At 47.3% G+C, this 132,127-nt stretch overlaps 2 protein-coding genes and 1 long non-coding RNA gene across 7 annotated transcripts; 2 read left to right on the top strand and 1 right to left on the bottom strand.

Annotated features, from left to right (window-relative positions):
* Positions 1–25,862: 25,862 nt before the first annotated feature.
* Prxl2a (peroxiredoxin like 2A) lies at positions 25,863–46,196 on the top strand. 4 transcript variants are annotated; one of them, XM_052190209.1, is made up of 6 exons: positions 25,863–26,015; positions 35,578–35,740; positions 37,312–37,403; positions 40,941–41,081; positions 42,041–42,205; positions 45,334–46,196. In XM_052190209.1, exons 2-6 carry the CDS (start codon positions 35,596–35,598, stop codon positions 45,445–45,447), a joined length of 657 nt encoding a protein of 218 aa, XP_052046169.1. In that variant the 5' UTR covers positions 25,863–26,015; positions 35,578–35,595; the 3' UTR covers positions 45,448–46,196. The 4 variants fall into 4 exon arrangements, with proteins under 4 accessions (XP_052046169.1, XP_052046167.1, XP_052046166.1 ...); XM_052190207.1 differs by having other exon boundaries at positions 25,920–26,015; positions 35,561–35,740; XM_052190206.1 differs by lacking the exon at positions 25,863–26,015 and adding an exon at positions 31,117–31,201 and having other exon boundaries at positions 35,561–35,740.
* Positions 46,197–73,711: 27,515 nt separating this feature from the next.
* Tspan14 (tetraspanin 14) lies at positions 73,712–131,390 on the top strand. 2 transcript variants are annotated; one of them, XM_052190204.1, is made up of 9 exons: positions 73,712–73,795; positions 105,149–105,246; positions 119,956–120,006; positions 121,667–121,813; positions 123,186–123,356; positions 125,185–125,310; positions 126,594–126,638; positions 128,669–128,788; positions 129,723–131,390. In XM_052190204.1, the coding sequence occupies exons 2-9, from the start codon at positions 105,166–105,168 to the stop codon at positions 129,792–129,794; spliced, it is 813 nt and encodes a 270-aa protein (XP_052046164.1). In that variant the 5' UTR covers positions 73,712–73,795; positions 105,149–105,165; the 3' UTR covers positions 129,795–131,390. The 2 variants fall into 2 exon arrangements, with proteins under 2 accessions (XP_052046164.1, XP_052046165.1); XM_052190205.1 differs by lacking the exons at positions 73,712–73,795; positions 105,149–105,246 and adding an exon at positions 106,303–106,332.
* Positions 87,070–89,806, bottom strand: LOC127690649 (uncharacterized). The gene is made up of 3 exons (XR_007979183.1): positions 89,463–89,806; positions 88,308–88,540; positions 87,070–87,292 (listed from the first exon to the last, which is right to left on the bottom strand). It is a non-coding gene; the product is annotated as an uncharacterized LOC127690649 (long non-coding RNA).
* Positions 131,391–132,127: the final 737 nt, after the last annotated feature.

The following is a 132,127-nucleotide window of genomic DNA, read 5'->3' as shown; positions in this document are numbered from 1 at the left end:
GGTCAGGTAAAGGCTCAACAGAGGCGGGAACAAAGGAAAACTTGGGGGGAGGGGGGCGGAGGAAGTGTGTTGGGTGGAGAGGCGTGTATGTGGAGGCGGAGGCAGGGGAGGAAGGAAGGGGTGGGGTTGGGAGTCTTAGGGGAGGGGGGATATCGGGAAAGATTTTACCATTGGCAATGTAAATGAAGACAATATTAAATAATAATAATAATTAAAAAAAGATCTGGAACCACTCATGGGGTCCTGGTAAATTCCAGCCTAAAGATAAGACAGCAGCTGGCGGGCAAAGGGCGGAACACGAGGCATCCAGGTTCCCATTGCAGCACTGGGAGGCTCAGAACTCAGAACTCGGGAGGCCGCCAGGCAGCCGCGTGAAGGTGCTATGACTGGAACAGCCCAAGAACCAGCAGAAAACCAGAGATCGCCGTACCCTGTCTGTGCATCAGACCCTGCATGCTTCAGTCTTGACCTGTCCAGCAAGATGTGCCCACTGGTGCAACAGCTGAGAGACCATTATGGGATGGATGGTTGCTCTGTGCCTGGAGTTGAGGCCTGCTCCACAAGAGAGAGTTCACGCGTGGGACTATAGTCCTGTTTTTTAAAAATGGCTGAGGAGATCATGGACTGTGGGGTGGAACCTGCTATCTCTGCTTTGCTAGATGGTCACGCTGTAAAATTGCCTACAAAAACTTTACCTCGTGTCCATGGACCTGGGCCGCTCTCGTGAGTGGGGAGACACACGCAGCTCGTCAGGGTGCTGAGACCAAGAGACTGAATGCCCAGCCCTAAACAAGACATCTGCAGAAACACACCCATCATCAAGGCTCAGGGCGCGTCAGAGAAGAGGAGGCAGAAAGAGTGTAAAAGCCCGAGCATGGGGGGCGGGGGGGGGGGGGGAAGGGGGAGAATGTGGAATGCTTTCTTCTGGAGGTGACACACCACTGCGGTGGTGAATTCACAGCAGCTGCTGTTACCGTGCAAGATCGAGCCTGCCAGTGTCCCAGCACAGGGAGGGTAGACGGGTCCCCAGGCCCCGTCTCACACCAAGGAGCTGTTGGCATTGGATAGTTGCTAGAGTAGGGGGTAGCGTGTTGCTACCTTTAGACTACAGCGTTCTGCTGGATGGCCCTCTGCCCATGCATGTACGAGCAATACCAAGGATTTAGTAGGCCAAATTAGTATATCCAAAAAAATGTTTTAAGGATATAAATATTGGAGAAGGGGCATACTGGGTGGGTTATGGGCTATGGGGAAGTTGTAAGGGGAAAATGTAGGGATATATATATATATATATATATATATATATATATATAGTGAACATGTATGACATTTTCAGAAATAAAGGAACATTTTAGAAGGAAAAGAAACAAAGAAAAACTGTGTTTCTTCATTTTCACCCCTGTGGAATCTGATTTATAGTTTAAGCTTTGTGGTGACTTGAATGGTGTGGGAGTTTGGATAGGAATGGTCGTATATTTGAATGTTTGGTCCCAAGTTGGTGGAAGTATTCAGGAAGGATGTGGATGTACGGCCTTTGTTGACGGAAGTCAGTCTCTGGGTTCAGGCTTTGAGGTTTCAGAAGCCCACACCAAGCTCACTCAGCTAGTGTCTCTGTCTCTCTCTGTGTCTCTGTCTCTCTGTCTCTCTCCCTCCCTCCCTCCTTCCGTCCCTCCTTCCTTCCCCTGCTTCTGTCTCAGGGAATGAGCTCTCAGCTCCCACCGCAGTGCCACACCTGCCTGCCTGCTCCCTTGCCCCCTGCTGTGGCGTTCATGGTCTTACCCTCTGCACTGCAAAGTCCTAATACTCTTCTGTAAGTTGCCTTGGTAATGGTGTCTCTCTCTTTATAACAATAGAAAAGGCCCCAGCCCCTGACGATCATGGAGTAACTTTTCTGAGGGCCTCCCTTTCTGTCTTACTCTCTGGTTGTTTGGACTGTGAGGGATCTGCTAGTCCTGGCAACCTCTTCCTCCACAGGGCGGGGCAAATGCATTAATATTGCACTGTGCGGGTTGTCCTCTTTGGACTTCTAAACTTGCTGGTCCTTATCTGGGGTTCAGCGGGCCTTTGGGAGCTTTCTAAAGTCGTTCTACCCACGGTGCAATGGGAAAACTACGCTATGGGAGGGAGATGTGACTCTCGGCCTTGTTCTTCTGTTCATTATTTATCCACTTAGTGACAGAAACCACTGAAATGTCCCCATCCTCAGCTTCTCCGACACTTGAATGAGTTATTCTGTGAAGGACATACCTGGATCACCAAGAATTCCCAAGCTTCTGGTGATACCACAGTTCTAGTTCTTACCACCATCAATATTTTCCTGGACTCACATAATTTAAGCCAGTTCTTGTAGCTGCAAGTGGTCAGTGCACCCTCCCACCCGACTCCTTCCAATACTTCCTCTCTGTGGACGAGGCCAGCTGCTATTCGTTATATAGCCACATGGTGGCAGCAGTGCTTCATAACTTTAACTCGTCTCTTACCTAACTAGAAATTTTTTTGGTGGTAGGTTTTCTTTGGTCGGTTGGTTTTTGTTGTTTGGATTTTTGGTTTGTTCACTTAACAAAACCTACATATATCTATAGGGTACAACATAATGATTTGAAATATATATAGATTATGGAATGGCTAAATATAGCATAATTAGCATATTCATTATTGCTCTTTTTTTTTTTTTTTAGTAAGTTCACTTAAAAAGCTAGTTTCTTAGTGATTTTCTTATATGCATACCTGATTAACTATAGTCTGCATGCTGGACAGTAAAACTCTTGAACTCATTCTTTCTATCTAATAGAAATGTATCTTTTAACCACTTCCCAAACCACTTTGAGCACGCACGTGCACACACACAGGGTGCTTTGATGGATAGTTGTTAGTTCCAGAGGTCCATCAAAAGCAATACTCCTAGAATCAGTCCACCAGCCTATACAGAGTCAGAAGACAATGAAATCTTTCATGAGCTTCAAAGAGTCAATTGTGAACCGGTCAGTCACCAATGAAACAACTACAGCACACCACACACACACACACACATCCCAAGGATCAGCTCAAGAGAAAGGGTAGGAAGCAGGATGGCCATAAGTCAGAGGAGCCCATGTGTGCCAGCACTGTGGAAGTAGAGTGTCAGGACCGCCCAGCCCTAGCTAGGTGCTGCGGACAGCCAGAACGGCTAGGGGAGGAGACCCAGCCTTCTTTAGGGCTCAGGGCCCTGCCAGGTTGTCCCCACGCTCTGACAGATGGCCCCACACTCATGAGTATAGGGGCAGCACAAACTGGACTCCGTGGACTATTAAAACAAAACAGAAGTAGATATCACAGGTGGCACGGGGCTTAGTGGAGTCACGAGGGGTTGGAGGGTAAATATGATCAAAATATATTGGATGCACGTATGAAATCACAAAGAATAAAGGCTTTTAAAGGCCTAAATAAAGTTTCCTTTTGTGTTTTTTTTTATGGAAATTTAATTAGCACACAATGTCCTGCTTTGGCTTATATAGGCCTCAATAATTTGCAAGACTACAAAGCAGCAAACAACTCAAAAATGGCAGTGATTGTTTGTGAAGCACCCACCACGTTCAACTGCTCCTTAAAATGTGCTTTCTTTGTAACTGCAAAGAAAGATGAATGAGTAGAAGGACTAAAAAGGAACTAGAGGCCCATGAGGAAGAAGTCAGATTATTTTATATTTGGTCCTGTCTGAATCCCTTTTCTATTTCTGTAATAAAATGCACACAGCTTCATCATTTAGGAAAGCCGGGTTTTTGTTGGTGTCTCGTTGCTTGGTTGGTTGGTTGGATGGACGGTTCCTCTGACGCTTGACTTTGAAAGCGGAGATGGAAGCCAAAGAGGGCGGCGGTCCTGGCTTCTGATAAGGGCATCCTGCTACATGCATCACAACGTGGCTGCTGTTAAAAACGTGGAAGAGGAAGCCAGCATGTCCAAAGACAAGGCACTCCAGCCAGAGAAAAGCGGAAGACAGTGGCTTATTTGTAGTAACCAGCACTCTTCTCTGCACAAGCTGCCACCAAGTTTGTCTGTGCCTGCTTGTGGACTGCTGACTGTCCCTCTTAGAAAGAGAATGGGAGAGTCATTTGAGCCTTACTTGAATATCCATCTGGACTCTCCACCCAGTCATCTTCTCTAATCGCATACGTCCTCTGAGTCTCCAGGGAGAGGCTGTAGTGGACTGTTTGAGGGGACTTCAGGAAGAAGGCTTCAGCTATGAGGCTATCGGGGAAGCTTTTCCAATGTGGCTGCCCTCGAGGTGTCCTGTCACCACACTCCTGACAGGAAACCCTCACCAATGCTTTGTAAGTAAGCCCAATAAACTTACTGGTTTCCAGGAGGAAGTTTGGTGGAATCCAACTGAGGTTTGCCATTGGAACCTTAGAAAGAAGGAATGTAGACATTGCCTAGCCCCCTCTCCCACAAGGAGAAAACTGGCACTGCTCCTGCTTTCTTGGTTACCAACCCATTTCTTAGTGCCAGACATTAATCGTTTCGGGAGTGGTACTTTCCTAACCTGATCACCTACTACCGCTTAAAGGTCCTACCATCTCCCACTACTGCTATATTAAGGACCAAGTTTTCAGCACATAGCTCATGAGGCAACTAACTACATTCAGCCCATGGCCAGATCTATGATTCATTTTTAATCAACTTTTGTAGAAGGTTCAAGGTGTGTACCCAGAGTCTTTTTTATTTTGTGTGTTCATCGGATTACTCTGGCACCATTCATTGGAAAGACTGTCCTTTCTATGAGTCACCTTTGTGCGATCGTCAAAGATCAGTTGTCTGCACTTGCCTGTCTCCATTTCTAGACTGTTTTCTGCTCCACTGGGCTGTGCATATACACAGCTGTTGTGCTACAGTTCTAAGCAATGCAAATGTCTAGAAAGTTTTGAGATGCAATCTCAAAAAAAAATTGAGAGTGCGTCAACACTTATTACTAAACTAGTTATTTAAATTCTTTACATTTCATATAAACTTTAAATTGAACTTGTTGACCTCTACAAAATACCATGCTAGAATTTACTAAGATTTTGTTCCATCTATAATTCAAGTTGGAAACAATTGGCATAGTAGCTACACTGAGTCTCCTAATCTGTGAGCATAGAGTAGCTTCCACTAATTCAAATTCTCTTTGCCTTCCCTCACCACTGTCCTGTAGATTCCCACAGACTCTAATTGGACTGATCTTAGCCTTCATCTCATTTGGATGTGTCTGAGCAGTGTGGAGATGAGGCTGACTGAAAGCTTGCCTGCTATGGCTGATTAGCACGGTTATCTGTCATGAGAATGCAATGTGGCTGTGATTCATTACAGTTCCTTTCTTAATGTTTGATACGTATGGAGGCTGCTTTAGGTCAAACTTAATTCAATTGAAACTTTTTAAAAGAATGCATTCTGTTGTTTGAGTGAAATATTTTATAAACATTAAAAAAATCCAATTGATTCATAGTGCTGCTTTGGTGATTGTATGCGTACTGACTTCTTCCTACTCGAGTTGTCACAGAGAGAGAGGGAGGGAGGGAGAGACAGACAGACAGACAGACAGAGACAGAGAGAGACAGAGAGACAAAGAAGCTAAATTCCTCCACTCTACTCCTGGCTGTTTCCCTATTTTGTCAATTCAGATATTACTGTGTGTTGTATTATTTGTAGAATCCCTGAAATAGGGTAATTTGCCAAGGTCAAAGAGTAATTCTTGAGAATTCTGAAGTCAAGGGTCAAGGAGCCCGCCTGCATCCGGTAAAGCCTTCCTTGCTGCCTCATGTTCTAGTAAAAGCAAAAAAGATAGAAAAAGTGTGTTTCGGGAGGGGGGCAGGCAAACATTTTTTTCATCAGAGCCCACTCCTGCAATGACAAAATTACTTGAAGCTACTCTTTGGTTTTTTTGGATTTTTTTTTTTTCCGAGACAGGGTTTCTCTGTGTAGCCCTGGCTGTCCTGGAACTCACTCTGTAGATCAGGCTGGCCTCGAACTCAGAAGTCCACCTGCCTCTGCCTCCCAAATGCTGGGATTACAGGCGTGTGCCATCACCGCCCGGCTAAAGCTACTCTTGATGAGCAGTGTGCATTCATGAGAGCTGAGCCTTCCCAATTTCGGCACATCTTAAAAGTCTCATCTAAGGGGCAATGGGTATGCTAATGTGGGTGGAGAAAAGCTTAGGAGGCCCCAGCCTCCTAAGAAATTACACAGCCTCCACAAAGAATTGCAGGCAACTAAGCAAAGACAAGAGTCGGAGAAACAGTCTTACACAGAGAAAACTGGTTATCCAGTGCGAAATGGTCAGTGCTGAAACCAAGTAATGATATACTGACTGAGCAGGCGGTACTTATGTATTTTAAAAGATATGTATGTATGTGGGTATATACATATGTATTATGTATGCATTATAATATATATCGCATACACACACATACACATATATACAGGTCTTAACACCAATTAAGGAAAAAACAATGAATTTGGAAGAGAGCAATGGGGGAGGGGTGCGTGGATGGAGGTTTGGAGGGAGGAAAGTGAAGGGGAAATGATATAATTATATTTTTGAGAAAAGTTTAAAAGTTAAATTTAAGTGTCTCATCTGGCATCAGCATTCTAACATGAGTTTGGGGAGTGTCTTGAAACAGTAACTTTCTACTCTAACACTCCCATCCAAACCCTTCTTGTATGCACGTATTCTATACAAGCAGCTCCAAAGTCCAAACGTCTAGCACCGACTGAGGTTCACAGTGCAAAGTTTCATCTGAATGAGCTCTGGTGAGATTACTATGACACTCACCTCTTGGGAAAGTTCTCTCCAACTCTGAGATGATTAAAGGAACAAACTAGCCAGTGTCAGGGCACACTCCTGAAATCCTGGCACTCAGGAGACACAGACAGAAGATCACGAGTTCCAGACCAGGCTGGGTTAAGTACAGAGGCCGAATCTCAAAAGAGTTTTTACAAAAAGTTAAAAAAAGAAAAAGAAGAAGAAAAGAGTGGGGAAGAGGAGGATAAGAGAAAGAAAATTATTAACAAATGACTTCTAGAATATGGCCATAGGGCAAGTATATAGTTGACAACCCATTCTTGAAAAGGAAAAGTACCAGGCGGTGGTGGCTCACGCCTTTAATCCCAGCACTTGGGAGGCAGAAGCAGGTGGATTTCTGAGTTTGAGGCCAGCCTGGTCTACAGAGTGAGTTCCAGGACAACCAGGGCTACACAGAGAAATCCTGTCTCAAAAAACCAAAAAAAAAAAAAAAAAGAAGAAGAAGAAGAAGAAAAGAAAGAAAGAAAGAAAGAAAGAAAGAAAGAAAGAAAGAAAGAAAGAAGAGGAAAAAGAAAAGGAGAAGTAACAAAAAGAAAATGGGTTACTGCCCAAACTAAATGGAAAAACTGAACAGAGAAAGTCACAGTAGCCCTAAGACTTGAGGACGTGAGCCTGCCCCATCCCAGTCACCCTAGGGTAGGACTTGAAAACCCAAGGCCTCAGGCAGCCCTGCCCTTCTGGCCTTGCTAAACTCCTCAGTCTCACTAGAAGCTCTTCTGGGATGTAGTTTCCAGAATATTTCTAGACTAAGAGTTCAGATCAGAAGCACCCCGTGGTTCTGGAGTCTTTGATGCTGCCCCATTCCATAATGGGGACTCTCTGTGGCGGGCACTTCTAGTTGGGTTATTTTTGGCATTTCCACTTCTGATGCATGACCCAGTTGTTCTTACATTTTGTCCTCTTTCCCATTCAGGACTTCAGCATGTCAACCATGGTTATGCTGGCCTCCCTGTCTATTCTAACATCTGTGTCACATCTTCATCTTGTCAAACTCTGCTTTAGTTTTCCATTTAGCAGCAATTGTGACTTTTTCTTTTTTCAAAGAAAAAAGATGTTATGCCAGGCGAAGAGAAAATAATCTAAGTAGGAGGAATTGGGTGTGTTTAGTGTGTGTTGTCTGCTGGTATGACAGGCAACTATCCCCATGTCCATGTTTCTTGCTCTTCCCTTTTGGTTTCCCTGTATGATCTTGGAAAGAGTCTGTGTCTTAACCAGGTGGTGGTGGTGCACGCCTGTAATCCCAGCACTTGGGAGGCAGACGCAGGCAGATTTCTGAGTTTGAAACTAGACAGCCAGGGCTATACAGAGAAACCCTGTCTTGAAAAGAGAGAGAGAGAGAGAGAGAGAGAGAGAGAGAGAGAGAGAGACTGTATCTTTCTTTCTTTCTTTGTGTGTGTGTGTGTGTGTGTGTGTGAGAGAGAGAGAGAGAGAGAGAGAGAGAGAGAGAGAGAGTTATAGAATGACTCTAAAAGCCTAAAGAGACAAAGACCTTTTTTGTTTTGTTTTTGGTCTTTGGGGGTTTGTTTGTTTGTGTTGTTATTTGGTTGGTTTGGTAGGTTTTGTTTCGGCTTTGGAGTGAGGGGTTGTGGCAGGGCTTCTCTGCGTAGCCCTGGCTGTCCTGAAACTCACTTTGTAGACTAGGCTGGCCTCATCTCACAGATCTACCTGCCTCTGCCTCCTGAATGCTGGGATAAAAGGCGTGCGCCACCATTGCTCTATGAGGCAAGAGATTTTAAAGCAGCCTGAGAAGCCAAAACTAGGAAATAACTGGGAAGCACGAGTCTGTAGGCTTGAAATAAACGAGCCAGCTGGATTTCTCTGGAGAGCCACTGCCTCTGCCATAACTCCTGCTACAGCCTCCGCCACCAGTAGCCACAGGTCCTGAACAGCCCAGCTGCAGAAGTGAGAGGGCGGGGCCAGGGCCGGACAAAGGAGCTGGTGGAAGACTGCAGTAGTCAGGGAGCCTAAATTCGCAGCCAGGACCGACCTGTGCTGAGGCCCCTGGCTTAGTGAGAGTTTTCTGCCTGTCTGTCCCTTGACATACTCCAGGCAGATGGAACCTCTGACACTGCGGCGCTACCGCTTTATGGGTTGTTGGCCATGAATGGCAGCATGAGTACAAACAGTCCCTAGGGGATATTATAAGCCTGGCACAACAAGTCTCAATCCCAGAAGATACCAGACTACCTCAGAGCAGTTTTCTAGGCCTCCTAGTTGGCCTGGATAAAGCTTTTAGCTCCTGCTTTTAGAGATCTTGTTACCTCGGAGTGTCTGAAATCGCTCTGCCTGCAGAGCACATGACGGAGGTTCCCCACCTCAGCCCTAATTTACATTTCCGGTCCTATCTCATTAGAAACCAACAGTACATAGCTATCAAATTTCAGTCATGGGGTCAGGGTTGAACTCTGTATATACACGGCTTTATCTCCGTGAGCAGAGATAGTCACTTATCTCACTACAGTTATGCTTTCTCTGAAGAAAACAAGGTGAGAGTATCTGTCAGCTTGGGGGCTGATGAGACTTTGCATTTCAGGTCTTAGCCCCAGAGCCCCATGCTAGGAGCACCCTTTCAAGCACCCTGCAAACAAAGCCAAGGTCACTAAGGGACCCTCTGCTCCCGCAGAGTGGGCCTATTTCCTACCCTGCAACATTGTCATAGTCCCAGACTCTGCCTCTGCTCTTCCCACAACAAGCATTTCTCCACCAAGGCCCAGACCCATACCACCTTCTTCCCGAAGGTTTTACACACCCTTATAGGCAGCACCAGGGTTGACTTTTAGTCTCTGGGAAATTATCACATCTCTGGACTGTAATAAAGCTGTAATGTACTTGCTCTAGATGGATAGGGATGCTTGTGCAGTATGGGAGGCCCCAAGGCAGTTGCTTAGCCTCCTTCTGAGCATGTGGGAATATTCTCTCTGTAGACAGCACTGCTCCTATCGCCAAACCAAGTCTAGGAAACCCCATTAGGTAAAGGGAACTACCTTTATGATCCAGGAGTCGTGTTAGCCAGTGCTAGCCTTGGCCTATAAGTCAGCTATGCTTCAATTCACCCAGTAAATGATACTCTGGGCACTGCGACTGGTTTTCCTTTTTGAGTCTACGGGCCTGATCTCTGTCCCTCTACTTCCTACCTACGTCATATCTCAAAGTCTAGGACAGTTCTGAATCCTGATGTGACCCTACAGTTTTCAAATAAAAGGATAAATGAGATCAGTTGCACACTTCATTACTACTTCAGGTTTTTTTTACAGTTATAATAATGCCAAACCTCTCAGATAGTGACTAAATCTAAAATATTATTTCAGATGGCACTGGATGTGTTTGTTTTAGAAAATGTGATCATTCAAAGCTAAAGTCTTGGCATACCTGCAGCTCCTACAGCTGTACTTCCGGAAGGAACTGGGGTTGATCCTAACAAAGGCAGCCCCGGTTTCCAGCACAATCACAGCTCTGGTCACAATGGCCTAACAGAAATCCTTCATGATGATAATGGGTATCTATCAATATAAATCGTGTACTTAATAAGCCCTGAATTGATTTGATGGAAACGTTGGCGATAACTTGCCAGGTGTGCAGAAAAGCATCCTCCACCTGCATCTGCGCATGTGGTCCTCTAAGAGAATCTGTATATTCTCCAGTGACAGACAGATTTAGTTTTCCCTCCTGGGTAGCATGGTTGAAAGGCTTGAAAGTGTGTTTGTCAGTACTGGATTCTGCTCCACTCACGTGGTGACTCTGTGGGCCAGTGATTAAGATGATTGATATTTGAGTATAAGTGTGCTTGCCTGCTCATTGACGTACTGAAGGAACTAATCACTAACCATAAAACTTTCTTTAGAGGAAACTATAGAAAAGGTTGAGTTGATCCACAGACACTTTCTGAGTTAATGCTTGTCATCTAAATGCCAGCTCCATTCGGGACGTCATTGTAACTGGAATAGAAGAGTTTGTGATGCAAACATCAACATGCATTGTCAGGAATCAAATCTTTAAATGACGCTGTAGTAGGTCAGTAGTGGGAGAAGGCAGCAAATGAGTATTGGGAAACCAATCTGTTTTACATCTCATCTCCAGCCAGCGGGTTATTCAAGGATGGAGGAATGAAGGCAGTCACTCATTTCACAGTTTAGCCTTGTCTTTCTGGTCAGGTGATCAGCTACATATCTGAAACATGAGATGTTTATTTCTCATTATTGTATTCCCCTCACATTTTCTGAGTGCTTATATGGGGCCAACTAAGGTGTAATTCAACACATACTATGAATTGTGTGATAGGCTATTGATGAATGTGCAGATTCCTTTTCACAACATAAAGTGAGTATGTGCAGGGTTTTTTGTTTTGTTTTGGTTTGCTTTGGTTTGTTTTTTTTGTTTTGTTTTGTTTTTGTTTTTTTCAAGACAGGGTTTCTCTATATAGCCCTGGCTGTCCTGGAACTCACTCTGTAGACCAGGCTGGCCTCGAATTCCACCTGCCTCTGCCTCTCAGAGTGCTGAGATTACAGGCGTGTGCCACCACCACCTGGCTAATATGTGTGCTTATAATATAGAATATAAAAATGCCCTTATCCAAATCTCTTCTGCCCCCTATATTTTCCACTGTCAATAGTAACTGATACTTATAAAATCTGTTTTATGAAAGACTTCAGCCTACCTTTATGGCTTTAGTAAGTTGTATGCATTCGGTGTAACTTCTTAATTGTGGAGGATTCTTGGGCACAGAGTTGTGACACTGGTGCTTACCAAATACAACAGCAAGCGGTTATTCTTAAAGGAGTGGAAACCGAGGTCAACAGGAGGGTTCAGCAACTGAAAAATAATCCTTGCCATACAAGCCCGTTGACCTGAGTTGGGTCTTTGGAATCCACAATGGAAAGAGAGAACCGACTCCAAGAAGTGATCCTCTTACCTGATCTCATCCATGGATCATACACAATAAGCAATTTTTATAATTAAAAAGAGTATTAAAAACTAAGAATTTTCCCCTTCCTAGTGGGGTGCAGGCACCAGGAAATGAGAAAACGGAAAAAAAACATCAAAAACAGAAGAAATCATCCTTTTTCTTTATACAAGAGACATGTTTATTAGATCTTACAATACCACTTTGCAGGGGTGGGGGCAGATGAGATATTTTTTAGAATCTCCTCTCTTGCAAGGGAAGTTATACTATGAGCAGAACCAAATCACTATGAGACCAACCAGGTACTTCCTAAGAGTCAACATTTCCTTGCTTGGGATGTGGACAGTGAAGAATTAATAACTTAAAAGTTTCAGACGGTCTTAGAAACTTCCTGTAGGAAGAGTTGTCCAGCTCTTAGCTGGAAAGTTTCTGACAAAATATCAAAATGTCAGGAGAACTGATATTCATGCCAACACGATCAGATCTCCACCAAGACTCAGTCTTTGAACAAAATCTTCTCATCCAAAACTTCCATTTTCTACCCTATAAGACCTCTGGCTCTTGTGGAAAGACTGAGTGACCTCCGTTGTTCTGATTAAAGGAGAATGCTCTTCTGTAGAAGTTGGTCTCCTCTTTTAGTTTCACACCACCTCAATCAAGGATGTTTGTGTATCTAACAGATAGGATACGCAAAGTCTCTGCCGTTTACAGAGGGACTCAGGTAGAGAGGGTTGTGACAGGGCTGCACTAATATCAGAAACAAATTCTAGGAGCCTCAAAGAAAGAAACGAATCCAAGAAGAGTGTGAAGAGGAAACTGATGCTTCTTCACCGAGGCATCGAAGCATGAAGACTTTCACAGGCAGATGAGCATGAGGAAGGACAAGAGAGACTGAGAAGGGTAACGTGTGCAAAGACATCTGGGAGTTGAAGGCAGAACCAGAGTGTGGCTGAATAGAAGCGGGCCTGTGTGTTGAGACATGTGAGGATCCCTTAGTGAAGTGTGAGTGCTTCTGAACGGGGCCCTGGCTAGATCCACTTCCTTGGCTAGCTAGCACCCTTGCCAGGGAGAAGCCAGAGCTTTCACGTGTGCTTGCAGGTTCCCTGGGGATCTGTGGCAACCGACAGGGTGACAAGGATTCCATATCGCCAAAAAGAAGACCTGCTAGGCAACAGCTTTGAGTTGATTTCTTGTGAAGGGAGGATGGAGTAAGCACAGAAACACCAGCTGCTGGTTTCTCCCTGAAGTAGCTGCTGGTTTCTCACCAGCTCTAACAGCTAAGTTCAGTAGCATTCCTTATAAACCAAAACCAAGTGGACTGCTTCTAACATTAGCTCCTGGGGTGACTGTCCCTGTGCAAATGAAAAGTACAGTTGGTACTTTAAGATATCATGAAGGGGGTCTCCAGTAAGGGGCCAGCAGGGAGCTGGTGGCAGCATGCTACTCAAAGCAGGCTATAGCCTGAGAGGCAGAGCCTTTCATCCCAACTAAGACTCTAGCCTGGACACATGTTACACTGAACAGGATGTGAGAAAAAGGACTACATATGCAGACTTTCCCCTCAAGGCTCCTTTTTAATCATTTCTAGACTAAACCTGAGGGTGTCCATCTTGTGACTCGAATAGCTGGTCTTTCTAGACAAGGCTTCTCTTCTTCTTGAAGCACCCAGCCCCTCCAGTCTCAATGACAGTACAGATGATTTTTACATGACAACTAATGATTAAGAGAGAGATGGGGAAAGCCATTTTCTAGATCCCAGGTACCCAGGATATGAGGTGTGACACACTTTCAGTTTCGTCTCTATTTTATTTTTAATTACTCAGCTTTAAAATTTCCAACAACACTCATATCTTTACATTTCAAAGGGAACCTCTCCCTCATCTTTTACCCCTGTACTTCTCTCTCGCCATTGTTACCAGCAGGTAATATTCCCTTCTTAATCATAGTGTGCATAGATAGGACCCACACATACTTCCCGTCAGCAGTGGCAGGGAGCCCCAAGCCAACATCACCAACAGTAACTGTAAGAGTTCTCGCTCTCATTAGGTGCCTCCACTCAAGTAAAAATGGATTCTTCTTGACTGTGGCACAGAAAAGGATTTCAGGCCAAGTCAGAGTGAAGCAAAGTCAATAATAGAGATAGTAAGTTTATCATAGAGAATGGAAAGAATGAACGGGGTACATTTCTATTCCAACCTGTAGAGAGGAATCTGAACATAAGCATTATTACTAGCTGAATGCATCTTCACTGTTAATGACCTACTTGCTCTGAGTTAAGTCTCCAGCCCAGGTAGCACACACAGGAGTGCAGGACTAATACCAACAGACATTTATAAGACTCAATATCACTGGAGGTGCTCCTCAGAGAGACAAAAATAAATTCAGAAATGATGAGGTAGGAGGTTGTGATAAAAAACACCACGGCCAGAAGAAGCTTAAGGGAGAAAGTCAATTTAAGCATATAATTTCAGAGTCCTAGAGACCATGTGACAGGAAGAGCATGGCAGCAGGTGGGAGGAAGCCAACCCAACACATCTTTCATCTACAACAGCAAAATGGAGAAAACAAGAATTGAAATTAGGGGGAGTCTACAAACCATCAAATTCAGCCTCAATGATATAAACCAGCAAGCCGCCATGTTCTATAAACTCTATAACTTCCCCCAAGTAGTGTTTGTGACCAACTGGTAACAAAGTATTCAAACACATGAGCCCCCGGGGGACGTTTCTCATTCAAACCGCTGCAGGCCAAGTACATTAAGCCATTGTGCAGCTTTAAGGGCGCAGTGGCTGGTATGCTTTCAGTGGGGAATTCGTGCAGGAAGGTTGATGCATTGAGTGTTGGCAAGAATGTCACCTGGACATCTCAAGCATTGCTGGTGGGAATGGTGATGACACTCTCCAGCATTCATCTTTCTTTCTACAGTTTTAATATTCTATTGGTTATATCACATTTACATATAAGAAACAGAAAATTGCCCAATGCTGGTTTAAGCAATACAAACTTTCACTGTGTACAAGATGCTTAAGAGTAGACTGTCCAAGATTAGACAGAAAAGAAAGACGCCTTCTGCCTCCCCACCCTCAGTTTGTTGAAAATGTGTGGTGCTTCTTGCCTTGTTATCATTGCATGGCTGTGCAGATTTGAACACAGCAAGGATATCCAGAGGATAAAATCTTTATTTTTCCTTCATAAAAATTAAAAACAACCCCCCCCCAAAAAAACAGCCGGGTGGTGGTGGCACACGCCTATAATCCCAGCACTTGGGAGGCAGAAGCAGGTGGAATTCTAAGTTCGAGGCCAGCCTGTTCTACAGAGGGAGTTCCAAGACAGCCAGGGCTACACAGAGAAACCTGTCTAGAAAAAAAACAAACAAACAAAAAATTTAAAAAAAACAGCTTATTTTTATGTGTATGAGTGTTTTGCCTATGTATATGTATGTGCACTGTGTGGACATGGTACTAATGGAGGCCAGAAGAGAGCATTAGATTTCTTGGTACTAGAATTGCAGATAGTTGAGAGCTGCCTTGTGGTGCTGGGAAGAAAATCCTGGGACCTCTGCAGTAGCTCCTAGTGCTCCTAAGCACTGAGCCATCTCTCTAGACACCAAGTGTGTTTTATTTTAAATTATATGTATGCATCTTTGTATGGTAAAGTGCTTCGAAATGCAGATGCCCTTAGAGGCACTGGATCCTGTGTGTTTTTAGTTACAGCTAATTGTGAGCCACCTGATGTAAATGCTGGGAACGCAAACTTAGATCCTCTGCATAAACAGTACATGTTCTTAACTAGCGAGCCATCATTCTTGGGGAAAAAAATCCAAGAATGGAAGAATAGGGAGTATATGGTTTGTGTAGCACATGGTTATAACTCATTGGAATGAGGTGGGACCCAACCTTCTCTGAAAACAAGTCCTAGCTACAACTACCAAACCCAACTGTAATTCTGTTTGATAGAAACTAATAAACTAATGGGGAGCAACAATAAGTAGGCAATAATTTCTGCCACGTCTTTACATCAAAGAATATTCTGTTCGAGAGAGAGAGAGAGAGAGAGAGAGAGAGAGAGAGAGAGAGAGAGAGAGAGAGAGAGAATGCTTTAAGGCTTTTATTTTAAAACATGCTAAATAAATTCATTTAAAAGATTCAATATTTTCATAATATTTTTCATCAAAAACTGATATAAATCCCTGTCTATTTTGAGCCTGTTTTAAGAACTTTAATAACATTTTAGGTTTCTTTAATATAACTCTTGCATCTCTCTGGTTCAATATAACCCCACATAAATATTTTAGAGTGTTTGTATAAATGGCAAATGGAATCTTTCCCACTGTTTACAATCACTTGTAGGCACAAATCCCTCACGCCCTGCCACCTTTCTAGTATGTCATGATGAAAAGTATTTCACGCGCCTAACAACATGAGATCTAACCTCAGGAGAGCCACTCTCAACCTAATTTCTCTCTGTGTGACTGTCTCTGTTTGGGTTTCTATTTCTATGATAAAATGCCATGACCAAAAAAAACTTGAGTGATAAAGTGTTTATTTCATCTTACAGTTTACTGTCCATCATCGAGGGAAACCAAGACAGAAACTTAAAGCAGAGGCCTGGAGACAAGAACAGAAGCAAAGACCATAGAGGAATGCTGCTTAGTGACTTGCTCCCAGGGCTTGCTTGGCCTCCATTATATATACTCCAGAACCACCTTCCAGTGGTAGCATTGCCCTCATTGAGTGGGAACTCAATCATATCAATTATTAATCAATGTCCCACAGATTTGCCTATGACACTCACCCTAGCTTGTGTTAAATTAACAGAAAAATAACAAGGACAGTGACTCAGCCAAGTTACTACCCCTGATCATCTTCCTCATCTACAGATTAAGTAATGATTCTTGTATAGGCTGCTACAAAGATTTAGATGAGTGTCACATATAAAGACTTAGACAGCCCTTGGTACATACTAAATTATATATTAAGATGTCCTATAATTATAAAATATTATCTTGTTGTTTTCGTGGTGCTGGGGATTGAAGTTAAGGTCTTGCCCATGCAGGGAAAACTTTTCTCTCACTAAACAAAGTCCCAATCCAGTTAATTCCAATCATTTCAAAAATAGAGTATCTTGAATTATTTAAGAATAGAGTCATTGGATTAGCAAAAAGAGGTAGTAGTGTTCTTGCCCAACGTGTACAATTGTTACTATTGAATTAATCTTCCAGTATTATAGAGGCACAGTGCTAGCTGCTTGTTAATTAAGATGAGCATCATTCCATTTATGATATTTGGATTCAGGTCTTGGTAAAGAACCATTAGGACCAGGCATCATAAAGCCCTAGGTTTGATCCCCCGCACCATACAAACTTGGCGCGGTGGTACACACCTGTAACCACAGCACAGAGGGGGCAGAGACAAGAGGGTGGGAAATTCAAGGTCATGCTTGGCCATTCAACGGGTATTACACCAGTCTAGGATATATGTAATCCTTTCTCAAAAACAAGGTATTTATTTCATTGAATTGATTTATTCTTGTTTTAATTTAAGAGTGTTATCGGGGGAAAATGTAATCAATTATTTCTTTTTTAATTTTTACTTCTTACTAAATCTCTTTTGACATCTAGTAATAAGATAAGCAGGTTAGTTGCATTAGACTGATAGATCTACTGATGTTGACATTGTATTGTTAGGGCTAATTCTACTGTAGTTATTGTCCCCCTTTTGTCTCCTGCTGCCGTGATAAAGTACCCTGACAAATGCAACTTAAAGGAGGAAGGGCTTCCCTGGCTCATGATTCTAGGTGACACACAGTTCATCATTTTAGGGAAGCAATAGTAGCAAGAACTGCTAGTCTCATCATCAGTCAAGAGCAGAGAAAGTGTTACTGCACACATACTTAATCTTCACTTAATCTTCTTACCTTTCCCTTTATTATACAGTTTAGAGCTCAAACCCATGACAATCCCCATGGGTATGCCAAAGGCCAGCCTGACCTAGGCAGCTTTTCATTAAGAACTCCTTCCCAAGAAGATGCAGAAGGAAGGAAGATTGTAAGAGTCAAGGGTGATGGGTGACCCAAAGGAAACCGTGTCTTTCAGACACAATGGGATTGATGCTCATATGAACTCAGCGACTGTGGTAGCATGCACAAGACTTACACGGGTTCAAACCAGACTGCATCCCAGCACTGGGAGGGGGAAGGGGAAATCTATTTTCTCCAGTTGGGTGGTAACCATACTCCAGGACCAGCTCAATACCCAGGAGTGTTTGTTGGCCAGCACAAAATGACCTCTATGGTTTTATTGTTGTTCTTCTCTTTATGTTTGGTGAACTTCTTCTTTTGTCCTTTTCTTTTGGATATTTGTGTTTGATTTTTTTAAATTCTTTTCTCATACAATACATGTTGATCACTCCTTCCTCTCCCTCCACGCCTCCCAACACATGCAATTTCTCTCTGCCCCACATCCATGGCTCTTCTGTTTCTCTTCAGAAAAAGGTGGGCTTCCTAGTGATATCAACCTAACACGGCATAACAAGATGCAGTAAGTTGATTTTTGTTTTATGGGGTTTTTCTTTAAGGGAGAGAAAGAGAGGGAAGGAAGTTGGGAGGAATAGAGAGAAAGAGAGAGAGTTAAGTCAAGTGGGCAGGGAGGTGGAGGTGATCTGGGACAAGTTGTGTAATGGAAAACATGATCAAAATATATTATATGATAAAAAAAATAAATTAAAAAAAAAGCAAAGATTCCCTTCCCAGGAGATTCTAGATTGAGTCAAGCTGACAATTAAAATTAAGTATTTTAGAGGTCTAAGCTATCATGCTGTTGAATCTGCTCATGATCTGCAGTTCAGGGCTGAGCACATAGAAAAGAACAACTACCTGTCCAACTGCTATTATTATAGAACAGCAAAGCTTTCCATTTCTAACTTTCATGCCTCTGAAATCAGGTCTTGCATTACAACCAATGGCTTCCTATCCTACAGTGACTATTGTCTAAATGCCTGGTATGACCTTGTTGCTATGCCCCAAGAACCTGTCAATATGGTCATAACTGCTCGGATCCTGGACCCCTTATTGAATTACATACACTGTGAGTTTTTTAATTATATGTATATAGGTGGCAGGATTGGAGGTAGCTGGGGAATAAACATATGTTGTAAGGGTCTGAAAATCACTGAAGGAAGAACCCAGACTCACATGGTATGCAAGGACAAAGAGAGTTTATTCTGCGGAAACGGCCAGCATGCAAGGGTCAAACGCTTCTGTTGAAATGGCAACCCCATTTTGAAATGTGTTTGAATGGCACATGCCTTCTTAAAGGGAACCATAGGAACTCTCTAGAATGATTAGGTAATACAAAATTTTATTAGTAGCTGCTACACGGTCTGCTTTCCTACATCATGAGTGTTCAGTCATAGAATAAGATAGGGCTGTCCAGCACAGCTGGCTCATTCATGAGATAAGGCATTTCCCCATTTTTGTGGTTATCCCCAGGCTGTTGTTTGGGAGGGGGTTTTATGACCTTGTTTATGATCTGTTCCTGGAGCTGGTGCCTTATGGCCTAGTTTCTGGGAATTACGGTTTGTTCCTGGAGCTGTTTATAGTCTTCTTTTCTAAATCAGACCTGGTCCTTAAATAGAGACAAATGGGATTTATGTTGTCCTTTCAATGTGAGGAAAGATGCTTGCAGAGTCAGAAAGGATGTGGACATCGGCCCCTGCAGAGCTATAATTGCAGGTAGTTGCAAGCGGTTCAATGTAGGTGCTAGAAACTGAACCCAAGTCCTCTGCAAGTGCATACCCTTAGCCACAGAATCCTTTCTCCAGCACCTATGTATATTTTTATACTGTATGAGTTCATTTCATTACTGTGTAAACCCTAAAGTATATTTTGAGTTGGTACTGACCTGAAAAGGTCCTTCCCACCTTCGTGTAACCTGAGCCAACAAACCGACAAACATAAATTTGATAACAATTGTCTTCATGAGGGTTTTATTGCTGTGAAGAGATAAAATGACCAAGGCAACGCTTATGAAGGACAATATTTAATCCTTTAGGGGGCTGACTTACAGATCCAGTCCATTATCATCAAGAGGGGAAGCATGGCAGCATCCAGGCATGGTGCTGGAGAAGGAGCTGAGAGTTCTATCATCTTGATCCAAAGAAGATTGTCTCCCAGGCAGCTAGAAAAAGGGTCTCCAAGCCCACCCCCACAGTGACACACATCCTTCAACAAGGCCACACCTCCTAATAGTGTCACTTCCCATGGCCCAAGCATGGTCAAAACAGCATAACAATAAAATAAGTTTTGTCATCAATGTTGACTTCATTTCCTTATTTTCTTGCAAAATAGAAGAAATAATTACAGGGTTTTTTTTTATTATTCGATATAATTTATTTACATTTCAAATGATTTCCCCTTTTCTAGCCCCCCCACTCCCCGAAAGTCCCGCAAGCCCCCTTCTCTTCCCCTGTCCTCCCACCCACCCCTTCCCACTTCCCCGTTCTGGTTTTGCTGAATACTGTTTCACTGAGTCTTTCCAGAACCAGGGGCCACTCCTCCTTTCTTCTTGTACCTCATTTGATGTGTGGATTATGTTTTGGGTATTCCAGTTTTCTAGGTTAATATCCACTTATTAGTGAGTGCATACCATGATTCACCTTTTGAGTCTGGGTTACCTCACTTAGTATGATATTCTCTAGCTCCATCCATTTGCCTAAGAATTTCATGAATTCATTGTTTCTAATGGCTGAATAGTACTCCATTGTGTAGATATACCACATTTTTTGCATCCACTCTTCTGTTGAGGGATACCTGGGTTCTTTCCAGCATCTGGCAATTACAAATAGGGCTGCTATGAACATAGTAGAACATGTATCCTTATTACATGGTGGGGAGTCTTCTGGGTATATGCCCAGGAGTGGTATAGCAGGATCTTCTGGAAGTAAGGTGCCCAGTTTTCGGAGGAACCGCCAATAATTACAGTTTTGAGGAAGAAAGGAACATGGCAGACTTAAAAGGAATCATTTAGGTTTACTGTGTTCAGGGATTGGAGGCACATAGAAAAGAACTATAGCATACTGTCAAAGTTGTTGAATCTTTCAAAATGTGTAAGAAATTCCAAAGAATGAGAGGTTACAATCAATATGTATGTGTTTTACTTATTATAGTTTTGTTGGTTTTGTTGTTATTTTGGTCTTTGTTGTTGTTATTTGGTTGTTATATTGTTGTTATGTTGTTATTTTGTTGCTATTTTGGTTGTTTGTTTGGTCAATAAGCTCACACTGGCCTTAAACTCCTGATTTTTTCCCACCCATTTCTCCCAGATGAAGAGCTAGGGTTCCAAGCATGCACCGCCACCCTCAGTTGACTCGTGTTTTGAAACTGACAGTAAGATGAGGAACTTGTCTTTATCTCCCCTAATTCTTCCACAACAACTTCAACACAATGTTATCTGCAATGAAAGCATCCCTTAAGAGGGACTGTGTCAGCTGGGCTGGAGCTGCAAGCTGCAACCACAACATTGGAATCACAAGTTGCATGGCAGGCTGTGGTACATAGTGTGTTTGGGGCTCAAAAAAACAACCGAAACAAACAAAACACAGACACACAAAGAAAGAAGAGGACGCCCTTGGTATCTAATCTTTTATTAGCCAACTGATAATATTGTGTGCAAATCTAGACATCAGTGAGTCTAAAAATAGCAGAGTTAGCTTTGGCTGGAAAGAAATGCAAGGAATGCCCTAAAATGCTTGTTTCATTTCTGTTTTTCTTCTAGATCCACAGTGATAGTGACTGTGACAAATCAGTAGAACTTTACTCAGGCAACAGGACCAGACATCACAGGAGAGCTCTGGTTCATTCATTTCTTAGTGTGTAGATATTCTCTCTATGATGGGTCCTAGGAACCAGTTCAGAATCACCACAGAGGAATCAGCCTTAGCATGATACCAAACTATCATGTGACTAACAAAGCAAGCAAGCAAATGAACCAGGGTCACTTCTACAAAATTTAGGCTGTTCTTTTTCTATTATACATAAATAAAACCTTCCTAACTGAACACAGGGCTCTTTAATAGGATAACAGGAAGGACACCACAGAGGCTTTCTTTCTTTAATTGGAGAGAATGATCCTGCCACTCACCCTCCAATCAGTCTTTGGTTTATCCCATAATCCACTGGGAAGGTTCTAGAAAGAGCCCTACTGACTTTGTTGTGAGATACTCTACGGAAGAAGGGCATCCTCAAGCTTCAAAAGGTAAGGAGAAAACAGCCATGATGGTGCACTGGTAATCCCAGCACCCAGCAGGTGCAGGGAGAAGCACAAGAATGAACTTAGAATATTGACAGGTCAGGAAGATCTGTGTGGCTCATCAGTGCCCACTCACTTTTGTGGTTCATAGACAATTCTTGGTCTAAATTTGACTTTTTATGCATCTATAGGATAGGAATATAAACCTGTAGCAATAAAGTCAGGTACTAATTTTTGACATTTTGCATTAAATGCTAGCTCCATCTTGAACACTTCCCCCGTGAGCCCAAATGCTGTAGGGCTTAAAGAAGCATGTCACGCTGCCGGCTTGTGGCACTGTGGAGCAAGCAGACGCAGACAGCTGAGTCTAAAGATGCTGAGCTCTGAGTGATGAGCTTTTACCAGCTCTGTCTCCTGTTTTTACTGTTTGCTATCTGCTCTAAGGACCCTGGTGGTGCAAACCTGTATCCCAATCCCTCAAGAGGCTAACATCCATGTTGTCTAAGCTGCCCCAGGCTTCCAGTCAGCTTTCCCTTTCACCTCAGGCTAGCCAGGCATGACTTAATCCCAGCACTCGGGAACTAAGGCAGGGGGATTATAAATTGGAGGCAGCACAAGCAACACAGCAACAGCCTGCTTCAAAACAAACAAATCTGCCGTGTGACCTTTATATGTCTAGAACTGCTTTTCTCTTTAAATCTGTCGGGTTATGTGGATTTTGGTGGTGGGATCATTTCTGGTTTAAGGTTTTACTGCTGTTGTTGTTTTTGTTTTGTTTTGTTTTTCTTTTTTCTTTTCTTTCTTTCTTTCTTTCTTTCTTTCTTTCTTTCTTTCTTTCTTTATTTATTTATTTATTTAGACAGGGTTTCTCTGTGCAGCCCTGGCTTTCCTGAGCTCATTCTGTAGACTAGACTGGCCTTGAACTCACAGAGATCCACCTACCTCTGTCTCCTGAGTGCTGAGACTAAAGGTGTGTGTCACCACTACCCCCTGTTTTGTTTTTCTTTTGAGACAGAATTTCAAAGCATCCAAGGTTGACTTTGAACTACCACAGATTTTCTTGAATTTGTTATCCATCTGCCTCAATCTTCCTAGTTCCAATTCCTGGAATACAAGCATGTACTACTTACAAAGTTGACCCTGTGCTGGGAATTGAACCTGAACCCAAGACTTCATGCAATCACTCTACTTAGCTACAGGCCCAGCCTATTATTCAAGGGTTTTGTTTTGATCTTTTAAAATCTGCTGAGCTTTATAAATAAGTTTTCCTGTGTTGGCTTTCTTATAACTTATTTTTCTGGTCTGCTGGCAGTTTAATGAGTTCAGCCTGTGTCTTCTTGAACAAAGAGAAACTTGGGGTACTGGGTACATGTTAATTAGCTCCCAGAGCCAGTCTTCTTTTCTGAGGTCCAGAGATTTGGGATGTTAAAGAATCAAAAATATAAGCGTGCCATCTTACATTTGAGTGGTATGGATATTACAACAGACTCTTAGTATCCCCCGCTCTAGAATTCTAAAGCTTATAGCCAGATGGCATTAACTGTAATCATTAACCGTCAAGTTCTGAGTACCCATGTCTCCAAGAACTGACTTTCTGTTTTAATTACAGTAGCAGCCCCTGGGAATCTTCCTCACCTTTAGCCAATCCTCCTATTTCAAGCCAGATACATAGTAAGAAATGAGGTTCATGTGAGAAAAGTCTTCTGGGAGTGGTGGTGAGCTGGTATTTTATAAGTACGCTCACGATGTACCAAATCATGCTAAATCTTTTCTGTGAAAGGTCAGATCTCTCAGGCTAATGACCATTCTCTGTTTAGACCTTTTTTTTTTTCCACAAACCTCCCAGGTTCATCTGGATGCTATTCTAGGACCAGGCTCTGGGATCCCAGATGTGAAACAAAGATGCTCATAATGTGGCTCAGGAGAGCTCATGAACAGACTCTCTGGGTTGAATACTGCCAGACATTTATATGGAATGTGAGATTGGCTACAAACTTGGGAGACAAATCTGGAAAGCCTTTGAATATTGTACACCACTAGGTATTCCCCAGGTGAAGAGGGTAGGGGGAGCACTACTCAGAGACGACCATCTCCTGGGGTTGGGATGTGGCTCAGCAGGTAAAAGCACTTTTGGCTCAAGCATGAGAACCTGATTTCAAACCCTTGGTATCAGTAAAAAAATCCAGATGTGATGGCAAGAATACAGGCTTGGAATCTCGGCGCTGCGGTGGGCAGAAATAGAAGGCTCACTGCAGCCTGTTGGCTACCAACCTAGCTCCAGGTTCTGAGTATAATAAACCATTCCAATCTATCAGGAGGCACAAGAAGTCTGCTCTTTCCCAGCTGTCAGATAACACTTATTAGCCTAAGTGCTCTGTTTATCTTAGGGTGGAAAGTTAGTTTACTGCTGGAATAGCTAATTTTATGTCAACCAGACACGCGCTGGAGCCTGGAGAGGAGGGAGGTTCAACTGGGAAAATCCTTTCATGCAAACAGAATGTAGGCAAACCACCAGACAGTACCCCTCCACAGTCTGGTCATCAGCTCTGCCTCCAGGTTTCTGCCCTGTTTGAGTCCCTCCCTACTTCTTTCAGGGATGGGCTATGATGTGGAAGTGTAAGTCAAATAAACCCTCCCCCCCCCAACTTGCTTCTGCTCCTGATATTTCATCATAGCATTAGTAACCCTAATTAGGACCACCACTGACTAAGCCACACATATATCGGGAAAGCAGGGCAGGGTCTCCTGCTCTAGAGGAGGGAGATTTGGTGTGGGGCTGATGCTTTTGAGCAGGAATGACTGTAACTCTCCAAAGCACCCTGATGATGTGGAAGAGAGGAAGAGATATTCATGATCAGGATTGTAAGAAGCAAACCAAATTGGCGGGCCAACATTTTTTTTTAACCTTTTGTCTAGGGTAACACCCAGTTCTACAAGATTGTAAAATAAAAACTGTCTCATCCTCCCTAGTATCTTGAATTTGTTATTACCTAGCAAGAGTCTTGCTTCTTACAGTGAGAAACTTGAGAGGAGGGCAGTGATGGCCCAGGACAGCCTAGACCTCTCACCAGGTGTTCCCACACATGCATGCATCCCCAACACACACAGATGACCATTTCTGACCAGTGTGCCTGTCTGGCTGCTGTAATACTTCTTTGCAAACTGCTCTGTGATCTCTCTCTACCTCTGTCTCTCCCCACCCCCATATTTAACTCTTCTCTGTGAGGCAGTTAATCCTGTCTCTGAAACTGCTCTTCAGACTACAGCTTTTATACGACAGTAATGAACACTTATTACGGGAGAGAGAAAAATGGGTGAAAGCCAGGCATGGCGGTGCATGCCTGTGACCCCAGCACCTGGGGAACTGTGGCAGGAGGGTGAACAATTCCAGACCGGTCTGAGCTACATTATACAAGCAACCCCGAAAGAGTAAAAGACAAGCCTGTCACAGGGTTGCTTAGAGCTGGTATTATCCTTAGAGCCAGTTCTCAGCGGGTTTTCTTCATTCTGATAACCAGCATTTGGGGGTGAAGAATATGGGGTGAAGACAGACACTGGGACATCTAAGTTTTATGGGGTTTGGGGGCTGCTACACACACACACACACACACACACACACACGCACGCACACGCACACACACACACTGCTTCTAGATATGACAGCACAGCACACACACACACACACACGCACACCCTGCTTCTGGCTATGACAGCACACACACACACACACACACACACACACACACACACACACAGCCACGCTACTTCCAAACTAGCACCGTGGAAATCAGCGAGCAAAGAACGACCCTAAAGCGACCCAAGCTCTATGCAGTCCCGGTCCGGAGCTGCGGGGGCGTGTCTGTCACGTGAAAGTGGCGTGGTGGCGTAGGCGCTGAGCTGCGCAGGCGCGGGGGCTCTTGGTCGGTCGCACGGGCGCTCAAGGCTGCGCTACAACGGAGGAGACACCTGCGTCCGTGCGTCCGTCCCTCCGTCCGCTGGCTGGCGCAGCTCAGGGAGCCAGTGAGGTCCACGGAGGCGGGGTCCCTAAAACACAGGTGAGCATGGAGGCAGGCGGGGCCGCGGAGAGTGGATGCTGGATGGAGGATGCGGCCGGGTCCTCTCCAGGTTCCGCTGTCCTTTGTGCCCTCAGCCCACCACAGCGATCGGGACAGACTCCAGGCTTGGGGTCCAGAGACCCTCGTCCCGAATGGCGCTGGCGGCACCCAGCTGTCTGAATTGTTGGGACAGAGGACAGAAAAACTCTTGTCCAACTTGCACTCAGATGTTTGAATTGTTGGGACAGAGGACTGGCGGGCGGGGGCGGGGGGGAAGAACGCTTGTCCCACTTCGCAGGGAGGGCTATCCATCCAATGTGGGTGTTGGGGTGACCTGTGAGAAAGTTTCCGAGACACCTGTTCCTCCTTCTCTTCCAAAGGTTGCAAACCTTTGACTTAGAAAGTTCAGTTGTAAGTTTCAAAACGCTGCTGCGGTGTGGTAATGAGATGATCAGAGCTCCAGGATTGTTAGGTTGTTGGAGTTGGTGAAAATGACCCAAGGGAGAGCAAAGAAAGCTACAGTCCAACCTGGCAGGGTTTGCATGGGGAGGGAACATTCCCAGAGTCCCGCTGCCACCGTGCCTTCTGTGATATCGCAGCCCTGTTACCTAGGTCTTCGCTTTTATTTTTACTTTAACTTTTTTTTTTTCTTAGAACTTGGTAAGTGATTTATGTGAAAAGATAGTCCTTGGATTTTTATTTTGAAAGGCATTGTCATGGAGTCTAAGACAGAGTCTTATATGTTTCTGCTTTGGCCCATCCCTGGAGACAAAACTGGGGTTCATACTGCACACCCTGAGTCCTCAGAAGATATTCATCAGAAAATCCTTTGTTTCAAATATTTGGGGTGATTACTAATCCAAGAATAAGTAAGAATTTAACATCCCTGGCAGTCTTTGTAAAGAGCTTAGAGCATCTCCAGTGATTCATCTCTGTAGAAGGTGATTAAGAACTTGTTCCTGTTTTGCTGATGTGAAACATGGCGGATCCAGGCTCATACAACCTGCAGGTACTGGACTCAGTTCTTCTTGGTTCCACCTTTTCCTTAGTTTCCTTCCTTGAGACCCTTTGTGTTGTTGGGGGTGGGGCACAGAGCATTCATACCCCACCTCTTTCCCCTTTTCTTCTTGAGGGGGCAGGGGGTAGTTCAGAGTAGCTTTGAATTTCCCAGAAGCTTTCTTAGAATTTGCACCCCTTCCGTCTCTGCCTCCTGATTTCTGGGATTGCAATGATCATTTCATACTCGAGTGGCACCAGAAGTTTTGGTCAGGTCTGGAATTCTAAGGGGCATGCCCAGACTTCGTTCGTATCTCAGATTAAAAGCACCACCTCCTGCTAGGTGGCTGTCTGCTTCTTTGAAATGCTAAGTTCAGAGTCTGTTTGGACAGAGGCTTATGTGGCAGGAACTGTCCAGAGGTGCTGTGGAAGGAGCCAGCCTCACCCATGAGCTAGCTCAGTGACCTCTGCCAAGGGAGATTGCAGTTGAGCAGTCACCTTTGCCTTTGGCACTACCAAGAGCAGTGTGGGAGAACCAAAGAGCTAACTCCAAGTATGTGCTGTGGAGAATGCGGGCAGAAGGCAGAACTCCCCTGAGACCTGGAGCTTCCTTCCACCCAGAAAGCTGATTTGCAGTGACATTGCTGGAGAAACCATTCCATATTTGGTGTCTGGCTTACCCCCCCTAGGACAGTGAGTGAAACTGAACCCTGCAAAAGATAATGACCACCCAGTGGGGTGGTCCCTGCCTAAAATTCTAGCTCTAAGGAGGCTGAGGTAGGAAGGTGGCAAGTTCTAGGCTATCCTGGGCCTCATAGCAAGACATTGTCTTTTTTTAAGAAAGAAAAAGAGTAAGAAAATGAAAACCGTAACGAAGCCTTTTCAGTTTCCCGGAGCACTGCTGTGTTTCGTGTTATTCTTACGAAACATGTGCCACCACAGTGCCGCTTGGTTTTTAGAAGATCTGGAGGCAATAAACAAGAAAACAGTCTCGGGGCAAGAATGGGATTAGGATTTGGTTGCTAGAACCCAGTGTCTTTTGGAGGTTTGTCCTCGTCTTCCTGTCCACATTCATACGACTGGAGAGAGCAGGTCTCCTAAGTGGAGGCAAGAGGCTGAAAGTCAGCAGAATGCCCAGTCTCTGGAGGGCACCACTTCTCCTAGGACAGGACTTCCCAGCCAGCTCTACCCTTCACTCTAAGTCGTACCTCTGTTGCTCAGTCTCTAAATGTGTTGTCTTATTCTCCTCTGATCATATATATGCTCACATTTGACTCTTAGTGTCTCGGTGAAGGGCGGGATAGAGGGTGGGCACTCACCCCAGACAACAGAACTGACTGTGGCAGATGAGTGCAGGTCACTGCAGTGGTCAGTTCCACGGGAGCTTGTGGGGGCTTCTCTGCTGTCTCTCACTGTGACAGTAACCACTAAGCTGGCATTTTCGATGGCATTCAGCATTAACAGGGCCTTGACACTGGGTGTAGGGGAAAAAATGCAGAATAGCTTCTCAGCAGAGAATGGGCAGAATGGTCCTTAAGAAAACACTTGGCATTGGTTTATGAGCTGCTTGCCAAGGATTGGGCCTGTGAGAGACTGGAGTTCTCTCCAGACACCAGGCCATATTCAGAGAAATCTTGCTCTCAGTTTGTTCCAGGCCAATGATGAGGTTTCGGCACTGACTGTATCTGACGTCAACGTATGTGCATAATGTCCAAGCTTTGGGTGCCTGGTTCATGGCAGGCTGTGTAGGACCTGTGAATCCAAAGCACAGTAAGCTCTTATGGCGTGGGAATTGGAAGACCCAAACCCGAGTCTCCACATAGACACTGATGCCATTCTTACCCATGTGACTTTGGGCTAGCCAGCTTCTTTGGGTCTTAGCTCTTCATTGACTCAATGAAGGGGTTACTGAAGTACAACTTTAAGAGCCAAGGACGTTAAGAGCGGGATGGTAAAGAAGAGGTGGGGAGCCATTTTTCCAGTCTTTCACTGAAGACCTGCGCCAAGGACGTCTTGTGCCTCTTCTGTCTTGCTTTCCCTCCTTTTCCTTTCTTCCATCCCCTGGGTCTGCCTCAGGCCAGCTCTTTCTGAGATGGGAAGAATCCCTGGGTGAGGCTGGGCAGGGCAGGTATTCCCTTGATGTTTCGAATTTCTTGCTGTCCCTACACGTTTCAGAAGGGAGTTAACCCACCCACTGCTGATGCTTTTGTTTTGTTAAGACTTTATCGGTTCCTGCCTAGAGGCAGCTCTTTGAACAAGCATCTGACTTCAGTGAGTGTGTGCCAGTCTCACTGTGCTCATGAAGAAGGAAATCTGTAGTGCTGGGTACACTCAAGGCTCTCCCTGTAGGTGCAGTCATTGGGTGCTGCAGAGCCTGGGTGTGAGCGTGGGGACAGGGGATCTCGAGTTCCTTCTTCCTGTTCAGTGAGTACCCTCGGCCTCAGCTATGTCAGCTCACCCTGCCAGAGAGCAGCAGAGCTGGGAATCAGCGCAAGGGCGCGTCCCAAGCTTGAGTATTTTCTCTAACGCCAGGCTGGCAGTGTTCAGAATGAGCTTTCACACGGGTAAAATTGGGTAGCAACAACTCCTTCCAACTTTGCTCCACTGTGAAATTTCAAGAGTAAAATTCAAATCCCTTCATTTGTGGTTTGATGTGTTACATGTCCATTATATTACCTACATTACAGATAGCACATCCTTGGGAAGTTCTGTGGATGCAGGAGGGAAGCCAGCTGGACTCCCCTAAGCCAAACTGCTGCCATCTTCCCCAGGCTCATTTTCTGAACTCCAAAATGAAGGAGTGACACAGTTCCTTAGACTCCAGGGGCATCCTCTGAGAGCAACACAAACAGCTTACCCTGGAGCCAGAATGCCCCTGGCCCTCTGTGTACCGTCAAGTCAGACAGACAACCGAAATACAACATACGAGGCCTGTTTTTCACAGTGTGCAGAGACGTGCATACGTTCGCATATGCATGGGCTGTATAATCAGGTAAAGTCTTCAGTTGGCAATGCTTTCAAGACAGGGTTTGCCACGTAAAGTGGCTTCTCTGAACCTATCCATCCTTCCTGGGTGACCTTACCTACTTCCAATAGTTCACCCACTGGTTTAGCAATGCCCTCCAAGTCCCTGTTCCTGTTTCTGACTCAAATTTTCCGGGTAGTGGGCGTTAGATGGATCTGTTGCAGTTTATGCAAAAGTGACTTCCACCCACCTCTGACTTCTACCACTCCCTAGACAGTGAAGGACACAAGTATCCAGCCAGGAAACCAGAGACCTAGAGCTGACTTTCCTTTCTTTGCCCTACATGTTACCAGTCAAAATTCTGTCTGCCTCATATGAGCTCATATGTTTGTTTGTTTGTCTGTTTGGCGGTGGTGGCGCACACCTTTAATCCCAGCACATGGGAGGCAGAGACTTCTGAGTTCAAGGCCAGCCTGGTCTACAGAGTGAGTTCCAGGACAGCCGGGGCTACACCGAGAAACCCTGGCTCGAAACCTCTGCCCTCCAAAAAGAAAAAAAGAAGATCCAGAATAAGCAGTACTTTTTGCTCACACTCTTTCCTGAAAGCATTGCCACCTGCAGGCTCTATCTGATCACAGGACCCATGCCTAAGTGAACTCACATGCGCCTTTGTGCGCTGTGAAGAGAGACGAAAAGGAGCGATGAATAGATAACCAGGTAGGGATCGTTGGCAGTCCAGTTGACTGCCTGGGTGTAGGGTAAGGATTGGGTACAGAGCAGGCTGGGCAAAGAGCCTTGGACAAAAGGACCTGTCCCTTTGATGCCGGGTGTGGCGTGTGGACTGTCCTAAGGGCCTGGTTGAGTATAGACCCATAGCGAACGGGAGTCTGCTGGCACTTAAGAAATGTTACAGTCTGCATGACTGCAAATTGCAAATGACTCAAAACTTTGCTCAGTTTTTTGAAGAGCTAGGGGGCCTTGGCAGCTGGCCACTTTGATGCTTTCTGGAGATTATCCATTGGCAGCTGAAGGAGCCCCCAGGGTTTCTGTGTGGCCCAGTCCTGCCTGCCTGTGGAGTGGCTAAGCTTAGGGGCCCAGGCAAGACTCCAGAGCTCCACCCCCAGCCCTCCCTGTGCCTGGTCACCCTGCCTACACACACAGCCTGGGGGTCAGAGTCCTTTGTGGGTAGAAGCAGAGGCAGAGGTGTGGACTCCGCACGCGCATGGTGAGTGCTGCTCCCAGGTTTGTCCTGCTGAAGGATGGGTTTTTAGGGGAAGGGCACCGAGCTGAACCGGCAGGTGGGCCAAGAATGTTGGAGCTCCAGGGTAAGCTGTTTGTGTTGCTCTCAGAGGATGCCCCTGGAGTCTAAGGAACTGTGTCACTCCTTCATCTTGGAGTTCAGAAAATGAGCCTGGGGAGGATGGCAGCAGTTTGGCTTAGGGGAGTCCAGCTGGCTTCCCTCTACCCACCCTCAGCTCTCTCCAGACCAAAGCTGCCACTCGGGGGACCTCTTACAGCTGCTGCTTATTTACAGTCTTATCCAGCTTCACCTTCCGGGAGACATGGGGATCAGATAAAGCTCCCCCTCGGGAGCTGAGTAGTATAGCTGTCAGGTGGGGGCTGGCTCTTCTGTAAACACCCTTGCAGTTCTCTTCTGACCCCCTTTTAAAGGAAGGGGACAGGGAGAAAAGAAAAGGGACAGCTGGTCTATGGTAAATTTCCTTTAGACGAGGACATAGTGGAGCTGCATTTGTTGACTGAATACGATGAGCTTCCTGCTTGAAATTCTCCCGACGATGGTGGAGGGTCATGTCCTTGGCCTCCACAGATCCACTTCTGAATGTGTGGTGAGGGCAGGTGTGACATCAGAAAGACTATGCTTTGGAGTGCTCTTCTTGTTGACTATGGATGGCTGGATTTCTACCTGCTGGTCCTGTGACAGAAGGGAAGTTACTAAGCTCAGAACCTTAGCGTTGCCCCCTGCAGAGAGAATATCCTCCGCTTCACGCGGCAATTGAGAGAATAAACTTAAGCCAGATATGTCAAGTGACATTTAGAAATTCGGGGTTACTGGCCTCCATGCTCTGCTGGTCAGTGGTCTTAGAGGCACATGTGGAAAAGCACTAGTTCTATCTAGTTATTAAAACCTCTCTCCCCATCCCCTCTGTGGGAGTGGGAGTAGGCGCCTCAGGGTCTGCTGAGACTCAGGGTCTGCTGAGACTCAGGGTCTGCTGAGACTGGGCCGCACGCTGCCATGGCATCCATTCTGAGATTTGCCAGGAGTTGCTTTGAGTTCTGGAAGCTTGGTACTTCTGGCGATGAGTTTTCATTGCCTATCACCAGCAGAAAAGCCACCTGCTGGGTGGGCAGCCTGAGCCCGTTCACTGAGACGTCTGCCTCCACCAGTCCTGCTGATAAAGACTGGATGGGAGCCCGGATAGGGTGTTCTCCTCAGACGAGTGACGCCACTCCTTTTTACATTTTTATTTATTCATGTATGTATGTATGTATGTATGTATGTATGTATGTATGTATTGAGCACAGTAGGGGTAAGGGCAAGGGTGGAAATCATCATGCCTGGGTAGCTTTGAAGCTCACATCTTGAATACAAGCTTCATGAACTTGGGGTAAGGAGATAGGAGGCTCTGGGCCTTGTGAACCTCAGTTCTTAGGGCACCTTCAGCCCACCATCAAGTCCTGCAGAGGATAGTTGATTCTAGAAGGTGGTTCTACTCTAGGCCTGTCCCCAGAGATTTAGACACGCAGAGTGAAGCGGTGTCTTAGGGAGGCCTGAGAATCCTTGAAATCCTAGCATGGCATCAGAGCCAGGAGGAAACCCAGATGCTTCTGGTGGCTGTCAGAAAATGGGCTGGATAAAGCCCCTATTGCTGGTACAGGGGTAGGTAGGCCGCTCCTGGATTTCCTCTCCCAGAGGCTCCCAGTCTGTTCCGTGCTAGGCCCGATAGTTCCTTGCCCAGTCAAGCTTTCGTGTTGTAAACTGTGTCCCACACCAATTCCAAAGCCACTTCCTCTATTCCTGTGGTTGCCTGGACTGGCTCCCTTCCTTGTGACACCATAACCCAAGTGTTCTTACTCTATCTGCAAGTCGATTAACCTTCCTTCTTATTTTTATGATACTTTGAGAACTGAGCCTCTGTCTCCTTAAGGATCATGTATCATACTAGGTTTTCCAAAATTGTTACTTAGGTTGATAGTATATTGTCATTTAGTGGTGGGGAAATAGAGCCTTGGTGCCTCCAAGAGTGCAGTAGGGGATGTGTTGGTAGGGTAGGAGGTCCCAGGACCCCCAAATTCACTGCTGAGTTCCACTGGTAGGGTTGATGTAAGCTGACCTCTTACAGGAATGCTTACCAGATGACTGCACTCATGTGCTCCAAAATTATGTAAACCTGCTCATAATCCATAATGGTTGTAGATGGTATAATGGTCCCAACATTTTTTCCGGGCTGCGCAAACTCTCCTATTTAGAGCAGGTGTCTGGGAGCGGTGCTTTCCCTCCTAATGGTTCTGTGAACTATAATCCAGTTGTGTGTAACCTTGCCAAAGAAAAATTGGAAGCAGGCCTGTGAAACGTTCTTTCCTGCTGAGCCTGAGACCTCTATTGTGTTTAAGTCATGTTTATCACTCAACTGTATTGAGTCCATTTCAGTTCTTGTTTGTGGTGAGCCATTGCCCATAGAACCACTTAGTGTGCTTCTAAGTCTTTCTTCTTCCCTCTCAGCTGAAATCAGAGATAGAGTAGCAGTAGCAGCCACCACTCTGTAAACGCCCACACTGGCCTCCTCCTTTCTCCAAGTAAATCGATACTGGGTTCTTCTTCTTCTTCTTCTTCTTCTTCTTCTTCTTCTTCTTCTTCTTCTTCTTCTTCTTCTTCTTCTTCTTCTTCTTCTTCTTCTTCTTTTCTTCTTCTTCTTCTTCTTCTTCTTCTTCTTCTTCTTCTTCTTCTTCTTTTCTTCTTCTTCTTCGTCTTCTTCTTCCTCTTCCGCTTCTTCCTCCTCCTCCTTCTTTTTCTCTTCCCCCTCCTCCTCTTCTGCTGTCATAGTTATTTGGCCATCCCTTTTAATTAATTGGTTGATTAATTTAACTTTAATGATTCTGAGGATTAAAACTTCAGCGTGCTGTGGAAGTGCTCTAGCACAAGCTAGATCCCCAGCCTCCTTTTTGCTTTGAGACTCAATAACTTGGCCAGAATGTCTTTGAACGTGATAGGATCCTCCTGTCTCATCCTGTTGAAAACCTGAGCTACTGGCCTAGGCCACTAGACATGACCTCTCTTTTATTGCATATCTCACATTTGAACTTCCTAAGCTGGCTTCAGTCCTGGTGTTACACCCCTTTCTTCCAAAAGTCACCCCCCAAGGGTCATGTCCTCCTCCTCAAAGCCCCCTGTCTCAGCAATTGTGTGACTTTCCCAGCCTCCACTCGGTCTTTGGAGAAACTTCCAGGTCAAATCCTGCCAGGTGGAATTAAGTGCCTTAGGTGGCTTACTCCTGTCCCTGTTCCTGTCAATGTTCTGTCCCCAGGGACCTGAGCATCAAGCCAGGTGTGAGGGAAGACCCAGGAGATCTTAGGGTGGAATGAGGGCCAACAGAAGCACTGCCCTCTTAAGATAATGGTGTTTAACAACAGCCATCTCTAGGTGGTACGCTTCAGGCGGTATCTGCTTTCTTGTCAGGTGGGGTTTTATGTATTGGCACTGTTGAAATTGTTCTGTTGTTGTTGTTGTTGTTGGTGGTGGTGGTGGTGGTGGTGATTTTGCTTTTGTTTTTAATAGAAGCCTATTTCATTTTTTTTTTTTAAAAGAATTATTTATTTATTTTGTGTATATGAGTACACTGTAGCTGTCTTCAGACACACCAGAAGAGAGCACAGGATCCCATTACAGATGGTTGTGAGCCACCATGTGGTTGCTGGGAATTGAACTCAGGACCTTTGAAAGAGCAGTCGGTGCTCTTAACCACTGAGCCATCTCTCCAGCCCCCTATTTCATTTTTATAATAAGTGAGAAATCTATTCTCAGCTGGGAGAAATTGACTAAGATTGCCTGTCTCCCCAGAGTGAGGCCCTGCTGTGCAGTCACTGGGGCTTTGAAGAATAGAATGCCAGCTTTGTTTCTGGGAGATTCTTAAACTCCAGAGGAAGACAGATAGGGTAACAAAGCAAGTATCTTCTGATGGAAGATGAGAAGGCTGTTCCTCCCCAGGGAGGTGATAGCTAAGCTACTTGCCACCCTCGATGTGAAGGAATGAGAGGGAAGCAACTGTGCTGCTCCCCAGCCCCCCCCCCCCCCCAGCAGCACAACCCAGGGAAGCAGAGATGCAAGGAAAGCCCCAAACAGCAGCCATTCTTCCTAGGGGCACAAATGCATGTGTATGGGCTCTTCCCAAGCTCTCAAACGGGGCTCAGACCAGCGGCCGCGCAGCTCTGAGCAGTCCCATCTCTCCCTGCTTCAGGCCCTCCTCCTCTGGTCCCCTGGCCAGTTGCCCACTGGAGCCTTGGGCAGGAGGTCAGATTCCAGCTGTCCTGTGAGAACAGTAACATCTTCCTTCTTCTCAATCTCCAGACATGTCTTTTCTCCAGGACCCAAGTTTCTTCACCATGGGTATGTGGTCCATCGGTGTGGGAGCCGTAGGGGCCGCCGCTGTGGCCCTGCTCCTGGCCAACACAGACATGTTTCTGTCCAAGCCCCGGAAAGCAGCACTGGAATATTTGGAAGATATAGACCTGAAAACGCTGGAGAAAGGTAAGGGGTGACTGTCGGCCTCAGTACTTTTCCAGGGTACATGCTTAACTCCTTTAGCTTTCCTCTTAAAATCGTCCCTTTTTCTTGAAGCAATATTAGGGAGAAATCTAATAACGATTTTTAAGTTACCGATAGTTGTACCAACCTAACACAATCATTTTATTTCGCTGTATTCCTTTCCATGCTTCTGTAGTCACATAGAGGTGATCTTGGCATTAGTGGCTAATTTATCTTTTTCTCATCAAAGTCACTTCCCACTCTCTGTCACTGGCGCCTTCACTGCAATGATGAATTGCTCCGTAATATTTCACGATGTTTTACCATCATTTAGTAAACCAGCTATTCCGGAGAGGATTCTGAGGAATTCCAAGGCTTCCGAGATTGTCACAAAGAATAAAATAAATAGAAGTGTCTGGGTGGAATGGGCTCCAGAGATACTGCTCACCCCATTCTGTGCTCCCAATGCATGGTGCAGGGCGGGTGCACCGTGGGAAACTGCACATTGTGAAGGGGGATGCTGGGGGGTAGGGAGGGGTGTTGGGAAGCCGATGATACTTTGTGGTTACCCTGCCCCGGGATGGAGCTGCAGCAGGGGAGCTGATTTTAGGACAAAGGAGCCTGTGTACCTGTTCTCAGGGGCCCACCTGGAGTCCGTGGCAGGACCCGAGAGCCCCACACCATCGGCCAGCTGTACCCCTGCCTGGTATATTTCTACAGCAGTGCCCAGGCTCAGCAGGGGAAGTTCTTGGTAAACATTAGGGCTCACTGATTGGATGGACCTCTGGCTGGTGCCCCCAGAGAAAAATCCATTATCATATGTCAGTGGGGGAGGGAGCTGCCCTAGAGAGGCAGGAGTGTGTGGTGGCTCACATTCCTGGCAGGTCGCTTTAGAAAAGGGCAGAGAGAGAAATGCCAAGGCTTCCTTCAGCCCCCCAGCTTAAAAACCTCATGTGACTGACTACACTTCCCTTCTTCCCTGCTTTTGTTCACACTTGTCCCACAAGTGTGTGGATACCTCTGAGGAATACTATCATAATTAAGGTTAATCTATGATGAGTCCACACTCATTCTCCCAAGCATTTAATTGCTAGGTATTTCCCACCTTGTTCTGTTTGTAAGTACTGCAAGTATTGCAGTTAAAGGTTTAGGTCATTTTTTTTAATTCGAATATGCTTTTAAGAGTATTTGTGGGAGGGGTGTCAAAATATACAACTCATTTTGGGCTCTACAGAATTATTAGGTTGACCAATGCTGCCAGCTGTAAAAGGAATTTCAGTTTTGCTAGAAACTATCGCAATTTGGATGTTGGAGTTGAACGCTGGCTTTTGTGGGGGAGGGACTTTTCAGTGTACAGTTGGATCCTTAAGCCTTATTAGTGCTCCTTGAGAAAATGAGTCCCCCCCTGTCTCTGCTCACCTTTTCTTATGTATGGAGTGCTCCTCCTGGTCCCCTCCGAGGCTGTGTCCTGAGCTAAGCTCAGCTCCATATAATTCTGGAACATCTGAACAACTGAAGAAGGACTGGGCAGGCCAGAAGGAAACAGTAACTATTTCCTCTATTTCCTCTCTCAGAACCAAGGACATTCAAAGCAAAGGAGCTGTGGGAGAAGAACGGGGCTGTGATCATGGCTGTGCGGAGGCCAGGCTGCTTCCTCTGTCGAGCGGTGAGTGCCTCTGAGGATCTGCAGGAAGGAAAGCATTCAGGCAGTGGGTCTGGAGTATTTCCATCAGGACCAAGGGCTTATGTGTGCTCTGAGCCTTCTGACATTTCTGATGCTTCTGTTATTTGCTCTATGCATTTGTTTTGACATTGGCTCTGATCTTGTTTTTAACAACTCCAAATATCCTGGTGGGGTTAGCCACACACACGTCTGACTTTCTCTGTCCCTCGAGCCTTTTGCCCAATATGGTAGCAGTCATGTCACGCACTGCCTTTTCATTTAATCCCGGGCAGCAACAGGAGAAAATCCTGAGTTCCTATTGGTCCGCATAGATGTGCACTTGTTGAAGTAACAGTCTAGACTGCAGGACCGCTCACGGGTCACTGTCAGCTGCTCTCGGATGAAGCTGTGGCAAGCAGGGACCTCCTCAAGGAGGCTCTTCAGAGCACTCCCGCTCCTGGGGACCCACCGTAGCCCATTTCCCTCTAGATCATGAACTGCTCTTTCTCCCCCTTTGCTCTCACAGAGTGGGCAGCTGAGCGGGGAGTCAGGCATACCATTAGTGCGGATACATTTGGCCTGTAAGCCAGGGGACGCTGAGGCTTACTTACAGTGTGTCTCCAGGTCGGCAACTCAAATGGAAGCCATTTCCTTAATAGAGAACACACATCAGGGCAGGAACTGTGGTTATTGCAACACAAAATGCTAGTGCAGCAGGAATTCTACAGTGGCCCGAGTGTGGCCCGGTAACTCTATAACGAGTAAAGAGAGGGCAAGGGTGGTTTGATGGACTGCCCAGGTGGTACCAAAGGCCCCAACGTCTGACAAAATTGCTTTGACTAGGAGAAAAATGGACTGGGGTTCTCTTACCCTTGAAACCATTTAGTTTCCCAAGTAACATCCATGGCCCGTTAGGATTATCACTCAGATTTCTCTGGAAGCCTGAATCAACCCTATGAGATTTCTTTCTGCTTCTCTCTGTGTGTGTGTGTGTGTGTGTGTGTGTGTGTGTGTGTGTTTGTGTGTGTGTGTGTGTGTGTGATAAAGAATCCACTGATATTGAGCATACACACTTTGCAACGTCTTACCTGCAAGGCACTTTTTTTTTTGAGATTTTTTTTTTATTCGATATAATTTATTTACATTTCAAATGATTTCCCCTTTTCTAGCCCCCCCCACTCCCCGAAAGTCCCGTAAGCCCCCTTCTCTTCCCCTGTCCTCCCTCCCACCCCTTCCCAGTTCCCCGTTCTGGTTTTGCCAAATACTGTTTCACTGAGTCTTTCCAGAACCAGGGACCACTCCTGCTTTCTTCTTGTATCTCATTTGATGTGTGGATTATGTTTTGGGTATTCCAGTTTTCTAGGTTAATAACCACTTATTAGTGAATGCATACCATGATTCACCATTTGAGTCTGGGTTACCTCACTTAGTATGATGTTCTCTAGCTCCATCTAAGACAGGATCTCATGTAGCCCAGGCTGACCTCTCATTTGCTGTGTAGCCCTTGGATTTCCGGGCTTCTCATCTCCACCTCCTGAGTGCTGGGATCACAGACATGCACCGCTGGGTCCAGTTTTCTGTGATGCCGGAGATGGAACCCGGGGCTTGGCGCATGCTGGACAAGCACTCTACCAGCTGAGCCACAGCCCCGACCTGTGCACGGCTTCTCGGGGTTCTCTTAGAAACACAACCTGTTGTCACCATTCTCATTTTACAGAGGAGGAGACAGCGGTGCAGAGGTTGCCACAAAGCCAGACTGCGTGCTTAATGTGTTGTCAGTCACTACTGCTGGGGACAAATGTCCCAGGTTTGATGGCTTTAACCGCAGTCAATCACTGTGCAGGGCTGGAGGTTGGATTCTCAAACAGTGTCTGGTTGCATTGCCCTGGAAGCTGTCGTGGAAGTCCGTTTCTTTGTCTTTGCACCCTTCCAGAGCCCACCAATATTCTTTGCTTGTGAGTTCTCCCTCCGTTTCTGAAGTCAGCAGGACTGCTCAGGTCATTGTCACATCACATTCCTCCAGCACTGACTTTCTTCCTCTCTCCTCCACATTTAGAACCCAGTGATGACACTGGACCTTCTTACTTTAAGGTCAGGTGACTGGCAAGCTAAGTTTCCGTGCAATCTCAGTGCCCATTTAGACTTGGCCATCTTTAGGGGTTCATTGTTTTCTTTCACCCTGGAGGTGGAGTGTAAACAGAGGGCCCTCAGACTCCGCCAGGGAGACTGCTCTGACGTGATCTGTTGGAGCCAGTGACACAGAGACGGTCCCAGGAGCAACGGCTCTGACTGACTGCAGCCTGCTCTCCTGTGTTCTGCTCTGTGCCCTGGCACAGCATTTTGTGGAAACTTACACTGTCCAGAAATGTGGGTGGATAGAGGTGTGTGAGTGACTCAACAGAGGAGTTCTATGACTCTGTTCCTCTCGATGACTTTATATAGCGACATCCCCAGAGAAAAGAGCCCAGGAAAGCAGTAAACCACATCTCCAGCAGGTGGTCCTCAAGCACACCAGAAACTACAGCCCCTCCCTTCTGTTGTCAAACTTTGTTACTCCGTCGAGTTGTTGGTAAATGTGCTACCATCAGTGCTGTTCTGTCTAGCTGTGCTGTCACTTCTTCCTGTCTTTTCCTGTTACAGAAAATATCGTTGCTCTTGTGTCTCACTGTATTTATACCAGAGGTGGGCAGGCTACATTTAAAAGAACTTCCTGATGGTACTTTAGTTATGACCTCTAATGTGAAAAGGCTTCTTAAGGTTGAAGCTTTTCCACGATTCATGGAGCATTGTTTATTCTTCCAGCACATGGTTCACAAGGACCAGGGATGTCTGTACCACTCAGCACAGCCACAGCCTCCCCTTGTCCATCTCCTTCCTCCACATATTTAGTAACATCCATATATCCAGCCATGGTCTAGACACTGGGATGTCTATGAAGCAAAAGACAGATTTTCCTGTAGTAAGACATACTTAGGAACCTAAGTGACTGTGCTTAATGATGGCATGAAGACCTAGCGCCAAAAAAGCCACAGGCAGAGAGCAGAGAACATGCTTGAGACGTAGGCAGGGGCAGAAATCTTTCCAGAACAAAGTTACTATTCCAGTAGATTAGACTAGAGCTGGACAGAGAAAAAAAAGTTCTAGTAGGAACTGGGGGAGAGGGAGGCTTGCACAGAAGCCTGGAGACCACACTTGCTGTATGGCCTACACGCATATGTCCGATGGCCCTTGGGCTAGTTTGGTCTAGTGCAGGAATGAGCTACAAAGTAGGAGATCATGTCCTGGCTGAGAGGGAAGAGGCTCCCTGGGCGATCTTCTCTTTCCAAAAGCCTGGCTTGGCAAATGCACTTGAAACCCTGTCTGTCCTGTGGCTGAGTGTATCTACCTCAGACAGATGTAGGCCGGTCTACATAGGCTTGGCTTGCTTCTGGAATTTTGTCACCTCTATTCTTCTGCTCAGTGCCAGCCCCGCACCATGGTTTGTTTCTTGGCTATGGAGCTCTGGAAGTTCATGTCACTGAACCTTCCTGTCTTCCACAGGAAGCAGCAGACCTGATGTCCTTGAAGCCCAAGTTGGATGAGCTGGGTGTCCCTCTCTATGCAGTGGTGAAGGAGCAGGTTAAGAGAGAAGTGGAGGATTTCCAGCCTTACTTCAAAGGGGAAATCTTCCTTGATGAAAAGGTAAGTGAGTGTGTTGTGGCTTAGAGACGCCTTGCTGCTTAAGAGTTCTTCCAGAGGACCCGCATTCAGCTTCCGCACCACGTTGACTGGCTGACCTTGGCCTGTCACTCCAGCTCCTAGGGATCCAATGCCCTCCTTTGACCTCTGAGCACTCTGCTCACATGCACACACTCACACAGAGATGCTCATATACACACAATTAAAAATAAAGCACAGAGAGAAAGAGTGTGTTGTGGGTTTGTGGTCCCTGGGCTGCATGCTGGTGGGACTAGTCCTCAGCTGGAAGAGACCACTGACCTAGGATGGGTCTGTCCTGGAGCTGGAGGTAGATCTCCCCTTGAGTTTCCCTGAGCTTGCAGGGTCCCCCAGCTCTCCACGAATGGCATAGTCAGACTCTTGAAAGTTGTTCTCCATTTCACTAAAGCCTTCCTTGTCAGTTGACCCAAGAGGGTGAGAAAGAACAAAAAAACTCTGCCCCTTAGCCAAATCCTCGTCCCTCGATTTAGGCAGTTACCTCCCTTGTACTCTCTCCCTACAGAATGTTGTAAGGACAGTGAGAAAGCACATGGTGGGGGTGGCAGGTGGGGGTGAGGGATATTCTTTCCTCAGACTGAAACTGTCTTGAGAGCAGAATGAACCCAGCGGCAGAGTATTTGCCGAACATTGATATACAAGGCCCTAGGTTCAATCCCTGCATCGCAAAAAATAACATAAAATTAAATTTAAATTTTTTTCTTTCTTTTTTTTTCCCCTTCTTTTCCTCTCCTTTTTGGTAAAGAAGTCAGAGCTGGCAGCTTCCTGTCTCCCTAGGCAGTTGAGTGTGATCCTGGGAGGAGTGACATGTGTTAGGCTGCAGAAGAGACATGAAGTAGCAGGCTCTGGGGCTTTTGGCTTTTGGCATCCTTCTTAGGGATGAGAGACATGCAGACTGCTCACGCAGGATCTTCCTTGCTCTGTAGAAAAAATTCTATGGTCCAGAGAGGCGGAAGATGATGTTCATGGGCCTCATCCGTTTGGGCGTGTGGTATAACTCCTTCCGGGCCTGGAACGGGGGCTTCTCTGGAAACCTAGAGGGCGAAGGCTTCATCCTCGGAGGAGTGTTTGTGATAGGGCCTGCAAAACAGGTAAGATCTCAGTATTTGCTACAAACCTATGGGTATTTGGAATCGAGACCCCATACTGAATCTCCACATTTAGAGTCTTCCGTCCTGCCTCCCAGCACGCGTCACTCACTGGTCACACATCTACTGTAGGCTTGCATCTCATACATGCACTTCAGTCGGGCCACCAGACGGCTATGCAGCACAGACTGCAGTTGGTGAACCTGAGATGGGGAGTTGGTGAGCAGCTATACCAGTGAACCTTGCCCAGTGTGGCACCGCAGAGGCCTGAGTCTGACTTCCCAGTGCAAGTTGTATTTCAGTGTTGCCCAGGTAGCTCACATTTATTCTGTTTGTGAACATACTTAATTGGCATGTTCCCAAGCCGTCGAGGATGGATGTGGAGGAAAATAAAAAGGGAGAAGGAACAGAAGGAGCCTGGTGAGGGGGCGTGGCGGGAACGTATAAGAGAGTCCCACGGAACTCGTGCTGTCAGGACTGTGCCTAGGGAGAAAACCGATTCTTCTGTGAACAGGGAGTTCTGGCAAGGAGGACCCAGCATCAATGTGTGGACCCCGAGGAAGGGTATGGGAAAGACAGATGGAGTCCTTGTGGGCCTGGGAGGCAGGTGACTGGGGCTCTCTGTGGACAGTAATGGGTCACCAAAGGAGCACCTGGAGACCAGCCCGCATAGGAACCATACATACAGCATGTATAGGGTGTGGTTGGATTTCTCTTGTTTCGTTTTGTTCCTGTAGAAAAGCAGCGGTAGTCTGCATTGTTAGATCTCACAACATGAAAGAAAAAAGAATAGGACACTTAATTTCTAATCTTTAAAAAAAATCCATTGGTAATTGTTCTTATTTGTATTAGGATTTAGTATTAAATGGTGTCTAATTTGACATAATTCTGTTTCTTGATTTCTAGTAAATATATTAGAATGTCTTAAGTGTAATGCCCATCAAGCACCTGCCTTGTTATAGGTGCCCATAGGTATAGTTTCCTGTCAGTCTGGGATGTTCGTTTCCTCATTCCCACCTACATGTAAGGAATGGACCTAGAGATGGGGAACAAGTCAGCCAGAGGCACGGTTGATACGCGGAGCAGGAGAAATTAAACTCAGGAACCCAGAAGGACAGCACCCCGCTGCCTGTACAGATTATTTGCAGGAGTGGTTCTCAATAACCTGGTCTAGGTGACCCTAGAAGGTGGCCCCTCTTGTTCCTACTCTAGCCCGGTGGCATTTCATTGTCTTATCTTGGCCCCCTGTGGTGGCCTCTAGGGCAGGGTTTGGCACACCTGCCAGCCTTTTCTTGCCTGGTGATGATTCACTGGGTACTCATGGCCTGGTGAGCACATTCCTGGTGTTGTTAGGTGTGGTGTTTGTTGGTCCTCAGAGCTCTGGCAAGGTAGTGGGTGAGCAGGGTTGGCTAGGCAGCAGCACTCACCGTGTTCCTCCTGGAGGGCATTTCTGCAGTCCTGTTAGGTCAGGTACCTCTAGGTATGAGGGTTTTTTTTTTTAATGATTTGTGAAGCCTGGTTATTGTAAAAAAAAAAAAATTAGGTATATTCTTTATGCCTATGCCATATACGTATTCTATAGAGAATATCTAAAAACAGCAAAATAGTGAAAAGTGGGTCGAACCTTCCCATCGGGTACTAAGGCAGCTCGCTAGAACAGAGCTGGGTGGCAGTTGGCTTGGTTTCTCTCTCTGCAGTGATGATGGATGACTATTTCCCATGCCATTAAACATTCGTCCCCTGTCCCAGATGGAGGAGTTGGAGAAGGGACTGAAGGAGCTGAGGGGGGTTGCAGCCTGATGGGGGGAAGCAACAGCGTCAACAGGCCAGATACCCCGAACTCCTGGGGACTGGACCTCCAACCAACGAACACACATGGAGGGACCCATGGCTCCGGCCGCATATGTGGCAGAGGATGACCTTGTTAGGCATCAGTGGGAGGAGAGGCCCTTGGGCCTGAGGGAGTTCGATGCCCCAGTGTAGGGAATGCCAGCATGGGAAGGTGGGAGTGGATGAGTGGGGGGAGCACCCTCATCGAGGCAGGGGGAGCGGGGAGAGGATAGGGAGTTTCTGGAGGGAGACCAGGAAAGGGGATAACATTTGAAATGTAAATAAAGAAAATATGCAATAAAAAAGAAAAAGAAAAAAGAAAAAAAAACAAAAAACATTCTTGCCCTGACTTTCCCCTGTCTGCATTTGGCTTACACAGTAAACAATTGCAGTTCCCTTAGTCACTTCCTAATAGTCATCCCACTGTGGTGGACTTCTCATTATTATTTATTGGTTGTGCGTGTGAGTGAGTGTGTGTGTGTGTGTGAGTGTGTGAGACTGTGTGTGTGTGTGTGTGACTGTGTGTGTGTGTGTGTGTGTGAGTGTGAGTGTGTGTGTGGAGGTCAACTCAGGATTTGACTCCCTCTTGCCTCACTATACAAGGCCCAGGGATGACTCTGGGGTCATAAGGCCTGCATATGGCAAATGCCTCTGCTGGACAAGCTCCCTCACTGACTGGACTTCCTCTCCTTTTTTCTTTTTTCTTGTCTTTATAATGACAGGACACATTACAGATTATTTGAAATTTAAGGCAAGTGGCCAGATACCACAGTGAGTTAAAGAATACTGAAGATTACTGATGATCCCAAACACATCCTTCTATCACTTCACTTCAGGGTGACTTTAGGATGTCCTTGACCCTGATGTGTTTGCTTCTGTGTGTTGGAAGTGTGACCCCAGTTTACGAGGTTTAAAGAAAAGAATGGGTCCACCTTCTCAGATGGTCATCCAGCACCCATCAAGGTGGCTCCTGAGCTCTGCCCTGTAAGGTTTTCTGTGTTTTCATTCTCCTCTCTTCAGATGGACTGTTCTTTTATCTGTCTGTCATCCAGGAAGCCTTCCACATGCCCTTGTTTTAATTAACCATGACTGGCTTTATGTGTTACAAATATAGGGACATGACTTCCTCAGTCCCCTTCCTCAGAAGACCGGACTCCTCAGGGGTCGGTGCTGGGTGTGAGTCAGACCTGAGCTCTCAGCTGCCCAAGCACAGGGCTTGATGGACAGCTGGTGCTCAGAGTGTGTCTCATGAGTGAACACCTCCGAGTGGAGGCTGACATCCCTTTCTGTTCCCCCCATAGGGCATTCTACTTGAGCACCGAGAAAAAGAATTTGGAGACAGAGTGAACCCACTCTCTGTTCTGGAAGCTGTCAAGAAGATCAAGCCACAGACTCCAGCCTCCGGGAAGAGCTGATCATGTACAGCCGCCGGCTGGGGCTGGGGGGGGACGGGGCCTGTGTAGTGTTCACCAGATGAGCTGTGCTTTCACCATGGCCCAAGTGCTGGGAGCCCCTTGCACCATATTTATTAGGAATTGGTGATGCATTTTAACATTGTCTTTTTAGGTCCCAGAGTGTTTAACATTCTGTTTAGACCTAGTAGGGCAAATAGGTTCCAGACAGAACAGAGTTAAATCTAACAAACCAGTGAGCTATTTGAGAAAAGATCTAGAAAATTTAAGGTTTAATGTTATACCTCCTGTCAAAGCAATATGTCCTAAGTGCTGGTATTTGAAGTGAATTTTACTTTCATGCCTAATTAAAAAAATATATACCTGAAATCTGAGAAAAGTAGAGCTAAGACGTCGGTGGTAGAGCATTTACCTAACATGCACATGGCTCTGGTGGGATACCCAGACAGAGAGACAGAGACAGACAGACAGACACTCACACACACACACACACACACACACACACACACACAAAGACAAGCTGATGGTTGACTTGATAATTAGAGAATAGAAGCCTTTTGTTTGGTGTGTTTTCCATTAACAACTTGTTGCTGAAAGTCAGAGTTACCACATAAAGCAATTGCTGTGTTATGTTCTTGGACCAAGGTAAATTACAAAGTGAAGTTTCTTATGGTCTTCCCTTATGGACACAGAGATTTGTTTCACTGGGAAAAGCTGTCACCTCCAGCTCTAATAAAAATATGCATCAGGAATCATCTCTGAACATAGTTTTTCTTGTCCTAGTTCCTCTTGCTTCAGCCTCCTAAGCTCAGGTCTTACAGACATGAGTCACCACACCCAGCAGAACACAAGGGTTTTCTGGTGATGAGTAACAAAAGCCAGACTATGAGCTACAGGTGAGAAATATATATTCTCCTGGGAGAGGCAGTGGGGAGGGGAGCTTAGTGACTGTCACCTAAGGTGGCTGAAGTTAGCCAAAAAGATGCATTCCGTCATTATTGTTATTATTGTTGATTCTTCAAGGCCGGTTTCTCTGTGTAATAGCACTGATGTCCTGGCGCTTGCTTAATAGACCAGGCTGGCCTTGAACTCTGCCTCCCAAATCCTGGGATTAAAAGCATGCACCGCCGCACACTGCTGCATTCTGTCATTCTTGTTATGAGTTTTGCTATCTTCTCTAGATAATGATCTTGATGTTTAAATATGGTAACGGCTTTCATGTTGATCTTATGGCCTAATCTGGTAAGCCAGGGAACAGACACACCCACAATGAAATACAGCTCCATTCGAATGCTGTGTTTGAATTTTGTCTTACAAGTAGAAGGTCATTGGGGAGAGCCTTCCTCTAGGGAGTCTCCACCAAGACATGATCCAGTTTAGAGGGGTAGCTGTGGGAATCAGAAGAGGATCAGGCTAGAATCTGCCCTCTAGGAAAACAGGAAAGCAGACAGGATGGCAATTAAATTGGGAAGGGAGGCAAGATAGGGGCGGGGTTTGCAGAGTGAACAGAGGAGGGGGCTAGGACCAAGATCTAACACTGGTCTGACTTTGGGTGGGGACGGGTATGCAAGCTATGCACAGTCCTTGCTGTGCAGGCTTCTGTAGTCTTTGTGGCCACTCTTCTGGTACTTGCGGTACTTGCGTGGGGTTGATATGACTTCTTTCCTAGAAGCTGTACTCCCTGGGCCTCTGGTTATTGCTAAGATAAGATAAGTAAATTAGTTCTTTGGAGGCCCCAAAGACACCGGAGGGCTCTTGCATTAAGAAGCAAACCTTGGGCTGGGGAGATGGCTCAGGGGCAAAATGCTTGCTGTGCACAGGGAAGGCTCTGGGTTCCCATCAGTCAGGTAAAAGGCTGTGCGTGGCAGTGAGCACCTATAAAGCAGTGAAAGGTGGAAGCAGGAGGGGCCTTGAAGACCTGGGGTAGGGTAGGGACAGGAAGGGGGGCGATAGAAAAGCACACTCCCTTCACAGCGGAACACAGACATCCTCCTGTGATCACATCCCACAGCTGATCTCTGGAGCTGAGTCCTCTCTCCAGTTAGTGCGGCACAGTGGAGGCAGCACTAGAATGAGTCGTGAGACAAGCACTGTTCCTTGTTTGTGACTTGAAGCAAAGTTCCCATCCTCAGCGCTGGTTAAGTGGGTCTGAAAATTGCACTTGCCATTCAGAAGTATCTGTGAAGAATCCCCGAGGGATTGGCAAGTTGGATGCCAGCACTTTACCAAGCGTCTCCTTAAGACAGAGACTTGAAGGTGGGTGCTAGCAGCAAAAGAAGATTTCATTCTCTTCATGGGACAGTGGGAATCATCATTAGCACAGACTGCTAAGGTCAGCACTGCTCTGTATAGATATGGCTGGGAATTTTTTGAAATTTTTTTTTTAATTTTGTTTTTTAGAGATGTATGTCTCTATGTGAGTGTCTGCAGGTTTGTGGTGTCAGATGCAAGTAGAGGCCAGAAGAAAATGTTAGGTCTCCTGGAACTGTAGTGACAGATGGTTGTGAGCTGCTGTGTCGGTCCTGGGAGTCAGATTTGAGTCCCGGAAAAGCAGTGAGTGCTCCTAACTGCTAAGCCATCTCTCCGGCCCCTTATTTTATTTTTTAAGATTATTATTTTAATTTAATAAGTATGAATGTTTTACCTGTATGTATGTCTGTGTGCCGGGTGTGTGTGTGTGTACAGTACCTGAGGGGGTCAGAAGATACTATCAGATCCCCTGGGTCTGTATCAGATCCCCTGGGTCTGGAATTACAGGCAGCTGTCAGCTACTCTGTGAGTGCTGGCGATGGAGCCTGCTCCTCTAGAAGAGCAGTCCAGGCCTTTAACTAGTCCAGCCCCATGACTCTTTAAAGGAAGAATAAGGAAAGGCATGAGGAGAGGAGTAGGCTGAAGTAGGGTCAGGAAATGAAACGTTACAAACCCAGGTTAATGTGTCTGGTGACTGGCAGGGGTTTAAAGTTAGACTTCTAGGCTCTCATGGGTCTAAGAAATAGTGTTCCTTATTTGATAACTATATTTTGATGGGGTGACTTGCAGGTCATTGCAGACAGTCTTGTTTGTAAGAAATACATATATATCTCAAAGGGATAGGGAAAGGGCTGACAGGAACACATTTTAAGTGATTTGGGTGGCCGGGGTGGGGCAGGGTCTCATGTATCCTAGAGTACCCCAAACTCATTATTGAATGAAAAATAGGGACATGACCGTTCCTAGGTATGGCGGAAGAGAAAGTTTATTGTAGATACAAGGGAGAGCACAGCCAGAAGTGTCTGGAAGGGTCCAGACTTAACATGACCGGAGGGCATAGGAGGAGAGAGTGGCGGGGAGGGCATAAGAGGAAGAAAGGAGAGAGTGGTGAAGAGCGCACAGAAGAGAAGCCATGGGCCAAGAAGCCAAGAATAAACCAAGAACCAAACATGCATGCCCAAAATAGCATGGTTGAGGAGGGTTTAGAAGCTGGGAAAGGAAAAGGAAGCCCAGCCCCTGAGAGGAAGGGGTTTAGCGAGGGGGCGGGGTGTGGTTGACCTCCTGCTGGTGGGGTTACAAGCTGGTACAGCCACTCTGGAAATCAGTCTGGTGGTTCCTCAGAAAACTGGGCATGAGTCTTCCAGAGGACCCTGTTATACCTCTCCTGGGCATATACCCAGAGGATTCCCCGGCATGCAATAAGGACACATGCTCCACTATGTTCATAGCAGCCTTATTTATAATAGCCAGAAGCTGGAAAGAACCCAGATGTTGGGCTGGAGAGATAGCTCAGCCGTTAAGAGCACTGACTGCTCTTCCAAAGGTCCTGAATTCAAATCCCAGCAACCACATGGTGGCTCACAACCATCCATAAGGAGATCTGACACCCTCTTCTCGAGTGTCTGAAGACAGCTACAGTGTACTTACATACTACTTAAATAAATAAATATTTTTTTAAAAAAAAGAACCCAGATATCCCTCAATGGAGGAATAGATACAAAAAATGTGGTGTATTTACACAATGGAATACTACTCAGCAATTATAAACAATGAATTCATGAAATTCTTAGGCAAATGGTTAGAACTGGAAAATATCATCCTAAGTGAGGTAATCCAATCACAAAAGAATACACATGGAATGCAGTCACTGATAAGTGGATATTAATTAGCCCAGAAGCTCTGAATTCTCAGACACATTGATATTAACATATCAAATGATTCCCAAGAAGAAGGAAGGAGAGGGCCCTGGTCCTGGAAAGGCTTGATACAGCAATGTAGGGGATTACCAGGACAGAGAAGTGGGAGGGGGGGTGATAGGGGAATGGGCGGAGGGAAGAGGGCTTATGGGACTTATGGGGAGGGGGGAACCTGGAAAGGGAAAATCATTTGGAATGTAAACAAAGAATATAGAAAAAAACAAAGTATAGCTGAAGACAGTCTTGAGCCCTGCTGTCTTCCCGCCTCCATCTTTCCAGCGATGGATGAGAGGCCTGTGCCACCATACCTAGTTTATGAGGTGCTGGAGATGGAACCCAGCGTTGCATGTATGCTAAGCAAGCACCTTATCAACTAAGTTACATTGTTCTGCCCTACCATTGTAAATCTTACAAAGCGAATGTTCTGGCTGGGAATATTGCTCAGTAGTAGAGTTCTTGCATAAAATAAATGCCCTTCTAAAGGGAGGTTATCTGCCTATCGTCAATGTATTAGCTGGGACAAATGTTAGGTTCTTGCGGTAGCCTTGATCCCTCCCAGGCTGAGGGGACACCCAGCCTTGAGCTGCAGGGGACTGTGTAGTGCTTGTTTAAGTCTCTTGTTGGACGGAAGGCGACAGAACCATTTGAGCTGTTAAGGTTTAGGGCTGTCAAGATTTCTGTATAGCAAGGTAGAATGCTGCAGGTCTGAATGTTTGACAAGATCCAGGAGATCTTGATGTTCAGATCCTCCACAGGCAGGCCACACAGGGAGTGGCAAGGCTTTAACGAGGACCGTGGAAAAGGATTCATGTCTACGGGCTCTGGGCGGGAGGCTTCGGCAGTTCCATCCATGTGCCAGCAGACTTTCCTCTCCTTTCTCTGGTAAGTCATGCATGGTGGACACAAGGAGAGAGTGCAGCCCCATCTCCTGGCTGTGAAACTAACGGAGACATTCGTTTCCTTCCTTTTTCACTTTTTAAGACAACTTGTGATGCTAGTTGCTCCAGAATCTCTGGGGTGGGTTCCAGGAAGTTTTTTGTTTTTTGTTTTTTTTTTGTTTTTTTTTAATGAGACAGAATCTTGATATCAAGTCCTGAGCAACCTGGGCTGATTCCAATATACAGCAGGGTTGAGGAGGATCACTCTAAAAACGCATAGTAAAGTGAGGAGAGCAACAGTCATATTTTAGAGACCTCTCCAGAACTAGGCTTCCCCTAATCCTGACTGGTGACTATGGATAAGGTCTAGGTGGCACTAATGATGTAGACTGTGTGTGTGTGTGTGTGTGTGTGTGTGTGTGTGTGTGTGTGTGTGTGTGTGTGTAAATGCAGGCACAAGCATGGCATGGTTGTAGAACCTGTGGAGGTGAGAAAAAAAAAACTGTGGGAGTGGGTTTTCTCCTACCACAAGCCCTGGGGATCAAACTTAAGTCAGGCTTGGGTGAAAAGTGCTTTTACACACTGAACCATCCTGTTGGCTTCCAAGTTCTGAGTTTTTGTGACCAAGGTGGGTATTCCGGCTGCTCGTAGAGAACGGACTATAGATAATCAAAGGTGATAAGCAGGGAGATCTCTGGGGAATGGAGAATGGGAAATGGGATGCAGGGGACAGATATGGTGGCAGAAATGACACACAGGCCAGGCTGGCACTGCAAACTCTCAGAAGCTAAACAGGCTGAAAGCACAGCCAAGGGGATCCTAGATGAGGGGTGTGACGGCAAGGAGTCAAGGATGACGCCACAGTTTGTCCTCAATAGCTTGTAAGATTTGCATAAGGAAGAGCAGAAGTCCATAGGGCAATGGAAAATTCTGATGTGCGGCCAAGGTGATAAGAAATGAGGTAGAGGAGTATCAACTGGCTAACATTGTACACATTGTAACGATGCTAGTGATGCTAGGAGAGCCACTCTGGGGATCAGCCTCTGCTTGGAGGGGTTCTGAGAGAAGGTGTCTGATAGAGGTGAAAAGGATTGGAAATCAAATTGTGGGTCAAAGCCAGAGGCCTAGGTTCTGCTGAGATATCTCTCTCTCTCTCTCTCTCTCTCTCTCTCTCTCTCTCTCTCTCTCTCTCTCTCTCTCTCTTCCCCCCCACCCCCGTGTGTGTGTTTGTGTGTGTGCGTGTGTGTGTGTGTGTGTGTGTGTGTGTGTGTGTGTGTGTGTGTGTGTTCTCCTCTCCTCTGGCTGCTATTCTAAAAACCTTCTTGTTGAGACAGCTCTCTCTCTCTGCTAGTAAAAATTCTAAAAGCTGTCTGGATAACTCATGGGTTTTCTGACCAAAGTCAGGAAAGCTGCTTTAAAAATTATTGGATCGCCGGGCAGTGGTGCCTTTAATCCCAGCACTCGGGAGGCAGAGGCAGGTAGATTTCTGAGTTTGAGGCCAGCCTGGTCTACAAAGTGAGTTCCAGGACAGCCAAAGCTACACAGAGAAACCCTGTTTTGAAAAACCAACAATAAATAAATAAATAAATAAATAAATAAATAATAAAATAACAAAATTATTGGATCTTCTGGCCAAATCAGAAATCCTGTTTAAAAAAAAAAAAAAAAACTTAAGGAGCTGTTTGTGCTCTCCAGAGATCTCCAGACAGCTCAGCTCCTGCTACAGAAAATTCAAAAGAAAAACTGCTATTGTTTCTGCTAGCTCACCTCAGGCAGAGCCCAGCCCAGTTATTTAGTGACATATCACTGCAGTCCTTTATTCCAGGTTCCCCTTTGATTATCCATGGGATGCTATGAAGCAGCATCCCAAAGACCCCAGCCCTTGATTCTTAGGAAACGCAAGCACACATTTTCTTTTAACATTGCAAAAGAATTCCGAGATCTGCCGCCTCTGTTACAGATGCTAAGCTAGCAGGCTGGGACCACGGCCTGAAGATACCATTTCTACCACACCTGGGCCTGACCTTGCTGGGTCCCAGGCTGACTTTGAACTCAGGAATCTGCCTGCCTTTGTATCTGCCTGTGTTTCTATCTTTTTGACAATCTGGCTCATTGATGCAGATGCCTTTGTTCTTTTAGATTCTTGAAGCCCCTCATATAGTTCATATTGCATCCTTATTTTTGCATAGTTGAGAAATTATATATTTTCGAACTCATGTATTTAGAGCTCTTTCCCATAGCCTCAAGGGCTGTCTGGATGGTCCTAGTGTTTACCATTTTGCTGATATATAGCCACACTTTGACTCTTGGACTCATGCTGTTTCTGATTCTCATTGAATCATTAACATTAATGGGGGAGGGGGAACATCCTTCAGAGGAAATGTGTACATTATCATACAAACAAGCCTTATGCCTACAGCAGCCAATGGCACTCAAGGAGGCTTACAGTGAGGCCTTGTCCTAGGGGAAGGAACCATATCACTGTTCCCACCAGGGCCATGCCAAGCTCAGCAGACAGCCAATAGGATTCTACCTCACATACATATTTAAATCATCTCAGCATGATTCATCCCAATATGGTTCGGGGCTCCATGCAAACAGGGTAAAGTGTGAGACAGGCATAGAATGACAACCACTGTAGTCAACGTTGAGTCCCATCCAGGGGCTTGGCACCTTAAAATACCATTCCTGGGGATTGGAGAGAGGCCTCATGGGTATAAGGATGCTTGCTGTGCAAGCATTGAGGACCTGACTTCAGATCTCTAGCCCCATACAAAAGCCAGGCATGGCAGTGTACACTTATAAACTCAGCTCTAGAGGGTGAGGATGGGGAGGATGGGGAGGATGGGGAGGATGGGGAGGATGGGGAGGATGGGATCTCTGGGGCTTGCTAGCCAGCCAGCCTAGCCAAAGAAGTGGCAAATGCCAAGTCCACAGAGAGATTGGTGCTTTGGCCTATGCATATATGTACAACACACACATACACACACACACACAGTTTCTCAGACAAGACCTCAGTCCAGTGAAATAATGACTCTGGGATAGATCTTGGCATCTGTATTTATAAAAACTCCTTAGGGGATTCTAGTATACATACTAGAAGGTGGAAAACCACTGCTCTCAATTGAGAAACAATTGTGAAATCTTTAACAAACAAAGGAATTTTCCCCACTGTAATTAGTGCTTTATTAAGCCCTTGTCAGTGTCTGTTTTAGATTTAGGCAATAGATGCCTGTATTAGTCAGGGTTCTGTAGAGTCACAGAACTTATGTTCTATATAAGACTCTATATAATGAGGGAATGTGCTGATGACTTACAGTCTGTAGTCCAACTCCTCAACAATGGTCAGCAGCAGCTGTGAATGGAAGTCCAAGGATCTAGCAGATGCTCAGTCCCACAAGGCAAGCTGTCGAAGAAGAGAGAGCAAATCTTCCTTCTTCCAGTGTGCTTGGGTAGGTCTCCAGCAGAAGGTGTGGCCCAGATTAAAGATGTGTGCTACCACACCTGGATCTGCGACTTGCTTCATCCCAGATGACCTTGAACTCAGAGATCTCCCTGTCTTAATCTTCTGGGAATCATAGCCACTATGCCTCAAGTCAGAAACTTGTACTTCCCAGCCTCCAGATTAGGATCACAGGTGAACCTTCCAATTGTGGATAGTAGTTCATTCCCGATACAGTCAAGTTAACAAGCAGGAATAGCCACGACAATGCCCGTGCCCTAAATCCCATGATATTCATCCAGGAGACTTGGGTAAACTGTGCTGGAGGCAGCTGAGCCCAGACTGTGGCTTTGCAACATCAGGCTTCATAAAAAAGGAACTCCTTAGGGAGACAGCTGATAGCTGAACACCAGAGACCCTTGTCTTATCAGATGTCAAACAGGCTCCAAACCTGAGGAGGGGACAGACTCCAGAGGTTCTCCTGTGACAAAGACTTGGTGATTTGATCATCACTAAGAATAACTGCATTTGGATGGTGCTTAATAGAGAAACTCAATCAGTGTTAGTGAACACCACCTATATCACACACATTACCACCACCACCTCAGGTTCAGGGACCATCATGAAAGAGGGGTTAAAAAAGATTGTATGAGGGGGCTGGAGAGATGGCTCAGTGGTTAAGAGCACTGACTGCTCTTCTAGAGATTCTGAGTTCAGTTCCCAGCAACCATATGGTGGCTCACAACTATCTGTAATGGGATCTGATGCCCTCTTCTGGTGTGTCTGAAGACAGCAACAGTGTACTCACATATATTAAATAAATATTTTTTTAAAAAAAATCATAACTATATTTAAAAAAAAAAGATTGTATGAGCCAGAGGTTGGGGAGGACCAAAGCAAAACCAGAGCTGCTGGACATGGTAAGCTCACAGCAGCTTGCCTACACAAGACCAAGCCAGTCAACATTCTAGCATGGCGGCTCCAGAGAGGGGCTCAGGAGCCACCATCTCTAAACTAACTGCTATGAGCAGTTGATGGCTTCTGGTGGCCATCAATTTTATTTAGAGGTGAGTCTCCTGATAGATCAGCCATGATCCAGTCAGTGTCCCAAACCCAGGCATATATGAGCGGCCCAAATGAAACTGCATAACTGAATACGAACTAAATGGCCACAGGCCAAGCATATCTGCGACGACTTTGTCTTAGAGCAGTTGGGAGGAAGGTGTGATACTGCTAACCTCTCCTTCAGCTCCTGCATAGACACCCTGGGTACCCACAGAGGTAGAAACAGGAAATACAAAGGCAGATCTACCATAGTGAACAACCATGCAGGATTCTTTGCTTTCCTTGCCAATGACTTTTCTGAGTTACTGAGTCCAGGGAGACAGAACTGACCCAGGTTAGCAGGGCGTTCTGTGGTTGTAATCTTCCTGGGCTTAGTGAGATGGATTTGACTATGCCTTCATATCTTCTACTGAGATTGTATCAAGATATGACATATAAAGTGACACAAATTTCTGCCTCCACAACCCCAGGAGATTGACTGTGCAGATGAAACAGACTAGTGGGCTGGGGAGATGGCTCAGTGGGTAAACAACTTGGGGCTCAAGTATGAGGACTTGGGTTCAAATCCTTAGAACTCATGGAATGCTGAGTATGGTACCACATATCTACAATTCCAGTTCTTCCACAGCATGGTAGGAGGCAGAAATACAATTCCTGGAGGCACTTGGGCCAGCAGGCCTGGCTCATGTGCAGGAGTCAACAAAAGAAACACTGTCTTGAACAATAGGGAAAGGAAGGGTCAGCCGACAGCAGAGGTGAGAGATCCTCTGACCTTCACACAGTGGCTGCACTTACACACATGCATGTGTGCATGCACATACGGGATTTCCAAAGATTCAAAAGGAGAGTATTGAGCCAAGGAAAAAGGCTACAGGAGAATTCTCCATGTGACGTTGGACACACAGCTCTCTACTCCTTTCTCTGAGTATGTTGAATATGCAGGGATTATGACATTTTGAGATCTTGAAATAAAGAGGAACTGGGGAAAACAGATTGGATTCTTTTCCTACCATGCCTACAAAAAGGATATTAATGTTTTAGCCCAATTAGTCAGCCATTTTGCTTTGATGCATAACACCCAACATTGACTAATTTCTGGGGTCTGTTGGCTACAATGCAGCTTGGGCACAAAGAGACACAACCCTACCCACCCATAGCCTTTGCCAAGCTTTGTAAGACATGCTCGTAATGAATCTTAGGCTTCTATTGTTTCTTAATACTTATCTGTAAATAATAAACCCGATTCATGTACTTTGTTTTGTGTATTTTGTCTCAGGCAAGTTAGTGAGCAGGTCACAACGAACATGCTTCCCACAGACATAATAAGCCATTTAAACCTGCTGGAATTTTATCAAAGCCTAACTGACCAAGTAGGAAGTGAAATGTCCAAATCCAACCTATCTGAGCAATCTTGTCCCACCAAAGGAGGAGGGAAAAGGAAACAAAAAAACCATTGTGAAAGTCACATTCCAGAAGTACAAACTTCCTGAAATATTAAGGATTAATCATAGGATTAAGAATGCCTTCTCTTCCTCGTATTACTAAATTGAATCACAGTATCACAAAACGGCAATTTATAGGAGCCCTTTTATCTGGTACATTATGTTCAAGAATCAAGAAAGAACACAATAAATACAGGAGAAGCCGGGCAATGGTGGTGCACGCCTGTAATCCCAGCACTCTGGGAGGCAGAGGCAGAGGCAGGTGGATTTCTGAGTTCGAGTCCAGCCTGGTCTACAGCCTGTGCTATACAGGACAGCCGGTGCTATACAGAGAAGCCCTGTCTCGAAAAAATCAAATAAAAAAAAACAAACAAACACACAAAAAAATGGTCTACAGAGTGACTTTCAGGGCAGCTAGGGTTACATAGAGAAACCCTGTCTCAAAAAAAGAAAGAAAGAAAGAAAGAAAGGAAGGAAGGAAGGAAGGAAGGAAGGAAGGAAGGAAGGAAGGAAGGAAGAAAGAAAGAAAGAAAGAAAGAAAGAAAGAAAGAAAGAAAGAAAGAAAGAAAGAAAGAAAGAAAGAAAGAAAGAAATAAATACAGGAGAACACAGGTAAACAGCTGGAAGCTGTTTCTCTTACAGAGGAAACACAAAAATCCCTTAAAGAATTATAGGAAAACACAACCAATAAGCCCATCCAGGATCTAAAAATGGAAGTAGAAACAATAAAGAAATCACAAATTGAGACAACCCTAGGAAAGAGATCAGGAGTCATAGATGCAAGCATCACCAACAGAATACAAGAGATAGAAAAGAGAATCTCAGGTGCAGAAGATACCATAGAATACATTGACACAACAGTCAAAGGAAAAAAAAAAAAAACACAAAAAGCAAAAAGCTTCTAACCCAAAACATCCAGGAAATCCAGGGCACAATGAGAACACCAAACCTTAGGATAATAGGTATTGAAGATGGTGAAGATTTACAACTTAAAGGGCCAGTAAATATTTCAACAAAATTATAGAAGAAAACTTCCCTAACCTAAAGAAAGAGATGCCCATGAACATACAAGAAGCCTACAGAACTCCAAACAGACTGGACCAGAACAGAAATTCCTCCCGGCACAAAATCATCAAAACACCAAATGCACTATATAAAGAATACTAAAAGCAGTAAGAGAAAAAGATCAAGTAACATATAAAGGTGGGCCTATCAGAATTACACCAGACTTCTCACCAAAGACGACGAAAGCTAGAAGATCCTGGGCAGATGTCATACAGACCCTAAGAGAACACAAATGCCAGCCCAGACTACTATACCCAGCAAAACTCTCAATCACCATAGATGGAGAAACCAAGATATTCTATGATAAAACCAAATTTACACAATATCTTTCCACAAATCCAGATATACAAAGGATAGATGGAAAACACAAACACAAGAAGGAAAACTACACCCTAGAAAAAGCAAGAAAGTAAAATGGCCACAAATCTATGGAGGGCTGTGGCCTCGTGCCAGGAACCTGGTTCCCTGCGAGTGGAGCAAAAAGCCTTCCATCCCTTTAGGGTCACTGGGGTTTCTAGCCTTAGCTTAACCAGGAACCAGGCTGCCTTTCAGGGTCCCACATGAATGGTTTTAAAATGTATCCCTGTGTCTTTTTTTAGGTACACTGTAAGTACTCACTGTAGTACTCAGTACTAGTGAGTGCTTATTCCCATGCACTTTCATAGCACGTTAAAATGCAGCTAACTCCATAATATTTGGTGCGTGAACTCTATGGTCTAGGTTGCCTCGTCTTCCCCTTTTTTAGTAAAGGTGTTAAATTTTAAAGGTTAAATAGTAGAAGTTGTTTGTGAGATTGACGTTTATCAAAATAAAACTACACATGAAAAGCCATGGCTTCTGCTGCATGTGGTCCGTACCTATAATCTCAGTAGTTTCACAGCAATGGCAAAATGGCTATAACTTACAGGCATGGCTGGTGTGTACAGAGAGTTCCAGGCCAGTGGAGGCTTCACAGATCTGTTTCAAAATAGCAACAACATACCAAAGCAAAAATCTGTCTTCCTATAATATGGTTAATATGCTAATTAGGTTGATTATTTCTAAAAGAGGGTAATAGTTTATTACATACATCCTGTTATATGCATGACTGTCAATTTAAAATGTTTTAAAGAATATTTGTCTGAAATACACAAATAATTCTTAAAACCCAACACTAGTGAAATTAATATATGTATTTATATATGCATTTATTTTAAAATACTTTGTGTATGGGCCAGAGAGATGGCTTAACAGTTAAAAGCACTGACTGCTCTTCCAGAGATCCTGAATTTAATTCCCAACAACCACATGGTGGTTCACAATCATCTGTAATGGGATCCAATGCCCTCTTCTGCTGTGTCTAAAGACAGCTACAATGCACTCATAAAAATAAATCTTAAAAAAATACTTTGTGTGTGTATGTACACATGGGTGTGACTCTGTGTGTGTATGTGTGTGTGTGTGTGTGTGTGTCCACCAGAGGACAACTGAAGGTGTCATCCTTAAGAACACCAGTTACCTCTTTTGAGACAAGGTCTCCCTTCCATTGACTTTGGGCTCATTACATTGGTGGTTTTCATCTGCCAATAAAGGGTCATCAACAGTAACAAACCTAGTCACAGAATATTGATAACGGGGGCAGGGGGAAGCTGTGCAGATATGAGGCTGGGGATTCATAGAGAAGTCTATTCCTTCTACTAAGTTTTATTGTGAAACTAAAACTGCTTCAAAAAATAAAAGCTTGTATTGTTGTTTGTTTTGTTTTGTTTTTGGCTAACAGCTCAATCAACTTGACAGAGATATGAGCAGAACTTAAGAGAATAGGAAATAAAATTGAATCTTAAGTATAAAACTACCTAGTTTTATTCATAATTATTACATGTTAATAAATTGGTCAGTATGTATGTATAACACAAAACCCCACTGATGCCAAATAACATATTGCTATGAAAGAATTAAAAGTAAAGTTTTTTTTTGTTTATTTTGTTTTGTTCCCGAGACAGAGTCTCCCCCACATAACCCTGGATGTCTTAGAACTATGTAAACTAAGCTAGCCTCAAACTCTAAGAGATCTGCCTACCTCTACCTCCCAAGTGCTGGGATTAAAGACATGTGCCGCCATGCTTGGTAAAGGCAAAAAATGTTTAGTATGCTTGGTGAGTATATCATACATAATATATCAATATATTTGGGGCTTGGTTTTGAGACAGGATCTTGCTATGTTTCTCAAATTGGCCATGAACTCTTGGGCACAGGTAATTCTCCTTTCTCCCTTTCCTAAATAGCTGGAACTATAGGCATATGCCACCACATGGGGACTATAAGGTATTTGTAATACAAACCATGCTGACAAGTCTAATTGGTATATTAAAAACTGAAGTATACAGAATTCCATGCAATTTGTCTGGATCTATCTATATATCGTTAGGTAGGGTAAAACAAAAGTGGTATTTATTTCTCTTGTGTGTAAAAATCTGTATATAAGCAATGCAGACTGAGAAGGTCATGGAGTACTTTTTTGTACTGTTACTACACCATCCTAAGTTTATGTCTTCTGTCTGAAAGATCCCCAGAGTTCACCAGAACTGTTGTAGAGATGGTATATCTTTTCCCCTTAGAAGCCAACTTGGAAATTGTATACCTCACTTTGCTCACTGGTCAAAACTCAAGGGCATAGTTAACTGCAAGAATAGCAAGAAAATTCATCCTTCCTTCTTCCCTCTCTTCCTCCCTCCTCACCTCTTCCTTCTTTTGTTCTATCCCCGTGAATCTCTTTCTGGTGCCAACGTGTCTAAGCTTCACCCCAAGCCCAGAAGTGTAGTCTTTCTTATGAATGGCTTTGGCCTTGAATATTTCAGTGGTTATGACTTATCCCTTCTCCCCACCTCCTTCCTCCCCAAAGAATGAATTTCAAGTGACCCCAACTGTGTGTGCCCTGATATATGTACAGAAAGAGAAAAATACATGAAAACCTGGCAATAGTATTTGTCTCTAGGACAAGGTTCTCGTCGTTGGGGACATGGATGGGAGGAGAACGCTTTATTCAATACGCTTTTGTACATTTATAACTCTTTCCATATGGATGGATTAACTAGCCACACATTTTGAACAAAGAAAATACTAGCAAATTATGTGCTTAGTAAACCTGCTGCCTGGTTCACTGATGAGGAATTTGCTTGCTTTCCTTCCGCCCCCTCAGCAAGGGTTATAGATAGATGTGGTATGAAACACGGGCCATGTGAACTGCAGAAAATCCATATGGTTTGAGGAGCCTGAAAAACCCTGTGGGCAGGCAGCATGAGCAGGGGGCTGGAAAGGAACACAGATGCAGATAAGAGTCTGGGAGAGCCAGGCTTCCCGAGCCAGGAGAGCCAGCTGGCCCTGACCATTCTTCCAGACCATGCCTAGCTTCAACTCATGAGAGAGCCAGGAGGCTGGTTCTGATTCCAGGTGCCTGCCGCAAACACGGCTCAAACAGAACAGAGGTGGGGAATGCTGGAGTTCTTCAGGCAGGGCAGGGAAACTGAGAGAGGAGTGTGGAAACCAAGGCTTGCACAGAGAGAGAGGAGCCCGGAAACGGAGGCATAGCCAGCTCCTAAGGCAAAGGGTGCCACTTGCCCTTTGAGCTGGGAGCTTTTAAGTCTCTACCAGGCAGAGGCCAACTCTTCTTATATGACTTTTGTTCCTTTTCCAGTTTTTGTGGATCAAGGGAATCTTGAGGCAAACTTGTAGGGTGTATGGGCGGGGCCTAGGATGCCCTTGTGCAGGAGGACATCCAATACCCTGCCCCACTGGGTTGTGGAGAGATCATAGAACTGATGCCCGTCTCCCCAGTCAGACTCCCAGCATCCTTGACGGGCATCCCTGGGGTTCTGTGCACACTGAGTGACCAACTACCTCAACGTTTTGTCTAACCTCCAATGAAAGAAAAAAGAAAGTCCACGGCTCTCTAGATATCCACAAACTACTTCTACAATTAACAAATCAGGACTTTTATACTTTTAACTCAATAGATATCCCCCAACCACTTAAACATTAACTGGAATCGTCTTCCCGGTAATGACTTAGAGGCTTATAAATGTTCCAAGCACCTTTAAATGTCGAAAATAACAGCATAATCATTGCAAGATTGCACCAGTGGACTCACTGAATCTGCTTACGGTGCTGGTATGCAGCCCGTTGGCATTAGCAGCCTACATAATGCACAGCCTTGGCATTAGCAGTCTGAGGAGCTGGAGGGACAGGCCATATATGCCCATGTGTTGTCCGTCACTGCCCTCTACTGGGTACAGCCATGCCCCACCCACTTAGACTGTTCATGTTCATCAGTGTCGGGCTGCTCCTTTATATCTGCAGCCTTTTACTGAAACTGTGTTACAAGACCCCAGGTAAATTGCAGCATAAAAAACAAATTGGTGACTGGATTGATGATTTAGCAGGTAAAAGTGTTTTCCATACAAGCCCGATGACTTGCGTTTGAACCCAAAAACCCATATAAAAAGCCAGATACAATAATGCGCATCTTAACCCAGCACTCCTATAGCAAAATGGGAGGCGGAGTCTGAAGACTCTTCAGAACTCACGGGTCAGCTAGTCTGGAGTATGAAGCATGGTAGGTATGAGAAAGACACAGGCTCAAGGTGAGGGTAGTTAAAAATCAGCTCCTTGACAGGCTGTGACGGTGCATACCGTTAATCCCAGCACTTAGAAGGCAGAGGCAGACGGATTTCTAAGTTCAAGACCAACCTTGTCTCCAGGACAGCCAGGGCTACACAGTAAAATCCTGACTCGAAAAACAAAAACAAAACAAAAAAAAAACAAAAAAAAACCAAAACAAACAAAAAAACCCAACCAACCAAACAAACAAACAAACAAACCCAGCTCATAAAGTTGTCCTCTAACCACCACACCAGCACCCAAGTGTGCATGTAGGCACTATTACTACATTCTGAAAAGCAACTTTGGTACTGATGCGATGGTGTGCTGGTTTGTTTTCATGCAAAGAACTAAATCTTGGCTATAGGACAATGACCGTCTTTGATGCTTTTCAAAGCTGATTTACATTGTCACTTTATAGTCATCAATGCTGAGGGCCATTTTAGAAGTTGCTGAAAAGCCAGGCAGTGGTGGTGCATGCCTTTGATCCCAGCACTTGGGAGGCAGAGGCAGGCAGATTTCTGAGTACAAGATCAGCCTGGTCTACAGAGTGAGTTCCAGGACAGCTGGGGCTATACAGAGAAACCCTGTCTCAAAAAAACAAAACAAGTCTGGAGGTAGTGGCACACGCCTGTAATCCTAGCACTCTGGGAGGCAGAGTCAGGCAGATTTCTGAGTTTGGGGCCAGCCTGGTCTACAGAGTGAGTTCCAGGACAGCCAGGACTACACAGAGAAACCCTGTCTTGAAAAGACCAAATCCAAAAACAAAAACAAAACAAAAGTTGCTGAAAATACTGTCCTAGACACAAGCCAAAACCCATCTAATTATTTTTCTTATGAAATTCAAGTCATTAAACTCAAACCAGAGTTCTTAAAGTCAGGTAACTCTATTTAAACTTCTTATTTATGTATATTTTAGGATGCTTCCCCAGAAGTAGGTTTCCATATTGAAATGTATTTAGTATTAATTAACCTTCTCTGTATGCCCTCCTGTACCCCAATCCCCAACGTGACTCCATTCAATCTTTCCTGTTCCTTGTTATATCACTGCATGTTGTCTCGTGTCCCCTGAATGACACCCCTTGGTCCCTTACTAGCTTCCTGATCTCTATGAGTATTCCAAATGAAACACACATATTGAAAATTTCAAAGTCTGCATCCATATTACAAACATGTAACATTTGTCTTTCTGGATCTGAGTTCCCTCACTCAGGATGACTCTTTCCAGCTCTGTCCATTTAGCAGCAAAGTTCATAATTTCATTTCTCTTTTCTCTTCTATAACTTTAGTGTTCTTTGAGAATTTCATTCAATGTATTTTGATTACATTCATCCCCAACTTCTCCCCTTAATTCCCCAGTTCCCTCTACTCTCCCAACTTTTGTGCCGTGTCTTTATAAAACTGATAACCCAGCCGGGTGGTGGTGGCACATGCCTTTAATCCCAGCACTTGGGAGGCAGAGGCAGTCGGATCTCTGAGTTCAAGGCCAGTCTGGTCTACAGAGTGAGTTCCAGGACAGCCAGGGCTACACAGAGAAACCCTGTCTCGAAAAACAAACAAACAAACAAACAAAAACTAATAACCCATTCCTCTGCTACGTACTATAGGCCAGCAAATAAAATGTCCAGTTCCAGAATGGGGTACATCTTTTGGAGATTTTGGCCAGTGGCATCCCAAAGACCCTCCCCACCCCTAGGCATTATAGACCATTGCCCTTGCTCTAGAATACTTTCCAGACCAGAACTTGACATTCAGAACCTGTTGCTGAAGACAGCATACACTTGAGTCATAGAATGTAGAGAAATCAAGTTGGCACTGACCTGGGAGCTTCATCCCACTGCTTAGCTTGCACAGCGCCGGCATGTACACTGCACACTAGCAGAGGGGAAAGGTAATCATCAGTCGTACCCAGCCATGGATCTGTGAGATACAGTGATGTGACTACTGACCTGGCAGGATGGTGCCCACTGGACCAACAGCAACACAGGGATTATAGGAGCCATCAAACATTCTCTGATTGGCTTTAAGGCCCAGTCTACAATATGCAACCCCATACCTGACACTGGTATCAGAACCAAGAGCCTGTGGCTAAATTGCTGATAGGCCCTGGGGGAGAATCTGCTATGGTATACTTCCTCCAGCAAGGCCACACCTCTTATACCTGCCCAAACAGCCCCACCAACTGGGGAACACAGGTTCAAAAGCTGGAGATTCTGCAGTGCATCTCATTCACACCACCAGAGACCTTTTCTCAAAAAAGGATACAGTTGGCAGCAATTGAGGAAGACACTGAATGTTGACCTCTAGCCTACACACACACACATACACACACACACACACACACACACACACACACACACACACTGTTCTGTTACATGTTCTTCACTCCCGTTACAGTGAATAGTACTGTAATAATGGGAGTAGTAGTGGCTCCTCCTACCTATCAATAATCCTAGTGCTTGGGTCAGTCAGGCAATAGATTGATACAAGCTTGAGGCCATCCTGGGCTACAGTTTGGATCCCTGTCCCTCACCCCTAACGAAGAACAGTTTGTTCAATAAGGAATGCATGTGCTGCTGGTTGGCCCAAGTGACCAGCACTCATTTTAAGGTGTCTAAGAGCAGGTTGCAGAGACCAAAGGTTCACCCAGGAAGCAATGGGTGCACAATCTTGGATGAGAGTGTAGCCAGAATCTGCTGGGGTAGTAAAAACGGGGACCAGCAACGGGGAGTGGGTGACACGGGACAGCGCTAGACTTGAGCTCTCTAAGCTTGCTTGTCACAAGCCTTGCTGTGGGGCTGTCCCAGAAGACTCCCTACCTCTCTGAGACGCAGGCACAGGGAACACGGAAAGGTAATAGCATGTTAGGAGGCCACGCATACAGGAAAAGACTGTTCAGAGGTGAGTGTGCAGGAAGGAAGGGAGGAGGGAGTGGGTGGAGGGAGAAATGAGGCTATGAGGCCTCCGTGACCTCATACGCTGCTGGGAAATGAGGCTTTGTAAGGTTGCCCCAGCAGCCTGTGAGTGGGTGTGTAGATAGGAGGCAATGGTGGTGACTGGAGCGGTCTTGGCTGGATTGCTTCCTTCTTCTCACAATTCAAAGTGACTTACTGAATTCAGACTCTAGGTCTTCTTTTTATGCAGCCACTACCTGGAAGGTGTTGGCCCTGGGTCGTGAAGTGTGAGGGAATGGTCTGCTGTGACTGCTGCAGACCATTCTGGGGCCTGGTCTGGTCAGCCTTTGTGGAACACAGGAAGATGCTGGTATTCAGTAGGAGAGAGAGAGACTGGTGATCAGGTTTTTATTCTAAAGGTGGAGTAGGGGGACGGTAGTTGGTCGGAAAGAGAAGTGTGCCACAGCCTGGTCAGATTTGTAGAAGTTATCCAAAGACACGTGACTCTGAGAGCACAGTTTGTGAAGATGGCGTATAGAGCTAGGAACTGGGAAGTGCATAAGCCCAGGCAGTGGGGAGTAGTGTCCTGGGAGCGCCATAAAAACACACTTGAAGACCTTTCTTTTCTCCCTTTGTAAGTCACACACACACACACACACACACACACACACACACACACCCTTCTGATAAATTCAGAGATTCAGAGAATGGCCCCTAGGTGGCAGTATGCACACGAGACATCTACTACTGCCGGCGTCTCCTGCTCCCTACAAACTGTCTCAAGAGGCCGGCTATGCCCCACTCACTCTCTGTGAGAGGGATAGAGGACACCTGTGATGCCCGCAACATCCATCTGCTCCCTTCTCCCGGCCACCTCTTGTGTGTGTGGGGGGGGGGGGGGGGTGCTGGGCCTCTTCTTCTGGTAGGGTCTGAACATGCAGATCTTCAGGTGTAAGATCTGAGTATAAGATTGACAGGACTCCATTCCAGACATAAAAGCAGGTAGTCCTGGCTCTACCACTGTGGCCTGGATGACTCCCCACAGCATCCTTCCCACATTTAGCTTCCTAATGCAGGGCTTTGGAAAATCGTGATACGTGAGAATGTTCTAAGAGCAGCAAGCTTTATACTGGCCAGTGGCTTTCACGCCTGAACATATCCCATAGTTCCATGGGTGGACCCAAACAACTCAGCTGTGAATGAGCAGTCTTTTAGGGTCACAACTGGGAATCTGAGCAGCCTCACTCCTGGGCTCTCGTTTTTAACCTTTATGATGTGTCTCCCTATGATGTTTTATGTGATCTCCTCCTTGGTTTATTTCTTTGGATAAACTATAGTCTCCCATTTGGAGCAAATTACGGTTGAATCAAAGACAAGGCTGGAATGATACAGACATCCACCTGCTGAACACACCTCCGCTCTCCCCTGACTGTAGGTTGTGGATGGGGTACCAGGCTTGAGAGATGCTGGGCTACTTGTCACCACCATGTCCTAGCTCCCTTCCAGCCTCTACCATTACAGCATGCTCCTCCTGAGTCCAGTGCTCACACACGGCCTCCTATCACAAATACAATTCTTTGTAGGGAGAACCATTAGAGGGCAGAGGTCCCATGGCTGCAGCTGCAGTTATCAGAGTAAGAGGTGGCTGGATGTGTGGATGTTCTTTTGTTGTTGTTCTTTTGTGTTTTTTTGTTTGTTTGTTTTTGTGGTTGTCTTAAGATCATTCTAAAAGTGGCGCACACCTTTTATCCCAGCTCTCAAGAGGTAGAGTCGGGTGAATCTCTGTGAGACTGAGGCCAGCTTCATCTCCACAGCAAGTTCCAGTACAAGCAGGAAAATACAGAGAAAGCCCTGTCTTGAAACGCGAAAACCCGAATCAAAACAAAAAGTCATTCTAGAATAAACCAGGTAGGCACTGTATGACAGGTCAAGAAGTAAATTTCTCTCTTGTTCTCAGTTTCTTTTCTTTTCTATTATTTATTTATTTATTTATTTATTTATTTATTTATTTATTTTTGGTTTGTTTTTTCGAGACCGGGTTTCTCTGTGTAGTCCTGGCTGTCCTGGAACTCTCTCTGTAGACCAGGCTGGCCTTGAACTCAGAAATGAGGATGCCTGCCTCTGCCTCCCAGGTGCTGGGATTAAAGGCGTGCACCACTACCGCCCAGCTTGCTTTTTTTTTTTTTTTTTTCCTCGAGACAGGGTTTCTCTGTATAGCTCTGGCTGTCCTGGAACTCACTCTGTAGACCAGGCTGGCCTCGAACTCAGAAATCTGCCTGCCTCTACCTCCCAGAGTGCTGGGATTACTTGTTCTCATTTTCTTAAGGGACAAGATTTATTTTAAGAAGGGCAACAGTAATTCGAAACTGATCTTGGAGAGAAAGGTCCATCAAAACTGTTGACCACTGGGAACTGTCTTTGTCTGCACCCTACATCCTGCCATACCTTGATGAGGTAACCCTCACTCACCCGCAAACTGGCCTCTTGGTCTTTAACCTCTTCACCATAAGGCCTCTGACCCCTTCCTCCTATTCCTCTTGGTCATCCACTCCCACTGACACAAGCCTGTCTGACCACAGACAGCCTCATGACATACCTGGCCTTTTCAGAACCTATGTGCCCTCCAGACCCTCCCCACTTCTCTTCTCCCAGTCACACAGCCCCGCTGCTAATCTTTCTTCCCATTGGTCAGTACTCATTATCCGGGCTGCGGAGTCTGGGGAGAGCTAAGCCGGAAATGTGCTTTCCATGTAGACATGACGACCTGCGTTTAATTCCAAGCACCACGCTGGGAACGTTTCCAGCCCCGTGCTTTGGTTTTTCTATTGTACTCTTTTTTGGAACCCCACACCTTGGTTAGAGCCTACTGCCCATGTTCTCTGCAGTTGTGCTGATCCCCGTTGCTAAGGACTGTTGGAGCAGGCCACGTGGTCTGGGATGGATGCATCCCATCTCAGTCAGGCTCACAATGCTTCCCTAAACCTCTTGCCTGCCTGATTTCGGAAGTGTATCTCTTCCTTACCTCAGTTTCTCTGGCATGCTTAGATTTAGACAACTACCTTCGGTGACTGGCCACTCCTCCTTGTCTCCCAGGAGCCTAACCAGTGACATCTGCACCTTCCCTTCCTTCTCTTCCTCCAGGCTCAGGGAAGGTGCCCCGTTCTCCAGTCTGTGGCTGCCTTATTATTCAGTAGCCCACATCTTCCCACTCTTTCTCAGCAAGCCTCTTCTGGACCTTCGCTCACACTCTTCAGCCTCCTCTTTGCCTCTCCCCTTCGTCATTTATACATATTCATGACCTTCTTTCAAAACACACTTTCCCTTCATCATTTTCCAGCCAACATTCCCAGCTAACATTTTCCAGTTAACATGTCTTGCCCACTGTTAACTAGCTTCACCGTCGATAGGCTCTGTGACCCACTCCAGAAACCATGCCCTCTTTAGCCTGTCTCGCAGGCCTCTCTGAAGTCATTCTCACCTTCCTGAAATCCCTCATTACCTCTTACCTTTCTTTTTCTTTTTTTCCTTTTTTTTTTTTTTTGGATTTGGTTTTTTTTTTTGAGACAGGGTTTCTCTGTATAGCCCTGGCTGTCCTGGAACTCACTCTGTAGACCAGCCTGGCCTCGAACTCAGAAATCCGCCTGCCTCTGCCTCCCAAGTGCTGGGATTACAGGCATGGGCCACCACTGCCCGGCACCTCTTACCTTTCATACAGATCATCCTCCCGGCTCCCATCCTGCCTCAATCACCACCCTTCCTTCTTCTTTGATCCTCTTGTATTTCTTTATAGGTTTTGTCCTTGATCCTTGTCCTTGCTTGAGAACAGAGTCTTGGCTCATAACCGGTCTTGGTCAATGACACATGAGAAGCAGACTGTGGGGCTCTCTGTGGGAAGTCCTACTCCCCCGAGACAGGAAGAGCTCTGTCTTCTCTCTTGCTTTCTCCTTTTACTTAAGAAGCTGGAAGTGGAGCAACCAACGCATGGCAGAAAGCTGACTCCGACCTGACTCTGACGAACATGGCCTCTGCCTATTGCACGGGGCCAGCCCAGCCCGGCCCAGTGGATATGTAGCCAGATTGACATTGCAGAGATGTCAAGCAGCAATGTTTACCTTCAGATATCTCACTGCGTCATGGCAGAGTTGTTTTCAACAACTGCAGTGACCACTAGCAACAAAAATAATTTAGTTAGTTGTTGAGTCATTGTTGCAAGAAGGAAGCACAATTCTTGGGCTGGGAAGAGGGCTCATATAAAGTTCTTGCCATGCAGGTACATGAGGACCTGAGTTTTATCTCCATCAGCCATGATTAACAACAACAACAAAAAAGCTAGATGTGGTGGTATTGGCTTATAATTCCAGTGCTAAGGAGGCAGAGACAAGATAATATCTGGACCTTACCTACCCAGAGAGCCACAAGACAGCAAAAGACTGTATCACAAACAAGGTGGATGGCACCAGAATAAACATGATACATAGGGTTGTCCTCTTGCATCTACATAGCACATGTACATACATGTACCTTCATACATGCAAACACATACACACATGTACACGGAACTGAGCACAATTCTTCAACTGATACAAAACTCTCAAATTTATAGCTTCTGCTGAGGTATCTCTTCTAAACTCTTTAAAACAATAGATTGCTCCCCTCTGTTCAGGAGTACTTCAAGGGAAAGATGTGTAAGTCACCAATTCACACATATGCGCACATGTTCACACACATACACACACACACACACACACACACACACACACACACACGGCACTTAGTAACTAATGCCACTGTCAATGCAGCAGAATATGACATCTCCTTATTCCTTCCTTTCCTATCCACCCTGTCCCCATCAGATCTGTCTCTAAACGCATTGTGAAGCTGCCCACCTCTTTCCATTTTCTCTTCGTCTTCCTCCTAACCCACTGCAGTAGTTCCCTTCACAGCCATCCGTCACTACGGCCTCGGAGAGCTTCTGAAGGCACAAGTGTGACAGTGTCATTGTTTTGTCTAAAACTTTCCAGCTAGTGCCCGGGCCCTGAGGGTATCTGGTAGACCAGACTCTGCCAGGAATTACGATGTGATTTCTGTTCATGTCACTCCTTTTTGTGGCATAGTCCCTGTGCCAGGGACCATTGGCTTGGGCACAGGACAAGGCCTTGTTCAAACAATGTATCCCATCTCCTTCATGGTGATGGGTTCGTGTGAAACTAGGCAAGTGACCAGAGATGGACCAATTATAAGCCTCTCTTCAATTTGATTCTACTAGCCCCAAGATCATTACCTTGAATTTCCAAAAATAATTCTGATTTCCATTTATTTTATGAATATGAGTACACTATAGCTGTCTTTGACACACCAGAAGAAGGCATCCTATCCCATCACAGATAAATAAGTTAAATTTTAAAATGAAAAGTTGATACATGTTAACAAGATAATGTTCTTCCTTTCATCTACACAGTAAATAGAAAGATAGCTCAGAATAGGTGGTTCTCTAGACCTTGGGAACCCAGTTATCCCAATTTGGTTTGTCAACATCCTCAACACATGACTTCTGCTAAAGACACCCATGGCTGGCAGAGCCATGTCTTCCATAAGTATATTCCTGCAAAGAATGCTGACCAAGGAAAGCACATTGCTGCCCTTTAAAGCTACTTTAGAATCTGCACATGGGCCCTCCCAGTCCTATTGGCAGGAACTGAGTCACACGGTCATACGTAGCAGAAACATTTGCCTTTATTTTGGCAAGCCATCTATGTGGCCCAGATAGAACTGGAAATATGCTAGGAAAGGCAAACGAGCTGTGGCTATTGGGGCTGCCTAGCCATCTCCAAGGCCCCCCAATCGCTCACAGTTCTCTGCTCCCCATTGGGTTATTAACCTGCAGGAGCTCTACTGCCATCTGGCTTTCCTCCCACTCTGCGGAGCAGTGCCCTCAGCGTGTTTACCAATGGCTTTGTGCTGCTAAAAGCAATGGAACTAATCTGTCCTTATCCTACCTGAGCTCCAAGCTCAGTCCTTTCTCAAACCGGCTTTCTGAGTCTTGGGCACAGGCATTTAGCATCCTTGGTTCTCTGGCCTCCCGGCCTGTCTCTCGGTGTTTTTTTCTTTTCCTTCTATCTCCTCTCATTCCTCCCAGGGCCCCTTCTCTTCTGCATCTACCTTTCCTCCCTTTGGATGACCTTCTCAGCTCCTATGGTCTGTTCTACCCGACAGTCTCCCAAAACACATGTTCAGCCCACACCTTTCTTTTGTGCTTTCAGGGACTGGACAACACCTCTGGGTATCTATTAGGCATTGCTAACTTAATATGGCCAAAACAAGAGTATTGGTGGTCATCCTAAAAGTGGTCTTCCTCCAGGCCAGCCCACCCAATAAACGAAGCACTGTTTGCCCACTCACAGAAAGACACTTAAAAGCTATCCCTTTCATTTCTACATTTCCTCCTCTTGCATCTAGTTTTTTTGATCTTAAATCCAAAACGGTATTTCTCAACCATCCATCTTAACACACTCACCCCTTCAGTTCAAACTTCCTCCTACTTGGCTTGGATTTAGGCAAAAGTTTAATTGCCTCGCTATGCTTTTCTTTTCTTTTTGTTTTGTTTGTTTGGTTTTGTTGTTGTTTTGTTTTGTTTTTCCAAGACAGGGTTTCTCTGTGTTGCCCTGGCTGTCCTGGAACTCATACTGTAGACCAGGCTGGCCTCGAACTCAGAAATCCGCCTGCCTCTGCCTCCCAAGTGCTGGGATTCAGGCATGCACCACCACTGCCCAACTATGCTTTTCATTTTTGTCTGAAGACTACTACTACGTTTATTCTTCTCACAGTAGCAAATCAGAATGTTAGACTTTTCCATAAATCCTTCAATAGTTTAACTAAACAACAATAGCAACAGCAACAGCAGCAGCAGCAACAACAACAACAACAAAAATGATCTGTTGTTTGACACAGTTTATAGGACTTTTCTGTCCTGGTCTCCACCCCATGCCCAGCCTTGTACCCAAAGGTAACCTGACAGCAATAACCATCTAGTTTTCTTTCAGCTCTGAGGCACATCAGAGTGTGCCCTTATCAAGGCCTTGGCACTTCTACTCTCCACTTGTGCTTTCCTGAACAATGTCACACTCCTCATCCCGCCCCCCACCCCACCCCCCACCCCACCCTCCACCCCCAGGCTAACTCTTAATTCTTTTGCTTTCAGTTTCAACATCAATCTCACCTTTCCCAGACCACTTCCTCATTTTATCCCAGATCTTTTGTCTTGTCTCTGGATTGATTTCTTCTTAAAATGGTTTGTCTTTTCTATTAAAAAGTAACTATGTGGAGGGAGAGGTTTTGGCTGTTGCATTCCCTAGGATCAGGCAAGACCTGGTGCTCACACATCAGACATCCAATCATTTTTTTTTTTTTTTTTTGTTAGTTAGATGTGACAGTATGGACAGGTTTCCTTGCCAGAGAGGTCCTTGAGCGATCTGGAGTAGTCTAGAAACAGGCTACATACATCCCCACTGTTAAATAATCACAATAAGCAGCAGAAAGTTACACTCTATTTCCAGATTTTTTTTCTCTTTACAATGAACTTAAGCTGTTGACTGTATGTGTTAAAACAAAGCCCCTGTCTTATGCCACTTTTGTGTTTCCCAGGAGGCAGATCTGTTGCTCAGCTCCCACAAATCTACGCGAGTTTACCAAGCAGGACAAGGTTGTGCTTTGCTCTAGATCTAGGCTGGGACGAGGTCGACTTTTTCATCACAGCCTTGTGGACACCACTGTAAATCTACCTGCCTGTCCTGTGGCTTTCCACTTCCAAGAATCAGCCCAGCCATCTCCTCTGCATAAAGGTGATGAGCAAATCTCAGCAGGCCATCCAAAGGAAGCTTGGTATTTTTAGCACCAAGACTGGAAGGAGCGAGTCTTTACGGCGGCTCAGCTGTAAAGAAATCTCAACCACCCTTTCTAGAAGACTATCGCCCCCACCCCCCCAACTGGCTCCCAAGGCTGGGCAGGAGTGCCTTCCATCGTAAAACCAGCCATTTCACCAATCTTCTTCCACTTCCCAGCCACCTCGAGCATCCCTTGAGACAAGTATCTTGTAATTCACATTTCTCCCTGGCTCGGCTCCCGCCAGGTCAAGAGCCAATACCAAAGGGGCATTTGCACGGCATAACTTGGCCAAGCGCTCAACATTGCGACCACAAGTGATTGCCCTCGCCAGCGTCGTGGAGTCACTGAGGGCGGAACCGGGAAAATCCCGCTTGGGGCACCGCCCAGAGCCGGGCAAAGGGGCGGGTCAGCGATCCGCCTCATTACCTATGGCAGAGAGTAGGGCGGGGTGCACGGTGGGGGTGGAGCGCAGCGACTCGGGGGCGGAGCATGGGCGGGGCGTAGAGAAGGCGTGGCGCTCAATGTGGGAGGGGCAATCAGCCTTGGGAAGTGGGATGATAGCACAGGGGGCGGAGCGAGCGGTGAGAGCCAGGCCAGGGTGGGGGGGAAGGAGTGAAAGATGGGGCGGTGCCTGCATGGGGAGGAGCAAATAGCGGGGGCGGGGCCTGGGTGGGCCCGAGGCACCGGGCGGCCGAGCGGTGCAAGGAAGCGGCGCCTCTTTTTCCGCCGCGGCCCCGCCCCTCCGCGCCCCGCCCCCGCCCCTCCGCGCCCCGCCCCCGCCGCTCGGACGGCCCGAGTCGCGCCCTCCCGCTCGGCGCTGCCGAACTTGCTCTAACTTCCTCGGCCGACCGGGCCGTGCTGCCGCCACTGCTGCCGCGCCCGGGTAAGTAGAACGCGTGGCCCCGCTGAAGCGTCGGGCCTGTCCTTATTGTCTCGGGCCGGCCCTCGTGAGCGTCCTCTCGGGACAGCGGCTGCTCCCCGCGTTCCTGCTCGGCCCCTGGAGTCCCTTGGCTGGCGGGGGCGGCTCCGCGGGTGGCGCGGGCTTTGTCTGCTGAGACCGCCCGCGAGCTCTGGAGGCCGCGGCTGGGACCCCGCTGAGCCGAACTGGGGTGCTGTATCGAGTGGGAGGCGCGGCGGGCTCCCCGGAAGGTGTGTCTGCTGCCGTCTGCTGCCTGGGCTCTGTCGGTCCTCACCTGCGAGCTCAGCGCGGAAGGCTCTTTATTCAGCTCCGGTCCCGGATGAGGGGACGGTCGCCCAGCCCCCACCCACTCTGGGTGTGTTCGCAGTCGCGGGGTCCCACACTGTCCGGCTAGAGTTTAAGGAGGTGGCAACCCTGGTTTCTCGGTGTTGGTCGCTAAAGGCTGTGTTTGGAAGCAGAACTCGACCCCTGACCTAACCCGAGCTTTGGCCAAGTTGTGATTCTGGCTGTGTCTTGGCTCAGCCCAGGTTGGAGCCTGAGTTCCCTTCCCTCCTTGGCGTGCAGTGCAGAGGGTGGGTAGAGTGCACATTTGGGGACTTCGGCCCCTGAACCACAGAAACTCCTGTCTGGAGGACTGAAACTTGGTCTCCAGTGAGAGAGGCAGTCAGTATCCTCAGAATTCAGTGTCTTAAGCCAGTGCTTGCCCGGAGCTGGTTGCCGGGACTGTATCAGGACGCTGGTGTTCTGGGGCATCGAGATGTGTTGGGCAGCGTGTGTAGGATGCTGGGCTGGAGCCTGTAGTAGGTGTGATCTCAGTTCTCTAGGTGGTCACCCCTAAGGACTGGTGAATTTAGGCCAGTTGCCTGCCACACAGCCTCATGACTTCTGAGTAGAAGTTGGTGCCTGCTGAGTGCTTCCTTATTTACGAAAGGAAATCTGGGGCCCCACATTATAACTGCTCAGAGGTTGCTGGAGACACCCTTTCTTTCAAAACTTCTCCTGGGCTCTGGAACCCTTAAAATGAAGCCCAGACTTCTGCTCTCTGGCTCCTCCCTTAGCTGTTCCCAAGACTCATGGGTTTTGTTTTGTTGTTTGTTTGTTTGTTTGTTTTTGGTGTCAGTGCCTTGTGTAACCCAGGGTTGCCTTTAATTCATGATCCTTCTGCCCCAGTCTCATGAGTTGGAAACCTATGTCACTAGATGTATTGTACCCTTATTGTGTGTTTGTTGTACACCTTTAGCTGGCGATTGATTGGCCTTTCTGCATTTCTGAGTCTCCTTCTTGGATCACCCTATGTGTTTCAGAGACTAGGGTGCTCTGTGCTATATAGTAGATATTCTTTGAGCTCGCATCTGTAAGCCTTGTGTGGTGGGCCTGCAGTAGGTGCGCAGTGGGAGTCATTGATACGCACCTGATCTAGGCTTAGCTGCGTCATTTAGTCAAACAGTCTTAGCCACTGATTCTCCATAGGTTTGTGGCTGTCCCCAAGAAAAGCTGCTGAGAGGGAAGGGTTGGCTGCTTTGGGAAGATTGTCCTTCTGTCACTTTCCTAGGGCTGCTGTGCCAGCTCATCTCTCAGGACAGGTGAGGGCTTCTTGTCACATGTTTGTAATGAAGATGAAACTCACGCCTTGCGTGGGTGGAGGAGCTTGCCCTGCAGGTTATATATGAAGTCACCAAGAGGCTAGGGCGCAGGGAAGCCCTGGGTTCTCAGACCACTTCCAGGAGGCCTTGTTTGACCTTGTTTAACTTTAGCTAAAGAGTGAAATGCAATTAATTTTTACAGTGTCTAAAAATGCCAGTATGCCTGTCTTGAAAGTCTCTTGCCGGCTTCAAACCTGGTGAATTTACAGGTATCGTGTGGCATAATGCGGGGTTTTTCAAGGCTTCTTAGTATTTATGGAGACACATCAAGCTACGATCCCAGCCTTACTTTTAATTGTTTAACCCTTGAAACACCCCAAATGTGGTAGATATTAATCACCTGATTTTACAAATGAGAGAAAACTATGGCCCAGAAAGGTCATAGTGATTTCCTGGAAGCCTCTCATTCAGACAGTACCTTCTTCCTGGAGGTGCTTAAACCCAGTGAGCAAGCCTGGCCCAAGGCAGAACTACTGAGTGCTTCAGTACAGGTCTCCTTAAGGCCCAGTTTCCAAAATGTCTTACCCATCTCGCATGATAGCTGCATGCCAACCCTGAATCCCTGCTAATTTGACTGATGCTATAGACTCTGCCCCACAAGGCCAGAGGATTGCATGGGTGGGGATGTGGCTGGGGAGCTTTCTGTGGAGATCAGGGTTTGACGTAGTTAATATCAGACTTCAGACTTCAGACGCTTAAAGCAATAAGTCTTTTTTGTTATTGTTCTTTTGTTTTAATTGTTTTTGCTGTCTCCACATACATCACAACCTGCTTTATGTTACCATTTTTGTAGGACCAATTCATATTTCTAGCCCAGTAGAGATATCCTGATAAGTCTTATCTTGGTTTTTAAAGCATCTACCTATAAGTGGCATTTCATTGGTTGCACCAAGTCACATGGCCACAGGCACACTCAAGGTGGGGGGAGGGATAGGAATCAAAAGTGTGATGAACAGCATGAAGGCCCATCACTTGTCTGTCACTTGCTTCTTCTCAGGCTCTGGGTGTGTCCTGTGCCTCCAAGAACATTGTTGTGAATTAGTCCAAGAAGCTCTATTTAAAGATGGAGTTGCCACTCTTGAAAGGTAGAAGTTTGTTAACCTAGAATGAACCCTCGGAAGAGGCCGTCTTTAGAGGCAGACACAGCACTCCTCCTTCCTCTGACCGGTGTCCTTTTGCTTATTGGCTAGTTCATTCATTTATTCAAAAGCAGGAAGTCCTAGCCCAGAGCCTTTGAATGGAGGTGACAATCCCTGTTTTGCGGCGTGTTAGTGCTTTTAAAGAGACTTGATTCCGAGGGCAGAAGGAAAGCAGGCTTGGCCGCCTTATCTCCTGGCCAGTGGACTTTAGGCGTGTTGTCCTTCCCATCGTTGTCTGGGTGTGCAGTTACTTTCCCTAGAAGCAGAGCGGGCTGAGGGGCCCCTAGTTGTTGTGTGATTCCTCTGGTTACCAAGGCCAAGTCTGCAGGACTGGGAGTGTGGAACAGAGTGGTAAGAGAGTGACAGTCTGGTAGGGTAGCTTCTGCAGGTCAGGGTAGAAGCCTGTTAGATGCGGTTCTCTAGTCACTCTGGGTTTTGCTTTTGTGTTCTGTCACCTGTCTGTACATCCAGCCAAAGACCTATTTTACATGGTTACAGCTCTTTCTTTCTTCCTTTCTTCCTTCCTTCTTCCCTCCACCTCCTCTTTCTTTCTTTCTTTTTTCTTTTTTTTTTTTGGAGACAAGGTTTCTCTGTGTAGTATTAACTGTCCAGGAGCTTGCTCCGGCTGGCCTCCAACTCACAGAGATCCTCCTGCCTCTGCCTCTGCTGGGATTAAAGGCCTGCAGCACTGCTGGACAGCTAGGTTGCTACTTTTTCAAGGCCTCTGTTTTCCTACCTGTGGAATGTCAGGACATGTAAAGGCCTGCAGAAGCTGCTGCCCTTGCTTGGTCACCAGTGCCTAGTATAGGCGTGCTTGGTTGTTTTTGAGTCTTGGGGCTGGTGAATAGGCAGGGCTTGGTTTGCCCCCCACCCCCACCCCCTTGCAGCAGTGCTGTCTTTGACTGTGAGTCCCTGTGGGCTCTCGCGCTCTCCTGCTCTGCCGCCCTTGTTTGTATCGATCGGTTCAGACAGAGCAAGCAGCTGCATTGGTTCAGTACAGGACCTGGCCTGTGGGCAGCAGTTGGTGCATCTGCCCACTCAGCATGAAGCTGCCAGTCTAGCATGCAGACGGGCAGCAAGGAGGCCAGCTTTTGACTGAAGTCTAATTGCTAGCTGTGTAGCCAAGACTGAAGTGGCAAATTTCTCATCTGTGAAGCAGGCAGAGTCAGATCTGTCACATTTGTCTTGATTGCTGAGAAGCTGGTACACACTTGAGGTTTGAGGAACAGGATCTCAGGCCCCTGGGTCCGGCCTGACACTGTTTTGGGACAGCTGCTATCTTTCTGGCAGTTCCGGGCAAGTGCTTACCAACAACAGCTGGTTCTGGGAACCCTGGTTCCTCCACCCTTGGGGGCTGGGTGGGGTTGGGTGGGGCTGCGCAGGGCTGTGGTTTTTTTCTCTTTGGATGGAGGAAGCCTGGTAATCAGGGTGTAAGTGGGCCTGACGGGCTAGAGTTGGCATCTTCATCTCTTAAGACCTATTCTGCTTCTCTCTTTAAGTAGTCAGAGCCTACATTTATCAGCTAGCTAGCTGCCTCTCCTTGGACTCTCTTGGTGTATATACTATGTGGCTAAAGCAGCTGTTGGCATCCTGGTAGGAGGTGAGCTCATGGTGTCCAAGACTCTTCAGCCCCCACCCCACCCCCTCTGACACTCCCCCCTCCCGTTATCTTTCAGGGCTGAGGTGGCAGGTAATACTTGGGAAAGAGCCAGATCAGAGGCTGATGAGCTTTCTCTCTGGTTATGGGGGCCAGCCCATATGTGATCAAGAATGCCACAGAGCCCAGCAAACCTTCAGAAATAGAGCTGTGACATCCAAGAGAAGGTCCTCACAGCAGCTAGAAGGAATGTGTGTCCCCTGAAATCTCTTTTGTCTGTATCTGAGGTTAGCATGGGAGGGAAAGGGGTTCAGCCCTCAAGGGATCCCCAACAGGGTCTCTTCTAAACAGTTTCCTCAGCTTTAGCCTGCCAAACCTGCTGCACCATTCAGGCTATGGTAGAACTGCCTCTCAGCATCAGAACTCTGCAGTTGCAGTCATGGTGATGGCTAGCTGTACTCCAAGGTGCTTCTTTGCTTCCCTGACTGACTGTAAATGCCCCTCTCCCTGCCTTCTCTGCTTTCTGACCATCCTGTGTTCCTGGGCCACGTGGACTCAGTCTTCTGAGGCTTGTAGGAGGTGGCCAGATCATGGGTGGGTGATACTTTCCGGCTAAAGGTAAGGAGTGTCCCGGAAGATGGAGGAACTCTGTACTTCAAGGAAAACATTAATCTGGCACTTGTTGAGATGTTAGGGCGGACTATTCAGGACTGTTGCAGCAGGGTTTTTAAATAAGGGAAAGAGACTGGGCTGAGCTCCAAAATGCCAAGGAGAGCAAGAACTTAGAGCCAGGGAGCAGCACTATGCCCTGACGTTAGAGAAGTTCTGAAGGTATGGCCCTGACAGAATTCTTCCCGAAGGCAAGGCAAGTGGCCAGATATTATGTGGGGGATACAGAAGGATAAGGAATTTGATAACATGCTGGGGATAAGTTGACTTAGCAGGCTTCTTGCTAGACGGGGCCTTTACAAATCTAAGATCAGAGCTAATTGAACGGAGATCTCAGAGGCCTTGGCTAAAGTTTGGTGAAGGACTAAATCCTCCTCAGTATCCTGCGTTCGTCTTGTAAGTTTTTACATTGAGCCAGGCTCATGACCGCTCAGGTTTGTTTCTCAGGAGCTGTGTTTCTCCCGTGGGTGCTCCTCCTCTCCAGCACCATTCTTTTTGACATTGTCAGTAAGGTTGCCGAACTAAAGGAAGGTGGTCGCCATTTCAAGCAACTGTGGTCTCTTTATTTCAGCATGTACTGGTTCATTGCATCTTAATTTCCTTGCCCTCTGCACACAGGACCTGGTTTCCCTGCAGCTGCCATTTCCAAACTTTGCACTGGTGGGTCTGTTGCCTGTCAGACCACAGCCACTCTCTTCTCTGAAGTCCTCTGCAACTGCAGACAGGTTCCTGTCATGTATTCTGTCAGTCCCAAGCAGACCATGCCACATCTGTGCAACCCCCTCCTACCAGCCTAGAAGACCTTGTTTTGTCTGCTCTGGGTCCATGGAAAGGCCCATACGTGGTCCCATCCATCCCTGGGCCTAAACAATTTTTTTTTTAAACTGGTCTGCATGTTCTTCTCTTCTCCAAGAAGGAGGTACCTCTGGCTTTCTGTCTGGCCTCTTTCATTGGTCATCCTTGGTGCAGGTGACCTACTGGTCTGTCAACACCTGAAGCTGTTCTTGTGTCAGCCAGCGGTTAAGAGTAAGGCTCCCCTCCAGGGGAAGGTCCCATAGCCAGTGTCTGTCCTTGCAGAGGAAGAATAGAGATCAAGTCAGGCCTCTGGCCTCCCACAGTCATTGTCTCTTGCTGTCCTCATTGTTTCCTGTGAAATACAAGCAGTGGTGTAAACAGGATAAGTTGGGGGGAGGGGGTTGCCAAGAAAAGTCTGTGGTAGTGGAGGGTGTTCTTGCCTTAGGGCTCTGGCTGGCTGGCCACCTTAATGGGAAGGGAGTGGGATGGGCTTGGGTCCAGTGGTGGGTCCTCTGGTCAAGCAGCCCTCTAGTTTTCCCCTGAGAAGACCAGTATAGTGAAACAGGATATGCCCTGGAGGCTCAGAGCCTCCCTGGGGTGACTGACCCTAGAATAGGGCTGGTCTTGGTCTAGTGAAAGTTTGTGGGGCTCCTGGTTGGACCTGCCTTGACCTTGCACTGGACTTTGTCTAGGGAACAGGAACTGTTTTTAGCTTGAAGGTATGCAAGCTTCAGGTGCTGATGGTGGCCCTAGTAGCCTTGAAGTCGCACTTGTGCTACTGCTTTTGGGAGGCATTTGTTGAATTTTACTGCCCGGAGGGGATCTTAGAAAGGGGAAGCAAACACACCCTGTCCCTCTCTGCCCTCCGCTCTCTGAGCCCTGGGCAGTTGTGAGCTTGAGGCCATTATGAAACTGCCAGCTGTATTGTCCCTCGGGCTGAAATGGTCTGCAGGAAGGGTTGAGCTCCCGGACCACTCCCTGCGGTTCAGGTCTCACTCCCTGGCCCCGCTGGCTCTAATGGCCATTGTGTTATCCCCAGCAGCAAGAGAGACTGGGATGGTTTTTATATTATTCCTTGGGGGCAAAATCATGCAAAGGAAATACATCAGTGCTTTTGAGTGCAGAGTATTTATTGACACACCCATTATGTGGGGGGGGGGGGCTTTTAAACAATAAACATAACCCTTTAGCAAGAATAGGTACACAGATGCATGTCTCAGCCCTGTGCTGCAGTTTCCCTCCTTGAAAGGCACAGGCAGCTTAGTACTAAGGGGTTGAGGTTTTCAGCTGAGATTTTGGAGAAACTGTTTTTAGCTTGTTCTTGGAGTGGGGCCAGGCCTAGAAATCTGTTGGAGTAGCTTTCTTTAGCTGCTAAAATGGGGATGGGCTCATAACACTAAGACTTGGAGCCGTGCTGGCTGCTGGGGAGGCCCCAGGAGAAGCGGCTGCTGGATGCTTATGGGCCACTCCCTGCTCTTCAGGTCTCGCTCCCAATTCCTTGGCCTCCACTGGCTCTGATCACCATTGCTTTATCTCCTCGCAGCAAGAGAGAGGCTTCAGGCTTCCTTTGGACAGATAGACAGACAATCGCTCTCCCTCTCCCTCCCCCTCTCCCTCCCCCTCTCCCTCTCCCTTTCCCTTTCCTCTCTTCCCCCTCCCTCTCTCCTGCATCTTGGACTTTGAATTTCTACAGGTGGCCCTTGGTATGGAAAAGCTTAGTTTTCTTTATGTCATTATCAAAATATTTTCTTGCTTTTCTCTCATAGGAGAACTTTCTATTGGGGGTTGGGGTGAAGTTATAAGTGGAGCTGAGTGGTCTCAGAGGCCTGTACTGCCTTCCCCTGGCCTCCTCGGTGTCTTCTTCCTCCCCTCCCCCACAACATCTTGTTCTAGGGAGATGCCAGATGCTGCCTAAAGAGAGCTATTCATAAAGTATTTTTCCTCTCCCTGTTTCCCCTCCCCGTTTCTTTCTTTCTTTCTTTCTTTCTTTCTTTCTTTCTTTCTTTCTTTCTTTCTTTCTTTCTTAATTTCTTTCTTAATTTCTTTCTCTCTTTCTTTTGTTCTTTCTTTCTTTCATTCTTTGAGATAAGCTCTTTCTACATATCCTAGGTTGACTCTGAATTCATCATTCTGCGTCAAATCACCTAAGTATTGAGATTATAGAGGTAATGTAAGTGTACCTGGTATGGTATGCACTATGGTTACTCTTTTTTGGTACCTCTAGCCACAAACTTTAGACATTTTAAATATATTGAATTAAGTTTAACTTTTTTGTCATTTAAAAAAATTAGACAAAATGCACAGGAGAAATAATAGAAACCCACACTTGTAGCCTCTTCAAGCCTCCACCATCCGTGAAGTGTGGCAGGAGACCCGTGCACACCCCACCCTGCTCCAGCTTATTCCCACCGTGGCATGCAGTTTCCATTGCTCTAAGATCTATCTGGGGATTGTTCCATTTTAGCGCACATGCTTTGTCCGTTCTTTAGCATGTCATTTTGCTGCTAAGTGAACCTTGACTCACTTTTCCAGCCCCCTACTGGTTGCTTTCAGTGTTTGATATATATATATATATATATATATATATATATATATATATGAGACAGAGTTTCTCTGTGTAGCCCTGGCTGTCCTGGAACTCATTCTGTAGACCAGGCTGGCCTTGAACTCAGAAATCCCCCTGCCTCTGCCTCTCAAGTGCTGGGATCAAAGGCGTGCACCACCACTGCCTGGCCACTGTTTGCTTTCACAAGCCTGGTTGCCTGAGTTTGAGGTGACTAGTGTAAAAGTGAAGCATTGAGGTGACCATCCAGAACAGAGCACCGCCATTTTGATTCCAAGAGGAAGAGGGGTTTCTGAGGCTTGATGCTCTAGGGCCATCTTCTCTTTCTGCAGCGAGAGTCGGCAGGGGGCTGTGTGATGCTTCCTGTCCTCTCCTGCTAGTGACTCAGTTCATACCATCCTCCTCCCATGACATGCTTGGAGCTCTTGGCTGTGTTGTGCCCGTGAGGCCTGTGCACCCAGACATGTCCTGAGGGGTCTGAGGAGGCCACCCGCCTGGGGAGGTGGGAAGCGCCACGTGAGAAGCTGAATAGGTTTGAACTGCAAAACTCTGGGAAATGATTTAAACAAGCTGGAAACTGGTCTGTCCTGTACAACGTCCAGAGGTCACTGGCTACTTAGTCTTAAAGTTTTCTCACAGCTTCCTTGCCACCGTGTCCTACTGAAATAGCCAGAGCTGTCCTGTGTGGCTTTCCCATAGGAGGGCAGTGCAAGACAGGAAGCAGGAAGCTTTTAGGGAGACTCCTTTCTATGCCCCGTCTGGTGATTTTGTGGCCTGTGCCCCTGTCCTACCAACCTCCCACAGAGAGGCCTCGGCAGCACTATAGTCACATGCAGTCCCCATGAGAAGCCCAGAGCAACCAATGCTGGAGGCTCTGTTGTTGGGAGCCTTGGCCCTCTGTAGCACAGAGGTTTCTATTGTGATCTGGTGGCAGCTAGGCCTGACCTGTGAGGCTGAGGAGGCGGGGCCTCGGGACTGACAGTGGAGCTATTCATGGGCTCTGCCCTGGTTTCCCTATGCCTCCCGTCGTGGTTTGGGGGTGGGGAAGAAACTGGGAGGAGGAGGAGAGGGAGGGGCCAGGGCTGCTATTGTTAATGGCTGCTGTAGCCCATTGTGCTTAGTGGAGGTCTTTTGCTGAAAGCCCTGAGTTCCTGGGTCCTACGGTTCTCAGATTGCAGCCCTGCCTTCTTCCTGGGCCTTTTGTGGGCACCTGTGTTAGGATCCCTTTCTGTTTTTATGCCTCCTGGTGTGCCTGGAGCTCCTTGGGTAACCATCAGAACAGCTGGGAAGGAGCAGGGTGCCCATCAGCTGCCTGCCCACCACCTTGGGAAACATGTCCACAGAGCTCTCCCTGACCAGCTGCACCCTTGGGTGGGGGCCAGGCACGTGCCTCAGCTGCCGTCAGTCTTGCAGGCACCCCCGTCTTCCTTTGTGCTCACCCCATATCATGTCCCTTGTCCCTCCTTGAGTCTCAGCTGCAGAAAAGCCTGCTTTCCAGCCAGCGACCACCCCCGCTGCCTGCCGAGCCTCACTCTTTGTTCAGCCATCTCTGAGCACTTAAAAGCCTGCAGCAGCAGCGTGTGCACAGCACCAGGAGAAGCCTTCACAGTGCAAGTCTACCTACCTGGCAAAAGGCTTGGCAGCTAGCTCCCTAGCTGTACCTCCAGCTCCCAGCAAAGACAAGCGTTCCGTTCCTTGTTTATTCTGTCACCCTCTTACCAGATCACACGGTGACTGACAAGGAGAGCTCTTCAGGTTTGGGTGGGACCAGGCAATGTTGGGTCATTGCTGTGTGTGTGTTTTAGGATACATACATAGGTATGTTGGAACTGGTCATCTGATCCTAAGAAAAAGCATCTCCTGACAGTATAGTAAGATTACCATTGAAGTTCTGTCAGAAGAACTCTTAGCCCTCACTGGAAGGGCGCTAGAGAAGTGGATGAATAGTTGATTTTGGTCTCTAGGGTTGTGGTTTTTCTCCCTATTGAAGGGAAGCAGTCCCTGTCCTTTTCCTCTTGATGGCTCTCTCTCCTCCCTTCCCAGTTTTTGGTGTTCTAAAGAAGCAGTTTCTTAGGAGGGCCACTCCCATCTCAGGGTCCAGCCTTGCTAACTGGGGTTTCCTCTGCCCCAGTCATTCCTGTTTCCTGTGTAAGCCTGTGTAAGTCATTCCTGTTAAGAGCCTTTGGAATATTGGGTTGGTTTTTTTTTCCCAGAACAGTTCCTTTGACTCTTTTTTTTTTTGTTGTTGTTTGTTTGTTTGTTTTTTTGTTTTTGTTTTTTGGATTTGATTTTTTCAAGACAGGGTTTCTCTGTATAGCCCTGGCTGTCCTGGAGCTCACTCTGTTCTGTAGACCAGGCTGGCCTCGAACTAAGAAATCCGCCTGCCTCTGCCTCCCAGAGTGCTGGGATTACAGGCGCGCGCCACCACTGCCCGGCTTTCCGTTGACTCTTTAAGAAATTACTATCTTCAGATAGAGCCTGGTTGGCTGTCCGACTTGACTATTGTCAGCTGTCTTTAAGGGGCCACAGTCAGTCCCAGAAGCTTGTATGCTAGCCTGTCTCTAAGTCAGCAGCAGATGGAGGATTCATGAGACTCAAATCAGAAAGCGCTGGCATTAATTATTATGTGTGTAAAGTATGGCTCCCATTTGGGGTAGATGCATCCAGATGATCTCTGGAAAGGTCACGGTCCAGGCTGCTTGGTTGTGCTGGTTAGTTTTTTTCCTAGGGTCATCTAGGAAGAGGAAACCTCAACTGATTTGATGCCTCCATCAAATTGCTTTGTGGGCAAGTCTGTGGGGCATTTTCTTGATTAGTGATAGACGTGGAAGGGCCTCCTACCCCCTGGGGGTGGTGCCATCCCTGGGCTGGTGGTCTTAGGTTATATAAGAAAGCAGGCTGAGTAAGCCTATAAGCAAGAGCAAGCCTCTGCTTCAGTTCCTGCCCTGACTTCCCTCCATGGGGGACAGTGAGTGACAAACCCTTTCTCCCCAAGTTGCTTTTGTCCGGTGTGTTATCATGTGTTATCATAGCAACAAAAAGCAAGCCTTGGTGCTGGAGCACAGGATCGAAGCCCGGGGATTAGAAGGTGGGGCTTGCATCCTGGAGGAGCAGTGGCTCACCGCTGACAGTTCACAGAGGGATGTTCTCCGCCATGGACGGTGGGGATAGATCTCTGACTGGGTAATGGAGGAAAGGGTTGCGCAGACAAACTGTGCGAGGTTCTAGCTGTGAGTCTCAACTCCAAAGGGCAGATCACTGTCTTGAACGTTCCTTGTTCTATTAGCATCTTGTAGAAGAAAATCCGTCAGATGGCTAAGCTGGACGAAAGGTTTCCCTCTCCCTTTCGGAAGGAATGTCTGTGGCTCCTGTTGGAACTGCCCAGCCCTGAGCCCCACCCACCACACCCTGCCATCCTGTCTGGTCTTAGGGGCTCATCAGAACAGGGAGACCAGTGCCTCTTTGGTGAGGTCCTCTGTGGACATCTTCTTGGTTAGGCCTCTTTACTCGTGTTTACTGGTCTACTCTCTTTGTGAAGTTGGATCTTGAAGAATAAAGCTTTTTGTTTTACCCCTCACCAAAGTGACGTCATACCAGCAAAGTAAAATTCAGAAATGTAGAGATATACCTAAATATCTTTCTCCTGTATTTCTTGGCTTTCTCACGCGTAAGTGTGTGTGTGTGTGTGGGGGGGGTGTTTAAATTTTATTTCTGTTTTATTAGCAAGAAGCAAAACATTCTTTCCTTGGCATCTTCTGGGTGCGATTCTGGCCTTTGCCCATTCAGCCTTACCTTACCCTCAGTCCCCTTGCCTGCTCCCTACCCCATCTGCTGTTGTTCTACCCCTCAAGGGAGCTTGAGGGCAGGACAGGTACAGCCTTTGTCACTGTTCCAAATAACAGCTCTCCAGCCCTGGAAGTCTAAGAGCCTCAGAGGAGGCAGGCTTCACTCATTTGCTTAGAGTCGCTTCCACAGCTGCGAAATGGGAATAAAAATAACCCGCAAGGGCTGGGGGTGCGGCTCGGCTCAGTGGAGTAGGGCTTACCCACTGTGCAGGCATCCCTCTAGCTTCCACCCTAGCTCCACAAAAACAAAGAAAAATCCCTCGATCATCTGGTAGGCTACACTAACATACTGATTCATTCCACAGTGGAGGTGTTTCTCCAGGAAAGCGTGCAAGTCTAGACGCAGTAAGGGTACTTGTGCCCTAATGGCCGTTTGCCCTCCAGGTACCTGTATATGGCTTGTCAGCACAGACTTCTCCGCCTTCCTCTTCACCTGCAGTAGCAGCACCTGGGAGCCTCTGAGATGCAGCGCCTTGGGCGGGAGGGAAGGTTAACCTAGGATCAGCTAATCGAGCCTGTCTTTACAGAGATTCCCAGGTGCTTATGTGCACTCTCAAGTCTGAGTGGCACTGACCCTGACTCCTTCCCTGTTATTTTCACACGCTGGCTTTGTTTTGTGGTTTTGCTGTCTACCCTCTGGCCTTCTGTGAAGTCATGCACTGTTAAGAGGTCTGAAACACCAGCTTTGTGTCCTCTTTCCTCGGGTGTGCAATGTAACCCCCGTGTCCTGGGTGCTGCGTGTCTGGAGGTGGAGCCGAGACCCAGTAAGCCCCCTTAAGTCTGCCGGTGGGGTCATCTTTGGGGCAGGGAGCTGAGTGGGTAATTGGAGTGTCCCTGGGCCATCTGGTACTGCTTACCCCACCCCATCTGTCTTCCTCAGCCTGTACCAGCTGGAGGACAGCGTCAGAATCAGGATGAATGTGTAGTTTGCATTTTGGGGACACTCAAAAGTATTCTATACAAAGATGTTTTGATATATATTGGCGTTCAAATAAATTGCTCAGAAAAGAAAATATGAATTGACATTTCCTGTTTATTTTTAAGAGGGTAGTAAAATAAGATGTAATCAGGTAAAGCAGACCAGCACCTGGAGTTGGACAAAGCCCAGGAGAAGAGCCTAAGAGAAGGCACAGGAAGCAGAGCCCTACTCGTGCACATTCAGAAATCCCATAACAGGCTGAACCGGAAGCCACAAGTGTATGCTAAGAACCTGTACGGTAAAAGACAAAAGAAGGAAAAACAAATATAATGATAATAGTAGTTAAAATTAAAAAAGAAAGAAAAAGCCCTGATATGACACTGTGAGACAGACTTTCTGTCGACAGTCTAGCTCTGTATGTACTGCCTACACTTAGGAGTAGTTTGTTTCCCTGCTGAGAGAGACTCCCCTGAAAGACATTTTTCATTTGCAAGTGGTTATCCATTGAAGATGGCTTCTGGGCATGCGTCTTCTCCTTTTAGCCGTAGCACCTCATAGCACCTTACCGGTGCAGACCCATGCAGGTCCTGTGCACGCTGCCTCAGTGTTACATGGGTATCCATCATGTGGATTTAGAAGGCCTTGTTTTCCTGGGGTCCACCATTCCCTCTGTATCATACACTCTGCGGCCTCTTCGTCCCGTGAGCCCCAAGGAGGGGGATTTCATGGAGACATTTGATTGGGGCTGAGTGTTCCTGGGCCTCTCACTCCCTGCTGTGTCTGGCTGTGGATCTCTCCGTCTGTGCCTCCCATCTGCTGTAGGAGGAAGCCTCTCTGATGATGGCTGAGCAAGGCACTGATCTGCTTCCCTGGCTGGAGTCTCTGCTTTTCAAAAAAATGTTTGAGATGGGTCTCCGGCACTGGCTAACCTCTGCGCTCTGTCACGCGCTGTGAGAAAGAGTTCCCACCTGCCCACCCTCCCACCTGCTCACCCTCCCACTTGCCCACCTGCCCACCTGCTCACCTGCTCACCCTCCCACCCCCCACCAGCTCCCACCCTTCCTGGGCTGTGTCTTAGGAGCTAATCTGCTTGCCCCGTCCTCCGTTTCTCACGATTCAGTTTCCAGGGTTTGCAGGAGCCCCTCTGGTTCCTTTTCTCATTTGATGGTCTTGAGTACTTGCTTAGCTTTATTTGGTTTTCCCTAGTAGACGTCACTCCCCCCCCCCCCCCCAGCTGAGCTGCTTCTGCAAGGCTTTTGTTTGCTTGTTTGTTTTGTCTGTTACTTCCTTCCCTGAGGCTCTTTACCTTGCTTGTGGAAGGCCCAGAGTCAGGATCCTCTCTGGGCTGGAAAGTGACTCTGTCAAAACAGGGCACTGGAGAGATGACTCGGCAGTTCAGAGCTCTGGCTGCTCTCACAGGAAACCTGGGTTCAATTCCCAGCACCTATATGGCAGCTTACAATTGTCTGTAATTCCAGTTCCAGGTGATCTGACACAGACATGCAGGCAGAACTCCAGTGTAAATAGAAATAAATAAATCTTAAAAAAAAAAAAAAAAGACATAGGGAAAAGTTAGAGTATTTTAGAATACCATCCTGAGGAGGGGACAGTGATGGCTAGATGTTCAAAACATAATGTATTGTAGCATACAATGCAATTTTGGATGCACAAAGTTTTAATCATTTTTGAACCATAATCATTATGTCTTTTAGGTAGGAAAAAGTGGAGACAAGGAATAAATATGTATGATTCAAAATTCTCTCATGTTGTTTTGTTGTGTTAGAGAAGCAGGGTCAGGGTGGGAGCAGCCCACATAAAAGAGAACATTGTATATGTCCATTAGGTGTGCAGGTTGAGTTCCGAGACAGGCTGAGCTCCGACACTTCCTTAATGGAGCGAAGGTTTCTTTTCCAGACTTGGCTCATTCCCCGTTTGGAGAGTCAAGTTCACGAGTGGCTCTCATCCTCATGCTGGGCTCACAAAGGTGGCTGTGTGGATTTGTTTAGGTACTGTCCCCAGGGCCCAGCCTAGAGCTGGGGTACACAGGGGGCTCAGTTGATAAAATGCATGGAAGGGCGAATCTGGTTCCGTGAGGTAGTTGTCTGTGAGCCTGCAGAACTGGTGCCCTCTCTGCTTTCATACTTAAACCAGCTGCTCTGTGCAGCACTCCCTGGTCTGCTTTCCGGTGTCTGCTTGCCATGTTCTGGAACTGGAACCCTTCTGTATTGGTTATCTGCACTGTGCCCCATGAAGAAGCACAAACAAGTTGTGAAGTGTCCTCTCAAAACCAAGAGGCGTTTTCTCAGCTAGCCTGTGCACTGAGAGGATGCTAAGCAGGTTGTCTTCAGCCCTGCTGGTCTGGGAACCTTATGGCTCCCGCTGGAGAATTTTTGAGTTGGCCCAAGGCCTGGTCTATATCTCTGGAATTCTGGAGGTACAGCATGACCATCTGAGTTCTTACCCCGTCCTGAAGTGCTGTGAGCGGGCCCAGATTCTCCACATTGTGCACAACTGGCCGAGGCCCTCCGGCGCTCCTGCCGGGTGATCTTGTAGACATTTGGTCTGGACTTGCTATTTTCAGAAGATTATCAGGCACAAAGCAAACACTATGGCAGTGCCGGCCTGTGCCCTGTGAGTGGGTGGCTTTGCCTTTGATGGCAGAGGCAAAGCGATGTAGGAAATGATCTAGTAAAGCAGGGAGGGGCAGGGTGGCAGTTTTGGGTGCCTGGGCCCTGCCTCACCTGAGCCTGCAGAGTCTGCACTGCATTTCTACAAGCAGTGAGATGAATCATTCTGAAAACCCCAGCCTGGCCCACTGTCTTGTTGCCTTAATGTTCTGTCTGCTGCAGCAGATCTTCCCCTCCTCCCCTCTCACTACCCCCCTTCTTCCTTTTTTTTTTTTTTTTCTGAAGAGAAAAAGACTACAGAGTGTGTTTTGACTTGAGGCCCCCTAGTTTATGGAGCCACTTATAATTTGTGTTTGCTTGATGTTTCTGCGCGATTACAGACCGGTCATTTCCCCACAGCGCTTCCTACAGAAGCAGCCGGCCCAGGTGCAGCCACATGAGGCTGATTTGACTCAGTTTGACTCATTGTTGGTGATGTGAGCAGTAGTGTGCTGTCAGCTAGTTTCTCTGCAGCTAGGTTACTAGGCTGCCCCTCTGTAATTAGTCAGTGTCCTGTGGGAGGAGCTTAAGACCTACATTTTGAAAATGTAGGAATCTTGACAGATTGGGTTATATTCATCACAGTTACTAGATGGTGATAATCTAATTTTATAACTCTCTCTTCAGTTTTCCTTTGGCCTTTTCCTGTAAGGAGCTCTTTTTCCTCTCTTGTTTATTTATCTTTGTTTCTTTTAAAAGTGCCTTTCCAGGTATATCCTATCCGGTAATGGGTAATGAAGGAACCTCCTGGAAACATCTCCTGGACTAACCAGCATGTTCTGTTTGGGCTCCACTTTACCAGGCTCATCATTTCCAGTGGGCTCCCCATGGAGTCAGCTAACTGCAGAGAAAAGTGACCCACTCTGCTTGCCACCATGCTGGCTTTCTGGGTCAGAGCTTTTTTGAACAAAGGCTTCTGTAGCTGTAGAGAAATCATAAAAAAGAGTAAGTCTGAAAATCCCTCAATTAGGTGACCTCCATTCTAGGAGCCCCTCCCCTGACCCATATCCACCCTCCCGTAACACCTTTCCCTGTGTAGCAGCCTGCGCCAAAGCAGACAAAAGCAGACTCTAAATTAGCCTGGAGTCCCGGTGCTCCGGACACTCAGTGGCTTGTTAGTACTCAGTATTTAACTTGGTATGTGCAGTATTCTAACCGGAAGTCAGACACAAAGTGCTGGGCTCCTGGGAAAGCCTAGCAGGTCAGGGCTAGCTGGGCAGCTTCTCCTGAAGCTCTCGTGGTTGAGGGCCTGACAGACTTGGGACTCTCATGTCCTCCTGCTACAACCGTACTTTAAGGTGATACTTGTAATAAAGGAAGACACCTCTTCTGAAGCCTTACAGTGTCTTCGTGGGGCAGAGCCCCACGTTTGATCCCAGTGAGTGGCTGGCAGGCCTTGGGTGTTGAGTAGGGAGGGACTGACTGCGTCGGCAGAGGGTATAGACACTTCTGACTCTGAGGGGAGTCAGAGAGAGATAGTCAGAGAGAGATGGCCTGGCTTTTGCTTGAAGAGCAGTAGCGCCTTGGGCGGAAGCATGAACCAGTTGTTTGTGAGATTCCTGTGGGTAGTGAGGCTGCTCTCTTGGCGTGTGGTAACATGCCTCTCTTACTGAGCCCTCGCTCTTCTGTTCCCACTTGTATTTACCGTTTCCTAGTCTGCGCTCCCGGGCCCACCTGTTCCTCAGCTTGTAAAGGAGTGTTTGTTCCTATTACCCTGTAAGTTCCAAAGCTTTCTCACTGGAAATGTCCAGGGCCCAACAGAACTACTTGGGAGACTTAGAAAGGTCCTATCACTACAAAATCGGGCAACTCTTCCTTGGGAAAGGCCTGGTTCAGCTTGGCGTCAGTGCTAGAATCTTGGTTAATGGCCTGCTCTGGAGAATGAGAGGGAGGGGAAATCGCAAGGATCATTAACTCCGTGAAGCATGAAGCCGGGTAGGTGGTTATGGCGTGGGAGAAGGAGTAAAGTCACTGAGGTCAGTTGGGTGTTCAGAAAGCAAGGGGGGGGGGAACATGGGGGAGGAAAGGTAGATGGGAATAGCTTTAGAGACCTCCATGAGGTAAGTGTGAGAGATGAAGATCTGAGCTGCAGTCCCCCTCCCCCCCAGGAAGCCAGAGGAGGGAAGAACAACTCACACAGATGTCTCAGCCTCAGTGAGTGCTGACTACGAGACCTTAGGGACCATGGGAGTTGACCAAGGCCTGCGCTTTTGCTTGGGCTTTGGGGATCAGGGTTGAGTGGCAGGGCATATGTGACACCAGAAGCCAAGAGTAGGAGTGGAGAGAGGCTCTGAGATGTGATGTACCTTACAGGAGGATGGTAGGCATGGAGGAGCAGCTGGTGCTGTGTGGTTAGTCAGGGTCTGCAGGGCAGGGCTAGAGCACCTGAGCCACTCCTTCCCAGCACTGGTTCCTCCTTCACTATCCTCTGGCTTCCTTTCCTTGGCCACAGTCTTCCCGCCTGCCTGCCTTTCTTGCTGCTTCCTCTGACTTGTATCTACCAGAAAGGAGCTGTTGCTACCAGAGCCTCTCAACATTAATCTTACTAAAATACCGATTGAGGTCGAGGGGCCTGAGATGTGCACTTCTGCAAGCTCGTGTTCCCGGTCGTGTTATCTGATCCACGGTGGCAGGGCTTGCTTTACCCCACACACTGTCCTAAGAGGGCAAGTAAGAAAAAGGAGATAGCTGACAGCCACTGGGAGTGGAAACCCTAGCAATTCCTGAGGAGGCTGGCCTCTGGGTAAGCTAGAACTTGACTCCTTTGGGTGTGGCACAGCTGAACCCCAAGCCACAGGCCCTACACAGCTCGTTCCAACTACCAGAGGTTGAGGACAGATAGCAGATCTGGAAATGAGTGGAGCAGGCAGTGAACTTTTTTCAACCCCAAGTTGTTTTACTTTTTAATTCATTCTAATATATATTACACGAGGACTGCAGTCTCCCTTCCCTCCTCTCCTCGAAGCTACTCCCTACCACCACCCCTCATCCCCACCACACATGACTCCTCTTACCCAGATCGACTCCTCCTTTTTCCTTCAGCAAAGAGCAGGCTTCCCAGGTATGTCAACTAGATAAACAAATTACAGTGAGACTAGGTTGCAATACCCTCCTAATCAAGTCTGGAAAGGGCAACACAGTAGGAGGAAAAGGGTCCCAAAAGCTGCAAAAGAGAGACAGCCCCAAATCCCACTGTTAGGAATCCCACAAAACCACCAAGCTATACAACTAACTATAACAGATAGTTGTATTCCATATAGCAGAGGATCTAGATCAGATGTAAACAGGCTGCCCTATGGTTGGTTCGGTCTCTGTGACTTCCTTATGAGCCCTGGTTACTTGATTTTGTGGGCCGTGTTCTTATGGCGTCCCTGACCCCTCTGGCTCTTACAGTCCCTTCTTCTGAAGGATTCCCCCAGCTAATGTGTGCGGTGGGTCTCTGCATCTGCTCATATTAGTTGCTGGATGAAGCCTCTGATGATTAAGCTAGGGTCCATTCTGTGAGTATATCTGAATATCATTAGGAGTCATTCCATTGCCTTCGTCATTCCCTAGTCGTATTTGGTTCCATCCTAGATCGCTGGGCATTCCGGCCAGCCTCCCTCCCGTTTCTGGTCATCCAGGCCGTGCCAGGCGTGGGCTCCCTCTGCTTACATGGGTCTCAAGTTGGACCAGTCATTCGTTGGCTGCTCCTACAAGTTCTGTGCCACTTTTACCACAGCACATTTTGTAGGCAGGACAAATTGTAGGTCAAGGGTTTTGTGGCTGGTTTTGTGTCCCAATCCCTTCACTGGACGTCTTGCCTGGTCACAGAAGATGGCCAGTTCAGACTCCATGTTCCACATCACTAGGAATCTTCTTCACTAAGGTCACCCTTGTAGATTCCAGGGAGTTTCCATTGCACTGGGGTTCTACTTTGCCCCTAAGATGCCCCAATTCCAGTGGTCTCTCTCAGTAGTCCCTACCACCTGAACACTCCTGCTCCTGTGTCCACCTGCCCCGAGTCCATCCATGAATTCGATTCTATTTCCCCTTCCCAGGGAGGCCCATGCATCCATCCATCCCCCTATCCCACTCGGGCCTTTCTTGTTACTTAATCTCTGGGTCTGTGGATTGTAGTATGACTGTCCTTTACTTTACATCCACTTGTGAGTACATACATGTTTGTGTGGGTTACCTCAGTCAGGATGACTTTTTTCTACTTCCTTCTATTTGCTAACAAATTTCATGATGACACTTTTCTTTAACATCTGAATGATACTCCATTGTGTAAATGTACCACATTTTTTTTCATCCATTCTTTGATTAAGGGACATCTACGATGTTTCCAGATTCTGGCTATATGAATAAAGCTGCTATGAACATAGCTGCACATGAGTCCTTTGGGTATATGCCCAGGAATAATGTAGTTGGGTCTTGAGGTAGATCAGTTCCCAGTTTTCTGAGAAACTGCCGATTTGATTTTCAAAGTGGTTGTAAAAGTTTGTGCCTCTACCAGCAATGGAGGAGTGTTCGTTCCTCTTGCTCCACATCCTCACTAGGTTAGCTGTTACTTGTGTTTTTGATCTTAGCCATTCTGTTAGGTGTAAGATGGAATCTCAAAGTTGTTTTGATCAGCATTTCCCTGACTGATAAGGATGTTGAGCCTTTCTTTAGGTGTTTCATGGCCATTTTGAATCCTTTGTTGAGAATTCTCTGTTTAGATCTGTACCCAATTTTTTAATTGGGTTATTTGGTGTGTTGATGTCTGGTTTGTTGAATTCTTTGTATATTTTGGATATCAGCTCTCTGTCAAATGTAGGGTTAGCGAAGAGCTTTTTCCATTCTGTAGGCTGCCCTTTTTGTCTTATTCTTGGTGTCCTTCACTTTACAGAAGCTTTTCAGTTTCATAAGGTCCCATTTATTAATTGTCTTAGTGCCCGAGCCGTTGGTGTTATGTTCAGGAAGTTGTCTCCTGGGCCAATCCATTCAAGACTGTTTTCCATTTTCTCTTCTATCAGGTTCATTGTATCTGGTTTTATGTTTAGATCTTTGATCCACTGGATTTCAGTTTTGTGCAGGGTGGTAGTTATGGATCTGTTTGCATTCTTCTACATACACGCTTCTAGTTAGACCAACACCATTTGCTCAGCCTGTTTTCTTTTTCTCCTTGTATAAATTTGGCTTCTTTGTCAAAAATCAGGTGTTTATGGGTGTGCAGATTTAAATCTGGGCCTTTGATTTGATTTCATTGATCGACCTGTCTATGTTCATGCCAATACCATGCAGTCTTAATTATTGTTGCTCTGTAGTACAGCTTGAAATCCAGAATGGTGATACCTCCAGAAGTTCTTTTACTGTATAGGATTGTTTTAACTGTCCTGGAGATTTATTTTATTTTATTTTTTCTTTTAAGATCTGTAAAGAATTGTGGGGTTTTGTTGTTGTTGTTTTGTTTTTGAGACAGGGTTTTTGTGTGTCGTCCTGGCTGTCCTAGAACTCTCCCTATAGACCAGACTGGCCTCAAACTCAAGAGATCTGGCTGCTTCTGCTTCCCAAATGCTATGCTGGGATTAAAGAAGCGTGCTACTGACACCTGGCTCAGTGTTGGAATTTCGATGCGAATTGCATTGAGTTTGTAGATTGCTCTGGGTAAAATGGCTATTTTTACTATGCTAATCCATGACCACAGGAGATATTTCCATCCCCTGATATGTTCTTCAATTATTTTCTTCAAAGACTTGAAGTTTTTGTTATACAGGCTTTTCATTTGCTTGGTTAGAGTTACACCAAGATATTTTGTATTAATATTTGTGGCTATTGTGAAGGAGGTTGTTTCTCCGACTTCTTTCTCAGATCACTTGTATATAGGAAGGTTACTGATTTTTTGGGGGTGGGGTGGGGCAGTTAACCTTTTATCTAGACACTTCAATGTAGTGCTTATCAGCTTCTACCAAACAGCTAATTATTTAGGCTGGGTATGGTTTCCACCTTTAATCCCAGCACTGGAGAAGCAGAGGCATGTGGATCTCTGAGTTCAAGCCAGGCAGGGTGACATGGTAAGTTCCTGTCAACTACTACAACAACAGCAGCAGTAATAATAATGATAATAGTAATAAATATTCAGGTCTTTATTCTGAGCTCATAGCCTTTGTCTCTAGCCTTTCACTGGCCTCATTGGTGCTTTAAACCCACATATGTTTGATTTGCTGTCTTATGGTCTCTGCGGAAGCTCAGTTGGTGTTTCTGGGTAGGGTCTCTGAAGGCTCTTACAGTGTTGGCAGCGCTGTGCTCCTTTCCCAAAGCTTTGGTGGGGAAATCCACCGTCAGACCCATCCAGGCTGTTACAGGATCTTCTCTCCGCTGCTCTGGGACAGAGCGCCACGTTTTGCTGTTGACTCTAAGTTAGAGCAGTGCACTCTCTGGTCACGGTGCCTCTGCCACCTCAGGCCAGCAACAGTGCCACAGAGCTGGTTATGTTTGGAGGCTCTGACTTCTTTTTTTGCCCTAAGCTGGGAAAGAACTTTGTTTTTTGTTTTTTTTTGTTTTGATTTTTCAGAGACAGGGTTTCTCTGTGTAGCCATGGCTGTCCTGGAATTCACTCTGTAGACCAGGCTGGCCTTGAACTCAGAAGTCCGCCTGCCTCTGCTGCCTAAATGCTGGGATTAAAGGCGTGGGCTACTGCTGCCCTGCAAGAGCTTTGTTTTGAAGGGTTTCTGTAACTGCAGGCATCCCTACATACCCACAGGTTTTGAAGCCATGGAACCAACCAACCACAGATTGAAAATACCCAGGAAACAAATTGTGTCTGTCTGTACACATATATTTTTCCTTGCCATCATTTCTTAAATAATATACTAAGCAACAATTTACAGAGTATTTATAGTACATAAGGCATTATAAGTGGTAGAGAGTTGATTTAAATTTTGAGAAGATCTGCATAAACTACAGAACAAAGAATAACTTTTTAAAACCACATTTTATTTATTTGTGCACTTTGTGCATGACTCTGTATGTATGTTTACTTATAGCTGCCTCGTGTGTGCGGGTGCGTGTCTGTGGGGAACTGTGAGCTAGAACTCTGGCATTAGGTTTGGTAGCAGGCGCTTTTACCTGCCTAGCCGTTTGGCTGGCTCTACATGCTTCTGAAAGGACCTGACCAGGCCTTGACTTCCTTGCCATCCCTACAGATGTCCAGAGACAGCTCTGCATCTTACCATTTTGAGGTCAGTTGGGGAGTAGCCTGAATTAAAACGTTTCTTTTGTTTTTCATATGGTACTACGTTATGGTTCTTGATGTTTTTACCTTACTAAATAAAAAGCACCAACGAAAACTCCTTCCTAGGAGTATAGTGGGTGAGAATGTAATCTGAGCAACCATATATAACGCTGCTTTCTCTTAAAACCCAGTATGAGTTAAGGGGACTTTAGAAAAGGAATCAGTGTACCTGTTGGCATTAATGGAGGGGTGGGTAATAGGAACAAAAAATGTAAACTATCAGTAAGCTGGTGAGTGATTTAAAGTATAAGAATTAATGGTGGCAGGTGATTTTGGGAAGAGGAGAAGGTCACTTCTATAAAATCCTCAGACCAAAAAAAGAAAAAGAAAAAGAAAAAAAAAAGGACGGTGAGGGGAGAGTGGGGTGAGGGTGGAGAACAGGAGCACAGTTGGAAGCGGGTGATGTGGTTTTATCTTAGAGTTCTTCCCCTCCACCTACCGTGGACTATCCATCTCCCTCTTCAGGAGAAAGACCTGAGCCTAGGAGACCCAAGTATTCTTGGGAATTAATGGTGAGACCACATTTTTTCAGTTTTCCAGGCTGTTTCCCTGCCCCCGTACCCCTACCCTCAAAACACTGATGGTTGGTAGGGCGAAGGTAATGGGTACAAACAAAAACTAAACAGACAACACTTAGAAATCCTGTAATGTTGGGAACATGGATTTAGCAAAGGGCTCAGCCAGATCATCCTGGACAGAAATCTACCTGCTTAAAGACACAGTTTCCAAACATTCTATTTGTTCTTTTTGTTGTTTGTTTTTTTGTTTGTTTGTTTTTGGATTTGGTTTTTTCCGAGACAGGGTTTCTCTGTATAGCCCTGGCTGTCCTGGAACTCACTCTGTAGACCAGGCTGGCCTCGAACTCAGAAATCTGCCTGCCTCTGCCTCCCAGAGTGCTGCGATTACAGGCGTGTGCCACCACCGCCCAGCTTGTTTTATTTGTTCCTAATTAAGGATTACTGAGCAAATGGAAAGTACCTACTATGACTGACAGCAAAACTTACAAAAAAATTAAAAGAAAAAAATCTTGAAAGAGTCTGCCTATTTAGATAAGAGTATTTTGAGAAAAGCTGTTCATACATTTTGTTTAGATTAAGAGAATTGCAGCAATGTGAAATAAGAACAAGCTAGTATTTTTAAAAGGCACATTTGAAATGCAGAAAGTTGTTTATAAAATCAAGAGCTGAGCAAAAATATCATAGAATTATTAAGAATCAGTAGGAGGTAAAGTTAAAGTGGTTTTCCAGAAAACAGAGCTTAGGGATAGGAGGTAGATAATAGGGCGGGAGAGGGAGAGCCATTGAAGGATTCCCAGGTTCCCCACATCCGTTAAAAAGCAGCAGAGCTTGGCAACATCATGGAGGGAAACACTTGGTAGAAAAGAAAGTACTTGTCTTCAGGTTGGAAGCTCCTCTGCCAGTGAAACCACTTGGACGACGTAGGTAGACCAGTTGACCCAAAAGCTTATAGAGTATAGAAACAGTTGTAATCCAAGATCAGAGATATAGATTCAGACTTCTCTAGAATTATAGAAGGACAAGAGATGATGTCACTTCCTCCATGGAATTGATTCCCAGCCTGGAATTCTACTCAGGCCATCCTGTACCCCACCTAAGCATCTCCTGTGGGTAGTACTCAAAGAGAACTATGCATCCATCTGTCTGTGTCTACTATGTTGGAAACGCTGCTCCGAGGATAGGAATAGAGTATCTGATGCATAGCTTACTGAGAACAGATTTTGACAGCTGAAAAGAAAAACAATCATGGTTTATGTGGCTCATCCTTCTGGCTCACGTGCTCATCCTAATTTCAACTCTGAAAATGACCACAGCCAGCTCTCCAGCTTCACTATAATCAGAATGGAGAGATGAGCTGGGACAACATGCGGGAGTGGCCTAGGAAAAGATGGGGTTGGAAAGGAGTAGAGTTAAATTGCCATCTTCCTGAGTGGGCACCAAGCAGGTGATGCAGAAAAGTGACAACCAGGGAATAGTAATGTAAGCATAGATACAGAGTCATTACAAGAGATACACAGGTGTAAATGAGAAGACTCAGTGTCTTAGGGAATGTATTGCTGAACCAAACACCATCACCACAAAGCAATTAGGGAAGAAAGGGTTTATTTGGCTTACACTGTCATAGATAGCACTGTTCATTATTGAAGGAAGTCAGGACAGCAACTCAAGCAGGGCAGGAACTTGGAGGCAGGAGCTGATGCAGAGGCCTTGGAGTGGTGACGCTTACTGGCTTGCTTCCCATGGCTTGCTCAACCTGCTTTCCTATAGAACCCAGGGCTACCAGCCCAGGGATGGCACCACCCACAGTGGTCTGGGCCCACCCTCATCAATAACTAATTAAGAAAATGCCTTACAGCTTGGTCTTGTGGTGGCATTTTTCTCAACTAAGGTTCCCTCCTTCCGTATAACTCTAGCTTGTGTGTCAAGTTGACATGAGACAAGGCAGCAGAGTCAGCTAGAAGGTAATGCTGCATAAAGTAGAAAAGGGGAACAGATGTCACTTTTTTCTCTGCATGATTGTTGATTCTTGTGTATTGTGATAGTCGATTCTATTGTGTGCAAATAAAATAAGAATAGCAGGGAATAAGGATCGCAAAGCATGTGGTAAGGAGCAGGGTTCAATAAAGTGTGCATCATTGTGTGCACACTGCATTCATTCGTTCATTAATCCTTTCATCATTCATTCATCACAGCAGTTCTGGGGATTGAGGCCAGGGATTTCTGTATGGTAGGCAAGTGCTGTGCTATGCCCGTAGTGCATGAAATGTAGTCTTCTCAGTGGGCCATAGTCAGAAAGTTGGTGCATTTGTTCTAATGTCTGTGACCAAAATTACAGAGAAGTAACTTAATTCACCTGTGGGCCCAGTTCATCACCACAAGGAGGGCTTGATGGAGATTTTGGCAGTATGAGCAAGTGCAGACAAGGAAGCCAAGTAGGATTATAACTCCAGTCCCTAATGACCTACTCCTGCCAGCTAGCCCCACCTCCTAAAGGCCTCAGAGCCTTCCCAGATGATGCCATCTGTTGGGGGACAGTTACTTAAAACACAAGAGACAGAGCAACAATATCAACCAGCCAGACACCCCCCGCCCCCCAGCTCCGAGGGACTAAACCACCCACCAAGGAGTACAAATGGAGGGACCCATGGCTCCAGCCACAGATGTACCAGAGGATGGCCTTGTCAGATATCAGTGAGAGGAGAGGCCCTTGGTCCTGTGAAGGCTCGATGCCCCAGGGTAGGGGAATTCAAGGGTGGGGAGGGGGGGGAGCACCCTCAATAGAAGCAGGAGTCGGGGGATGGGATGGGGATCTTAGGGGGACCTGGGAAAGGGGATAACATTTGACATGAAATAAAGAAAATATCCAATTAACCCCCCCCCCACACACACACACACAAAGAGACATTCCAGGTTCAAATCATGCCAGCTGAAAGCCATAGTCTACTTACTGGTCTCTCACTGTCAGCTCACTTTCATTCTTCTGAATTGAATTGGAAATAATCTATAGTTGAGCAGGCACTATTTTTTTTAATTGAGAAAAGTCAGTGGGAAAGATCGTTACAGCTTTAATGCAGCAGTTAGATCAGGGAGTTAGATCAGTTTATGATGACTGTGGTCTCACTACTCCACTCCCCTATAGTGGCCTCCATCAGGGTCCATAATGCCAAGATGGTAATGGCAAGTGTGGTGGAAACTCTTTTGGAAAAATCACTTACAGACCCACACAACGCAGCTTCCTTTCATGGTCTGATTTTTCCTTTGCCTTTACCCACATGCCTACAAATTGTTCCATAATCACAAACCGTGATGTTCACGGTTCATACTTCATGCGTATTCACTTTCTTCTGCTGGCTTATTTTCATGAGGCAAATTCTTAGTCATGAGTTAATTGGATTAAGGATATAACCAGATTTAATGTCTGTAACTGTTGGCTTTCCAAAGGGTAATGACATATCCATCTGCTGCAAGGTATGGATATGCCTAACACTAGTGGTTATGTCATTCTGTTAAATTTGAAAGCATGAACAAGTGCCCTTGGGTAGTCTGTGGATTTTATCGTCAGTGATAGTGACTATTTTTTTTTTTTTATCTGTGAATTATGCTGCCCCTCTGTTCATAGCTACTGTTTACCTAACTAAGCCTAAGTCTTTTGTTTTATTGGGCATGAATCACTAAAGCTTTTGCTATTTATATTTCTTACATTATCTTAATGTAACTTGTAATCATGTGGGAATTTGGCGGTAATCTTAGACTTCACTTTTTTACCCCGTTTCCTCAAAAGAGAAGATTAAAAGAGAAGATGGGCCTGAACACCCTGTTCTTCAGAGTGTATGTGTACTGGCTTGTGTACCATGCCCCTCAAATATTTAGACTGATTTTTGCATATTTAATTCCCCCCCAGAATGCTAATCAGCTTCTTAAACAATGCAAAGTAGCCTTTAGGTTCTTCTCTGCTAGGTCTGTGGTGTCTGAAAAGTTTACCGACTTTTAGGAAGTCAACATGGGTGTCTGACTGTCTTGGTCTCTGTTTTTGCTTCTCTCTCTCTGTTGTCAGTTTGTGTGTGTCTGTCTCCTGTCTGTCTGTCTCTGTCTGTCTCTGCGTGTTTGTGTGTCTGTGTATGTATAGGTAAAAAGTACTGGTGTCAGCAGTTGGTACATGGCTTAGTTTTGCCAGTGAGGTGAGATGCCAGGGACCCTGGACACCTTGGAGTCATTTGGGGTCAGGTGTAGTTTCTTGTGTCATCAGAGTTGTGAATGTGCCTAGGTAAGTGACTCTTTCCTACTCCCCCCCACCCCCCACCCCTGAGACTTATGGGAATGATCTGTGTAGTAGGGTGGGAAAAGGCTGAATTTTTTATTCCCCTGGAAACAGTTTCCCAGTCTGGGAGGTGGGAATGGGGAAGTGCCTGCCGGAGGATGCCCTTACCCCAGGGCCTGAGTTGTCATTTGTTCTAAGGAAATGACATGCTCATGTCTGTTTTTGGTTTGTAAGTTGCAGGAGGAACATGCTGTGTGAGTGTGATCAACTCAGCCCAGATGATCAGGGAGTGTGTGGTCACTGCTGCGTGAATCTGCTGCTCGTGGGTGCCAAGTGTTGGAGGAAACTACGTGGGAGGACTTTTAATTTACGTCTTGGCTGTTGCAGTTCTTTGATGTGGGCTTGGACCCCAGCATCTAGTCTGTGGGGACAGAATTGTTTCCTCTTTGGTCGTGGGGCTACTATGTAGAGGAGGATGAACTAGATGGGGAGGGAGGATGGCACCTGGATGGGGAGAATCTACTACACTCCAGAGTGCTGTTTTCCTCGTGTCGGTGTGGTCTCCTGTGTGTCTGTGTTCTCCTCACTGAACTGTGAACTAGAGCTGAAGGAGACCGAGGATCTGTAGTGTGATGGTCCCTGTGCTATCACAGGATGACCCTGAAGGCCTGGAGCTGGGGCACAGAGTCAGTCAGCAGCAGCATGCAAAGCAGACGATGTTTGCTGGTGAGAAGACAGAGGAGCCATTCTTAGAGGCCTGAACCTCAGTGGGGTAGACAGTGGCCGTGGAGTGCCTTCTGGGAGTTCTAGACTTGTGGGAGCTTATGTGGCCTGCTTCCCAGGCTTCTCCATGAGCCCTGAAGAAGAAGGAATGTATTTGGTGCTCTGAAGACTGGCTGGGCTTGTCTTGTCTAAAAGAGGAACAAGTGGTAGCACTTGTGGCATTTTGCTGTCTCAACAGCACATATCTTTTTGGAGGGGGGGGGGAGCTTGAGACAAAGACAGGGTTTCTCTGTGTAGCCCTGGCTGTCCTGGAACTCACTTAGTAGACCAGGCTGGCCTTGAACTCAGAAATCTGCCTGCCTCTGCCTCCCAAGTGCTGGGATCAAGGTGTGCGCCACCACCGCCTGGCTCAGCAGCACATTTCAGTAGCTAAGTTGGTTGGTTCTGATTGAGCTCTGGCTTTACTTTTTCCTCCTACACAGGACAATTGAGCTGTCTCTAATTATCTCTCTGTCCCCTCCACAGATGTCCTCAAATGAAAGGGACAACCTTTCAAATGTCAGAAATGACAATGAGGAATGTTATTTCTGGTTAGGTTTCTTTCTTCAGAACACATTACAACCTACCCAGGGTGCTGCACCCAGACAGCGGACCCTCTAGGCTTCTCAGGGTCCCCACAGAGAGGGCAGCCCCTCAGTGTGTAGTAGCTGCTCCACCAGGCATGGATCTGGTTCCTGGGCTAGCCACTCAAGGAGCTTGTTAAGACAGATGCAGAGCCCAGCCAGCCCTGTACAGCGTGGTGGGTGGCTAAACTCTGAAGAACATGAGGTTGACTCTGAGGATCCCAGGTGAGGCCCTCTTCCTAGCAACTGGGACCAGTCAGTCATACATTGCCTATTTCAGGTGAGGACCCAAGGGCTTGAGTAGGCCAGGGACTTGATTGGGCCAGGCCATGCTGACAAGCAAGATGCCTGTGCCTTTATCTGACAGAGCTAGGGCTTCTCCCTGTTGCTGCTTCTTGTGTGATTCTGCGGTGCTCACACCATGGCCATGAGCCTGGTGTTCAGAGCCTTTGAGTACGGGGGATAGTGTGTTCCCACTCGTTCTTGCAGGGTAGGTTCTCGGAATTGTTCTGGCGGTGGGGTGATGCTGGGATCGATGTGGGGTTGCCATTCCTGCTATCTCATAGCCTATATGCTTCCTGGTAGCTGCCCCAGGTAGGGTGAGGGAGTGAGAGGTGGGGTCTAGATGGGTCACATGGACTGCATATTTTGGGGTGTGGCTGAGCATAGGCAAGGCCTGTTTGTAGAGGAATCATGCTCCTTTGTGTCATTTCCTCAGAACACTGCAAGCTACGCTGCAGTCATGCTCATCTCTAAAGCTGATTTCGCAAACAGCCTGCTGACCTCAGGAAAGCTGTACAAGTTGCTTATTTCAGGTGTCTGGGTAGAGGGGTTGTCTCTTCACTGCCAGGGTGGCCTTGTTTCGAATTCGGTTCTGGCCCTATATCTGGGCCTTTTCAACCTTGACAGTATCCTTGTCTGCATGTATGTGTGGGGTTTGGTTTTAGGGGAGTAGTACCCCTTCCTGTACATAGGGCTGGGGTGGTAGTACCCCTTACTGTCTGGCGCCTCAGATCCCGGCCCCCTCTTTCAGCTTGAGTACCCCACCCTGTTCCACTGTTTAACTGTGCTTTATTCCTAAGGGTGATGACAAAGGGAAATGCCACAGGTGGGTCTGGCATGAGTATTTTGGTGAATGACAGATAAGAAACAACATACTCTGTTCACCCTGCAGCTCCAAGGCTGTTCCCGAAGGGACACTCTACTCTAGATTTATTGTATTTGGCCAGGAAGCCAAGCCGTGTTCATGGTGGATAGGAGTAGGAGATGGGAAGATGGAGTGAGGGTGAACGCTGGCTGCCACTGTGTGCTTCGGGGCATCACTGCCCAAATAGGCCGTCTCATTTCTGCACAGGCGGAGCCTGACAGCTTGTCTCAGACAGTAGGCAAGTGGGCCTGGAGCCGGAACTGTGTCTTTGTGTTGACCCCACGGGTGGATCCTGCACAAGCCTGCTGGTCTTTCAGGTTTCTTTCCACTATGGCTTCCTGTGATCAAGTCTTCATTTCCTTGGTTGACTGTGGTGGTTAAAAGTGTGGGCAGTGGAGTCCCTTCTCCATGGGTCAGATTCTGGGCTCTGTCTGCCCTTGCCTTCTTTTTTATGTATGTATTTTGCAGGGAAGGTCTCACTGTGTAGCCTGAGTTACCTGGAGTTCACAACAGAGTTCCTACCTCAGTCTCCCAAAAGCTGGGCTTACAGATAGGAGTTCCCTTGTCCAGCCTCTCTGTCATATTCCCCTTCCCCCTGAGATAGTCACATGACCTTTCTGAACTCTAGTGTTCTTGGCATGGGGTAGAAGGAACACTCAATACACAGCTAAAGAGAAGATGAGATAAATGGATGAGAAAGTTTGAAGCCAGAGTTTCTGGTACTTTGAGGACACTTAAAATTTGTTATTCTATCTTTTTATTTTGTTTTTGGAAGCTGACTTAAGCTGGTTGTTGTCTAACCTTTAGTTAGCACTAGTAGATCTGTGTTTAGACGAACAGACAGACATGATGGGACAGTGGTGATTTCAGGAAGTTGGATGGGAGCCTTGGTCTTTGTGTGCGTGGGGAACAGGTTTAAAGCTGACTGTGCCTCATCAGTCCCTGTCCCTGCAGGTCCTGCTCCTCGGAAGATGCACTATTATCGATACTCGAGCGCCGAGGTCAGCTGCTGGTACAAGTACCTGCTCTTCAGCTACAATATCGTCTTCTGGGTAAGTCCAGAGGTGTGGCCATGGTCCCCAGTGTGATCAGAAACTTCGTCACCAAGTCACGATTCTCTATATACTCCTGATGACCAGATGCCAGTGGAAGGAGACAGTGGGCAGGTTCCATGGTCCTTGTCCTCAGAAGTGTCGTCATGGGTGGGCTCAGGTGATGAAAGAGGACTAAGGGGTCCGGCCCGGTCTGGGTGGTTCAGGAAGCCTTTGGTCACTGTCTCGGTGTAATGGTGCTGGCTTCCTATCCCAGCCGTGCACTGGTAAGTCGTGACCAGCCCTGTAGGCCAGGCTGCCTTCTACGTCCTGGGAGGGGTCATCAGTACACAGCTGAGAAGGCTGGAGTGAGGGCCGTAAAGTCCTGCACTCCTGGAAACTGTGCTTTACTAAGCATGGCCTTGGTTTGCTGAGCATCAGAGGGTAGGGTAGCTCCTTGCTGTTGTGTCTGAGTTTGACAGAGTGTGCTGAGCCTACGTACGGGAAGTGAGCTGGGACCTGAGGATCACAAACAGGCTGCCCAGAGGGGTTTGAGAAGGAAAGATCCGGTCGGAATAGTAGTTGCAGAGGTGTCTGGCTGGGTGTCCTGAGGCAGAAGTGAGGTCAGTGTGTGCAGAGGAGGGAGCTGAGTGGGAACGGCCACAGACAAGGCCAGGGACCCTGGGCAGTCTGGTGAGACAGGTCTCCATGGAGACCGAGACTGTCTTTCACTTCTTCTTTTGCAGGCCTAGGAGCTGAGTCTAGGGCCTTGTGCATGTTAGGTGTGCACTCTGCCCTACAAGCTACCATTTCTATTGTAATAAAATTTTTATTTTCAGCTAGGCCCCCTATAATTTTTATTCTCAGATAGTCTTAGTTGCTACCCTGGCTAGTTTAAGGTTTGACAAAGCAAGAGTCATTTGGGAAGAGGAACTGTCAATTGAAAAAAAAAAAACATCCCCATAAGGTTTGCCTATAGGCAAATCTATAGTGGTTGGTGTGGGAAGGCCCAGCCCATTGTGGGTGGTGCCACCCCTGGCTGGTGGGCCTGCGTGCTGTCTGCGTGCTGTAAGAAAGCAGGCTGAGCAAGCCATGGGGAACATGCCAGTAAGTAACATCCCTCCATGGGCCTCCCTGTCGGCTCCTGCCTCCAGGGTCCTGCCCTACTGGAATTGCTGCTCTGACTTCCACCGTGATGGCTTGTAATCTGTGAGGTACAATTTTCTCCCCTAAGTTACTTTTGGTGTTTGTCGCAGCAATAGAAACTCTCGTGAACACGGTTGCCCAGGCTGGCTTCTGAGCAGCTGGGATTATGAGTATGTGCTATCACACTGCTTTTCTAGGTATTTGTTTAACTTTCAGGAGCTTTTCGGCATGTGTTGTGTGGTGCGATTTGACTTCAGAGTGACTGCAGAATGAGAGAGAAGGTCGCTTAGCCGTATTCTGAGATGGAACTTTGGTGGGGTCTATGGGTAGTGAGAGGGTTTTTTTGTTTCCCCCCCTTCTGCTGGCCTTATGAGGGTGCACCCTGGAGGTGCATTTTAGGCAGGTGTGGGTGGAGAGAGAACATCAGATTGCGTGTGTATACCTGCTGAGGAGAGGCTTGAGAATTGCCTGAGATGCCGAGGCTACGTAGAGAAGAAAAGCTCTTTTGGACCTGGCCAAATGAGTACAAGCCTGAGGAAAAAGGGTTTGTGTTGTAGAAGTTTCTCTGGTAGAAAAGAGCAGTCAGCTGTGTCACAGAGGGTGACCTTGGTTGTCGTTGGAGATGGCAAAGGATGGGCTACACTGAGGAGGTTGGTCAAGGGACCAACGGAAAGTGAAGAAGAGAAATTTTGACTAACAACAGTTCTTTTCAAGTCCTCTGGCCTCAAAAGCAGAAAAACTGGGCAGTTGCTGGCGTTGGTCAGGGGTTGGGGAGCTCCACTGTGTGTTTGGCCATCCGGACTGATCTGGGCAAGGCAGACACTGGCACTGTGTGAGAAGGTGAGGGGAAGGGTGAGGGGAAGTATGGATGTGTAGAAGCCTTTATGTCAGCAAGCACACTGGACACTGAGGGCCATGGGGAAGGGGGGCAGAGCAGGTGGTAATGTCTTGCTTCTGTTGTGGAGTTGGTGTTTACTGTTTCAGAGCTGGAGAACTGGGCAGTTTACTAAGAGTCCACTGCTTCCTTCTCCTGCCCCTCCGCTCTTTCCTCTCTGCCCCTTCTGCTCCCTTTTCTTTGCTTTAGTACTGAAGATAGAATCCCAGGGCTCATGCATGCTCTACTTCTGAACCAGCCACTTCTGATATTTTCTCTGTCTGTCTGTCTGCCCCCCCCCCCCATTTGTTCACTCATTTTTTGAGTCAGAGTTTCCCGTGTATTCCTGGCTGTTCTGGAACTCACTCTGTAGACCAGGCTGTCCTTGTTGCCTGCCTCTGCCTTTCGATTGTTGGGATTAAAGGTGCACACAGAGCTTGTCCACATCCTACCTTTTCAATCTCAGCTTTCTGGCCTCACATCCTGGCGATGTGTCTCTGTGTGATAGGATTTCTCTGTCCTACAGAAAGGGGAATTCAGTGGCGTGTCTTTCACCCCTGACTTTCCTGTGCTCAGTCTTCAGCCTCCTCTTACTTTCTGATATGGTGTCGCCAGACATCTGTGTGCGTGTTCGCTTTCTGCCTCTGTGACAAAATGCCAGATAGTTAACTTATAAGAGAGAGGCTAAGAGGTCCCATGACCACCTGGACTGTTAGCTTTAGGCTCTGGTGGGGGTGTCAGCTTTGGAGTATGTGACAGCAAAGTGCTGTCCTCATGGCCAGGAAGCGGAGGAGGTGAGGAGTGGGCTAGAATGTCACAGTCCCCGTCATAGGCATGCAGTCAGAGTCCCTAGTTACCGCTTCCTGCAGAGGTTCTTCATAACAGATTCCTGGTCCTTAGGGGACAGGACTTGCTTATACACTGGCAGCACAGCATTCAGATAGTTCATTGAGTCCAGAATTGTGGCAAGCCTGGACTGAAGTATGTAGTAGCATTTTAAGGATTTTGCAGACTTGGCAGTTAGTGTATGTGGTTGAGAGTTAATCATTTTTGTTAGGAAGCACTGGGGCAGAAGAGGAGGGAACAAACAGGAACAGTTAGGAAATGCCCTCAGAGAATGGATATGGGGGACGGGGGCCCCCTTGGTGTTGGCCACTGTCCCCACTGCTTCTGGCAGGAAGTTACTTTACCTGGGCCGGCTGCAGCTGTGCGGAGGAAGGCCCAAGTCTTGAGACTCACAGAACTCTGGGAAGTTCACACACAGTGCAGAGAGGTCAGCCCAGCTCTGGATACCTGGGTACAGTCTGCCCTCTCCCTTGAGCCCAGGGACCTTAAAAGCCTGGTGTTACCACTGAGAAGAGTTGATGTTGATCTTAGCTGCCTGGTGTCTCCACCACTGAGAAGAGTTGATGTTGATCTCAGCTGCCTGGTATCTCCATTACATGGTTTCAGAAAAATGAGAAGATGGCGTTCTAAGTCCATATGGCTTCTGAGTTCTTTTTAGATGGAGAAAATAGAAGACTGTATCAAGCCTCACCATTCCATCATCTAGCTTCAGAAATGAATTGAGCTGGTTTTGTTTCATTTTTGTTCCCCAACCTCTTTTGGATGACTTTGAATCAAAGCCTTGGTCATTTTCCATACAGAGTGTTTGTGTTTGTTTTGTTTTGGTGGAGAAGGACTACTTTACAGGCCAGCATGAGCATGTGAAGGCAGTTTCTGTGGCCAGGTCGAGGTGTAGGGACGGACTGGCTGCAGCTGAGCCACCCATTACCATTGCTCCCACACCGGTTTCTCTAGTGGACAGATTCCTGTAGCATTCAAGGAACGTTTGTTAGTTTTCTTTTTTCTGACTTTGGGGCTGGGATTCCCAGAGACCATCATCCATTTGCTAAGATGTTAGTGCTGCTGTCCGTGCACTAAGTGAGTTAGGCTTCCTTTGGTTCTTTACACAGGATGATACAGAAAATCGTTTCCTTGGAACCTAGTGCTTTGAGAGCACACCCGCCCCCCATCTTTCTTTTTCTTTGATCACTTTTTGGTCGTGTTAAACCTGTTTCTAGTTCTGAGTCTTTCTCAATTTAAGGAAATGCAAATTAAAACCACAGTATATAGTACCTCATACCCACAAAGTGTGATGTGTTTTCTTTAAAAAAAAAAAAAGCAGAAGATAAATGTTGGTATAGGTGTGTAGAAATTGGTGACCTTGTACATTGTCATGAAGTTTGTGATGGCACAATACTGTTACTTCCGTTAACAATGACATTACCACTGGGCAGTGGTGGTACACACATTTAAATCCAGCACTTGGGAGGCAGAGGCAGGCAAAGGCAGGCAGATTTCTGAGTTCAAAGCCAGCCTGGTCTACAGAGTGAGTTCCAGGACAGCCAGGGCTACATAGAGAAACACTGTCTCAACCTCTCCTCCCCCCCCCCAATACAATGACATTACCATGTGCAGCCCCACTTCTGGATATATAATATGCAGAAGACTGAAAGCATAATGTCAGATGTTTGTACACCAGTGTGCGTAATCAATCTTATTTATCACAGCCAAAAAACAGAAGCGACCTGTGGCCATTGTTAATCAGGAGGTCAGAAAATGTAGCAACTGAGAGCCCACTCTAGGATGCGTGCTAGAGTGTAGATGAGTCTTTAGGACAGTATGTTAAGAAGAATAAGCCTGATTTGATTCCACTTACAGGTTACATGCTGTATGACTCCACGCAGAGTAACTCGAATAGTCAGGAGAAGGACATAGACACAGAGAGTGGACTCACTCGGTTGCCTGGCAGTGAGGAGGTGACAGTGGGCGGGCTCTTAGTCCATCCGTGCTACTTTTGTGGGTCACTCCAAGGCTCATTTGTAACCAGAGACGAATATCTGGTGCGTGGTCCTCGAGCAGTAGTTCTCAATGTGTGAGTTGCAACCCCTTTGAGGGTTAAATGACCCTTTCACAGGGACTGCCTAAGACCAGCAGATATTTACATTATGATTCATATCAGTAGCAAAATTTCAGTTATGAAGGAGCAACAAAAATAATTGTATAGTTGGGGTCACCATAACATGAGAGAAACTGTATTGAAGGGTGGCAGCATTAGGGATGTTGAGGGCCACTGCACCAGAAGCTGAGATGTTCAAGACAGGGGAACCATAACTCGGTAGAAAGCATCACACGGGCGAGAGAATAGAAGAGGGAAAAGGGAGGCCGAAGTCGGCAGCTTCCCGCCCTCCCTTCCGCCCTCCCTCCAATGCTGAGATGACCACGGAGCCGTGTGGTGTGTGCGTGGCCTAGGTCAGCATGTTGCGACCGCGCTTGTCTGCAGCCCTCAGCTCCGTTTCCTGGCAAGTCCCCTCTAGCAGTAATGGATTAATCCGTTCGTCCTCAGTGCCTGCTCTCCTCTGAAGAGCCCCGCTTCTCAACACTGTCACAGTGGGGACAAAGTCTAACACATGGATCTTGAGGGGCACAGTCCAACCATAGCAGGGGATTGTTGTTTAAGGGGGTCTGGTTTCTGTTTTGTATTCTAAAACACAAATTGTCCGATGGCCGACTCTGTTTTGACAGACTCAATGCCACTGAGCTGTATACGTGAACATGGTCATGTGTGTTTCACTACAGCTTAAAAAGAAATGTCCCATTTTAGCAGGCAGAGGAAGAGAAACTGTGAAGTCAGGCTTGGGGAGCCGTGGAAGGCCTTGTCTTTGTTCCTACACAGACTAGTTCTGTAAAGAATGGGCACTTCTCTTGGATTTGCTTCCTGAATGTTCTTGAGGGGTATTATCTGCAACTCAGGATTGCTTTCCCCCAGAAGCACTGACCGAAATCTCTACAAGTTCAGATAAAGCTCTTGTATGGATCTATTTCAAAGATAGATTTAAAGTGAAGACTCCATCCCTGCTAAATACAGACAGCAGGCCTGTGGTACACAAGCAGACCCTTCTGCTTGTCTTTAGTTTTTAAAAGATTTACAAGAAATAACACTCTGCCATTGACATCGTAGTGGCTTTAGCTTGAGCCACAGCTTTCTGGCTTGTAAATCTGCCTAACTGCAGCCTTCCTTCTGACTGAGACAGTGGAACAGGAGGGGATGACTATCAGAGCCCTGCACATGACTTAGAGCCTGTCCTTCCAGGGATCTGACACCGCCTGTGTGTAGGGTGGGGATAATTTATAGTCTGGATCAGGAAACTTAAGAACGGGGAGAGGTTATTGAGAGTTTACCAGGACAACATGAGCCTCAGGCTCCTTCCGGCACTCCAGGACCAGTGACTCCCTACTCCAGAAAGTCTGGTACAAAGCGCAGCCCCAACGCATCCCTCAGTTGATGGAGAATTGGTCTTTTCCCCCCACTGAGCCCTAGCCTTGATGAATGAGACCCAGTCTGATTGCAGTTGGTGTCCCAGCTTCCATTGGGGGTGCCCCTGGTTTGTCTCTCCTTTCTCTTCCTCTGCTAGGGTAAGGTCGCTGTAGCTGTGAATGACTTGCATTTCTGATGGTCCTCCTGGCATGGACTACGGTCTTGCCTGCTTTATATAGGACTGGGATTTGAACCCAGGCCTGCATGCCTGTTAGGCAGTCATTCTCCCCCTGAGCTACGCGCTCAGCTCCTTTGCTTCCATCTTTCAGATGACGCATATCTACCACTTTAATACTGATACAATGTGGTTGTGTTTCCACCGCTGAGTTTTTGGTACTAGCGTTTCTTTCAAGAACCGTTAAGTGAACTTTTGCAGTTGCTTGAGTTCCAGAAGACTTAAGGAGTCCCAGGATAGCTTGCATTCGTCTTCCACACTGCAGTTGTCTCTGCAGATGTTTGTAGTTCCATGTCCTCGGGAACAATATCTTTAAAATCTGAATGCTTACATTATCACATCAACGTCACTGGTGTGTGCATCAGGTTGTTGTGACACAGTCTTGCTGGTTGTGGTTTTATAGAAACTTCCACAGGAGATATTTAAGTTGTTTCAGCTTTTCTCTCTCCCAGATAAGGTTGTAGAGACTAGGTTTATGTAATTCAGATTCTTCCCTGTAGGAAAGGGAGGGAAGTTGTTGCTGGAATGGAGTCCCTGGGGTGAGATTAAGTGGGTCAGAAGGTGTGTACATTGATTTGACCTGGCTGACATACTTACCAGTCAAAATCACTTTTCCAGAAGAGCTGCCCCAGTGCACGGGAAGTGAGCTGCCTTATCTCTTGGCATAGGTAGGGGTGTGTATATTCTCAGTCTCAGTCTTGCCAAGGCTGAGGGCAGAGGGCAAAGGCTGCCCTAGTCAGGGACTCCCCTAGAGCTAAGGTGTGGCTAGGAGTATTGACCTGCATGTGCCTCAGCCATAGGTGAGGCTCAGACTGTAGGGAATTTATGGAGGAAGGCTGTCTTTGGAGCCTGGCGGCTAGACCACTGCACGTGGTGGTGATTATGTATCCACAGGGCGCATGCAAGCCCACCCCTCTGTGTGTGTGTGTGTGTGTGTGTGTGTGTGTGTGTGTGTGCAGTGACTCACTGCTGTAGTAACTATAAGAGTCCTGCCTGCTGTGTGGAGTACCTCATTTCCATCTTGTTTCTACTGTGTCTTGTCTTGTCATGTCTGTCTTTCTCTCTCTCTCTCTCTCTCTCTCTCTCTCTCCCTTCCTTCCTTCCTTCCTCTCTCTCTCCTCCCTCCCTCCTTCCTTCCTTCCTTCCTTCCTTCCTTCCTTCCTTCCTTCCTTCCTTCCTTCCTTCCTTCCTTCCTTCCTTCCTTCCTTCCTTCTTCAAAATCCCCTTTAAAAATTCTGTTGAGGGTCTGCAGAGAGGGCTCAGTGACTAAGTCACACTGTTGCCAAGGTGAGGACTAGAATCCACACAGAACTGGGTGGGTGCTCAGAAGGCGGGTCCTGGGTCAAGCAGGAGACCTTGCTCGGTCTGAAGAACAAAGAAGGCATTCTGCAGAGGCAGGCAGATCTCTTGAGTTGTGGCCAGCAAAGTTTACAGAGAGTTCCAGGACAGCCAGGGTTCCAGTGAGAGAAACCCCGTCTTGAAAAGCAAAAAACAAAACAAAACAAAACAAAAAGTTGCTAAAATAATAGAAAAACATATCAAGAGTTTCAGACACCCAGAATTACTGTGGCTAAACTAAAGGAAATCCTGCCCTTCATCTCCAGGTCCAGATGGCTTCAGTGTGATAGTTTCATGCTGGGCTTGGCCGCCTGGGGCCTTCAGGTCAGACCTGGTTCTGCTTGTTTTGAGCATAATTTTCACTGGAAGGAAGCCACATCCATCATTTGGCTATCCTCTCTGGCTTCTCCCATCATTCACCGCCAGTCGAACGGTTGCAGCAGAGTTCACAGAACATACAAAACTGAGGTGGTTTACTGTCTGGCCTGGCTTAGTAACCTGGATTTCTCTCATTTTAGTCACTGTGTACAGGATAGTGAAGGCAGAGATTGTCATGCTGGGGTGCTCCCTAGAGCCTCCCTTGGATGACTCTCCCGCGGTGCCACCATTCCTGGACCTCAGGTTACTGGGTCAGGTTCCAGTTATCAGGTTACAGAGGAGCAGTCCTTGCCTCCTGCTGGGCCCTGTGCTGGGTCCCCTGCATTGTTGCAGAGGAGCAGTCCTTGCCTCCTGCTGGGCCCTGTGCTGGGTCCCCTGCATTGTTACAGAGGAGCAGTCCTTGCCTCCTGCTGGGCCCTGTGCGGGGGGTCCCCTGCATTGTTACCGAGGAGCAGTCCTTGCCTCCTGCTGGGCCCTGTGCGGGGTCCCCTGCATTGTTACAGAGGAGCAGTCCTTGCCTCCTGCTGGGCCCTGTGCGGGGTCCCCTGCAGGGCTGCAGAGGGCACATCTGCTTCTTGTTCACAGCAGCCACCCATCCGGAGAGAGGAAAAGCTACTGTGTGATAGCTTTGTGACCCTGGCATGGCGCCTCCTGCCTTGGTCTCCGTTTCCCCTGTAATGAGGAAGCTGAGGAGGCCGGCCCTAGCCTCCCCTCTGGTTCTCAGACCTTTCAACTTCCTTTGAGAGGTGTTTTTTTTTTTTTTTTTTTTTTTTTTTTCTCTCAGAGTTTTAAAATGGAGTGTTTATTAGTACTGATTGTGTGTGTATGTTTGTGCATGTGTGTGTGTTTACACGTGCATGTTCCATGCTGTGCATGTGGAGTTCAGAGGGTAACTTTACCATTAGTGGGCAGGGCTGTAAACCCTAGTAGATACACTGACTCAGCCCTCTGGGTGGAATTTCAAAGTCAACTTGCATTTAGGGCAGCATTTTCAACCTTTTTGGGGTTGAACGACCCTTTCACGGGTCGCCTAAGACCATCAGAAAACATAGGTATTTGCAAGTTGAGTTGCATCGTTGGCATTTGAAAGAGTCTAAAGTATCTCTGGTATTCTGGGAACCTACACACCTTGGGACTTCCTGTTGTGGAGTGTGTGTGTGGGATGGTTTGCGTCCTGCCTGGCAGGACTTAGGTGGCGAAGCAAAGCCAGCAGAGGCCCTTGATTGTCACATGGAGGCCGCTCAGTGCCCCGAGCTGTGTGAAGAACAAACTGGATAGTATAATCCTTCCAGCCCTTGCTCTCCCTGGCTTTCTGTTCCTCTGCTTCCTGGCTTCTCTTCCTGAACGCCACATCTCCGTTTTCTCCAGAGGCAGAAGCTGAGCCTCTAGACCAGGAGCTTTTTCTTGGGACACTAGTCTGTTTGGGAGCTGGGTAAGACTGTAATCATTACTTTCTCCATGCTGGGGTAAAGTACCCCACAAAAGCAGCTTCAGAAAAAGGGTGTTGTATTTTGGCTCCTGGTTTGAGTGGCGCAAGGCAAGAGCATTGAATTCCACCATTTCACTTTCTTTTTCATTCCATCCAGGTCCTGTGCGAGGACTGTGGTTTTACAACCTCAGTTAAACCTCTTTGGAAGTACATGTATTTCTAGTTGATTCTAAGTCATGCAAGTTGGAGATTAACAGTTGCTGGGGACATACAAAATCTTCAGTGCAGCAGGTGCAGGGTCACCCAAGTGGCCCCTCAGGCCTGAGCTCTGTACCCAGGACAGCAGGGCTGCCTCTGTGTAAGCAAATTCTATTAGAGGCTTTCTCCAGCCCTCTCAGGCTGTTAGAAGGGCCGGCTCTGTTGTATAAAGGAAAGCACAGCTCAAGGAAGGCCTGGCCCTTGCAGGAGGTCCACTCAATAAAACTGCAGAATGAACCCTGGGCTCTGGATGCTGACCGTGTATTTAGTACTGTTCAGGACTGCAACTGCATGGTGTCTCCGTGGGTTCCCTCTGCTTATCTCTGAGATATCTCTAAAGAGGCCCTGAGTTAGTGAAGAGATTGACGGAGAACCAGAGGTCAGGAGTACAAGGCCTCAAAACGTTGCCTGGCTACTGATGGAAAGACAAGATGTCTGGAGGCTGCAAGAGTTGCCTACTCTCTTGGACTTAATGCAAGGCGCAAGGCCGCTGGGTCCAGGGTGGCTGCGCTCGAGCTGCTTGCCAGTTGGAACTTTCTCCTCCTCCTCTCCAGCAGGTAAAGTGCAGGAGGATTCTTGGGGCTTTCAGGATGACGCAGGCCTGGGCCAGCTTAGGAAGCACCACTAGTACCTCTTGGTTTTGTTTATGGAAGCTGTCCTGCTCTTGATTGTCAACTTAACTATGTCTGGAATTAACTAAAACCCAAGCTGTTGGGCTCGTACACCTGGGGGTATTTTTTTCTTCATTAAATCATTTCAAGTGGGAAGACCCACTTGAATGTGGATTTTTGAGGTTCTTTAATCTGGGCTTTCCCTTCTGCCTGTATAAGGGCCTGGACGATGGAAGCTTTCCTCTTTGCTTGCTTGCTTGCTTGTCTTGCTGGCCCATCCATTGCTTCACTGACTGGCGTCAGAGCCTACTTCTTTGGGATTCCAACATGTGCTGAAAGCAGCTGGAACATCCAGCCTTGTGGCCGAGCAGCTACTAGATTCATGGGCCTTCTTTAGGTAGGCAGCTGTTGGTAGACTGGCTGGCCCACGGCCCATGGGGCATTCTGATCAATTCCCTCTATACATATATGTATTCTCTCATTCATTCTATCCATTTTGTTTCTCTAGAGATGCTGAGTAATACAGAGGGGGTTGTTGTATTGTTGTGTATGTCTGGGGCCTTCTAGGTCAGTTAACTCTAGGGAAGGTAGCCAGAGATTTTCACTTAATAAACTAGGTCTTGGAACTCCTTGAATTGTATTGGGAGCCCCTTAACTCATTGTCCCAGTGGGCTCTCCTTCTCCTATAATTGCTGCTGAATCTCTACAAAGACTCAGAGAGATCCTTCTGCTCTGGTTGAGATGTAGACTCTTAGAATGCAGTTTGTAACACCTGGCTGTGTAAGTTAGTTGTGTGTGAGCATTGCGCAGCCTAGAAACTCCTCTGTGGAATCCTTCTTCACTGGGTCTTCTGTAGATGCTCTTTAGGGTCTGGGACTCAGAATGCCACTTGTGCTTCTGTCCTATCACCCTGTGGGTAGTGAGATAATGTGTTGTCAGAGGTACAGCTACCCAGATGGGCTTCTTAAGTCTTGTCACCAGCTAGCTGTGTGACCTTGGACAGATGTTTCTACATTTGTTCTCCATCTGTGTGGGAGTTCTGGGGAGGAAGAGACAGGTTTGCCACTCACTCCTGGAGCTGCTGTGTGCATCCCGGGGCAGGTTACTGCCCTTGTCTGGTCCTTTCTCAGGGTCCTTGACCATAACTAGTCTCCAGAGTTCCTGCCTTGGCCAATATTCACTGACTCCTGCTTTGACTTGTGGCTGTAAAGTTCCTGTCTTCCTGGGGTGAGTTAACTTCACTTCTTTCTTTAAGACAGTGAGAGAAGATGGTGTCCTCATTCTTAGTCAGGGTAAGAGAAAACATTGTTGCATGGCTGTGAGTGATACAGCAAGGAATCTCCTACAGGTCTTGAGGGTGTGTGTGTGTGTGTGTGTGTGTGTGTGTGTGTGTCTGACATGAATGGAAGCCTGCCTGCATTTGCACAGTTTGGTATATATGTTTTGGCAGAGCAAACATCTTTCTCTTTGGTTACCCCAGAGAAGAATTAAAACAGCACCTAAAAGCCAGATGTGATGGTGAATACCTTTAATCCCAGCACTCAGGAGGCTAAGACAGGAGTATCTCTGTCAGTTCAAGGCTAGCCTGCTCTACATAGCAAGGTTCAGTGGCTACATAGAGAGAATATGTCACAAATGGACAAAAGCACCTCAGCATGGGTTCAGTAATACTTAAGTGTATGTGGCATTAAGGCTGATTTAATGTAGTGAAAAAATAAATGGGAATCTGTGGGGCCCCGTGGGGAGGAGAGGGGGGTTCTAGTGTCATGCTCAGATGTTTCAAGACAGCCTTCTCTCACCTGGGCATGTGGTACCAGAAGCGGGTGGACTCTTGTACGTGGTTAGGCAGGAGTGCCTTTGAATGGGAATGTTGGACAGTGCAGTGTTAGATACTTGCAGCCTTACTGCCCCAGTTCCGTATATGTGGTTTGGACGTGGCACGCTCTGCCTGGCCTGCAGGAGTGGGTGGGACCCAGAAGAATGCATGCAAGGAGACTGGGAAGAACCCCAGGCTTCCTTCGTGGGATTCTCAGATGGGCCCACTCTGTTCCACCCTTTGCTATGTGAGTGGGTTACAGCCCCGAGCAGAGACGGACACCTTTGTCTTTGGAGAACATGGCTGTAAGGTAGGCGCAGTCCATTTGGCTTAGGATCAGGGCTACAAGGAGAGCCACGCCAAAAGTAGTTCTGAGTGATAGACCGGGGTCAGCCTCACATAAGAAGGCAAAGGTGGACATCTCAGGAAGATCTAGATATGAAGGAGGAGGAGGCCAGGGACTGGTGTGCTGTGGTGGAATCTTAATTTTTCCTAGGTTTGAGGGAAAGTCATCAGAGAGTTCCTAGGAGCGGAGTGACCGGCCCTTAGCTTTGTTCAGTAACCAGCAGCTCTGTATCTGAGTTCACCCAACCAGGACAGAAGTCACTATAAAAGCTGTGTGTACTGAACAGAAGATCTTTTCCCATTGTTCTCTAAACAATACAAAGAACAGTACTTACACATTGTTTACACGGTATTTGGTGTTCCGGGTGGCCCAGAGTGGAGGGAGGGTATATATACATTGCTTGCAGGACTTTGATAAATTTGGTATGCTTTAAGACCAGCCCTTTGGATATCACTTGACAGAGATTTTTAAATGACGCTTCCAGTTTGTTGGAGGCCTGGAAAGAGGTGGATTAGGGACAGAGGGGAGCTGAGAATCAGAAAGAAAACCGGTCATGTACACTTTTATGTCTCAAAGGTAAAACAAGCAGAGTCCCAAAGTGAATGTGACGTCCCTGTCCCTCTTGTGGGTTTTCTCCTAAATGGCTAGTGGACAGATGGTGGTGATGTTTCATGAGGGAAGAAAGCTGAGGAGAAGTAGGCTGAGTCCCTGGAGACTAAGGAGATGGAAGGCGTGAGACGGGAGCTGCAGGGCCGCTCATCATGAGCATGGGTAGTATTTAAAGGTCCCCCGCCCGCCCCGACTGCTCTAAGGGTTTTCACACCGTTAGGTTTGCCATCATTTAGTGGGGTCTGCAAGGGGAGGTCACGCAGCAGCAAGGGAGGAAGACAGCCCTGGCCCAGCTGCCTGTGCTTGGTGTCTCTGAACCTGACTGAAGGAAGGAAGAGGCATGACAGCCGTCTCACTTCTGAGGAAGTCAGTTAAGAAAAGGCCTGGACTGGGAACCTTAGGGAGTGGTAGGGTGGCCGGTTGGTTTTTCTGCCATCCATTGTGAAACTGATGGGAAGGAGAGGAAGTAGTCATGTATGGATCTAGGAGAACAGGGACCTTTTCTACTGAGAAACCCGGGTGGGGTGTGGTGGGGTGTGGTGGCTCAGGGAGCTTGTCCACTAGGCTCAGGATGCTCAGACAACAACAACAACAACAACACAGAGCTTGCTCCATTTGTAGAGCATGGGGTTTATGTGTAAAACAACTCCTTTGCCTTAGGACTCTGTGGTCCTTTAGATGGGTCCAACTCTCTTGGCTGTCGCGGGTGCCCATAGGAGGTGCTGTGCGGTACAGTGCCTCTCTTCTGCTTAATGCAGCTTACCATGATTCGCCAGCTAAGACCCCAGGGTTTCCTGAGCACATGTGTGTCTCATGTTGTGTGTAGGTGGCATGAGGAGGCCGCACTCTGGCTAATGAATGACCTGAGTGGCTACTTGTCTGTTTGGAGTCCTGGGCCGTGGGGATGAGATGGCGATGAGATGTGGGAATAGGTGGTCTTGTGCCTCCCCATAACCTTGCCTTGCAGCTGGTCTGACCCATGTAGATGCTCGCTGGGGCCAGCAGCCGCTGATAAACTCTGACAGTCATCAGGGGTGCAGTGTCTTGACACTGAAGAGCGCACTGAAGTGGGTTGAGGTGATAGTCGGGTAGGAAGGAAGGAAGCAGCCTCTGTCAGCATAAGGCACTTTCCTCAGGACCGACCTAGGGATGTTTACCCTGGCTCTCTGGGGTTGGGCATCTGGAGTAGAAATCAGCTGTCAGCTGTTCTGGGGAGGTAGGTGCTGGTTATTTGCAGTCTCCATGACCCTTGGTGTAAAGAGCTTGTGTCATTTGCAGGATTCGAATGCCACCTTGGGCAGAAGACAGGAGCACCCAACTAGAATGTAGACTTTGTTCTAGTGCTGGCTTCTGACCTTACTTTTCTCTTCTCTCCCCCACCCCCATTCAGTTGGCTGGAGTTGTCTTCCTCGGAGTCGGGCTGTGGGCATGGAGCGAGAAGGTAGGTGGAACCTTGACCAGGCCCAGTTCTCTGTCGGGCAGGCAGGTCCAGAGCCAGACTAGAATTGTCCCCTCCTCTAGCCTGTTGAGTAGTCACTAACTGCAGAGAAGGTTTGTAGCATTAACCCTCAGAAAGAATGTGCCTCCGAAGTTGTATGTGCTGCTGGAGTCCTTAGGCCAGAACGAGAAGTTGGTGGGAGGTTATGAGCTCTGTGGGTGCGGATATGTTCCCATCCTGTTCCCAGAAGCCCCGAGTAACCTCAAGGCAAGCCTGGGCTGGCTCCTAAACCTGTCACATACCCCTGGGAGCAAGTGAGCAGATCCCGGTCCTGTTTGCTCCCAATGTGCTCGTGCTGGCCTGCAGCAAAAGGGAGGCGAGCTTGGTTCTGTGCGCATGCGCTGCTTGCCACCGTGTGAGGGAGCGAGGGGATCCCAGACTCTACTGTGCAGGTAGACAAAGGGGCAGGTGGTATTCTGAGGGGTCAGAGCTTCAGGGGCAAGGTGGAGTCATGGCGCTGACCTTATCCGCGGTAGATTAATGCTTAGCTGCTGAGATCTGGGAGGAGGGGCAAGGAGAACCCGGAAGCTGAAGCACCTGCCCCTGTGGTGGAACCGCCACTGCTTCCAGAAAAAGAGAACAGCACACTTTGGTCTATGAGCTCTTATGTGGTGGTCTTAGGAACAGAGTAAGGTCTGCTCTTCAGCCTTGTACCTTTCTTAGAGGCCTGTGTACCCCTGATGTCAAAGCTGGAGTACAATGGCTGTCCCAGTGACCTGGGAACAGCAACCATGCGTAACAGCGCCACCGTGTGTTTGTATTTGGGACTGCAGCAGACTTGACCTGGGTGAGCCCTGAATCCTGGAGCTGGTTACAGAGCCGTCTGGCCTGACAGCTCTTTTCTTTTCTCTTTGAGGGTCACAGAATCTGTCCATCTATTGTAGCTGCCACTAGTCACATATAACTGTGTGTAGTTTTAAATTTTAGACTTCATGGAGAGTGTCTGAGGGCTGTGGTGGACAACCTACAGGAGTGGGTTGGTGCTCTCCTTCCGCCATGGGGTCCTGGGGATTGACTCAGGTGCCAGGAATGCAGCAAGTGCCTTCACCTGCTGGGCCATCTCACCAGCCCCTGACTATCCGTGTTTAAATAAAAATGATAAATCAATCCTGTTGTCCCTAGCCTCCTTCCAAGTGTTTTTATTACAAGTACAGCCAATGGTTCTCTTTGGGTGGTGCTGATAGAATCCTGCCATCCTCGACACGTTTCTGGGCAGCACTGTGCTCTTCATCTGCCCTTGCTGGGTGCGTTTCCTTAGGAATGTTCATGGTGAGGCTGCTTGTAGCTTCACAGTTTGATGGTGGCCTAGGACCCCTCACACACACACCTTCTCTGAGGCCTGGCTAAGGCACCTTACAGGCCACTGAGGAATCCGGGTTTGGGCTCATAGGAGCCCGCAGTCTCAGTGTGGACCAGGGACTTCATGGAGAGTGTCTGAGGGCTGTGGTGGACAAGGACAGTGTCCTCAGGGGCTCCAGGATGCAGGCAGGACACTCTGGCCTGGCTCTTAACGACCCCTAGCTTCAGCTGCTGGCGTAACTCACCCCTGGGGCCTGACTCCATTCTAAGAACACGGCTACCTTGTATTCTCTGCCTCTTTCAGGGTGTGCTGTCCGACCTCACAAAGGTGACCCGGTTGCATGGAATCGACCCCGTGGTGCTGGTCCTGATGGTGGGCGTGGTGATGTTCACACTGGGGTTCGCGGGCTGTGTCGGGGCCCTCCGAGAGAACATCTGTCTGCTCAAGTTTGTGAGTGCTGCAGCGGGGGGGGGGGGGTGTAGGGGGTGTGAGTGCTGCAGTGGGGGCGGGGGGGGGGCGTGTGAGTGCTGCAGCGGCGGGGGGGGGGGGCATGTGAGTGCTGCAGCGGGGGTGGGGGTGGGGGGCATGTGAGTGCTGCAGCAGGGGTGGGGAGGGTGGGGGGGTTGTGTGGACGCCATGGGCTCAGGGTGCCAGTGTCAGCTCACTTCTGCCTCCTGCCCAGGCAGCACAGGGAGGGAGGGACAGCTCTTAGAACCTGCTGTCTCGTTTTGAGGAAAGATTTTAAGAAACCTAGAAGATGGCTCCTTCCCCTAGGGGAAGGGGTTTCCTGGAGCTGCCCGCTCATTGCAGGGTTCTGCTCACGCCCTCTGCTGTGTGGCTCTCCTTGGACGTTCTAAAGGAACTGTGTGCTTGCTGCTCTCCTCTGTCCTTCCTGGCTGAGATCAGACAGGGCTGCCATTAGCTTTAAGAAATCTTTTCCCTCCTCCTGGGTGTGAATCTGTTGGGTGTGCAGTGTAGTTCTTAATTTTCTGGCAGAATCACGAATTACTAAGAGTTTAGTTTTATATTTAGATACAGCTTCATATTTAAATGTATTCAGTTAAAATTAAATAGCACCTGGTGAGGAAACCACTTTTATTTTCTTTATGATTGTTATTTGTTGAGCTTATTAAGTCAGCCTTTCTTCATTTGGAAAGCAAAGCGCACATCTCTCCCTGGACCTCCTCCTCCTTAATAGACAGTGTTTTGCATCCCATTTCCACATGAGCAGGCTGTGTGCATGCTGTGTGCGTGCTTGGGGCTCTTCTCTGGTTTTCTTGGGAAGGTTCCTTCACATTTCCAAGATGTGTCGAAGCTTCATGGCTCCCAATAGAATGTCACCATGACCTGTGGCTGGCGGCCATATTTCTAGAGAGGTTTGTACATAGCTGACCATCCTGCTCGCCCAGGCAGTGTGGGTACTGCTAACACTGGTCCCTCCAGAGCAGCAGTGACCTCTGCAGGGAGCTTAGATGTCCTGTGTAAGTTGTTTCAGACAAGCTCTGTGTCTGCGTCTTAGTTTCCACATCCATGAAGTGGGAGTGAAAGACTAGATGTCTAGGATGGTGGAGCGGGTGGGAGTGCTCTACACAGGAACAACTGGCTTCCTTTTCATCAGGTGGAGGTGTGGGGAGGGCTCCCTCCTAAGCAGCGATGGTTCAGAGCTCTGTCAGTCACCACCTGTGCCGTATGCGCACGCGTGGGTAGTGGTGAGTCCCATATGCAGAGGAGGTGAAATGCTGAAGTGGGCGGTGTCTGCACGCGAGGGAGGGTCTGCCAGGCTGGCCATGCTGACTCCACCCTTCTTCTTGTGTCCTCGCAGTTCTGTGGGGCCATTGTGCTCATCTTCTTCCTGGAACTGGCCGTGGCTGTGTTGGCCTTTTTATTCCAAGACTGGGTGAGGGATCGGTTCCGGGAATTCTTCGAGAGCAACATCAGGTCCTATCGGGATGACATTGACCTGCAGAACCTCATTGACTCCCTTCAGAAAGCTGTAAGCTCTGCCCCTGACAGGCCTCCTGCTAGAGCGTGCCCTTTCCCACCTCTGGTTAGTCTGGGATGCCTTGCAGCCGAGGTGGAACAAGGCCTTCCCTCCTCAGAGTGGGTTTTCTGCCACAGAGGGCAGGGAGGCGTGGAGCATGCGCCTTAGCCGCTGGCCAGCCTTGCTGGGCTCCCACTCAGCCAACAGTTTGGATTAGTCAGACACCTCTGTCTCCCATTCCCTCTTTTTGGGTCCAATCCTCCCTAGCCTTTCATGGTAGCCATGTTATTAGTCAGAGTCCTCCCCAGGATCTTGGCCCTGTGGATAGAGGGGGTACAGAGGACACAGTGCCTCCCCTAGGACTGTGACTCACTGCGGAGCTATTCCTGTATCCTTCCTCTCTGGGACCTTTTCTCCTTCCTGTTTGAGAAGGACAAACTGCCTGGGGGAAGCCTTCTCCATGGAGGATGTGACCTCTCTGGAACTTTCCCCAGGGAGCTGAATATGCAGGCTTGGGCTGTGTCCCTCCAGCTTCCTGCCCCTTCCCCTTGCTAGCAGCTGCACCTGGAAGCTTGCCGCACCGGCCTCTCCAGCCCCTGGGGGACCCACTCCCGGCACTGTGGCCTGTTTGATCTGCCTCTCCCAGAAGCCCAGCTTCTGAAATGTCTTTTCACGGAACTCTTGGTTCCAAAGAGAAAATAAACCAGCAAGCGCTAAAAATAACTTACCCACTATTATTAACCAAAACTTGTTTACCCTGTTGCTTGTAGCATGGGGTGCAGAGAAATCCGTTTACATAAGCAGAGAGACTCCTGTGTGTTGTCACTGACTTGGGAGAATCTCACATCCTAGTGACTTTGCTACTCCTTTTCTGTTCAATTTTTTTCTTTTGTTGTCAAATGGCCTTGGGTCTGCTAGTTTCTCGAACTTTCCCCCACTCTCTCCTAAGAGAAGTCCTCCCCACCACCCATCTGCCCCAGTCTGTTTTGAGACAGGTGAGACAGGCTCTTGTTCTGTAGCCTAGGCTGCCCCCGAGCTTGCAAGCCTCACCCTCCTGAGTATTGGAATGGAGCAATGCACTTCGCCACGCCCAGCTTCCTTTCTTCTCCCGCTAAGTTCTAGTGCTTGTGAGAAGACACTAGGTGGTCCTTAAGTCATTAACGCACCCTGCATAGTGGAGGAGTAGGTAGGAGAAGATTGGGTTTCCACTGGAAAGTTGGGTGTGAGGGAGGCAGAGATCCTGCTGGCCTTTGTTTTGGGGTCTGAGGTCTCCTAAGGGTGGAGCGATTCCATCACACTGATGTTCTTAGTGCTGGGGGGCGCACCTTTGAAGGCTGAAAAGGGATTCTGTCAGCTGCACTACAGAGTGGGGAGTGGGGGTGGGGCTCCTGGTCAGGGTAGAGGGTTGATGAGTGGTTAAAGAGTTGCTGTTGTAGTTCACCTTAGTTGTAATTCACCCCTGCTGTAAATTTTCAACAGCTGTTTTATATAAAAAGTCCAAGAGGTAACTAGGGCCAGCGTGGCCATGGATCATGGAGAGCCTGTCCCTCACTTAGTGTTCTCTGGGTTAGGAGAGGGCTATATCAGGACCTTTGATGGAGAGGAGCTCACATGGGCTCTGCCAAGGAGCGTGCTGAGCTAGACTAGTGAGACTTGGTTCCGCAGGGGAGTCAGCGTGGCTGCAGTTGCCCTCTTATTAAAGCATTACCATTTGTGGGTGTCCTTCAGTATCTGGGAGCCTTACCGCCTGCCTCGTAAATGGGAACATAGGAGACACCTGGTGTTGAGTCAGTGACCCTGGCCCCCCTCATGTGGTTTTTGGCAATATTTATGATTTTAGAACCAGTGCTGTGGGGCTTACGGCCCTGAAGACTGGGACCTCAACGTCTACTTCAACTGCAGTGGTGCCAGCTACAGCCGAGAGAAATGCGGGGTCCCCTTCTCCTGCTGCGTGCCGGATCCTGCAGTGAGTATATGCCCCTTTTGTGGCTCCACATCTCCTGCCACTTCAGTGCCCTCCAGGCTGCTGCTTTCCAGCACTGATGGGCCGGCGCTGCATTCCCTTGGCTCCGCCCACCCCGGGGTCCTTGTAGCTCTGAAGTCCTGTGCATACATTCCGGAACCCTTCTCTGTGGCTCACTGTGACCCTGCACTAGACAAAAGAGGAGAGATCATCCTTCCTCAGGCATTCTGCCTTACCGTGGAGGTGCTGTGCTCTGGGCCTGCCCACTGTTGTACCTTCTTTGCAGAGTCCTCTCAGTGCTCAGAAGTTCTCAGGAACTGTGAGGTTGCACATCACATGACCTGGGCAGGGTCCTTGGTCTGGGAGAGGCCTGTTTCCTGAGGTTGTACTGTGGAGTCGGAGGTGTCCAGGAATGTTTGAAAAACACCAGTGTAGGGAATGTACTGAGTGTAATGTCCTCTGCTAGCACAAAGGTTGACAAACTGGCCCAAGGGCAAATGAGGCAAAATACTTCCAGTTCCTTTTTGGTGGTTGTTGTAGTCCAGCTTTCTTCACAATAACAAACCCTCTGAGGAAGAGCTGTGCACTCAGCAGAGGAGTGCACACTTACTATGCAAGGCGTCCTAACACTAATCCCTAGAATTTAAGAGGAGTCAGCTGGCTCGCAGTGCTGAATGCTTTCAGAGCTGTGGGACCTGCTGTAGACAGCGAGGGGCACACGGCATCGGAGCTGCCGGCTCTATGGCTAAAGAACAAAACCATGTCCCTGTTTCCTTCCTCCAAGGCTCCACTTCCCGGAGATTCCACTACCTCCCAATAGCAGCACCTTGGGACCTAAGCCTTGGGGAGATTCTCTATCTAACCTCAAACATGGCTGAAGGGAAAAAGAAGTATAATATTTTGTGACATTTGAGAATGGGTATGAAATTCAGATTCCAGGGCCCTTGGTTTTCTGACTATATAGCCAAGCCTGATAGACAGTTTATGGCTGTCCTAGTCTAGCGTACACACTGTCCATGCCTGTGTTCTTGTGGTGAAGTACAACAAGTCCTGGTACTGCAGCTTGCGTGTACAAAGTTTACTGCTGAAACAACACAGATCTGGCTCACTGACCCCTGTGCCAGCTGCAAGGGGAGCTGCCAGTTGACCTGTGGGAGCTGTGATGTAATTTCTGCGTAGTTTTCACACGTGTTTCCTGGTACTCAGTCGTGATTTTTCTAGTGCCTCCTACCACTGGATTTTTGACAAGTCTTTAGAGTGACTTAAGTTTTCTGCTTTTCCTACAGCAAAAAGTTGTGAACACACAGTGTGGCTATGATGTCAGGATTCAGGTAAGAACACCAACACACAGCCTTAAAGGCTCTGGGCAGCCATTTCTTAGACTTTAGTACTGTAGTCTAACCTCCTGCTTTAGCACAAGTGCAGATTGGAGTGAAGAAACAGGAAGATTCCATTAGAAGGGGCCGTCCAAGCCAGAAGTGAGCTGAGTCTGGGAGGAGTACTGTGCATGTGCGCATGTGCATATACACATGCACATACACACATCACACAGGCGTGCACGCACACTCGATTGACAGCCCTGTGGTTATAATATCACTAAACTTACCACTGTGTTAGAACTAGTGTTAGCTGTTGCTCTGCAGTGAGGATAAAGTTGGTGGGTGTGTGATTGGTTCCAGCTTCCACATGGAGGCAGTAGCAAGACGGAGATGCCAGGACTAGGGGAGGGCTCAGACCATAGCGAGCGAGGGCTGGATGTTTGAAGGTGATGCGGGCGGCTGCAGTTGTGAAAGGGAGGATGTCGGAATGTAGAAATCCCCTTTAGCCGTGGACAGGAGGACAGTGACTTCCCTTGACTTTAGTTTAGTTAGGAACAGGCTGTGTGTTGAATGTTTTATCTCTGACACCTAATCAGTTCCCAGTGAAGGCAGAGCCGTCGTGACTGAGATTACTGCCCTTATTAAATGGCCAAGATGGCCTAGAGAGATGGCTCAGATGTAAAGAGCACTTGTTGCTCTTTGGAGAAGACTCAGGTTCAGTTCCCTGAACATCTGCAGTGCCTCACAACTGGCGGTACCTCTGGTTCCAGAGGAGGGATGCCACCTTCTGGTCTCTGTGGGCACTGCATACAAAGGGCAAGCAAACTACATGAAGGCACAATGCTTACACACATAAAATAAATCAGAAAGAGGCCCCAAGAGCTTTTTTCCTCTTCTAGCATATGAGTGTCATCAGGAAGACACTATTTCACCAGAAGGCAGCACCAGACACTGACCCTGCCAGCACCTGGTGTTAGACTTAAGCCTCCATAGAGGTGGGAAAGAAATTCCTGCCGCTTTGTTGTAGCGTCTCAAAAGACCAGAGAGATGCATCTGTATGAAGCCTGTTAAGAATTCCATTGCCACCTCGGGCAGCCATAACAAAATACAGACACTGGCAGGCTTACGTGGCACTTACTTGGTCGCAGTTGTGGAACTTAGAAGTTGAAGATCAAGCTGTCAGCTGAGCTGAGTCCTCTAAGGCTGCTTAGGAAGCGTCTGTTCCAGGCCTGGCTTCCAGGATGAGCATCTCCCCTCCCCCCTGACTTCCTTCTCTGTGCACCCCTGTCTAGTCTTGTCTGGTATGGACAGAGGTCAGTTGATCAGACCTCAGCCTGGTAGCCTCTTTTAGAACTAGCTGTGTAAAGACCCGTCTTCAAATACAGTCACAGCCTGAGGTTCAGAGGGTTAGAAATTCAGTGCAGAACCTGTTGGCACAATGCTTCACATACCTCAACATCTCTGATGACATGGAGGGAGATGATGGGGAAGGAACGGTGGCTGGTTGGCACTTACGAGGTAGAAAGAGTGGGGTGTGTATTGGGATAGCATCCCCACATATTGACAGATTTCCCAGGGGGAGAAATCAGAGAGGGAGCTGGCTGACTCTGTCTCCCAGAGCCAAGCTTACCACTAGGAGACAGAACCCAAAGAGCCACTGCCCTTTCTTCTCCCCCTTCTGCGACTTAGAAAGTATGGAATCCCCTTTCCTCTTTCCCTGGAGAGACACACGGTTTTGCCTCCAGGCTGCAGATTACCTTGCATCTCCAGGTGTAGAGATTCAGAGAGGCTTCGTCTTTGGCACTCATAGCCTGCGGTTAGATAGGCAGGATGGCTGCTCGCCCTGGGAGGGCCCAGACCCAATCTGAATGTGGAGTGTTCTCAGGCAGGGCTTCTCCTGTGGTCCTCATTCAGCCTCCTCAGACGTCACCGTCACCGACATCGACATGCTGTGCCTTGTCCTGCCCTACAGAGCTGGGCTGTCTTGGCAGGGCAGGGACTGTACGTGCTCAGGCTGAGGCCACTGTGCTGTTTTTCTGCAGCTGAAGAGCAAGTGGGATGAGTCCATCTTTACAAAGGGATGCATCCAGGCTCTGGAGGGCTGGCTGCCCAGGAACATCTACATCGTGGCGGGGGTCTTCATTGCCATCTCGCTGCTGCAGGTATGTCCGAGGATGCAAGCACCGGGCCCTTAACACATTGGTATGCTGTGAAGGAAATAGGATGTCCAAGGTCAGCTGTGTATACGCAGTGTGTGTGTGCGTGTGTGTGCGTGCGAGTGTGCATGTGTGTCCCAAAGTCAAGAATCCAGTTACACCAGGGAAGCTGTCAGTTTGCTTAGGGCCCATGTCTAAGAGGCACTGCCTACCTTTGAGCACCCTAGGGACAGTGAAGACTGTGCTTTACATGGGGAACACGTGTTAGGAGACTCTGCCTCGAAGAGGTGGACCTGGCTGCAGCCACACCACATTTCTTCATTCACTCTGTCATTATATTGAATGACAGACTACTAGAGAAAAGCTTGTCAAAAGGGAAAGAAAAATTGTATTTGTGAAGTGAGACTGGGTTCAATTATGAAACAGAGCTTAAGAGGGGGGTGGGGACAAGCAAGCGCACTTCCAAAGGTTACCACGTTTATGGGTGTCTGTGTCGATAGAAAAACCACACCCTTCCTCACGACATTCTTGTCTGCTAGGTCAGGATACGTCTGCAGATATCAGGGTCATGGGCTGTGAATTACTCTCTTGGGAACTGGGCCGGCAGGGTGACTGGTTCTGAATAGTTGGTGTTACTTTACAGTTTGACCCAGAGCTCAAGTCTGTGGGTCCCGCCTGGTATGTGGCATTTTTACTCCCTGGGGATAGGCCGAGCACCTGTTTCAGTCTGTGATGCCTCTTCTGACCTCTTCCATGTTTGAGGGATGTAACAGCCTAGCCCAGGGCCGCTTCCATGGGGTGGGTCATCTGTGCACTCGCTCCCGCTCTGCCCTCATCCTGGCCCTGGTAGGTAGAGAAGGAGTCCACGCAGGCAGTGCCCGCCAGCTCGCCTCTGCTCCTGCCTTCATTTTGAACCGCTGATCTTTGGCTTTGGTTTCAGATCTTTGGCATCTTCCTGGCGAGGACCCTGATCTCAGACATCGAGGCAGTGAAGGCAGGTCATCACTTCTAAGAAGCGGATGCAGCAAATGGAGTTGAGCCACACGTAGAGGTCAAGCCTTTCACTGTCCAGCAGCAGCAGCCGCAGCAGCAGCAGCAGCAGCCGCAGCAGCAGCAGCAGCCGCCGCCGCCGCCGCCGCCGCCGACGGGAGCACTCACATCCAGACCCAGTCTCCGGCATCAGTGTGACATGACCTCTCAGTCTCTTCTTGCTCGTGCTGAAGGCCAAGGCCCCTTCTCATCTGCCCACACTTGACATAGCATCTCTGACGGGGTTTGCCCAGAGACAGAGAATGTGTTTTTATGAGGAGTGGTGACTCTGAGGGCAGATGGCTCCCACGGCTGCAGAAAAGGCTTGGTGGCCCTTATGGAGCCGAGAGCATCTGCAGGCCTCTACCTACTCAGTAAGGCTTAGGAACATGCTCACCTCTTAGCTTCTGTGGGTATAGCATCAGTATGGGACCAGCAGTGAGGACAAGGCTTCTGGCTCCATCGGATCAAGAAGGATGGGGAGGGATAAGTGGTCCAGTGGTCCCCTCATGCTAACAGAGTTCATGGTGGTGCAACCATGCCGGGGGTTTGCAGAATCCTCAGCCTTGTCCAAGTGAAGTATGCCTGAGCCAGCCATAACCGGTCTTGGGGAGCACCTCACCACTGCCTTCCAAGCCTACACTGCTCTCCCAGGGTAAAACAGCCTTGTTTCTCCATAGCATTAAGCCCCGCTGAGGGCCAGCTCTCCTGTCCTTACAGTGTGTAAATAGTTTATTTATAGGGTAAGAGTGTTTCTTCACCATGTCTTCATAGCCTCTTCTGTCTGGCATTCGTTTCTCAGCAGCCTCGCCCAGTGTCTGGGACCAAGCTGACCTTTTCAGTTCCCCGAGTGTCTCAACCAGCTGTGACAGCTTCTCCCCTGGTTCACATTCCCTCCATGCACCCCGGCTTGGCTTCACTGTCTTCTGGTCTCGGTGCTACTGAAATGGCCACCAGAACTTGAATCCTGATGGACCCTTTCTCCCTCCCCACTGCCCTCCAGGGAGCCTCAGTTCCTGATTGCCAGCTGGAAACTGGGTTCCTCTCATGACCACATACAGCTAGTGGCCCAAAGTGTGCTGTCCCTGGAGGGCAAGGCTCCCGCAGCCAGGCTCCGGCAGGCGCAGACAGCAGGTGCTGTGTGGAAGGAAGCCCAGCACATCTTATCTCTAACTTCCATGGCGACTTCCCAACCCACATGCCGTGTTCACTGTCAGCACTGTTCTGAGGCTGCTCTTGAAAATGATGTCTCTTGTATACTGGATACTCTGAGGCGCATGCTGGTGTCTGCCGACCTTGGGCTGGGCTCTTCTCTAATGCTTCTTTATAGCTTGTGTCTGTCCTCACCGTTCAGGGATTGAGTGCTACCTTCAGTTACTTACCGAAGTGTACATTCTAGTGTGGTGTATACTGGCGATACTGGTGGGTGTGTGTTCATGATGATGATGATGATGATGATGTTATAATTTTTTAAATAATTCTCTATAGACTAGAGGAAGAAGAATGCTTGTGTTTTTAGGAAGTGTGAAGCTTCTCTTTGACCTGCCAAACTCTTTTATGGAATATATCTTTATATTAATTCTGTTGTTGGGGTCTTTTTTTTTTTTCTTTCTGGTTTGGAATCGCTATTAAAAAAAAGCATTGAGCATTTTGGTGATAAATCGAGCCACTGAGTCAGGTGTCTGGACGGTGCGGGAACGCAGTGGTTCAGGCCAGCCATGGTTTACACATCCTGACAGATTCACTGGGTCCTTCCCATTCTCCCCGCCGTTGAAACCAGGTGGGTCACGGCTCTGCCCTTCTTGGCTGTGAGTGTGTCAGCTGGGTATCTTTCCTCTGCAGGACTTAAGGAAGGATTGTTCTCAGTTAATTTTGGCCTAGCCTTGGCAATAATGCCCAATCAGGCAAAAGACCATGGATCCAGACAGGACACTGTAGCATGTGCAAGCTACGTGTGCTGGACTTGCTGGTGATCTCCAGTAAGTGGGGCAGATGGTGATTGTTCCTGCTGGAGACCACGGTGAGCAGACACTCCCTGCGGGCATGCTGACACCAAGGGCTTCAGGCAGCTCTTACTGTTCGTGCGGACTGGCAAAGCTGGCCCATTTGGAGTCTTGCCCTGTGTTACACATCCCCATTTAGGATAAAGTCTATTCATGGCTTCCAGGGTTGGGCTTGTTTCCCAGCTAATTTTTAAAACGAGGCCACTTCAGCGATCTCCTCTGGAAGATGAACAGAAGTGGAAGATCAGGGGAACAGTGTCTGAAACACTCTGGCCCACGCTGAGCGCCCATCCTCTCTGTCCTCCTAGGCTGA

Source organism: Apodemus sylvaticus, chromosome 8, assembly GCF_947179515.1.
Source record: "Apodemus sylvaticus chromosome 8, mApoSyl1.1, whole genome shotgun sequence".
NCBI lineage: Eukaryota > Metazoa > Chordata > Mammalia > Rodentia > Muridae > Apodemus > Apodemus sylvaticus.
The sequence above is the reverse complement of the archived record's forward strand: the minus strand, read 5'-3'. Positions and strand labels throughout refer to the sequence as shown.

Bases quoted from the DNA above. Each gene is read 5' to 3' on its own strand.
- Prxl2a (XM_052190207.1), top strand. From the start codon at position 35,563: ATGTCTTTTCTCCAGGACCCAAGTTTCTTCACCATGGGTATGTGGTCC. The intron at 35,741-37,311 runs GTAAGGGGTGAC...TTCCTCTCTCAG, and splicing joins CCTGAAAACGCTGGAGAAAG to AACCAAGGACATTCAAAGCA. The intron at 42,206-45,333 runs GTAAGATCTCAG...TTCCCCCCATAG, and splicing joins TGATAGGGCCTGCAAAACAG to GGCATTCTACTTGAGCACCG.
- Tspan14 (XM_052190204.1), top strand. From the start codon at position 105,166: ATGCACTATTATCGATACTCGAGCGCCGAGGTCAGCTGCTGGTACAAG. The intron at 123,357-125,184 runs GTAAGCTCTGCC...TTATGATTTTAG, and splicing joins TTGACTCCCTTCAGAAAGCT to AACCAGTGCTGTGGGGCTTA. The intron at 126,639-128,668 runs GTAAGAACACCA...GTTTTTCTGCAG, and splicing joins GCTATGATGTCAGGATTCAG to CTGAAGAGCAAGTGGGATGA.